The sequence below is a fragment of the Rhinoderma darwinii genome, chromosome 3, assembly GCF_050947455.1.
Source record: "Rhinoderma darwinii isolate aRhiDar2 chromosome 3, aRhiDar2.hap1, whole genome shotgun sequence".
NCBI classification, from domain to species: domain Eukaryota; kingdom Metazoa; phylum Chordata; class Amphibia; order Anura; family Rhinodermatidae; genus Rhinoderma; species Rhinoderma darwinii.
The window spans coordinates 375,453,157-375,597,335 of record NC_134689.1 but is presented as its reverse complement, the minus strand read 5'-3'; the positions used below and the strand labels follow the sequence as shown (position 1 = coordinate 375,597,335).

The following is a 144,179-nucleotide window of genomic DNA, read 5'->3' as shown; positions in this document are numbered from 1 at the left end:
ACAACATGGTCTTTATAATAAATGGTATCCCTCCTCGGCATCTAGGGTTGTAAGTATTGGCTTTCATAGGCACTCTCAATTCCCGTTTGAGGATCTGATAGGTGACTTAGAAGGGAGATATTTACTGTTGAAGGGTAGATTTGGTACACAATTAGTTACAATTTGTAACCTTTATGCTCCAAATGTTAACACAACACAATGGATCATTGAAATTTTACAGAAAATTGCAGCATTCATTGAAGGGTTATTGTTTTTGGGCGGTGATTTGAATTTAGTTTTGAATCCATTACTGGATTCCACTTCAAAGAGATCAGTGGTTTCCTATAGGGCTCAAAGACGTATTCTTTCTTCATTGGTTCAAGTTTGTTTGATTGATGTGTGGAGGATTTTGCACCCAGACACCAAGGACTTCACCTTCTTCTCTGCAGCTCATCATTCTTACCAGACATTGGATTATTTATTTACTCTTGACTCTTGTCTCTCACAGATCCTCAGCTCCTCGATGTGTAGCATAACGATTTACGATCATGCGCCTTTTTATCTTGAGGTTAAGCTTATTGGCCACTCCGCGAGAGAGTGGACTTGGAGATTGAATGAGACCCTTTTAGACAATCACACAACGTTGGTGGCTCTTGAGCGGAAGGTGAAGCCCTATTTTGCTACAAATTTGTCTGCAGACACTACTCAAGCTTCTAGATGGGAGGCACATAAGGCTTATATGAGAGGAGAATCTATAGCCCTTGGAGCATACCGGAAAAAACAGCGGACCAAACGGATAAGTGAACTTTTGTCTCAGATAGCTAAAATTGAAAAGTTGCATAAGAGATCGCTTGCGATTTTAGAACAGGATACTCTGACTAATCTCTGTAATTTTCTTAAAGATGGCTTAAATATTAAGTCTGCCCAGGCCTACCTTCATATGCAGCATAAATATTATTCTCATGGGGATAAAGGGGGGAAAGTTATGTCCGCATTAGTTAAAAAAGCCAAAGAGAAAACACATATTAAACAAACACTAACAGAGCAGGACTCTTTGTCTTCTGACCCATCCATCATAGCTGATACTTTCTCCTCATTCTATAGTTCACTGTATAATTTACAAAAGAGTGTTCCCACAACTAATCTCGCCTTTACTGACCCAGTCCCTTCTATAGATAGAAATCATCAAGCCATCTCAAGTTTTCTAGACACGTTATCCCTTCCTACCTTAAATGAGGAGGATGTGACATCACCTTTGGCCCCAGTCACCTTGGCTGAAATTAAGAAGTTCCTGCTGACCATCCCGAATGGTAAATGTCCTGGTCCTGATGGCTTTCCAATTTTCTACTACAGTACATTTTTTGATGTATTAGATGCTCCTTTGGTGGAATAATTTAATTAGCTGAATTCTGGATGCCTCCCCGCATTCGCAAGCCCTTGAGGCACATATAGCTATACTTCATAAATAGGGTAAGGATCCTCTTCGCTGTGGGAATTATCGTCCCATTTCACTACTAAATACAGATGTTAAACTATGGGTGAAGATATTGCCAAATAGAATGGCCCTGGTTCTGCCCAAACTGATTGATTCGGAGCAATCTGGCATTGTGCGAGGCAGGGAGGGTAGAGACAAATCTTCTAGGGTTTTACATGCCATAAACCGTGCTAAAACTTTAAACACGCCCCTTATGTTGCTAGGTATGGATGCTGAAAAGGCCTTTGATAGGGTGGATTGGCAATATATGTGTCACGAAGCGGGGTGTGGACCCACTGGGCCGTACCGCGTAGCGGGATAGCAGCTGGCCAAACAGGTAAAGTACAGAGTTCAATAGTTTAGTGAGGATACCTGAGGCAACGTAGGCAGTAGTGAGGCAGGCACGTCCAGGACCAGGCGGCGGGAAGACGTCAGGTGAGGCATAGCAAAACAAGCTTAGACTGCAGCACAGCACGGCAACAGCACAGCACAAGGACTGGGTAACACGGAAACAGGATACGGGATACAGGAACAAGGTACACTGGGAAACTGTAAGACACTGGGAGACCATTAGCACGACAAACTATGGGTAACAAACAACGCTCTGGCAAAGAGCTAGAGGGCAGAGCCATTTTTATAGCCATGGGCATCCTGGGCTAGATTGCAGACTTCCTGCAAAATGCGCACACTGGCCCTTTAAGACCGTGAACGCGCAGGAGCGCGCGCCCTCCGGAGACACTCTCGATGTCCGGAAGTGAGTGCCGGCGCCTCACAAGAGGACGACGCTGCACACAGGTAAGATGTCCATGGCCACGGCCGTCGAGGTTTAAGTCAGAACGACGGGCCGTGGCCATAGACGTTACAATATGTACCTCACATTGCTTAAATTTGGATTTACCTCAGCAATGGTAGAAGCTGTCTTTACTCTTTATGCCTCGCCCTCTGCTAGGGTTACAGCTAATGGCCTATTGTCCTCGCCCTTCAAAATAACCAAATGGTACGAGACAGGGCTACCCGCTGTCCCCTACCCTCTTCATTTTAACCCTAGAAACATTAATTCAAGCCATTAGACAAAACCTCAATATTTGGGGACTGCAGGTGGACAACAGGGAACATAAAGTTGCTGCTTTTGCAGATGATATGTTATTGTTTATCTCCAATCCTAAGACCGCGTTTCCTGGTTTACTGAAACTGTTGGAGGAGTTTGGGGCTTTATCCAATTTTAGAATTAATCACTCAAAATGTGAGGCACTGAATGTTACTCTGTCTCCGCTTATAGTCTCTAGTCTCTCGAGAGACTTCCCATTAAGGTGGGCATCAGTATATATCACTTACCTGGGGATTAAATTATCTAGCAATTTACGGGATATCTACCGCCTTAACTTCCCCCCACTATTGAAGTCAATTTCTGCTCAACCACGTGACCTACAGATCCCTATGATTTCGTGGATGGGGAGGAAGAATTTACTAAAATCATTTATAGTTCCAAAATTTTCATATCTCATGCAGGCTGCCCCTGTTTTTGTCCCTGCTTCCTTTTTTACAGAGACTAGGAGATTGTTTTCTAGATTTTTATGGAACCAATCCAGACCTAGAATCTCATATAGACAATTGACCCTCCCCAAGTCAAAGGGAGGCTTTGGTCTTCCAGACATACTTCTCTATTATCAAGCTATACAACTTTGGACACAACTTGAATTATTGTCTGGTTCAAATTCGACTTTGGCTAAACAAATTGCTTTGGGGAGCTTCAAGACTCAGGTTCTATCTACCTTATGGGGGGGTTGGGGAGGGGCGATAGAGAGAGTCCATTGATAAAGGGACAGTTGTTCTCTTGGAAATTTCATACTACCCATGTGTCCAGTTTTCAGTTTCCCTCGCCTTTTATGCCGGCGTATTTGACTCCTTCCGCTCTCTATCCGCATTTTGATGACCCCTTGAACTTGTGGAGCTCATTGACATCTATCCCAATAGGTGACTTGTCTTTTAAAAATTCTATATTTTTCTTAATAATATAAGTTTCAGTTCTAGCGCTCAAAATCCTGCCAGCTTCATCTCCTTGTTTGTAAAACCTAGCTTGTTATTTCCACAGACTTTCCCTATAGTTTTCCAAAAGTGCTAATTTAATTTGAGAGCGCAATAGATCATGGTAGCACAAACCCCACAATACTCAATCAAAATGAAATAAAACATGACAACACTTTCTTTGGATAAAAATGGCCACGGTGTTTATTAAGGGTAACCTAAGATAAAATAATTCGAAGAGAATAACCATAAATAATCGAATAAATAATAAAATATAAATATTTTGACCAATAAAAACCAAGTCCGCCCAGCATTAGCTGGGTGACAAACCCCTCTAACAAACAACGTGACGTGAAGGAATTTAAGAACAATAGGGCGGGAGGGTGGGCGACGGTCCAATCTTCAAAAACTGGCTGCTTGACCACGATGAACTGCTCCTTTTATGTCCAATTTTCCCGCCTTTAGGATTTTATCAATGACCAATCAGCTGGCCTTCCACAAAACTGCCTGGAGATAGAATCTGCCAGAACCTGCTCATGCAATTGCACAGCTGACCTAGGTCCAATCAGCTGGGACCAACTCCAAACTGCCCAGAGACAGAAACATCTGGAAACCGGCTCGTGCCACCAGCACAGCTTACCCGGGGGACACCACGATGGTAAGTACCATTCTAATATAAAATAACAAATGGAGAAAAGAGGGAAAGGGGGAGAGAAAAACATACCAAGCAAAAAAACATATTTTATTAACAACTTATGGGGGGCCGTGCGACCATGTGTCCCCCAGGCAATAGCCTGGGGGGCCCCTGACATGGTAGCACAAACCCCACAATACTCAATCAAAATGAAATAAAACATGACAACACTTTCTTTGGATAAAAATGGCCACGGTGTTTATTAAGGGTAACCTAAGATAAAATAATTCGAAGAGAATAACCATAAATAATCGAATAAATAATAAAATATAAATATTTTGACCAATAAAAACCAAGTCCGCCCAGCATTAGCTGGGTGACAAACCCCACAAGCCATGACATTACCAAGACATGGCCCCCCCAAAACACCGCAGCCATTCTTCAATTAAATTCTGCAGGCCCAAATTGAAAATGTCGATACCCACATCAGAAAGATGTATACAATCATTTCTGAACAGCCCGTCTGTGAGGTCTTCAAGGTCACTGTGTCTATAAGAAAGACCACCGAGGACCGACATGTATTTAGACATGGCTCTATTAATCCTTTTACGGATTCGATTCAAAAACTTATAATTTCCAGAGGACCATAGCAGTCTTGGAATAATCTCTGAAAAGGAAATAGTAGCGTCAGGGAAAAGACATTTTATCAAGGCTATATCCCTTCTCATTTCCCAAAGTAAGTCCAAAGTCTTTTCTTTACCTAGGTCATTGCCTCCAGCATGGATGATAATTAAATTCGGATCCGGCCAATAAGAACTCAGTGATTTAACTAAAGAAAACACGTTCTTCCATTGCAAACCCCTTACCCCATGCCAAAAAACCGAAAAAACTAGCGGATCCATAGACAAATTTTCTGTATAGGACCTTCTCGCGGCTCTCTTCTGTGCCCAAAATATAAAAGAGTGGCCAAGGATCCAAACAACCAAACGCTTACCTGTGGATATATAATTACACTACTAATAGAGATGAGCGAACTTATCAAAAGTTCGGTTCGGCTAGTTCGCCGAATTTCACAAAAAAGTTCGGTTCGGACCGAACTAGTTCTGACCGAACCTGTCACTTACGTGCGCCGAGCATGCTACTGTCCAGGGTGCTGATAGAGTTAATGGGCTGCACTAACTCTTTCAGCAACCTTCACAGTACATGCTCGGCGCGCGGAAAATACCATTTAAATGTAATAAAAAAATAAAAATTATACGTTCGTACTTACTTTCCTCCTGTCCGGCCTCCAGCGATGACGTTTCATCCCTTTCGCCGCTGCAGCCAATCACAGGCTGTAGTGGCGGTCACGCACGTCAGGATGACGCTTCATCCCACGTGACCGCCTCTGCAGCCAATCACAGGCTGCAGCGGCGACATGGATGAAACGTCATCGCTGGAGGCCGGACAGGAGGAAAGTAAGTATGAACGTATTATTATTATTTTTTGGCATGTATGTATGTTGGCATGTATGTATGTATGTATATCTGTGCATGTATGTTTGCATGTATGTTGGCATGTATGTATATATGTGCATGTTTGTATGTATATTTGCATGTATGTATGTATGTTTGCATGTATGTATTTTTGCATGTATGTTGTCATGTATGTATGTATGTTGTCATGTATGTATATATGTGCATGTGTGTATGTATATTTGTATGTATGTATGTATGTTTGCATGTATGTTTGCATGAATGTATGTTTGCATGTATGTATGCATGTTTGTATGTATATTTGCATGTGTGTATATATATATGTATGTATGTTGTCATGTATGTATGTATGTATGTATGTTGTCATGTATGTATATATGTGCATGTATGTTGGCATGTATGTTGGCATGTATGTATATATGTGCATGTGTGTGTGTATGTATGTATATTTGCATGTATGTATGTATGTTGTCATGTATGTATGTATATATGTGCATGTATGTTTGCATGTATGTTGGCATGTATGTATACATGTGCATGTTTGTATGTATATTTGCATGTATATATGTTTGCATGTGTGTATGTATGTTTGCATGTATGTATGTTTGCATGTATGTATGTTGTCATGTATGTTTGTATGTATGTTGTCATGTATGTATGTATAGATGTGCATGTATGTATGTTTGCATGTTTTTATTTTTGCATGTATGTTTGCATGTATGTTTATATATATATGTGCATGTTTGTAATTATGTTTCCATGTATTTATGTTTGCATGTATATTTGTGCATGCTTGTATATATGTATGTATGTATCTTTGCATGTTTGTTTGTATGTATGTATGTTTTCATGTGTGTGTGTATGCATGTATGTATGATAGTTTGCATGTATATATGTGTGTATGTTTGCATGTATGTATATTTGCATGTATATATGTGCATGCTTGTATATATGTATGTATGTTTGTATATATGTATGTATATTTGTATATATGTATGTATGGCCATGTATGATACTGTCTGCTGGCGCCCTGTATCTAAGTCAACTTCACGGCAGGCTTCTATACATGGTATAACAGTCAGTATCACACATTAAACTGAATCTAAGCCTACGACATGTTTTATTTCATTATTTTTTTTTTCCACAGGTTTGGTGTTTGGACTACGTCGGTTTCGAGGACTACTTCGATGACGGTTTTTTTTCTACAATAAAATGGTTAATGAGGGTTGTGTTGGGGGTGCTTTATTTCAATAAAATATTTTATCTATATCTTTGTCTTTTTCTTTTCAAATTTTATTATTACCACTTTAGTAATGTCTGAGTGACAACATCCATTACTAATGCGAGGCTTAGTGTTAGCCGGTGCAGAGGCTAACACTAACCACCATTATTACCCCGGTACCCAAAACCACCAGGGGTGCCGGGAAGAGCCAGGTACGATCCAGTACCCGACCATCTGTTGTGATGGTCGGGCCCTGGGGCGGCCGCAGGCTGGTATTATGAGGCTGGGAAGGGCCAAAAACAGTGGACCTTCCCACCCTTGTAATGCTAGGCTGCTGCTGCTGTGTTGTATCTGGCTGGTTATAAAAGTGGGGGGGACCCCACGTCATTTTTTTAAATTATTTATTTATTTACATTTTTTTTTTAAAAAGACATGGGGTTCCACCCAATTTATCATAACCAGCCACATACAACAGTGTTATTAGCCTGGGAATGGACAAAACCAGTGGCCCTTCCCACCCATGTAATGCCAGACTGCTGCGGCCTTGTATATGGCTGGTTATTAAAAATGTGGGGGACCCGTCTATTGCTAAATTTGTTAAATTCCAAAAAAAAAACGACGTGGGGGTCCCCCCCATTTTTATAACCAGCCCGATACAACACAGCAGCAGCAGCCTAGCATTACAAGGGTGGGAAGGTCCACTGATTTTGGCCCTTCCCAGCCTCATAATACCAGCCTACGGCCGCCCCAGTACCCGACCATCACAACAGATGGTCGGGTACTGGATCGTACCAAGCTCTTCCCGGCACCCCTGGTGGTGGTGGGTACCGGGGTAATAATGGGTGGTTAGTGCTAGCCTCTGCACCGGCTAACACTAAGTACCGCCTTAATAATGGACGCTGTCAATCAGCCAACTGCCATTATCTAGGCACTAATAAAGTTTGAAAAAAAAACACAAAGACAATTCTTTTTTATTGAAATAAGAAATCCCCAACAAAACCCTCGTTAACCATTTTATTAAAATTTGAAAAAACGCAGATCTACGCAGTAGTCCAACGAATCGTAGATGTAGTCCAATCGGTACATCAAAATCTGCAACAACATAAAAAAACAGTTATCAATGTGAACAATACCAATACTTCTACTCACCTACACACATATATACACGCACACACAAACAAACAACCATACACAGACACACACATATATACACAAACACAACAAGATATACACACACACATAAACAGACAAACACACACATATACACGAACTCACACATATACAAACAAAAACACACATATCCAAACACACACACAGTTATACACACATACACGAACACATATACACAAACACATATACAAACAAAAACACACATACCCAAACACACATATACACAAACACATATACACAAACACACCCATATATACACACAAACACACACCCATATACACACATATACACATATACAAAAACACACACAAACATCTACACACAAACATATACACAAATACACCCATATATACACAAACATATACACAAAACACATATACACAAACACACCCATATATACACACACACATATAAAAACAAAAACAGACAGTCACATACCCAAACACACATATATACACAAACACACACATACACAAACACGGTTTCTTTTAAATGCTGCTGGGGAACCCGCTCGATCCACTATATAAGGCTGCGCTACAGTGCAGCATTTAAAAGAAACAGGATCCTGACCTGTCCATAGAGTTTAAGGCAGCACAGAGTATTTCAGGAGATGAGCGTGCAGATTCAGTGCTGCTGCGAACTCTGCTCTTACCATTACGTAGCTCTCAGTCTGTTACCTCTCCTCCACTCCTGTCCTCCAGAACACCTTCACATGATTGGCAAGTCACCACGTAATGGTAAGAGCAGAGTTCACAGCAGCACAGAGTATTTCAGGAGATGAGCGTGCGGATCTTGTGCGGGGTGGTGACTTGCCAATCATGTGAAGGTGTTATTGAGGACAGGAGTGGAGGAGAGGTAACAGACTGAGCTACGTAATGGTAAGAGCAGAGTTCACAGCAGCACTGAATCTGCACGCTCCTCTCCTGAAATACTCTGTGCTGCTGTGAACTCTGTTCTTACCATTACGTAGCTCAGTCTGTTACATCTCCTCCACTCCTGTCCTCTATAACACGTTCACATGATTGGCAAGTCACCACCACGCACAAGATCCGCACGCTCATCTCCTGAAATACTCTGTGCTGCTGTGAACTCTGCTCTTACCATTACGTGGTGACTTGCCAATCATGTGAAGGTGTTCTTGAGGACAGGAGTGGAGGAGAGATAACAGACTGAGAGCTACGTAATGGTAAGAGCAGAGTTCACAACAGCACTGAATCTGCACGCTCATCTCCTGAAATACTCTGTGCTGCCTTAAACTCTGTGGACAGGTCAGGATCCTGTTTCTTTTAAATGCTGCACTGTAGCGCAGCCTTATATAGTGGATCGAGCGGGTTCCCTAGCAGCATTTAAAAGAAACAGGATCCTGACCTGTCCACAGAGTTTAAGGCAGCACAGATTATTTCAGGAGATGAGCACGGGCAGCCGTTCGTTTTTCCGAGCCGTGCTCCCATCATGCACACGACTGTAAAAACACCCGTTATTGCGGGTCGTAATTACGACCCGCAATAACGGGCTCATAGACTTCTGTTACCCACGGGTACCTTTCCGTATTCTCACGGGAAGGTGCCCGTGCCGTTAAAAAAATAGAACATGTTCTATTTTTCTATTTTACGGGCCGTGCTGCTATAATTATAATGACAGCACGGTTCGCAAAAGCGGCCGGCTGCCCGTGGCCGGCCGGCCGTGCTCGTAGTTACGAGTCGTAATTACGAGCACGGCCCGTAAAATAAAAAAATAGAACATGTTCTATCTTTTTAACGGCACGGGCACCTTCCCGTGAGAAAACGGGAAGGTACCCGTGGCTAACAGAAGTCTATGGGCCCGCTATTTCGGGTCGTAATTACGACCCGTGATAACGGGTGTTTTTATGGTCGTGTGCATGAGGCCCCGTAATGACGGGTGGCTACATGTGTGCACCCGTCATTACGGCAGCGTTGCTAGGCGACGTCAGTAAGGGTATGTGCACACACACTAATTACGTCCGTAATTGACGGACGTATTTCGGCCGCAAGTACCGGACCGAACACCCTGCAGGGAGCCGGGCTCCTAGCATCATATTTATATACGATGCTAGGAGTCCCTGCCTCTCCGTGGAACTACTGTCCCGTACTGAAAACATGATTACAGTACGGGACAGTTGTCCTGCAGAGAGGCAGGGACTCCCAGCATCGTACATAAGTATGATGCTAGGAGCCCGGCTCCCTGCACTGTGTTCGGTCCGGTACTTGCGGCCGAAATACGTCCGTCATTTACGGACGTAATTAGTGTGTGTGCACATACACTAAATAGTCACTGTTCAGGGTGCTGAAAGAGTTAACTGATCGGCAGTAACTGTTTCAGTACCCTGGACAGTGACTACCGATCACAGTACCTGTAAAAAAAAAGACGTTCATACTTACCGAGAACTTTCTGCTTCCTCCAGTCCGGTCTCCTGGCCGTTGCCTTGGTGACGCGTCCCTCTCGACATCCGGCCCGACATTCCTTGATGACGATGCAGCCTTGTGAGCGCTGCAGCCAATCACAGGCTGCCGCGGCCTCTGCAGCCAATCACAGGCTGCAGAGGCCTCTGCAGCCAATCACAGGCTGCCGCGTCAGAAAAGGTCGGACTGGAGGAAGAAGAGGGACTCGTCAACAAGACAACGACCGGGTACGTATGAAATGCTTTTTATTTTATTTTTAATCAGCAGCCTCTTTTCTCTATCAGTGATTGATAGAGATAAGTGGCTGCCGATTTGTATAATGTTTTTGACCGGGTTCGGTCAAAACGGGTTCGGCCGAACCCGGTGAAGTTCGGATTCGCTGCGAACCGAACTTTACCGGAAGTTCGGACCGAAACCGGGTTCGGTTGTCCCGGTTCGCTCATCTCTAACTACTAACAAGTCTGGTCGAACATAAAGTTTAAATCTATTAGACTCCCACCTTCCAATTCTTTTTATAATCCCTTCATCAATTCCTAACTGTGCAGCTTCCGTAGCTGCACCTATTCTAAACGAATGGGAGGATATTTTTAAATGCTCCAACTTCAGGGACTTCAAACATTTCTTCAAAACAGAGTTAAACTGAAATCTGGACAGCTGATCCCCATTCTGATGAATCAGGAAAGCAACCCCAAGACTCGGCCTGATTGACAACCAATGTTTAACATTAGAAACTGGGCAAAGAACAGAACCCGAAAACTGATTAATTCTAACCAAACGACCTTTTCCTAATTGATCTGTCTTAGATTTTTTTAACAATAACAAAACATGGTCAATTTTGCAACTAACATCCTGAAATGAAAGGCCCGGGACTGAAACTTTACTCTCTGCCACCAGTTCGCTTATTCTCAAGGCTGCAAAGAACATTAACACAAATGCTGTTCTAAACAAACACACTTCAAAATTACTAAAACAAACTAAATGTAACACATTGAATAATTTTAACAACAAATCTAATGAAATAGGCCTTCGTCTTTCCACAACCGGAGCTGACCTATGGTAACCTTTCAAAAGCTGCTTAACTGGGAAGAGCGAAGAAATAGCCGGACAACTGTTTAACCCCTTAAGGACGCAGCCTAGTTTGGGCCTTAAGGCTCAGAGCCCATTTTTCAAATCTGACATATTTCACTTTATGTGGTAATAACGTCGGAATGCTTAAACCTATGCAAGCGATTCCGAGATTGTTTTCTCGTGACACTTTGGGCTTCATGTTCGTGGTAAAATTTGGTCGATATATTCAGTCTTTATTTGAGAAAAATTGCAAAATTTAGAGAAAATTTAGAAAAAATAGCATTTTTCAGAATTTAAATGCATCTGCTTGAAAAACAGACGGTTATACCACCCAAAATAGTTACTAGTTCACATTTCCCATATGTCTACTTTAGATTAGCATCGTTTTTAGAACATTATTTTATTTTTCTTGGACGTTACAAGGCTTAGAACATAAACAGCAATTTCTCATATTTTTAAGAAAATTTCAAAAGCCTTTTTTTTAAGGTACCTGTTCAGTTCTGAAGTGGCTTTGAGGGGCCTATGTATTAGAAACCCCCATAAAGCACCCCATTTTAAAAACTAGACCCTTCAAAGTATTCAAAACAGCATTTAGAAAGTTTTTTAACCCTTCAGGAATTTCACAGGAATTAAAGCAAAGTGGAGGTGAAATTTGCAAATTTCGTTTTTATTTCTGAATTTCAATTTTATTCTATTTTTTTTCTGTAACAAAGAAGGTTTTACCAGAGAAACACAACTAAATATGTATTGTCCAGATTCTTCAGTTTTTAGAAATGTCCCACATGTGGCTCTAGTGCGCTCGTGGAATAAAACACAAGCCCCAGAAGCAAAGAAGCACCTAGTGCATTTTGGTGGTGCTTTTTTATTAGCATATATTTTAGGCAGCATGCCAGGTTTGGAGAGGTGTTGAGGTGCCAAAACAGTAGGAATCCCCCAAAACTGACCCCATTTTGGAAACTGCACCCCTCAAGGAATTAATTTATGGTTATTGTTACCATTTTGACCCCGTAGTTTTTTCACAGCGCGTATTTGAATTGGGCTGTGAAATTAAAAGAATGACAATTTTTCCAATAAGATGTCATTTTTTATCAGAATTTCTTATTTTCACAGGGAACAAAATGCCCCATTTTGTTGCCCAATTTGTCCTGAGTGCGGCAATACCCCATTTGTGGTGATAAACTGCCGTTTGGGCCCATGGGAGGGCTCAGAAGGAAAGGAGCGCTATGTGTTTGTTGGAGTCCAGATTTTGCTGTATTGGTTTTCGGGTGCCATGTCGCATTTGCAGAGCCTCAGAGGTATCAAAGCAATGGAAACCCACCAAAAGTGACCCCATTTTGGAAACAAAACCCCTCAAGGAATTTATTTATGGGTGTTGTGACCATTTAGACCCCACAGTTTTTTCACAGAACTTATTTGAATTGGGCTGTGAATTTAAAAAGAAAAACTTTTTTCCAATAAGATGTAGTTTTGGCTCAAAATGTCTTATTTTCACAACGAATAAAATACCCCATTTTGTTGCCAAATTTGTCCTGAGTGCGGCAATACCCTATTTGTGCCCATAAACTGCCGTTTGGGCCCATGGGAGGTATTAGAAGGAAAGGAGCGCTATGTGTTCTTTGGAGCAGAGATTTTGCTGGATTGGTTTTCGGGTGCCATGTCGCATTTGCAGAGCCCCAAAGGTATCAAAGCAATGGAAACCCACCAGAAGTGACCCCATTTTGGAAACTACACCCCTCAAGGAATTCATTTATGGGTGTTGTGACCATTTAGACTCCACAGTTTTTTCACAGAATTTATTTGAATTGGGCTGTGAATTCAAAAAAATTAAATTTTTTCCAATAAGAGGTAGTTTTGGCTCAAAATTTCTTATTTTCACAAGGAATAAAATACCCCAATTTGTTGCCCAATTTGTCCTGAGTGCGGCAATACCCCATTTGTGGTGATAAACTGCCGTTTAGGCCCATGGGAGGCCTCAGAAGGAAAGGAGCGCTATGTGTTCTTTGGAGCCCAGATTTTGCTGGATTGGTTTTCGGGTGCCATGTCGCATTTGCAGAGCCCCAAAGGTATCAAAGCAATGGAAACCCACCAGAAGTCACCCCATTTTGGAAACTACACCCCTCAAAGAATTTATTTATGGGTGTTGTGACCATTTAGACCCCACAGTTTTTTCACAGAATTTATTTGAATTGGACTGTGAATTAAAAAAAAAATTATTTTTTCCAATAAGAGGTAGTTTTGGCTCAAAATTTCTTATTTTCACAAGGAATAAAATACCGCATTTTGTTGCCCAATTTGTCCTGAGTGTGGCAATACCCTATTTGTGGTGATAAACTGCCGTTTGGGCCCATGGGAGGGCTCAGAAGGAAAGGACCACCATGTGGCCTACTGGGAATTTTCTGGTGCTAAGTCGTGTGTGCAGAAGCCCCTGAGGTATCAGTACAGTTGAAACCCCCGAGAAGTGACCCCGTTTTAAAAACGACACCCCTTAAGGAATTCATCTAGAGGTGTAGTGAGCATTTTGACCCCACAGGTATTGTGTAAAAGATAATGCGCAGCAGATGGTGCAGAGTGAGATTTGCAATTTTCTATATATATGCCATGTCAGTGTCCGATATATTGTGCCCAGCATGTGCCACCGGAGACCTACACCCCATAAACTGTAATGTTGGCTCTCCCGGGTACGGCAATACCCTACATGTGGCTGTTATCAGCTGCCTGGGCATACAGCAGGGCTCAGAGGGGAAAGATGAGGATGGGTAAGCTGTGCGAAGTGGATCAGAGCGAGTAAAACTGGGGTAAATTAAAAATAAAGGGATGGATGATAAATTTGAAAACACTCTTTCATACAGAGCTCTGGTTTTTCGGGACACGTGTCACATTGATATATTGTGTCCTTCCTTATCCCCCTCTTATAGCAGACTCTGCACCTCTTTTGACTTTTTCCCTTCTTGCCAGTTTGGGGAACTTCTCCTAAAAAGTGTTGCCCTGGTACGATGCCTGTGGCCCCGCTTCCAGAAGTACTGTAAGGCTTCAGGACTTGATCTGACAAGTCCACCCCTCCCATGTACCTATTGTAGTCCAGGATGCAGTCTAGTTTGGGGGTCCCTGTACTGGTACCTCGTACAGGTACATGGGTACTGGTGTGGCATCTCCCTGGTCTTGTACTTGACACACAATATGTTGCTGCTAGATTGTGCCCTGCTCTCACCCCTTCTGAGTGTTTGCCCAAGCAGAGTCTTAGGGAGGCCTCTCAGATTTCTTCTAGCAGTGGCGCATGCCGCAGGACTTCTGGAAGCGAGGCAGTTGAAGAGTGGGACGCTGGTATAAAAATTATCCAGGTAGAGGTGGTAACCCTGGTCCAGCAGTGGGTGCACCAAATCCCACACAATTTTTGTATTAACTCCCAGTAAGGGGGGGCATTCTGGGGGCTGAGAACTGGTGTCCTTCCCTTCATATATCCTAAATTTGTAGGTATACCCTGATGCACTCTCGCAGCTTATACATCTTCACGCCATACCTTGCCCTCTTACACGGCAGGTACTCGCGGAATTGAAGCCTCCCTTTCAAATGTACCAGGGATTCATCATAGAAATACACTTCTCGGGGGTGAATGCTGGGAAAACCGGGCACTGAAACGGTCTAATAGGGGTCTCCGTTTATACAAACGGTCAAAACTGGGGTCATCTCGGGGTGGGCACGGCTCATTATCAGTATAATGTAAGAAGCGAAGTATTGCCTCATTTTTATTTTATTTTTTAGTTTCCAGCTCAGTTCTGAAGTTGCTTTGAGGGGCCCATATATTAGACACCCTTATCAAACACCCCATTTCAGAAACTAGACCCCTCAAAGTATTCACAACAGCATTTAAAAAGTTTATTAACCCTTTAGGCGTTTCACAGGAATTTAGAGCAAAGTAGAGGTGACATTTAATTAATTTAATTTAATTTATTAGGCACCATGTCCGGTTTGAAGAGGTCTTGTGGTGCTAAAACAGTGGAAACCCCCCAAAAGTGACCCCTTTTTGGAAACTAGACCCCTTGAGGAATCCATTGTAGTTTTCATGGGGTGCATGCGGCTTTTTGATCAGTTTTTATTCTATTTTTAGGTGGCGTGGTGACTAAAAAAACAGCAATTTTACTATTGTTTTTTATTCAATTTTTTTTACAGCGTTCACCGTGCGCTATAAATGACATATTCACTTTATTCTGCGGGGCGATACGATTACGGCGATACCAGATGTTTATAGTTTTTTTTTATGTCTTATGTCGTTTGCACAATAAAATAAATTTTGTAAAATATAATTTATTTTTTGTGTTCCCTTATTCTAAGAGCCATAACTGTTTTATTTTTCCATCAGGAAAGCCGTGCAAGGACTTATTTTTTGCGTAACGAACTGTAGTTTCGATCAGTACAATTTTTAGGTACATTCGACTTTTTGATCTCTTTTTATTCCATTTTTTGGGAGGTGAAGTGACCAAAGAATTGTGATTGTGGTACGGTTTATTATTATTTTCTCTTACGGCGTTCACCGCGCGGGATAAATAATGACATCGTTTTGTAGTTCAGGACGTTACGGACGTGGCGATACCAATTATGTATAGTTTATTTGTTTATTTATATATTTTTATTAATAATAAAGAACTGATAAGGGAAAAAGGGGGACTTTTACTTTTATTACTTTTAAATCTTTTATTTTCTTATTTTTACACAACTTTTTTTTACTTTTTCACACTTTTTTTACTTTGTCCCACTAGGGGACATGAGAGCAGGAGGCTCTGATCGCTATTCTAATACACTGCACTACATGCGTAGTGCAGTGTATTAGAGCTGTCAGCTGTTCGCTGACAGCAAGCATAGTGGGTCCTGATTTTGTCGGGACCCACTAGGCTTCCGTCGATGGCGTAGCCAGAGTCCATTGTTAGGATTCTGGTTGCCATAGTAGCCATCACGGCCCGCTATCGTGTAGCAGGCCGGCGATGGCAGCTTAACCCCTAAGAAGCCGCGATCGCTATTGAACGCGGCTTCTAAGGGGTTAATCGGCGGGGACCACCGCGATCGGTCCCTGCACACTAAGCTGTGATAGCCTGCTGTCGGAAACAGCAGGTATCACAGCTCAGACACGCGCCGGGGAAAGATGGCGCCGTGTTTACTCAGGTCAGTAATAGTACTGACCTGAGCGCGAACGTTCTACTTAGCAGGACGTACTATTACTGACCTGAGCGCGAAGGGGTTAATTTAAGAAAGAAAGAGATGCCTGCCAGAGACTTAGAAATGGAGGCAAATGACAACCTCCTACTAATCAGGCTACATACAAATTTTAAAACTAGACCTACCTCATTATGAAAGAAATTACAGTTCTCATTAACACAGAAATTAACCCACTCCTTCCAAGCAGCTGAATAATCAGCCCATGTTCTTGGAGCCAAGGATCTCTGAATATTAACATAGATTAGTCCCAAATCAGATTCCATAAATGAGGAGGACACGGAATTCCACAAAGCTCCGCTTCTGGTGCCATCGTTCTGAACCTCCGCCACTGACAACGAGATAATGAATCTGCTATATCATTCTTTTTTCCTTCTATATAGCTAGCTTTCAACCAGATGTTCAACTTCAGACAACATAAAGTTAAATGTCTTAATATCTTAACTACTAATTCACATTTTGAAGATAATGTGTTAATTGCAAAGACCACACCTTTGTTATCCGTAAACAACAAAATTCTCCTATTCTTAAAATAATGACCCCATACAACTATGGCTACCAAAACCGGAAATAATTCCAATAAGACAATATTTGAAGTAACTTTGCTTACACGCCAAGCACTGGGCCATAACTCAGCCGACCATTGACCATTAAAGAATGCCCCGTAGCCCATACTACCGGCTGCATCCGTAAATAAAGACAAAGAGTCAGAATCCTCAAAATTAAACTGCCAGCAACTGCGTCCATTAAATTTAGATAAAAATTCTAGCCATACAGCTAAATCTTCTTTTAGCTGAACCGTTAACCTAATATGGGACCTAGGTGACTTAAGACCCCTTGTTGAAAAATACAGCCGCTTTGAAAAAACTCTTCCCATAGGAATAACTCTAGAGGCAAAGCTCAACAACCCTAACAGTGACTGCATATCACGTAATGAACATTTCTTCCTAGCTAACATACTGACTAAAGAAACCCTTAACTTTAACAATTTTTCCTCTGGTAAACTAAATTCCATTCTCTCAGAATCTATTCTAATACCTAAAAATTCTAATGACCTACATGGAAACACAGTCTTCTCTTCAGCTAACGGAACACCAAAAAATTTCATAAACTCGACAAATTTTAACAATAAGGAATAACATAACTCAGAACTAGCATCACCTATAAACAAAAAGTCATCAAGATAGTGCAGAACACCTCCATCCGGAATTTGCTTCTGCACTACCCAATGTAAAAAGGATGAAAATGCCTCAAAATAGAAACAAGATAAAGAAAAACCCATTGGTAAACATTTGTCATAAAAATAATCACCTTCAAATTGAAAACCTAGAGAGTTGAAACCTGCAGGGTTAACTGGTAGTAAACGGAAAGCTGATTTGATATCAGCTTTTGCTAAAAAAGCATTTTGACCAAACTGTCTCATGACCTGCCTAGGTAGAGTCGTGTGTTAACCTTAAACCATACTATCCCCCACCCCCATTTAGTAACGACACATGACACCGAGGTTGGATGTGAAATGGCCACAGCAGCCGTTTATTAATTTCACAGTTTTATAAAAACAATTTAAATCCGAAACATTCGGATAACTAGTTAGGAATCCACCAGAGAATTCCTCCTAATAATTCACATGACCCAACATGGGTCAGAATCATAAATAACAATTAAACGTTAACATTAACCCGAGCAGAGGAAGTCCTTGAAGCCCCTTCAGATGTTCCTTTCAAGAACACACCGAATTAGCCATCTGCAAACCACTAATTACCTCCAGCCGTAAACCAGCTCGGAAGCACCGTTCACCTCTGCAGATGGCTCCAACCACTAGAAGTCCACTTCAAGGGGATAACACCCGATGAAGCCCTCAAGTGATATACCGACCACTAGAAGTCCACTTCAAAGGGATAACACCCGATGAAGCCTTCAAGTGACATACCTTCTACCAGAAGACCACTTCAAAGGGATAACACCCGATGAAGTCTTCAACCATGTACCTTTTTTGGGGGACGCATACCCCCGATGCGACCCCCCCACCATTTTGTACTGACTGGCCTCAAGGACTCCCCCCGCCAGCTGCCATGACAACAGAACCTACTCCGGAAAAAAGAAAAACATGTTAAATAAGCACACAAAATAAAACAAAACGCTCATAGACAGACGTACATAAGACCTAAGGAGTAACAAAACAAGGGTGGGAGGGTGGGAGCTTTGCTTAATGTGTGTTACTCCTCCCGCTGCTTCCGGCTCAATGCCGAGAAACAGCGGGAAGCGCAGTAACGGCCCCCCCGCCCCCCTTAACTCCTCCCCGTCCCTCCTTCAGCTCCTTCAACTTTCCCTGACCTCGTAACATTAACCCTTTCCCTACCAGGACGGTCATGTCGGCTTCCCTTAAGCCTGCAGCTGCGTCCAGCCTCTTCTTGACCTGCCTAGGTAGAGTCGTGTGTTAACCTTAAACCATACTATCCCCCACCCCCATTTAGTAACGACACATGACACCGAGGTTGGATGTGAAATGGCCACAGCAGCCGTTTATTAATTTCACAGTTTTATAAAAACAATTTAAATCCGAAACATTCGGATAACTAGTTAGGAATCCACCAGAGAATTCCTCCTAATAATTCACATGACCCAACATGGGTCAGAATCATAAATAACAATTAAACGTTAACATTAACCCGAGCAGAGGAAGTCCTTGAAGCCCCTTCAGATGTTCCTTTCAAGAACACACCGAATTAGCCATCTGCAAACCACTAATTACCTCCAGCCGTAAACCAGCTCGGAAGCACCGTTCACCTCTGCAGATGGCTCCAACCACTAGAAGTCCACTTCAAGGGGATAACACCCGATGAAGCCCTCAAGTGATATACCGACCACTAGAAGTCCACTTCAAAGGGATAACACCCGATGAAGCCTTCAAGTGACATACCTTCTACCAGAAGACCACTTCAAAGGGATAACACCCGATGAAGTCTTCAACCATGTACCTTTTTTGGGGGACGAATACCCCCGATGCGACCCCCCCACCATTTTGTACTGACTGGCCTCAAGGACTCCCCCCGCCACCGCGAAACAGGCCTTGACCACCTTAAGCCTGTGAGTTCCTCCACACCACCACCGCCCTTTCTATGCCTTCTGCTATAGCCAAGCTCCAAATATCAATGCCAACCTCGGTCAGATGAACCCCGTCACTCCTCCAGAAATTCCCCAATCCTGACTCCAAATCCCTATGCCTCACGCAAATGCCCCCGTTCTTTGCCACAAAACGGGACACCGCCCGGTTAACTTTTATCCGAGCCTTATTGACTCTCTCCACCGATCTAGCTAACCGCCAATGCTTCCTTGGGACTATGTCCGACCACACTACCACCAACTTGGGATAAGATACCCACAAACACAACAAATCATGTTTGATATCCCGCACCAACTCACGAAAAGGGCGGACTCCTAAGTCATTCCCACCCACGTGCAACACTAAAACCTCCGGAACCCTATCAAGCCGCACATATGTCTGGAATTCCGCCAACACCCTGTTCCACGACATACCTCTAAACCCCAGCCAATGCACAACCGCATCCTGTCGCGGAATGCGCAACTGGCGACCATCCGGGCGGACGTCCGCCCTCAAAGCCCCCCAGTGCACGTACGAATGACCCATCAACCACACCAGACAAGGAGGCGAATCTGAAACGGAAAACACAGTTAGGCACCACCATATAACATTTGCAAGCATAAACAACAAAATTACAACATATGGGGGCGGACATAGGACTTAAACCTTTTAGACTCCCAACGACCAATACGCCTCACCCCCTCATCATCCAACCCCCAGCGCCCTGCTTCCGTTGCTGCGCCAATCCGGAAGGAATGAGATGAATATGAGCCTGCCGCAACCCCAACCGCCGTCAAACATTTTTTAAAAACAGCTCCAAACTGAAACCTGGACAAGAACGACCCGTCCACATGACGTAACAAAGGCAAATCTGGAGACCCCCTGTTTTTTGTAAAACCCCGCATGCACTCTACTGGGCACATGACCGACCCCGGGAGAGCGAACAAAACTATCAGTTTTCCCTTCCCTAATTGGTCAGTTTTTGATCTACGCAACCATACCTCCAACCGATCTGCAAAAAGGCTCACCTCCCCAGATCTCAGCCCCCCTGCCTGTTTAGTACTTGGCGACACCAACTCACCTATTCTAAATGCTCCGAAGAACGCCAACGAGAAAGCCAACCGAAACAAATCCATTTCATCTGAAGAACGACATACCGATGCCAATGAACCGCCCAACAAGCCCAGCAAAGCAAACGACACCGGCCTTCTACTATCCGCCTCCACCCTACCTCTGCGCAACCCCTTCAAAGCCTGCGATACCAGAAATTCCTTCGATACATCCCGCAAGCCCCGCAACTTAAGCCCAAACGCCACCGCGGATATAAACCGGTTCACCTTCGCTACTGAAAACCCCCCCTCCCAGGCATCCCCTAACCAATACAAAAGTGCCACCAACCTGTCTCTATCCGTATTGACATCACCCAACTCTCTTACCCACTCCTCCCACTGCCTCCAACAAGCAGCATAAGCCCTCCACGTCGTGCGCGCCAAAGACCTTTGTAACAGCTGCTCTACGGGACCGATACCAGATCCCATAGATGATCCGGACACGCCAAACCGAGACGTTCCGCTCCCGGGGCCAATTGCCGAAACCGGTCCCACTGCGAGCGAGAAAGAGCATCAGCAACACAATTCCGTACACCCGGTACATGCACCGCCACCACCCACGCGTTCAGCGACAAACACACCAACACTAAATGTCGCAACAATTGAACTACCGGAGGAGAGGACGCCGTGATGTTATTAATGGCAAGCACCACCCCCATGTTGTCGCAGTAAAAACGGACCTTCTTATCCCTGAGCCTGTCCCCCCAAATGGTAGCCGCCACCACGATGGGAAACAGCTCGAGCAGGGCCAGATTCCGCGTCAATCCACTGGACACCCAGCTAGCCGGCCATTGACCTGCGCACCACGGACCTCCCCCGTAAGCTCCAAAGCCACCCGCCCCAGCCGCATCCATGAAAATATTCAGATCACTCGTATCCTGCGCTGGGGCCATCCATAGCGAGCGACCATTGTACTGGCCCAAGAAGTCATCCCAAACCTGAAGATCAGCTCGGTGCTCCTCCTTGAGCCTCACAAAATGATGCGGCGCCCGCACTCCCGCCGTTGCCGCCGCCAACCTTCTACCAAACACCCTCCCCATCGGCATAATCCGGCAGGCGAAATTCAACTTCCCCAGCAGCGACTGAAGCTCCCTCAGCGACATTTTCTTCCTTCTACAAGCCCGTCGCACCTCCAGCCTCAAAGCACCCAACTTATCCGCCGGGAGCCGACACTCCATTGCCACCGAGTCAATTTCGATTCCCAAGAAAGAAATCGTCGCTACCGGGCCCTCCGTTTTTTCCGGCGCCAAAGGGATCCCAAAATCCCTCGCCACCTTCTGCAGGGCATGAAGCAAGTTACCGCAAACCGGCGAACCCCCCGGGCCAACGCACAAAAAATCATCTAAGTAATGGATCAACGAATCGACCCCGGATACTCCCCTCGTTACCCACTCCACGAAGCTACTAAACGCCTCGAAGTATGCACAAGAAAGAGAACACCCCATCGGAAGGCACCGATCCACGTAAAAGGCCCCATTCCAAAAACAACCCAACAGCCGTTGGCTTTCTGGATGGACCGGCAACAACCTGAACGCCGCCTCGATGTCGGTTTTTGCTAGCAGCGCCCCCGGACCCGCAGCCCGCACTAACCCCACCGCCTTATCGAATGAGGTATAAACTACGGAACACAACTCGTGATCAATCCCGTCATTTACCGACGAACCTTTGGGATACGATAAATGTTGAATCAAACTAAACTTTCCGGGCTCGCGTTTAGGGACAATACCCAAAGGGGACACAACTAAATCTTTCACCGGCGACTCCACAAATGGCCCCGACATGCGCCCCAACGAAACTTCTTTTAACAACTTTTCCGACACGACTTCCGCATGCAAGTAAGCCGATTTTAAATTTCTCCGCGTAACCGGAACCTCATAAGGAGGCGGAGGAATAACAAAACCAACACTAAACCCTTCATAAAGCAACTTAGCTGCCGCCCTATCCGGATACTCATTTAGATAAGGGGCCATCCTTTCCACCCTCACCGGCGACACCCCCTTGACCAGCCCCGTGCTGGTTCCCGGACCTCTTTTTCCGCAGACATTTTGCCGCCCCGTGTGATGCACCATTACACTCGGAGCACACGTGCTTGAACTTGCACGTGGCCCCAAACTTGCACTGGCCTTCATTGAATTGCCAGCAAAACCCCGCCTTTCCCCCGCCGCTTGGTCCACTCTGACTAGTCTGGCCTCCCTGGCCACCGCTCCCGGGAAAGGGCTGCCTAACCGGAGCCGTAACCCGTAACCAGAGAGCAATATCCTTCTGGTCCCACCGAATCGCCGGCCGAACCGCCTTCCGCTGACGGAATTGCTCATCATATCGCAGCCACGCCTGACCCCCATACGCCCTATGAGCCTCCCCAATAGCATCAAAATAACAAAATAACGCCGAACAATTTTCCGGCGCCTTTTCCCCTATCACACTAGCCAATATGGCGAACGCCTGCGACCAATTAACGAACGTCTGCGGGATAAGCCTATACCGCCGCCGTTCCTCCTCGTCCTTTTTACTCTCATCCCGCTTGCTCTTATCCAAATTGAATTTAGCCAGCGGCAAGAGAGAAAAAATTTCAACATATTCATCTTTCCAGATCCGATCACGCACCTCCTGCTTTAAATGCGCCCCCAACGGACCCTCAAAACAAACATACACCTCCCCCCGAGCACGATCGTCCATGCGCACTCGATCGCCGTCCTTCTGTGCCTCAGTCTGCACCGACACCGCGACCGCCTCTCTAACCGCCACCACAGGACGCGCCTGCAACGATCCCACTTCCCTGGGGCCTTCCCAAACTACCGCAGGGGACACTTCCGTTACTACCGGCGCCGCGGCCCTATCCAGGCGCCCCACCAGCTCCCGTAAGCAACCCACTAAATCTGCCAAACCCGCTCCGTCGCGTCCGCCCGCGCCACTACCGGCCCCCGATGCTATGCTAGCAGCCCCCCCGCCGACACCCGACATAAAAATCGCTGGATAAGACAATAATGGAGTTATACACTCACCGGGCTGCACAGGCGCTGTGTTCCCGTCAGCCGGACCATCCTGACCTCGACGATAGACGTCCAGTTCACCTTCCTCCAGTTCTTCTCTCGCCGACGACTGTCCCTCCCAACGACCTCTTCGGAAAGGGGATGAGGACGCGCTGACCGATGGGCCGGCAACCTGCCGCCCGACCGCCGGGACCCAGACTTCCGACCGGACCTGTTGCCTCGACGTCGCTGCAGATCTAGTCGTCCGTCTAGACGATCCTGACGAAGCCTGCCCCCTGGCCGGAACATCACCATGCGGGGCGGCCGTACCTTGCTCTCGACATCTTCCATCTGATGGGGGAGGGGTGACAGGGAGCCCAGCCTGCGACTCCCTGCTTACCGCCGGACCCCGTCGCGGCCTGGGATTCCTGCCAGGACGCAGGGCCTGGGAAGGGGCGGTCCTCCCAGCTGCCTGGCCTGCAGCGTCCGGGATCGGGCTCCCTCTGCGACGCCGTGTCCGCGGGACTACCTCCGGACTCAGGCGCTCTGGAGGTCGGGACCGCCGAGAGGGACGGGTCGACACAGCCTGCATCGCCGTCACCCCTGCCACCGCTCTCTGCCTGCCCAGCGCAGGAGCGGTTGTTGCCGACTCCCCCCCCGCCGCCATAGCCATGCTCGTAGGGGGGCCGGGGGAGGGGAGCCTGTCCCTTACAACAGACCCCGAACGCCGTGCCCGACGTGGCGAAACGGCGTCCGGGATCCGCGTTAATGCAGCCACGGTCTCCTCCAGCCATCCGGGACCGTGGTGCACAGCAGCGGCGCGCAGCCGCTCTAAAATCAGGGCCTCTGCCATTACTAAAACACCGGGCAACGGGGAGCTTTGCTTAATGTGTGTTACTCCTCCCGCTGCTTCCGGCTCAATGCCGAGAAACAGCGGGAAGCGCAGTAACGGCCCCCCCGCCCCCCTTAACTCCTCCCCGTCCCTCCTTCAGCTCCTTCAACTTTCCCTGACCTCGTAACATTAACCCTTTCCCTACCAGGACGGTCATGTCGGCTTCCCTTAAGCCTGCAGCTGCGTCCAGCCTCTTCTATAAAGAGACAGCCTGATCAAACGAAGCATAGTGTACTGTCGCTTTAGACTTGTCAGCATCATCGTTTAATGAAGCCTTAAACGGGTAAGAAAGGTGATGTATTAAACGGAATGAATTCAATTCCTTCTTAGGGACAATTCCTAAAGGTGAAAGTCTAAAGTTTGTAAACAACGGATGTATAAAAGGACCAGCGATCCTGCCAGTTTCAAGCTCTTTCAGGATTTTCTGATGCACAATATCCTTATGCTGCTGGATGGATTTCAAATTATCCACCCAGCAACAACCAGATCCTTTGAAAGAAGGGATATCAAAACCAAACTTAAAACCGTTAAAAATTAAATTAGCTTTCTCCCTGTCTGGGAACATTTCTAGCCATGGCGCCATTCTTATTAATTTCACTGGCGTCCATGCTTTTGGATAACTGTTCTTTGGAACTAGGGGGTTGAGACTGGTTTGCTCTTTTAAAACAGCGACACATTGGGTGCGAACCCCCACAAAAGGAACATTCATGTTTATACCGACAATTGTTCAACCATTTACACTGAGCTTCATTATAAGCAAAGCAAACTCCTTTCCTCAACGTATTCTGAGAACTAGGCTGCTGCTTGGGCACTGACCTTTGTGGAAGCATTAAACTAAGCCACAAACCAACATCCTTAGTGCCCCATTTTAATGAAGGGTACACTGCCATCTTCTGGCGAAACATTTCATCATAATTGTACCATGCTAAACCACCAAACTGGCGGTAAGCCTCAAGAATAATGTCTACATGCTGAAATAAATTACTAGAATTAATGAAAGACTTTTCCCCTAAAACTGAAGCATAGATACAGAACGCCTGTAGCCAGTTAAAGAAAGACTTAGGAGGAGAACGTTTTTTATCCTCATCTTTATCAGACTTACCATCCTGCTTGACAAGAGTCTCCTTCGCAGATGGTAATAAAGAAAATAGATCTATAAACTCGTTCCTCCAAATACGCTCCTTAATTGCTGGCTGTAAATGAAAACCTAATGGCGAAATATCGCAAGACATCACTTCCTTACAGCAAGTTTCCGAAACACCAATTCCTTTCTCTAAAACAGGAATATTACTAAAACCAGCATTCTGTAAATGCTGACTACTATGCTTCCATACATCAGCGGGGGAACTAGCAGGAACAGCCGACTTACTGACCAAATCAGCTAATAATTTTAAAATATCAAACATTACATTAGAATTGAGGGGAGGGGGGATGGGGTGGGACAGATAAGGGGTAGCTGGCATCTCACCACTCTGTTCCACCTGTCCTGGGTCGTGCACCGCTTCTGCTACCTCCTGCTGCGTGCCTGTAGATCCTGGGGAAACTTGCTGACAGGAAAGTTGACTCCTGGGACCTCTTCTTCTCCTTGATACTGGCGGGGGTGGGGAATAAGCCACCCTAGTCTTCCGGCTCCTCTTCCTCGGTTGCAGCTCTGAAGAAAAGTCCTGCGCCGCCTCTAAAACCAGTGAGGCCGGCGCTTCCGCTGTGTCCTCCACACCATCCTTGGAGCAGGAGGGGGTACCCGACCAACCTGTTGTCTCCCGTTCTCTGACTAAACTTCTGGCCAGCGGGTTAGCCAATTGCGCCGGCACTTGCTGCGCACTTCCGGCACTGTGCGCCACCTTCTTTGATGACACGGTCGGCCGCCTCCTCTCAAGCTCCGGCACCTGGAGCGAACGTCCGGAACTGCGCTCCACCCTCAGTGATGACTCTGCTGCAGACTTCATCCTCTTGGCTGCAGCTGATGACGGCACCTCGAGCGACGACCCAGCAGGAGACACTGCTTCCTCTATGTCGTCTTCCAGCCCAGCAAGTTCGCTTCTTCCCTCGACTTCCCTCGACGGCGCTGCTGCTAGGCATTGCCTCAGCCAGTTTTCTCCTCCTTCCGACTCCGCTCTTCTGATCAGCTCCATCAGCAGGACATCCATGGCGACGGTCCAATCTTCAAAAACTGGCTGCTTGACCACGATGAACTGCTCCTTTTATGTCCAATTTTCCCGCCTTTAGGATTTTATCAATGACCAATCAGCTGGCCTTCCACAAAACTGCCTGGAGATAGAATCTGCCAGAACCTGCTCATGCAATTGCACAGCTGACCTAGGTCCAATCAGCTGGGACCAACTCCAAACTGCCCAGAGACAGAAACATCTGGAAACCGGCTCGTGCCACCAGCACAGCTTACCCGGGGGACACCACGATGGTAAGTACCATTCTAATATAAAATAACAAATGGAGAAAAGAGGGAAAGGGGGAGAGAAAAACATACCAAGCAAAAAAACATATTTTATTAACAACTTATGGGGGGCCGTGCGACCATGTGTCCCCCAGGCAATAGCCTGGGGGGCCCCTGACAATCTCATGCAGAACACAGGACAGTTTAGTATTCCTATATTCTGATTCTAAAAACAGAAATTTTGACTTCATAGCATCCAACATTTTATTTTGATAACTCCTCCATTTGTGCACGAGCTTCATACAATGCCCCCTCGACACCGCTTTGTGTGCGCACCATAAAGTATAATCTGTTACTCCGTTATTGTCATTATCTATAAAAAAATCATTTTGTTTTCCTTGTATATTTAAGACAGAACTATCTGAGTTTAACAAAACCTTTTTAAGTTGCCATCTATAAATTTTAGTTGACAAACCATTATCACTGGGGCGTGCTCAGACCAAGTTATCGGAGATATAGCCGTTGATTGTACGAGACTGATTAAAGAGGTGCTAATTACAAAAAAGTCAATTTGAGAATATGATTTATGTCCAACGTAAAAAAAATTACTCTATTTCATCCCTATGTATATAGCGCCATATGTCATGGAGATTTTCCTCCACTTAAATTCTCTTGATATCATCCCTTTCTTGAGATCTGTGAGATACATCCAAGTTTATGTTTGGGAGTCTGGGAAAATATTAAAGTCACCAGCAATAATCATATGTGTCTTTCTGCTGCTTCCAACCAGTTTCAGGACTTTCCTGATAAATTTATTTTGGCTTCTATTTGGGGCATAAAGATTTACCAATGTAAAATTTGTATTATTACTTTTACATTTCAAAATAGTAAATCTTCCATCCGGATCAACCAATGTACCAATGTATACAAATGGCAATGAGTTTTTTATCGCTATCACCATCCCACACTTTTTACTCATAGCATTAGCATAGTATGTTGTAGAATAAAGTTTATGCTCAAATCTACTATTATCTTTCTGTAAGAAATGACTCTCCTGAAAAAAGACTATATCTGCTTTTGCTTGAATTGCTTCGTTCCAAGCAAGATATAGTTTTTTGTGGTGAGTTTAACCCGTTGACATTTAATGAAAAAAAAATCCAATCCCATAAAAGAAATTGGTTTGTAGATCTAAATATACATATTCTCCCCACACCAGCATCTGTTAGAACCCACCGAATTTCCTTTATTACTTTTGTTACAACCTTGGACATGTGGCTAAGAAGATGATAAAAGAAAGAGCAAAAAACAAACAAAACAAAAAACGAAAAAAAAAATTGTGTCTGGGAGCAAAATAATCCTGTCTGGACCTTTAGTTGTGTGATGCAAGCTTTATGTTCTTTTTTTTTTTTTCAAATAATTACAGTAAGTCTCTGTTCACATCTGCGTTGGGGTCCTGTTCTGACGTTCCGTCAGAGGTTTCCGTCAGAATGGGACCCTGAGCAGACACAAACTGACACCGACGGAAACCAGAGGTTTCCGTCTCCATCACCATTGATTTCAATGGTAACGGAGCCGATGCCCATGGTTTCCGTTTGCCTCTTGTGCACTGGACCCGTCATTTTGCCGTAAGCAATAGCGTAGTCGACTACGCTGTTGCTTCCTGCAAAACGACTGATCCAGTACACAAAAGAGACAAACGTAAATCAATGGTGGTGGAAACGGAAACCTCTGGTTTCCGTCGGTGTCAGTTTGTGTCTGCTCAGGGTCCCGTTCTGACGGAAAGCTCCGATGTAACGTCAGAACGGGACCCCAACGCAGATGTGATCAGAGCCTAATGTTTATTTCCTCTGCAACTGCAAAGAAGGAGCCCATTCTGGCCATGGGAAGTTTTAGAACAGTTTGTTTTCCCAACCACTTTCTTCTTTTCGCACTCTCTGTTGGATAGTAATAGATTACACAGACCCTGCATCATCCCCATCTGTTGATCACAAAACTAAAATGATTGACTGAGCTGCTCTGTCGTTCTGCATTGTCTGAATAGTTTGCAGCCACGTCCTGTGAAGAAGCAAATGCAGATGCCACAGGGAGAGGGAGTCCTGCAGTTTTTAGCACAGGTGCTACTGGGTGTTGGGCCCTTCAGTACCCAAGACAGGGATAATACCATTAAGATCCTGCATCATCTGGAATATGTAGTTTAGTTCTTGGTACCAGTTTATAGAAAATATATGCTAGAGCTGGAAAAAAATACAAAGAAGACCAACTAAACTGATAAGGGGAATGGAGGATCTTAAGGTGGCCTTACACATAGACGTATGTTGGCCGAACCCATAAGTTCTGCGGTACCGTCCGACCATCTGTATGGTGGCGTCCTGACTCTCCTCTGATGGCTGATTTGGGGGGAAAGAAATATCGGGAATGTTGAGTTTTAACAAGCCCTATCCCTTTGTTTGTTTTTAGATAAGCAACTGCCAACCGAGTCTGACAGCAGCTTTTTCCCTGAAAACACATGGACGCTCGGCGGTGTAAGGGGGAGTCGGGAGGAATTGCTGTCGGCCGAACAGCCGTAGGACAGTTTAAAATAATTACATTTATTTAGTTATGAGTAGAGATGTCTAAGGGGGACGTGATTAACTTGCATATGTATATACTATACTACGGGGTGGGCCATTTATATGGATACACCTAAATAAAATGGGAATGGTTGGTGATATTAACTTCCTGTTTGTGGCACATTAGTATATGGGAGGGGGGAAACTTTTCAAGCTGGGTGTTGACCATGGCGGCCATTTTGAAGTCGGCCATTTTGTGTCCAACTTTAGTTTTTTCAATGGGAAGAGGGTCATGTGACACATCAAACTTATCGAGAATTTCACAAGAAAAACAAAGGTGTGCTTGGTTTTAACGTTACTTTATTCTTTCATGAGTTATTTACAAGTTTCTGACCACTTATAAAATGCAATAGGCATAAAAAGCAACACAAAAGAAATATGATATCACTCAGTAATTCGGAAGTTCACAGTTTTCCCCTACTTTATACCACCATACAATGCCTTTCCTAATATCCCAATACAGTGCTCAATTAATATTCCTCAGGCAATTATTAATCAATTAATGCTGCCATTTAGTGTCCAATTAATGTAATATGGCGCCAGTGCTCATCTAATGTCACTATCCATAGTACAATTAATGTGGCTATTTAGTTGTCAATTAATCTTGACAATTAATTGAAGACTGCAAGGAATTGATACAGAAAGTATATAGCAAAACGGTATCTTTTCATTACACAAAGAATAACCTTAATTTGCTGACACCAGAAAAAGCCTTTAACACTGGCAGCCTTTTGCCCCATAACAGTGCAGCCTCATGTCTCCTTAACAGTTCCAACCTTACGTCCCTTAACATTGCCAGAAAAGTGCCCCATTACAGTACCAGTACCTTTCCTAATAATACTGACAACCAAATATCCGTTTAGCAGTGCCAGCCTTTTGCTCCATAATAGTGCCAGCCAGGGCCGGCCTTAGGATAGCTGGCGCCCCGTGCAAAATTATCTTTCGGTGCCCCACTCCATCATAACAAAAATGCCCCATAATAAAGTATAATGCCCCCCAGCAGTATAATTCCCTATATAGAGCCCACACGCAGTATAATGCCCCTTTAGTGCCCCCATACAGTATTATAGGAATATTTAATAAAATATTATAACTCCTTCAAGGACACAGTATTTTGTCCTCTAAATGTGCCCACACAATATTATGCCCCCTAAGTGCCACACACAGTATATCACCCCCTGTAGTGCCCCTTCACAGTATAATATCCGTATCACAGTATAATATAGTGGCCTCCACACAGTATAGTGCCCCCTCCCCTGGTTGCCACACACACCCTCCCTTGTAGATAGTCCCCCCTGTAGACTGTGCCATGGAGCCTCCCTATAGACAGTACCATAATGCCCGACCTCCTCCTTGTAGACAGTGCCATATATCCCCCACCTCTGCCTTGTAGATCGTGCCATACAGCCCCCACCTCCCTCATGTAGACAGTGCCATATAGCTCCCCATCTCCCCCTTGTAGACATTGCCCCCAAACAAATAAAAAAGGTACTCACCGAGGCCCCGTTTCCCACGACAAACTCAGCTGCTCCACGACAGGATCCTTGCGTAGGCATGCGTGATCCTGTAGCCTAGTACAGAGTTTCACAACCTTTTCGGACTTCAGGCGCCCCTGGAAAAAATAATTCCTCAGGGCACCCCTACCAAATATTGTTTCGAGAAAGACAAAAAACGGCTAAAAACAAGCACTACACTCCTCCTTCAGGAATTTTGATGCAGATTTTGAATTGACAGCGTTATTTGACTTTTTTTAAAAAATTTTTTTTAAAGGGATTGAAGCCAATGCAAAAGACTTAGGTAGAAAAGCACTCCAAACGAGCCCTGCAGGTATTTTCTGCCACCTATTAATTTCAATTGGAGGTCAGAGGTGGAAAACACTTGAAGACCATCAGCCCCCCACTCACAGTAAAATGACCATCAGCCCACCACTCACAGTAAAATGACCATCAGACCACCATTTTCAGTAAAATGAGCATTAGCCCCCCACTCAAAGTAAAATGACCATCAGCCCGCCACTCACAGAGTCCCTCTGTAGATAGTGCCACAAAGCCCCTTGTAGGTAGTGCCACACAGCCTCTTGTAGGTAGTGCCACACAGCCCCCTTATAGTTAGTGCCACACAGCCCCCTCGCAGGTAATGGCACACAGCCCCCTTGTAGGTAGTACCACACAGCCCCCTTGTAGGTAGTGCCACACAGCCCCCTTGTAGGTAGTGCAATACACCCTCCTTGTAGGTAGTGCCACACACCCTCCTTCTATGTTGTGCCATACACCCTCCATGTAGGTAGTGCCAGACACCCCCTTGTAGGTAGTGCCACATAGCCCTCTTGTAGATAGCACCCCCCCCCTTTCTGTAGATAGCCCCACTTTAGCTCCCTGAAGGAGCGGAATCCCCCTGTGGCAGTGACATTAGGGGCAACTCCTGAAGCGGAATCCCCATCCACAGCATTGGCAACGTTGTGACCGGGGATTCCACTCCAGGAGAAGCACCTGACATCTCTGTCCATTTATGGACAGGGAGATCAGGGGCTTATCCTGGTGTGGAATCCCCGGTCACAGCATCGGGGATTCCACTCCAGGAGAAGCCCCTGACGTCTCTGTCCATTTATGGACGGGCAGTGACGTCAAGGGCTTCTCCTGGAGTGGAATCCCCGGTCACAGCGTCGGCAATGCTGTGGACGGGGATGCATCTTCAGGAGTTGCCCCTGATGTCGCTGTCAATATATGGACAGAGACATCAAGCACTCCATCCAGGAGAGGAATCCCCGGCCACACGGGGATTCCACTCGTTCAGGGAGCTATAGTGGTGCTAGTAGATAGCAGAGCAGGGAGATACACCCCTGCTCCCAGCTTTGCTATAGTATTCAATAGTACCTGCATCCTTAGGATGCCGATACTATTGAATGTGGCATTGCTACTGCTGTAGCAACTGCAGCGGCTCACTCATGCCCGCTGTTGCCGCTATCAGCCGCTATGCCTGCTGCATCGGTAGCGACGCCACTGAGAGAAGAAGCTCCCTGGCAGAAAGGCAGCTGCTGAGCTTCTAAAAAAAAGTAGGGGAAGGGAGCCAGTGCAGCGCCCCCTTTCACCTGCTGGAGTGATGCGCCCTGTGCAATGTCACAGGTCGCACACCCCTAAGGTCGGCCCTGGTACCAGCCACAGCCCCTAGTTATTAGCTTAGATTGGCAATAGTCTCTTTTTCCTTGGTGTGTGTGGACATATGCACTTAAGCAGAGACATGGCTGAAGGCTTATCGACCCTGGTGCAAAAGTTAAATAATTCATTTTCATAACTTAAAACTTTGATAACTCTAAATAATCATTTTAGGAAGTTTTGTTAATTTTACATATAGTTGCCCTATGTTAGTCACTCACTTCCCTTTTCTTTCTGGTCTTCTGTATTTTGAGGAAATAAGTATATATCGGACATGCAGAGGTTCCTAGTGCCACTCGATGCTGACCAGACCATAGAATAACATTACTAAAGGACAAAGCACAGAACTGCACATCTGACAACTTAGCAATGAAAAATACAGAAATAAAGAATATTCCACATCATACAAGAAGGAAAGGTAAATTATACAGAGCTCCTAGTAATAAGACTCCATCAAAATGGATCCTAACCTTAGTATGAGTGTTGACTATAGAAAGAATAAGACTCATGTCTAATTTATGTGAGGACACCCACTATTGAGTAAACTTTATTAGAACCTCTTGTTCGATCCTTATTCTGTGGTCCTATCGCTAAACAGACGTAAACCTGTGAACACCACTTTAAACTTTATATATTGATATAAATTAGAATTTACAAAGTTTAGTCACTTTGTAACCACTTTGCATTCTTAATCTCGCCCTCATCCTGAGTTACATCCTGTATTATATCCCAGAGCTGCATTCACAATTCTGTTAGTTGAAAACAATTGACATTTTTTCAGTCAAACACATCCCTATTTTTCCTATATCAGATTACCATAGTGTCTGGAGAAAAGACTGCACCTTCCAGAATTCAGATAACAAGCATTAGCAGCTATTGAGAAAGCAAGGCATGATGGGAGCTGAAAGCTCTGAAGCCTGAAAATTGTTGAATGCAGTTCTGGAGTATAATACAAACTGTAACTCAGTGTTAGATAAGAATAATATACAAGATAAGCAATCTAATGTATTTAAAAAGTGACTTTAGTCAATAAATTATTTTTGTAAACTGTTGAATGATTTTTAAAGGTGGCCATACATGTTAAGGCTTTCTAAAGATTTTCTTTACGTAGTTACATTTTACTAATCTAGCTTGCATTAAAGAGCGTTCATAGAACGCTCGTTCTCGAGAATTGCCCTATGTGAACAGGGCAACGATCAACCAATGAATGAGCAAATGCTTGTTCATCGGCAAATTGTATTGTTTATGCAGCTGAAAAAATATAGTTGTCGGGAGCACAGGTCCCTGTGTAAATAGGGAGACGTGCTGCCGATGTGATATAAATTATGGGGACGAGCGATCGTGCTAACGAGCCCTCGTCCCCATACATAGCACCTAGTGAGACGAGCAAACGAGCACCGATCAATGAGCTGTCTCGTTGGTCGGCGCTCGATTACATGGCCCACGTCAGGCCGTGTAAGAGGAATTTAAGTCTAAAGTAGATAACCTCTTAAGGGTACTTGAGCATTCAATTTTGCATTGTAGACCATTAAATGGGGTTGGCAGGCTCAAGGTATGTTTAGCTTCGGATTCTTATCAGTTCATGTTGAAATTTCTCCATACTAAATATTGTAAGTGCATTCACGAGGTGGAATATGTTGACGCTTATTATAGAGCTTATGCGGCAGGAACCACCTTGATGCCACTTTCTTATAGTAAGCAGGACTGTTAAGGACCTAGGCATTCTGCCCTCTATGCTGGGCGGTTTAAAGAGTACTGGGGAAATATTGCTGTATATTCTGCAAATGGTTAGTTACATAGCAGTCAAACCCACAGTATACACATAAATAGATTTATACAGCGTCCAGATAAATATTGCCTACAGTATCCAGATAAATGAGGGCGGCACACAAATATCTAAGTGAAAAGCCCTAGTGCTCTAGAGAAAGAGAGGAACGGTTGGGGTAGAGAAAGGGTTGATGACAAATTACCATGTGGTCTAGGGTAATGTAAAGGTTAATACCAAGGTCCATGTTATTGAAAGGGTCCAAATCAATCTCTAATTAGTTACATATTGTTAAGCATTTTGTAAAGCACATGGCTCAGGTTATGATTGAAGAGGTTAATATTAGCAACCCTGGTAATCTAGGGGGGGTAAAGGAATTATTGTCAGCAACTTTGGTGGTCTATGTTAGTAGAGGGGTTAAAGGCAGCTTTCCTGGTGATCTAGGATAGCGGAGGGGCTAATGCTAACTTCCCTGATAGGCTAGTGTAGTGTAAGTGTTAATGCTTCTTTACTTTTTTTCCAGGCAGCCACATGTACAGTATAACCATTATAGTCCATGTCCAATCATATTACCACTGAAAACATCAAGCGGCACCAACAGAAGTCAAAGTTGGATGGTAGTTGCCTAGCGTCTCTGTCACTTAGTTCTAGCAATTAACAGGGTCATATCAGTTAAACCTCCAGTATTTGGACATTGGTGGCATATACTCACGATGTGCCACCAATGTCTGTGTTGAGAGTATCCCTTTAAATCCAACCCAAACATATCTCACAATAATATACTTTTCTATTATTTTGCATTAATCGTCTTAGGATATTTCTTCTTATCCCAGTCTACTTTTTAGATTTCCCATCCTTTGAAGTCTACATAGTCATACCCTATCACCTATTTGCTCTATGAGTCAGTCAATCTTTCCTTCATTCCTTTCTGCCCTGGTTCCCAATCTTCCTGTCCAGTCAAATACCCACGCTTCTCAAGAGTGATTTCATGTTCTTCATATATTGTACAGGTCCTCCTCAATGAATAAGAATATCATCAAATGTTAATTTATTTCAGTAATTCAATTCAAAAAGTGAAACTCATACATTATATAGATTCATTACACACAGAGTGATCTATTTCCAGCATTGTTTTCTTCTAATGTTGAGGAGTATAGCGAACAGTTAATGAAAACCCCAAATTTAGTGTATTCAGAAAATTAGAATATTAAGCCCAATTTCCCCCAAAAATGTTAATACCGAAACGTTGGCCTACTGAAAAGTATGTACAGTATATGCCCTCAATACTTGGTCGGGGCTCCTTTTACATGAATTACTGCATCAATGCGGCTTTAAATCTTTTCACAATGCTGTATTATCCTACATTTCAACTCTCAAGTGTAACAACCAGCCAATCAAACAGTGACCTAAGTCAGTGGCATCGCTAGCACCGGGCATCCCTGTTTTGAAGGCAAGGGGTGGTAACACCAAATATTGATTTGATTTAGATTTCTCTTCTGTTCAATCACTTTGCATTTTGGAAATTGATAAAAATAAAACAACTATTAACACTTCTATTTTTGAAAGCATTCTTACTATGCAACATCTGTCCACAATTGCATAAAACTTTTGCACAGCACTTACACATATAAAGGTATTTTTTTGTGTGGGGGGGGGGGTCTTGTGCCCCTGATCTTTTAAGACCCTATCAACACCCCTGACCTAAGAACACTTAAATCGCCCAGTGACCTATAGTTATAGACCTCGCTACATCTTCTCACTCCTTTCTCCAGGACTTCTCCCTTGCTGCACCCCTCCTTGGAGCATATAGCCTTGGACCATTAGACTTGCTACTATCATTCATATCTTTAAACAATGCCTTAAAAACTATTTTTTTTTCAAGGAGGCCTTTATCACATTATCTGACTTGGTCACAGATATATCTATAGTCCTGAACGTGCTGCCCTCATTACATCACTAGCGCAGAGACTTGTGGGTGACTGGTTCATGCAACTTTTTTTTATATTCCTCCCATGGCACATTCATGTGGCTGGCACCCTGAACAAAATGAACACTTTACACTGATTGCCTGACTACATACAATACATTTACAGTGTAAGCTCTGCATCCCTAGATTGTAGAGTGCTTCGAGGGCGGACTCTATAAAGATAAAAATCGGTAATGTTAACTAAAAAACTTGATGGTTGATGAAACTTGACTAGATGGAGTTTTTTTTTAATTGTAGAAGGAAATGCTCTTGTTCTCTAATAATTGTAATTAGTGCAAATAGCATGGGAATGGAAGCGAAACTGCCTACTTGTCTACTTGTTTAAAGTTTACTTGTGTTGCAATTTTTAAAGTTTCTATTTCAGGAAAATCGAGAATTAGATAGATGTTGGCCAATTACAGCAAAAACTATTAAAGGGGATTTCCATCCAAAATTTCAAATTGTTGTATATTAGGCATTTGTTGGAGTTTATACATTTGTCCTGTGCCCACAGGAGTTCACACTGTGCCCTATGTAGTTCAATGACACATTCGACACTGCTAAATCTGTAATACATTTTTTTTAAGGAGCAAAAAAAACAAAAATAAGTGCACAAAAGGTATTTTTTATTATTGTTATAAAGATAGTCCCTTTAAGGCAATTTACAGATGATAGATAGATAGATAGATAGATAGATAGATAGATAGATAGATAGATAGATAGATAGATAGATAGATAGATAGATAGATAGATAGATAGATACAGGGGCGTAGCGAAAGGCTCATGGGCCCGGGTGCAAGAATTCAGCTTGGGCCCCCCTACCCCTCCCCAACACCACCACCATCAGACCCCTGCGCGCGCCTATGCCCAGACGCCTTGCCCAACAGCCCCCATAGTATAATGCCCCCACACAGTATAATGCTCCCATAGCTGCCCCCACATCGAATGCCCCATAACTTATAATGCCCCCCATAACAGCCCCATACCGTATAATGCCCCACATAGCTGCCCCCATACAGTATAGTGCCCCCATACAGTATAATGCCCCCATATCAGCTCCACATACAGTATAATATAATGTATTGTGTTGTATTGTGCAGTTTGTGGTGGAGAGAGGAGGGGGGATTGTAATTTAACGGCCCCCCCCCTCCTCCGCAAACAGCACAATACAACACAATACATTACAAGGCAACACAATACACCACAACACAATACATTACATTACAAGACAACACAATATACATTACAACACAACACATTACATTACATTACATTACAATACAGACTCTGCAGCTCACCTGGAGTCCTCCGCACCGACTCTTCCACTGCACTGACTGGAAGACGTACCATGTGACCGTAAACAGGAAGTGCTGGCTTCACGGCACAGAAAATTGCACACAAGCCTGCTGTATGGCAACGGAGGCCCGTGGTAGATAGATAGATAGATAGATAGATAGATAGATAGATAGATAGATAGATAGATAGATAGATAGATAGATAGATAGATAGATAGATAGATAGATAGATAGATAGAACACTACAAAGTGGAAAAATTATCAACTTCGGCCCAAAATATTGGAGTATAAAAATATATAAATTTTATTACAAATAGACATGACAGAATAAAAAGATGAGTCACACAATTAGAAGGCGTCAGCCTATGCTAGACCAAAAAGTAAATGTAATGGCCATGTTTATGCATATTTGTAGCAGGATACAGACATAAATGTGTATCAAAGTCCAAGGGGGACAGCCAAGCCGCATGGGAAATGCATCAGATAGTTGTTAGATGTGAAATAATAGTCAAAATGTACAGTGATAGACAGTACAGGTATATAGCTTATAGCCACATGCTGAATATTCCCTATATATATCAATAGTGGGGCTAGTAGTTATGTGCTGCAAAATCCAGAGGACTGAATGACATCAAACTGCCAACATGAGATAACAGACAAGTGTAAGGAATAAGTACATACAAAATTTACCGTATAAGAAAGACGCCGACACCCGACGCTCGTTTCGGCGAATGCCTTCGTCTGGGGGTTAGACTAAGCCATTCGCCGAAACGCACATCGGGTGTAGGCTTGCTGTCAGTGAATAGCTGACAGCTCTAATGCATTGCATTACGTGGGTAGTGCAATGTATTCGAATAAAGATGAGAGGTGCAAGTCTTCAAGTCCCCTAGTGGGACAAAAAAAGTTATACAAAAAGTTATACAAAAAGTTATACAAAAAGTTCTGCAAAAGTGTAAAAATGTAAGTTCTAAGTTAAAAAATTAAAAACTGCCTTTTTACCTATAAGTCTTTTATTATAGGAAAAAAAATGAAACCGTTAAAAAAGTACACATATTTGGTATCACTGCATCCGGAACAACCCAAACTATAAAACTATAATGGTATTTTTCCCGCACGGTGAACACTGCAAAAAAATTAAATACAAAACAATGCCAGAATCGCTATTTTTTTTGGTCACCATCCCTTCTAAAGTATAGAATAAAAAGTGATTAAAAAGTCTCATGTATCCCAAAATAGTACCAATAAAAACTACAACCCGTCCCACAAAAAACAAGCCCTTACACAGCCTTGTCAACGCAAAATTAAAAAGTTATGACTCTCAGAATATGGTGACACAAAAAATAAATTATTTTTAAAAAAAATTTTATTTTTTTGTGCAAACGCTGCAAAGCATAAAAAAATGATATACATATGTTATCGCCGTAATCGTATCGACACGCAGAATAATGTAAAATGTATTTTATAACCTCAGGGTGAGCACTGTAAAAAAACATTGTCAGAATTGCTGATTTTTGGTCACTTTGCTTGCCAAAAAAATTGAATAAAAAAGTGATCAAAAAATTGCATGTACCCTAAAATGGTCCTAATGAAAACCTCAGATTGTCCCACAACAAATAAGCCCTCACACAATTCCGGTAAATAAAAAATAAAAAAGTTCTGGCTCTCAGAATATGGCGACAAAAAATATGCAGAGTGTTCCAAAAGCGGATAAAATCGGGCGACATTTATCAGTGCGACACTGGCCATACATCTGTGAATTATTTTTTTACCCTATTATTATACCCTCTTATTACCCTGATGTACTCCGAAAAGCTTAGATATACCCTCATGTACTCCGCACAGCTTACATATACCCTCATGTCCTCCGCACAGCTTACATATACCCTGATGTACTCTGCCCAGATTACATATACCCTGATGTACTCTGCCCAGATTACATATACCCTGATGTACTCTGCCCAGATTACATATGCCCCCAGAATATAAACTGAAATACCAGTAAAACTACAAACAGAACAACTACCAAGCAGAATCTGCGCTCCAAAAGCCAAATGGCGCTCCCTCTCTTCTCAGCCCTGCAGCATGCCCAAACACCAGTTTATGTCCACATATATGACATTGCCATACCCGGGAGAACTGGCTTAACAGGTTATGAGATATTTGTCTTCAGTGGCACAAACTGGACGCAACATATTGTGCACTAAATTGGGGTCACTTCTTGGGGCTGCCACTGTATTCTGGTACCTCAGGGGTTTTGCATACGCAACATGGTGACCAAAAACTAATACAGCAAAATCTGCATGCCAAATAGCGCTCCTACCTTTCTGAGCCCTGCCGTGTGTCCAAACAGAAGTTTATGACCACATATGGGGTATTGCCATAATCGGTAAAAATTGCTTTACAAATGTTGGGGTGCTTTTTCTCCACTATCCCTTGTGAAAATGAAGAAATTCTACAATTTAGTGGAACAAAATGTAGATTTTAATTTTCACCGCCTAGTTCCAATAAATTCTGCAAAAGACCTGTGGGGTCTAAATGCTCACTATACCCCTAGATAGATTCCTTGAAGGGTGTAGTTTCCCAAATGGGGTCACTTTTGGGGGTTTCCACTGTTTTGGCCTCTCATGGGCTTTGCTATCTCCGACGCTCCCATAGAGAATAAATGGAGCGGCAGTGCGCATGCACATGTAACCGGAATACCTCTTAACGAGGTATTTGACAGCCGCTCCTATATAGTGCCAGCACAGTTTTTGGCCGCGTTGCGACCGTGTAAGGGCCGCTCCGTGTGGCCGTACCCTTAAAGTCCAATGTGTCATGAGAAAACAATCCCAGAATCGCATTCCAAAGTTATTACCACTTCAAGTGATACAAGTCAGATTTGAAAAAAATGGTCTGGTCCTTAAGGGCAAAACAGGCTTAGTCACTAAGGGGTTAATTGTTCCATATGTTTGAGTAACACTGTTGACTATCACATTTTAGTTTATATTGAACTTACATCTTCTAGCTTTTCACTTTAACCTCAAAAACAACATTTTTGAGTATTTTATTATTATATTTCCTCTTAACATACAAGATATTGCCTACTTTTCAATATCTGGTTTACCAAGTTATGGTTTAGAAGTGTGATATTGCTGCTGTTCGCGTGCAGTCAAACTTTAGAAAATAAGAGGAAGCTGAGACCACAAACTTCAATCTACGCATTTAGAAAGGACGTGTGTGCCATATTGTAATGATCTACGGATGGGAGACAATATTTAATTGGTCCCCTATCTACCCTTTCCAATACTGCCCATGTAAGAAAACAATACAGTGTCGGACTGCTATCCTTGGGCCCCCAGATTTCCACCCTCCATGTGTACAGAATACTGTAGGTGCACATCCAATTTTATATGCATCAATTGTTATCATTAGATATGCAGGACATATCATCAATGCGGTCTTATGTGTTATTGATGAATCAACTCTTAAGTGACAAACTCTAGTGGCAAGTGATTGGCTCTGCCATAAGCTCCAATTAGGGTTGTCCTCTGCTGGAATTTCAGGGCTGCTGCTAATCAATGATTTTGTTATCGCTGTGTTTGGGCGTTGCTAGGCAATGTCTTTGGTCTTAATCTGGATTTGGTCATCATTTAGCCTTGTCTGGTTAATTAGGGTGGAGTACTTTTCTTGGACCTATATATACTTCAGACGTGTGCTAACCTCTTTCCAGAGTCTAGTTGGTGACTTTGCTCTTGTCTATGTGTTTGTTTGTACTGTGGGCCTGTTGGTCCTCTGAGAGATCTAGTTTTTGTATAGTGGTTTTATGTGTATTCTGGGATCAGTAGTTCCACTGGTTTGTTTGCCTTTCCTGTGCATTTGGTCTGCTGCCAAGCTGTTGTTTTACCCTGTTGTGGGATAGTATTCAGATAGGGTCAGTGAGTGCTGTTAATTCTTGTCCACTGTCTATTCATCTGTTTACTGCTTGTATGCTATTCATCTGCCATCCACTGCATTAATGCATCGTCTCAATCTTCTACTACCTTTAGTATTCGGTTCCGCTCATCTACTGAGCTACTTGTGCCTTTCTGTTTTTTGTCAGTATTGATACGTGTTCCACACAAATTTCCTTATGTGCTGCTCAGCAAGCACTGAGTCTGAAGGACTTCTTAATGAATTATAAAAATGGAAAACTCTAGTTTTAACTTGATTTTCCCAATAAGATGAGATCTATGATATGCCACTGTGTAACGCTACCTGCTTCATCTAGACAAGCTTTGAAGCAGACCTGTCTCGAGACAATTTTCTCAATAAGCAGATGACCTGAGGTGGATGATATGATAGGCCCTTAAAGTGGGGCAACATCCTACACATTTCCAAGATAAACAGTTGGAACAATCTTAGACCAGCAGCGAATCAGTAGCACCAAGTGGATAAAGTTACTCTGCTAAATTACCAAAACTTAAATAGGACCTGTCAGTTCTCCTGACCTGTCTGTTTTAGTAAGTACTTGCATTTCCTAGTAAAGTCTGGAGCACCTTTTCTTAAAACTCTACATTGTGCTAGTCCTCTCAAAAAGTTTTAATAAACTGAAAAATGGTTGTTACCATCCCCTTATCAAAGGAGCGTGTCACTAAAAACTCTTATGCTGTCCACTTAGTGCTTACAGTGTCAGATAACCTCTCTTTCTCAGGGGAATGCTAACACCCAGTTTATTCATGCATTTCTAGGAGGAATAACAGAGGAACGACACAACACAGAGTGCTTAGAAAACAATGTACTCCAGAAACATTATTTCATGGGAAATAAAAATATTTACTAAGACAGACTAGTCAGTAGAGGTGAGAGGTCCTCTTCTGCCTTTTCATATCCAGTGCACTTTATCACCTGCTCTACAGAGATGAAGCTGTAGAATTAGTAGTTCCCCTTCTTCCACTAGTTGGACCCCTTCCCTTCCGTTACATACGCTCCTGAATATATAAGTCTGCCTGCCCAGGATAATCCACATAGTAGAGCCAGACAACAGAAAGCCACCATTACTTTTTTTTTTTACCCACAAAGAAAAACAATGTCGTTCCTGCACCTGAATGGGCTCCCTCAGTTTCTGGACCGGCTGCTATTGTTGCTAAAGCTTCAGTTACGCCCACGATACAGTAGTTTTTGGTATCTGTCAGGCTTTGCAAAGTAAAGGCGCTGTATTAGGCTTATATCAGGATTCATATGCCTTCATAATATTTGCTGTTTTATATTAGAAGGTTGGCAAGGTAAAGATCACTCAAAGACTATAACTCTTTGTTCAAACCTGCACAGCTCTACAACTTCCCAGAGTTTGACTTAACCTTCAATGTGAGCTCCATGAAGATAGGGCAGCACGGTGGCTCAGTAGTTAGCACTATTGCCTTGCAGCACTGAGGGCAAGGGTTCAAATCCAACCAAGGTCAACATCTGCATGGAGTTTGTATGTTCTCCCTGTGTTTGTGTGGGTTTCCTCTGGGTAATCCGGTTTCCTCCCACACCCCAAAAACATACTAATGATATTGTTTATGAGCAGTGTACTGTTTATGGGGGGCACAGTTTAGATAGATCGGGGTCTCTCTGCTTAGTCGGTTGCTCTAACAGCTGTAGTAATGTGGGTGTGGCCTTATGGCCGTGGTTTACATGAAATAGTCACAGCGTACAAGACGTGCTGCATCTCTGTTTTGGGCTTGCTAAATTAGGTGGTTTGTAAACAGGATAGACTTGCTGTGTTCTTGTGTGGGATACTGTGTGTGATATATGAATTGAGTGCTTTCTAATAGAAGTTTGCAAAACTGACACAATTTAAAACCTTTTTTTCCTTCTTAGCTTCTATCCTGCAGTGCAGCTGACTAGGGGGAGTGGTTAACTGCTCTCAGGTGGTATAAATTAGCCTACAGGCCTCAGTTGAGCTTGCTCTGTTTTGGGCTTGTTAAATTAAGTGATTTGTATATCAAGTGGCGTTATTAGACCAGAGTTGAAAAGAGGAGTTAAAGTCCCTGTAAGTACTCTTCTTCTTTTCTTTTACTTTAACAATTGTTCACAGTTTTTTTGTAACTGAAATAATGGACAGCAAGATTGGAGGTTTTATTCAGTTCACAGTTTGCCATATGCATGCACGACTGGAGCCGGACTTCCGGGGTGAATACCTCTGTGGCAGATGTGAGCATGTTGTTCACTTGGAAACAGTGAGGGCGATAGACAATCTTGAGCGGAGCATGCTGCTCACTGAGCAAGCAGTTAGTGGGGTAGAACTGTAGGGTGAAGACATGGGTCAGCAGGATGAGGCAAGTAGCTGGGTTAATGTAGTTATGGTCAATAGAAAGGGGACCAAGAAAAGGAAGGCCAATCCTGTTTCTGATATTCCAAGCAAAATTGCCAAGTAGGGTGATGAGGCAAGGGTGTCAATCTCAGAAATGGCAGCCCTAGTGGATAATGATCTCCTTAACAGCCGAGAGAACAGCCCATCTAGTAGTCGGCGGGATTGTAATGTAGGTAAGGCAAGACAATTAGTAGTTGTTGGGGATTCTATAATCAGGAAGACGGATAGAATAATTTGTCGCCAAGACCGCCTCATCTGTTTGCTGCCTCCCTGGTGCCAGGGTAATGGGGGAGTTGGTCACAGGGGATCAAGAGAAGGCAGAGTTACTAGAAGGGTTCTTTAGCTCTGTATATACAACAGAAGAAAGAGCAGCTGATGTAGCCGGTGCCAGTGCTGTTAATGTATCAGTTGATATACTGAATTGGATGAATGTAGATATGGTGCAAGCTAAATAAAATAAAATAAATGTACACAAGGCCCTGGGACCAGATTGGTTACACCCTAGAGTTCTTAAAGAGCTTAGTTCAGTTATTTCTGTCCCCCCTCTCCATAATATTTAGAGATTCTCTAGTGACTGGTATAGTGCCAAGGGATTGGCGCAGGGCAAATGTGGTGCCTATTTTCAAAAAGGGCTCTAGGTCTTCCCCGGGTAATTATAGACCAGTAAGCTTAACATCCATTGTGGGAAAAATGTTTGAGGGGCTCTTGAGGGACTATATACAGGATTATGTGACAAAAAATAATATATTAAGTGACAGCCAGCATGGTCTTACTAAGGTCAGAAGCTGTCAAACCAACCTGATTTGTTTTTATGAAGAGGTGAGCAGAAGCCTAGACAGAGGGGCCGCTGTGGATATAGTGTTTTTGGACTTTGCAAAGGCATTTGACACTGTCCCTCATAGACGTCTAATGGGTAAATTAGGACTATAGGTTTAGAAAATATAGTTTGTAATTGGATTGAGAATTGGCTCAAGGACCGTATCCAGAGAGTTGTGGTCAATGATTCCTACTCTGAATGGTCCCCGGTTATAAGTGGTGTACCCCAGGGTTCAGTGCTGGAGCCACTATTATTAAACTTATTTATTAATGATATACAGTGAAGGAAATAAGTATTTGATCCCTTGCTGATTTTGTAAGTTTGCCCACTGTCAAAGACATGATCAGTCTAGAATTTTTAGGCTAGGTTAATTTTATCAGTGAGAGATAGATTACATAAAAAAAAAAAGAAAGAAAATCACATTGTCAAAATTATATATATTTATTTGCATTGTGCACAGAGAAATAAGTATTTGATCCCTTTGGCAAACAAGTCTTAATACTTGGTGGCAAAACACTTGCTGGCAAGCACAGCAGTCAGACATTTTTTGTAGTTGATGATGAGGTTTGCACACATGTTAAATGGAATTTTGTCCCACTCCTTTTTGCAGATCATCTGTAAATCATTAAGATTTCGAGGCTGTCGCTTGGCAACTCGGATCTTCCGCTCCCTCCATAAGTTTTCGATGGGATTAAGGTCTGGAGACTGGCTAGGCCACTCCATGACCTTAATGTGCTTCTCTTTGAGACACTCCTTTGTTGCCTTGGCTGTATGTTTCGGGTCATTGTCGTGCTGGAAGACCCAGCCACGAGCCATTTTTAATGTCCTGGTGGAGGGAAGGAGGTTGTCACTCAGGATTTGACGGTACATGGCTCCATCCATTCTCCTAGTGATGCGGTGTAGTAGTCCTGTGCCCTTAGCAGAGAAACACCCCCAAAACATAATGCTTCCACCTCCATGCTTGACAGTGGAGACGGTGTTCTTTGGGTCATAGGCAGCATTTCTCTTCCTCCAAACACGGCGAGTTGAGTTAATGCCAAAGAGCTCATTTTAAGTCTCATCTGACCACAGCACCTTCTCCCAATCACTCTCAGAATCATCCAGATGTTCATTTGCAAACTTCAGATGGGCCTGTACATGTGCCTTCTTGAGCAGGGGGACCTTGCGGGTACTGCAGGTTTTTAATCCATTACGGCGTAATGTGTTACCAATGGTTTTCTTGGTGACTGTGGTCCCAGCTGCCTTGAGAACATTAACAAGATCCCCCGTGTAGTTTTCGGCTGAGCTCTCACCTTCCTCAGGATCAAGGATACCCCACGAGGTGAGATTTTGCATGGAGCCCCAGATCGATGTTGATTGACAGTCATTTTGTATGTCTTAGATTTTTTTACTATTGCACCAACAGTTGTCTCCTTCTCACCCAGCGTCTTACTTATGGTTTTGTAGCCCATTCTAGCCTTGTGCAGGTCTATGATCTTGTCCCTGACATCCTTAGAAATCTCTTTGGTCTTGCCCATGTTGTAGAGGTTAGAGTCAGACTGATTAATTGAGTCTGTGGACAGGAGTCTTTTATACAGGTGACCATTTAAGACAGCTGTCTTTAATGCAGGCACAAAATTGATTTGGAGCGTGTAACTGGTCTGGAGGAGGCTGAACTCTTAATGGTTGGTAGGGGATCAAATACTTATTTCTCTGTGCACAATGCAAATAAATATATATAATTTTGACTATGTGACTTTCTTTTTTTTTTTTATATAATCTATCTCTCACTGGTAAAATTAACCTAGCCTAAAAATTGTAGACTGTTCATGTCTTTGACAGTGGGCAAACTTACAAAATCAGCAAGGGATCAAATACTTATTTCCTTCACTGTAGATGGGATTAATAGCACTATTACTATTTTTGCAGATGACACCAAGCTATGTAATATAGTTCAGTCTATGGAAGATGTTTGTGAATTGCAAGCTGATTTGAACACACTAAGTGTTTGGGCATCCACTTGGCAAATTAAGTTTAATGTAGATAAATGTAAAGTTATGCATCTGGGTACCAACAACCTGCATGCATCATATGTCCTAGGGGGAGCTACACTGGGGGAGTCACTTGTTGAGAAGGATCTGGGTGTACTTGTAAATCATAAACTAAATAACAGCATGCAGTGTCAATCAGCTGCTTCAAAGGCCAGCAGGATATTGTCGTGTATTAAAAGAGGCATGAACTCGCGGGACAGGGATGTAATATTACCACTTTACAAAGCATTAGTGAGGCCTCATCTAGAATATGAAGTTGAGTTCTGGGCTCCAGTTCATAGAAAGGTTGCCCGGGAGTTGGAAAAAAGACAAAGAAGAGTAACAAACTAATAAGGGGCATGGAGAATCTAAGTTATGAGGAAAGATTAAAAGAACTAAACCTATTTAGCCTTGAAAAGAGACGACTAAGGGGGGGACATGATTAACTTGTATAAATATATTAAAGGCACACACAAAAAATATGGTGAAACCCTGTTCAATGTAAAACCCCCTCAAGAAACAAGGGGGCACTCCCTCCGTCTGTAGAAAAAAAGGTTCAACCTGCAGAGGCGACAAGCCTTCTTTACTGTGAGAACTGTGAATCTATGGATTAGTCACCGCAGGAGCTGTCACAGCAGGGACAGTAGATGGCTTTAAAAAAGGCTTATATCATTTCCTGGAACAAAAAAGTATCAGCTCCTATGTGTAGAAATTTCTACCTTCCCCTTTCCCATCCCTTGGTCGAACTTGATGGTCATGTGTTTTTTTTCAACCGTACTATCTATGTAACTCTATCTATATTCTCTTGTAGCTTATTCTTAAAACTTGTTAAGAAAGGTGAGATTCAGCTGAGTAAAATCTTGGGATCTTAGGTCTGACCTAAGTCAATTTGCAGTTTTTGCATTTTAAACTCATCACCTCTTCTAAGCAAATGTCACAGTTACAATTTCTTGCTTCAGGCCTCAATGCTCCTGTTTTCTGTTTAGTTTTCTGAATCTAAATATTTCTTAATGACAACGAAATTTCCTTTCATTTTTTTTACTTTTCACTTTTTTTAGCTTATTTTGTGATGTTTCTAAGCTGGTAATATACAGATGTTTTCTCTCTCTCTCCCTCTCTCTCTCTCTCTCCCTCTCTCTCTCTCCCTCTCTCTCTCTCCCTCTCTCCCTCTCTCTCTCTCTCTCCCTCTCCCTCTCTCTCTCCGTCTCTGTCTCTGTCTCTGTCTCTGTCTGTCTCTCTCTCTCTCTCTGTCTTTAATCTTCCTTAGAACATCAATATGAGGATAATCTATATGGGAATGTGGATGAACTAAACAAAGAACCAAAACTGTCTGGATCCATAGAAATGGATGAAAAAAACAATGGTAAAGTTTTTTATTTTTACATGTGTGCTATCAATTTTTTTCATTACTCCAATGCATCTAAAATGATGCAACTTGCAAATAGTCTTGATTAAGAATTGTGTATTAGGTTATATGCAGACCTACATATCTCTATCGTTACAGACTATGAACAAACTCTGTGGTCTGATCCTGCAGTCATATGTTACTCCATTCCCTCTGCCCCCTCTTCTTAGTGACCGACAAAGACTAGAAGAGGAGCATATGCAGTGGCATGACGATTGTGATCGCAGGGGGCATGTCTGCGTCCAAGCCGGGGGAAAGGGGGCCGCCTGGATCCCTGGGAAAACTTAGCTGTCAACTGTATACTGCAGTCCTCAATATACAGATTCAGTTAAAACTGTGGTGGAGCAGAGAGTGATTGACTCCCTGTCCCACCACTTCCTCTGGTAAGCCACACGCTGCTTTAGGCCTGTGGCCTGTCAGAAGCTGGGAGCATGCAGAGGATGTCAGGTGGCGCAATGACGTCCCTGCATCGCGCCGCCTGCACCAAGCTGGAGATTGCAGGCAGATGGAAGAGGAAAACACTGCTCATCATGGGAACTGGATAAGGTGAGTTTCAGTTTTTATTTTTATTGGAGCAGAGGGGGCACTGTAAATAGTAAGGGGCAGTGTCCATATCACTAACATTACTATGTAGGGGCACGTGAGGAATCTGTTTGGGGGCACATTTTTGTCCGCACATTTTTGGGGGGACATTACTATTGTATGGGGGCACAAAGGGGCCACTATTACTGTGCCGAGGCGCAAAGGGTTGCAATTTTACTGTGTGGAGGCACAGAGATGGCACTATTACTGGTGAGGAGAACTATTACTGTGTAATAGCACATTTACTGTGTGGGGACTAAATGGGAACATTATTAGTGTGTAGGGCACCCAGACCGGGTATTATTACTGTCTGGGGCACTCTGGTTGGCTTTGGCACTTTGGAGCTTCTGTAGCGAGTGAGATGGTGCTGGAAAAGCAAGGAGCCATAGATGTGTGTGTCACATTTTCAGTCATGACTGGAAGAAGTATGGGCCGGACGAAGAACAATAGGAAACGAGGATGAATCCAATTAGAGAAGACGTGAATGTGGTGCTATCGACAGTTTGGAGGTCATTTATATGGTGATAATATTTTGTACGTGAATAGTGGTGTTAATTGTTAACTACGACTATCATTTAGATGTCTATTACCATTCTGTGCATAGCAAATGATCTTATTGCTACATTGTCTTTGACATATATATATCTATATATATATATATATAGATATATACATATATATATATCTATATAAATATATCTATCTATCTATCTATCTATCTATCTATCTATCTATCTATCTATCTATCTATCTATCTATCTATCTATATATATATATATATATATATATATATATATATACACAGTGGCGGATTAAGTAGACCATGGGCCCTGGGCTGTTACCCAAACTTGGGCCCCCTTCCTCACCGCCGCCCTGCCGTAACTATTTTTAACACTACTTTTTTGGGCAAGCACTAACAGTGTTACGATTTCCCTTGTCACAGGGCTGTGTCCCTACATACTGAGAGTATCACACTGTGCAGGGACACAACCTCCTGACAAGGGGAATTGTCTATCAGTCCTGGACTGCAGAAAGACTTTTTGTGAAATACAAGGATTCCTATAATAAACATGTCAGGAGAGGTGACAGATTCTCTATAAATCTAGTGACTCACAGGTGACGACGTCTCAGATTCTAGTAGTTTTTTTCCTCTTTTCTTCTCCATCCGGTCCAGCGCTCATGACGACTTCTCCCGGCCATGACTCATTTCTGCAGAATTTGCCACTCAGACGTCTCCTCACTTTTCCAACATTTCCACACCTATAAACGAAAATAAAGTTATCATGGTGCCACATAATGTGCCCCTAAATATAATAGCACCAAACACTGCATGCCTGAATATAATAATACCACACACTGTAAAACACCACATACACACAGCCCCCTGTACACAGTGCCACACACAGCCCCTGTAGATATTACCCCCATAGATATCGCCATACACAGCCCCCTCTATATATCACACATCCCCCCGTAGAGAGCGTTACACACAGTCCCATATAGATAGTGCCATACAGCCCCCTGTAGAGAGCGCCACACAGCCCTCCCCCTCTTGTAAATAGCACCAAAAAGCCCCCCCTATAAAGAGCGCCACACACATACCACTGTGGATAGCACTACACAGCGCTCCCCCTTTTATATAGTGGCACACAGCGCTCCCCCTTGTATATAGTGGCACACAGTGCTCCCCCTTGTATATAGTGGCACACAGCGCTCCCCCTTGTATATAGTGCCACACAGCGCTCCCCCTTGTATATAGTGCCACAAGGTTATGTACACATTTAAAAACTTTATATCATAATTTTATATATATATATATATATATATATATATATATATATATATATATATATATATATATATATATTAGTATGTGTGTGATTGATTTTATTAAAAAATATTTTCACTTTTTGAGATACAGCTGCTTTGTATCCTGTGTCCGTCAGGTCAGCAGGACTGACAGTATCAGTGACACGCAGGATCCACCTCAAATCTATCACATCTAAGATTATAATTTAGCGCAGGGCCCGTTTCACTGATCCCGTCAGTCCTGCTGACCTGACGGATACAGGATACAAAGCAGCTGTATCTCAAAAGTGAAAATATTTTTTAATAAAACGTAATTACAAAGTTGCACCAAGCACACATTTTTATAAAAATGGGCAACTTTATATATATTTTTTCTTTCTTTTACACCATGTCTTTCCCCTGTAACTGGGGCTGCACAGCAGCCCCAGTTACAGGGGAAATCAGCCCTCTCATAGTGACGATTGTCACTAATAGGGCTGTGCTGGGTCTAGTTAGACCAAGCAGCAGCCTGCCACTAACGGCACCCGGCGATCATGTGACCAGTCACATGATCACCGGGAGGAATAGAGACAGCGCCGCTGCTGCTGTCTCTATTCCTATACACAGCGTTCATTGAACGCTGTGTAAGAAGACATCGGAGAAGACAGAAGCAGCGAAAGCTGCTTCTGTCTTCTCCTCAGGGTCCCTGGCAGTCACTGACAGCCGGAGACCCGACATTCAGCTGCCCGATCGCGCGGGCAGCAAGTTAAAACCCGAGCCGTAGAAAGTCTATGGCTCGGGTTTTAAGGACCCGTCCCTGACCGCTGGCCGTAAAAATACAGCCAGCGGTCGGGAACCAGTTGGGCAGGAGGATAAGCCAACTAACCTCAGCGCCAGTGACCGCCCGCCCGGCTCTTCTCTTGCAGCTTTGGAGCAACAGAACAGCCGTCCATAGGTTTGTAAGATGATGTGCGGTTCGGGCTGCCATGGGCCCCCTGGGAGCCTCGGGCCCCGGGCGGCCGCCCGAATCGCCCATATGATAATCCGCCACTGTATATACATATATATACACACACAAATATACACACTGAATAGCCGCTTTATTAGAGACACCCATCCAGCAGAGAGATAAACCTTCCTAGGCCTTTAGAACTGCAGCAATTTAGGTGTTGAAATCGTTCTGCAGGAATATTCGCAAACGCTGACAGGAAAGATTCTCACAGTTGTTGCTAAAAGTGTCCCTCTGCCATAGGGTACTCAGCTGCCATGAAGAGATGAACTTGTTTGGCCACCGGTCTTAGGTAAGCCCTACATCCATTCACAGGTATCAAAGGACCCAGGGTGAAAATATTCCCCACACTATTACTCCACTTTCACTTTTGCCTTTCTGTTTCCTTTAGACAGCAATAGCACACAAATTCGTCGTCTGCTGTTATAGCCCATCCGTGCTAAGGAACGACGAGTTGTGTGTTCAGACATGTTAGTTACTTGACTGTGCAGCGACTGGAGGTGGTTTTATCCCGCAAGCGGAAAAAAAAACGCTCATAGGAAAAAAAAAGCGTCATGTTCTTTCTTCCCGCATATCCATCTCTGACCTCCCATTTACCTCAGTGGGAGGCGGAGAAAGAGTTTTTCGCCCGTGGTGCTCAATTGCCGCAGCTGAAAAACGCCACTAAAAACGTGGCAAGAAAATGCAGGCAGGTCAAAATCTGTCCTAAATATCCTGAAGGAATTTTGAGACAGATTTTTTCTGCCCGCAAAAAACTATGTGTAAACATACCCTAATAGTGTCAGTCAGGTTTCTATCTATGCTCTGGTATTTGGATGGCAAGAATATTGCTGCGGACCATCTTCCAATCTAAAAGCAAAAAGTTTCTCGACCATGTGTAAAGATACTCCGCTGGTTCAAGGTCAATGCGAGCCAATTTTAATGTCAAGGCCTGTATAGGGTTAAAGAGCAGCCAGTGCAGGAAATTGGAGACAGGTTGAATGAAGAAACATGTTGGCTGTGGCTCTTCAAAACACTAGACTCACATGGTCTAAAGCTAAAAACAGACTGTATGGGCAAGAACTACTGAGCTTTTATTTTTTCTGAACTTCAGAAAATTCAAGGGTACGTAGTTTTCAGCCACAGGCAATTATTTGCTTTGTCGCTGAAAGAAAAATGTATTGAGCTTTCTCCTAGCTCATGGGATGCCTTCTAAGTCTTCACCAAGCAGTGCCACCCAAGGGTTCTTAGAGGCCGGTAACTGTATGGATAAGGTCATACTCTTGACCTGTGATTGGTCAATTTTGAAGCTGCGCTGCTTTAGATGTTCCACCATCGTAATTGATTATGGCGTTTGGTATATGGTGTTTGGCTAAAGATCTCACTAGTAAATGTTGCTTTAGAGTGAGAGATTATTTTTGACGTTTTTCTGGTGCGCATGGGTCTGCATAGGGTAATGGAGGAAGAGAAGGCTGGCACTGCCCTATTACAGACACAACAAAATCACTGCACAAAGTTCCTTGTTAGGTTAGCACACGTGGAGTACGTCTGTCAAGCATAGGTCTGCACAGGAGCTGAAGACAAAAAATGGTAGGATATGTTTAATCTAATCTAATTGCAAAGTTGCTTCATTGAATTCTGTTTTTGTCTTGTTTTTTATTTGAAATCTTTCCTCATTTTTTCTGAGGACTGTAAAATAAGTAAAAATGTGTAATTTCACTAATAAGGTTTAATTTTCAGACAACTGTATCAGTGAGGATGTGTATGTGAATGTGGAGGAACTAAACAAAGAACCAATATTGACCAGATCCCTGGGGACTGATGAAGCACCAACAACAAAGGGTAAAGTATAAATAAGCTTTCATTTCGATTATTGCTAAGTTTGAGTGTCTGTAAAATAAAATGAAAATACTAAAAGATCTATATTAAAGCACCCTTAGCATATTCATATATCATATTCCTTTCCTTAATTATCAGTGTTCCACATTGCAGAAAAGTGTTTCCCTATGACAACACTTCCAGTCTCTGGGTTCTGGTTGCTGAGAGTTATCATAGTGACACAGCCACTCAGATCTCTTCTTATAATATCTTGCTCGTGCTAAAAAAAAAAAGAAAGATTTTTTAATGTTAGATGTCAGATGGGCGGGCAGAAACATTCTGATTGCTTGGAGTCGCCACTAGATGGAGCTTACTTCATACTATTTTATTATAAACAGTATGCAGTAAGCATCTAAGATCCCCCAGTGGGGGCTGCAGGCATATCACAATTGGCTTACTGTGGTCTATTGGAATAAAGATCTAACTCTTGTCTTTCTCCCCTATGCTTTACATTGCAGTTCAGCTTTTTCAGACTGGCTGCTATGTATAAATTCAAAACCAACAAAATCAACAAAAAGTCAAGGAATGAGCTAATTTCCATAAGTGCAGGAGGATTATTAACAACGAGTAAATAAATGACCAAACATGGGTAGAGCCAAATAAAAATACAATTCTGCTACATTTTTATATAATGCTTGTATAATTTCAATTAATAATCTGAAATCTTGTATTATTCTAGGTCAATGACTCAGTTACTATTGTGCTGATACTCTGTTTATTTCAGAAGTGACGACTAGCAAAAACCCCCAATCACGGCTAATTCTAGCAGCAATGATCCTTCTAATTATCATGTTCCTTGTTTTGATTGTCATCACAAGTTTCTTGTTAAAATACTGTGAGTGTTATTTACACTGTTCTTTTCTTATTGTTATAGGGGTTTTTAACAAAGTGTACCTCCAGGGATCCAGGGAAGTTAAAAACATCTTAGGATATGAACTTCAGTGTTTAAATTCAAGTTTTTAATCAAAAAATAGTGTTTTGTGCTGTTTTTCAGCTTTACTCACATGTAGGCTGTGCACCAATAAAGGGGTTTTCCCATCTTGGACATTTTATGGCATATCCACAGGATATGCCATAAGAAGTCCGATAGGCAGGGTCCCACCTCTGGGACTCTAGGACCCCGTTCTACCTTGTTTGGCTACCACTGCTTCCTGGCCACTTCCTGATGAGGTGGTTGGGTGTTATGGAAACAGCCGAGCTCGCTGAGCTACGCTGTTTCAGTAACTCCCATATAAGTGAATTGAAGTTATGGAAACAGTGTAGCTCGGTGAACTACACTGTTTCTGTAGCTCCTGAGTTCCGTAAACAACGTAGCTCACCATGCTATGCTGATTCCGTAACTCTCATTCACTTCTATGGGAATTATGGAAAGTTTCTGTAACTCTCGACCACCTCATCAGGAAGTGGCCAGGAAGTAGCGGGAGCGAGCAAGATAGAATGGGGTTCAGAGGGCCCAGTTCTAGAGATAGGTGCGGGTTCCAGAAGTGGGACCCGCATCTATTGGACATTTATAGCATATCCTGTGGATATGCCAAAAATGTCCAAGATGGGAAAACTTCTTTAATTTAAATATGGGACAGAGGAGACTTAAGTTACTGCAGCCCTTTACTTCCGCCCTGCTGATGTCAGCTGCAGAAGCAAAGCAAGAGACAGAAATGGATAGATAGATAGATAGATAGATAGATAGATAGATAGATAGATAGATAGATAGATAGATAGATAGATAGATAGATAGATAGATAGATGATAGATAGATAGATAGATAGATAGATAGATAGATAGATAGATAGATAGATAGATAGATAGATAGATAGATAGATAGATAGAGCTGAAATAACTTCATAATATACCCCAACTAGAAAATGACTAGCTGTCTGTGTGACGATAGATGGAACTTGCTTGTTAATAAGGTCCTGTGATTACAGCAGCCTTGGCCTGCAGCTCATCTGTATCTGTAGCATGGAAAAAAAATTATGACAACTTCCTGCTAGCAAATAAGGAAGAAGGGAAAGACTTCATGAGGATCTAAGAGTTCTGTTCACATTTTGAGGTACTGTGTGGTGGTGTCTGTTGCAGAGGTGCTGCACTTGTGGGGGGACGTGGCTCTGAGCCAAGGAGGCTTGGCATAGTCTGGCATCATGGGTGTTTTTGGGCCTCTGGGTTGCTCCCTATGCAGGAGCGGTGTTCCAGTGGCAGTGGCCGCCATGCAGTGCTTCAAACAATAGAGTAGGGACCCACTTTAAAGAGGTCGCTGAGAAATGGCAAGTGGGCTTATACAATTTGATCAAAATGTTAACAAAGAACCTCATGTTCATATTTATACATTTTTCCCTAGCAGCTATAGATAAAAGTATAACAAGTGGATGTGCGGTCCATGTCTACAATACTGAGGATCTGAGTCCTGTAAACTATTCACTGGAGAAACTTCAAAGGTTTTGTCTTAAGATCTCAAAAGAAAGAAACTAAATTGCAGATCTGACTTCAGAAGCCCCCAGTGATCAACTGTTAACGCGAGGGGAAGTTTGGAGCTGCTGCAGGATAAATGTAGTATTACATGGATCCCATTAAAACAAAAGATGGTTATGCTGCGTTCTCCACAATAGGAAACCCTTCTGGCTAAAAAATGGAGGGCCCTGAACTGGGAATCCAACTATATGACATCCATTTGCTCTAATATGGTACATGGACAGGGGTTGTCTTAATGGACATTGTGACGCCTGTACATGGACTGCGTCTGATATTGCAGCTCAGCCCCATCCACGTGAATACCAAACAAAGCCCATAGACCTAAGCTTCCACTTTGATCATAACCCCAAATGAAAACTCAAAATGTGCCCCACCCCCCCCTATTGAGAGCTCCATTAAATGTATCATTGTCACCAGCCAGAAGATGAAGACTGCTAGATAGAAAGACAGAGAAGGAGGTAACGTTAGAGTACTACCCCTTTAACCCCTTCCCGACATTTGACGTATCCATACGCCAAAGTCGGGTAGGGGAAGTATGGAGCGGGCTGATGCAGTGAGCTCGCTCCATACAATGCCGGTGTCGGCTGTATGCTACAGCCGTCACTTCAGAGTAACTAGCAGCATAGTGCTCGAACGTGATCCCGCTAGATTAACTCGTTAAATACTGCGGTCAATACCGACCGCAGCATTTAAATCTTCAGAAAGAGAGGGGCGACCCCCTCTAACAGCTCATCGCGCCCCCCGCAATCGCGGGGGGTGCGAGGGTTGCTATGTCTGCCTGGGGGCTTAATGAACGCCCCCAGTTCCGCCATTTTTGTACACCTCTTAATAGTTGCCTGTCAGAATCATGATATACTGCAATACATTAGTATTGCAGTATATCGTGCAAGCGATCTAACGATCGCTGGTTGAAGTCCCCTAGGGGGACTAATAAAAAAAGTCAAAATGAGTTAAATAAAGTTTGTTTTTTTGTGTAAAATAAAAATTTAAAAATTAAAAGTTAAAAAAACCCTTTTCCCATTTTCCCCCTAGAGCATAGTAAAAAAATAAATAAATAAACATAATTGGTATCGCCGCATCCGTAAAAGTCTGAACTATTACAATATATCATTATTTAACCCACACGTTGAACGCTGTAAAAAAAAATTGTAAACGCCAGAATGTCTATTTTTTGGTCGCCTAATCTCCCACAAAAAATGAAATAAAAAGTGATCAAACCGTCGCATGTACACCAAAATGGTATTATTAAAAACTACAGCTTATCCCGCAAAAAATAAGCCCTCATACCACTTAATCGACGGAAAAATCAAAAACTTATGGCTCTCGGAATTTGGCGACGCAAAATAAATTTTCTTTTTTACACTTAGGTTTTTACATGTAAAAGTAGTAAAATATAGAAAAAAACTATATATTTGGTATGGCCGTAATCGTATTGACCCAAAAAATAAAGTTAACATGTTGTCTTAATTGCACAGTGAATTCCGTAAAAACGACGCGCAAAAAAAACATGGAGGAATCGCTGTTTTTTTTCATTTTCTACCACACAAATAATTTTTTTCCCTAGTACATTATACAGCAAAATAAATGGTGTTACGAAAAACTACAACTCGTCCCGCAAAAATCAAGCCCTCACAGTACTATATTGACGGAAAAATAAAGACGTTATGGCTTCTGGAATGTGGGGAGGAAAAAACAAAAACGAAAATTTGAAAAAGGGCTGCGGCGGGAAGGGGTTAATAAAGATAATGTTCACCATTCTGTTTTTAGCTCCAAAATTTTATGCTGATTCATTTCACAATATACCTGCTTGGAGGTGGATCTTCATTTTTCTTAAAGAGAGCTACAAGTCCCCCATTTCATACAGTTGTTAAGTAAAATGATAAGATTTTGGCTGCATGCAACCACCACTAGGGGGAGATAACTGCATTTGAATTTATACAGCTAGTATTGCACTCAATGGGTTGTATGCAGCAACTTTTCCCCTAGTGGTGGCTGCCGTTAAACCCTTTCACCATAGGAGAAGCAGTTCAGTGGTGAAACCACTTGCTATTGAGTGGATTGCTTTTATAATAGATATCCCACTGGTCATGGAGGCCTCGTTTGGATGCACCAATATCTACATCATTCTTGTATGGATAGGCACAATTTTGTGTGTAGAGATGTTTTTAGTGATTTGAGTCCTAGAAGGTTTCCATGTTGAACTTGACAGAAATCAGAAGAAAACAAGTTGCAGTATGCAGACTCAGGCCTTGGGCTTGTAACTTCAAGAAATCATATCTCAACATAGATAAAAATAAAATAACTGTTTTAAAGCTTAATATACAATAGCGGGTATTTGAAAGCTGCATGGATGAAGTCCCATCTATATTATGGCCAATAGTACACAGTGAATGATAAGAAACTGACTTCATAATTTTTTTTCCTATGTACTCTTTACTCTTCAGATTTGGCAATGAATAAAGAGGTGTCCCATCTGAGGAATCATGGTAACTACCCTGTATTCCTTTGTACACCTTTGAAAACATGTTTGTTTTTTTATTAAAATGTGTATCTGTGTGTTTTATGCAACTTTCTAATGACTTTTTATGAAAAAATATTTTGACTTTTACACGTGTACATAGCCATTAAGGCTTTCTTATGTCTATTGTATTTAATGCAGAGGAACGCTTACGCTTATACATAGATTAACTATTATTCTTTTATGCAAATTACGGGCATTGTTTGTGTGTACTACATCTTTTTTGTTGTATTTCAGTAGTGAGGTACTAGTGATGTCATATTCTACTTTCATTAGGGGTTCGAACCACATATACATGTATAGTGCTATGATGGCACGGGCTCAGGAGCTGAGCTTGCGACATTGACAGTGAGTGTCAGCTGTATATTACAGCTGACACTCTGCTGCAGCGGCTGGGATCGGAGATGATGCAGATTCCAGCCGTTTACCCTCTAGGGATGCTATGGTCAATAACAAACGTGGCATCTAACTGGTTACAGAGGAGTGGTGCTAATTGGAGGGTCGCCAAAGGGCGGCCATGGCAGCCGAGGGCCTAATGTAGGCCCCTAGGTCTGTCATCTTTGTATACCCATTAGGCCCTGCCAGAGGCGTTACACTGATGGGCATAATACACTGCAATACAGAAGTATTGCAGTTTATTGTATGAATGATAAAGCTAATACATGGTCAAGTCGCCTAGTGGGACTGAAAAAACGTAAAAAATAAAGTTCAATAAAATGTTAAAAAATATTTAAAATAAACCTTTTTCCCATAATTAAATGCTTTATTATGTAAAAGAAATAAAACAATAAAAAAAAGCTATACATTATTGGGATCACTGTGTCTGTAACGACACAAACTATAAAATTAACATGTTATTTAACCTGCAAAGTACACACCATAAATAAAATACTAGAATTGATGTTTTTTGTTCATCCTGTCTCACAAAAAATAAAATAAAAAGTTAACAAAAAGTACCGATACCAATAAAAACATCAACTTATTCTGCAAAAAAACAAGCCCTCACACAGCTCCATAGATTGAAAAGTAAAAAAGTACACATAATTGATATCACCGTGTCCATAACGACCCGAGCTATAAAATTATCATGTTATTTAACCCGCACGGTACAGGCTGTAATCTTGCGTCGTTTATACCGCACAGTGGACAACTTAAGAACAAATCCCATAAAACAATGGTGGAATTGCAGGTTTTTTTACCCCCTCCACACAAAAAAATTTAAAAACTTTTCCAATACATTATATGTACTCCAAAATGGTGCCATTTAAAAATACAACTCGTCCTGAAAAAAACAAGTTCTTATACAGCAACATCCAGAGACGTAACTATAGGGGGTGCAGAGATAGCAGTTATACTCGGGCTCTGGTGCCTTAGGGGGCTCAAAGACCCTTCTGGCACATAAGAAGAGACCCATATAATAAATGGCAGGTGGGGACCTTGTTACAGATTTTACATTGGGGCCGAGGAGCTTCAATTTACACCTCTAGCTATGTAGGTTGATGGGAAAATAAAATGTTATGGCTCTCGGAAAACCGAGAAAAACATTATGTTCTAAATTCTAAGATTTACACTTTAATGCATAATTTAGTCACATCACGTTTGTACCCTAAACGTTTCAATTGGGCTCGACGGCATTAGACCGACAGAGACCAAAAGGGTGTCGTTTTGGCCTCTGTCGGACTGGTTTTCGTAGGTATAACTTTTTTTTTAGGATTTAATAACGTATTAGACTATTCCATCCTGAGGGATCACACTAAAAAAACTTTTTTTTTTTTAACATGGGATCCTATGTGTGACGGATGCCACTGTATGGCATCCATCAGATGTATATGTTAAACGTATACCACAGGGGGCTTCCGCGGCATCAGAGTCCCTGGGCAGAGCATCAGGTAGCGCTTGGCCTGGGGATTGCGTCTCTGAGGAAGCCACTGATGTGACTGTCAATATATGGACAGTGATGTGTCAACTGCGGAGTCTCTGGCCAGTAGTTCTCTGGCCTGGAACTCCGGGACAAGAGACGCCCCTGAAGTCACTGTCCATATATGGACAATGACATCAGGGGTTCCTCCAGGAGTGAAATCTCCTGTCAGAGTGTTGCCGACACTCTGGTCGGGGATAGTGATGCCAGGGACTCCTACATTACTCCTTCAAGTAGCACTCTGCCCGGGGAGTTCCGGCTATGCATCCCACTCTATGCCTTTACAGTGGGATATGTCTCTACCTTCCTTCGGAGGTAAACGTCGGGACTCCTCCTGTCGTATAGCTCCGATGGAAGGGTAAAAACACATATGAATCAGTCCTTAACACCACTTATCTACTACTCCCAGGAAAACTGCTCTTTTCATGTGCATTTCTAATCAGGGGCGTAACTAGGAAAGACTGGGCCCCATAGCAAACTTTTGACTGGGCCCTCCCTCCCCTGGGTGCCACATACAGCCCCACCTTGTAGATAGTGCCCCACCTCCCCTTGTAGATAGTGCCATTCACCCCCCTTAGTGCCCCCACCTCTGCCTTGTAGATAGTGCCATATAGCCCCCTCTTTTATATACTCACCAAGGCCCGTTTCCAGCGCAGAGCGGAGCTGCTCCACAATGCCGACGGGATCCTTGCATAGGCCAGCGTGATCCAGTGACATCATCATGCCGGTCTGCGCAGGGATCCTATCCCTGCACCTGATAGGCCCGTAGCCTCGTAAATGGCAGAGCACGGAGATACCTCCCTGCTCTGCCATAGTGTTCAATGGTATCTGTGTTCTAAGGATGTAGATACTATTCAATGTGGAGTTGCTACCGGTGTAGCCGCCATAGTGGCTGCTAGCAGTGCCACTGGGCATGGGGAGACCATGCCGGCGGGCCCACGAGCTCCCTCATTCCACAGACGCCATATCAGTTGCTATGGCTGTTACAGCGGTAGTTACGCCACAGTTTCTAATCCATATCAGTAAACACACAAAAAGCGTAGTGTGCCTTACTGCTGTAAGCATAGAAACAGAAAACTATTGTATGTTTATTGTGTGTAAGCTGATGTGGAATTGTTTGATACATCTCATTAGTAACTAAGTTGTTTCTCCTTTGTTCTGTCTTAAGAAAATGCCCTTATCAAGGACGACCTCAATGACTTGAAGAATAGAAGTAAGTTGGAGACCAGTTATTTTGTAGGATTGTTTGAAATTTAACTCTGTGTCTTATGGTTCTTCCACCATATTCCATACATTGGGTGGGCACGTGTGAGAGGCTGTTACACTTCTTTGATTTTTAAATGAATGGAAATAATATGATCTTCATTCAGCCTCTCAGGCCTATACCATGTATTTAGTTGGTCCATGGGGAAAGGGGGAAAGAATACTTATTGTGGCCTGTTCATATGAAATTTGGGCCTCCATGTTGGGAACCAGGTTTGCACATCATTGCCTATTAAAGGCAATGTAAACCTTTTGAAAAGCAATTTTTTTAAATAAAAAGGTCAATCAGTGTGATTAGTGCAACTTTATAAAGTTTTTATTAAAATTATTTTTACATTTTGAGATACAGCTGCTCTGTATTCTCTATACAGAGAAGCTGTATTGTTCGCTATGACCTGAATCCGTCAGTGCCACAGACCTGACGGGTTCAGTGTCAGCGAGTCCTAGGATCCACCTGTAATCTATTATGGACATTTAACCTGTTATGAACTTATATGCGATAGATTGCAGGTGGATCCTGCATGTAAGAGACACGCAGGACCTTTCACTGAACCTGTCAGTCCTGCGGACCTGACGGGAACAGGATTTAGCGCTAGATACGGCTGCTTTGTCAATCACACTGACTGACCTTTATATTAAAGAAAAATCTAAATTGCCTTTCAAAGGTTTACATAGCCTTTAAATAAGGCTCTTTCATTTTATAAGTGAAATATCATAGCTCCCATGTAGCGACTGGTGGACAGAGGATGGGTGGCAGCCCACAGGTGAGTTTGGGCCTTTCCTTTTCCTGGGCCCCAGGCAACTGTACCACATTTACTGCCCTATTGGTGGTCCTGTTTTAAAATATCATAGACTTTGAGGGGAAAAAACAGGTTAATATTTGACCCAATCAAGTACCTGAACGCTACTGATTCTTTCACCTAAAGCACAAAAAATATGAGTGCATTTTTTTTACTTTTGGACATACTGTATATTGCAAATGTTTAATTTGTTGGAAAGACAATTATGTTTAGAAGGGTTGACGTGTAAGGAGGAGGAACAGCAACAAGTAGGATGAAGACAATCAGAAAACAAACCATTAAGAAGAAGACATAACATTCTGGAGGAACTTCCCATATGGTCACCAGACGACACTTTAACTAGACATGTGCTATTATGTTCAGAGTCCCAGCACCCAATGGCTAATTTAGCTGTCCATTTAGTCAATGGTAAATTTCTTCATCCTGCTGTTTGGGTGAAAGAACAATTGCTGGTAATTAAATATTTCTGTCCACTTGTAAAGACAGAGGCCCAATTTTTGTTTATCTGATCCCACAAACCAGAACATAGAGCTTAGAGTGCCTTTTTGAATATGACTTGGGGTTGGAGAGTATGTGATATTGTAGATAAATGTACCCAAGCCGGAAATTTATGTTTAAAAATGGAGAGTGGCTCACCGCAAAACATATTTAGTCAAAAGTATCCCAGTTCAAATCCACAGATGCATGAAAACCTGCTGGTTTGCACTAACTCGAAATATCCAAGAAAAAGTGGAAATTCAGCACCTAGGGATTTCTACTTTTTCATCTAGGTTATCTGCAGCGTGGCTTCCTCTGTTGACCAGTTTACCTTGACTGATTTAAAGGAGTTGTCTCATGAAGACATCTACTGATTGTCTGGGTGATCAGGTGATCGGCACGGTCTGGATTTTCAACCCCCAGGGAACAGATGTTATTGCTGGGGAAGGCCATGTCTACCCAGCTATTTCCCCTGCAGCGGCCGCTGTAGAGAAAATGTAGAATTATATTGCGGCCATTGAAATGAATGGCCGTCTATGTAATGCATGATGTGTTGGGTCGACCAGTGCCAAGGCTAATGTCACCTGATGAGCGGCTGTTCTCTTTGGCCTGTAGATGGAAGCACTGAGGGGGTAACCCCGCCTATGACATCCATATGCCTTAATAGGGCATATAGACATGGGTTATCTTTTAAGAGACAACCACTTCAAGTCAAAATATTCCATACAACTCTATATTGTTTGTTTACCATTGCAACATATGCAAAAAAGGTCACGTAATAAGATGTAAAATATGTTCCTGATAAGGACTGGATAAGATCCAGCTTCATCTGATAACAAGAAAACATCTGAGTCTGAAGTATAATGCTATGCACTGGTCCAGAGACAAGTTTTCAAACCTCAAAGTTTATACATTATCTTTACTTGTTTACTCGTCAATGAAGTAATACAATTGTATTAAAGTTGTCTGAATTTATCTACAGCAGACGATCAGCAACGGATGGTCCTTGAAGATGTCAAAGCTTTCAAAAAGGATTTAGGTGGGTTCTTCAAAATATTTTTTGGGGATGAAAGGAAATAATTTATGACCAAAGGCTCTGAAAAACGGTCGTTATTTTCCTTTCCCGTCAAATTTTTTCTCATGAGAGTGGTCACTTTTATATCAGGATGTGTTCAGTCTATGCTATTTCTCTAACCGATAAATATAATTATTCTTTATTACAGAAAATGTCAAACAAAATTTCCTCCAGGATATCAAAGCTATTAACAAGACCTTGGGTGAGTGATATAAAAATAAGGGTCCTCGGAAGATTTAATCTTGATATATCAGTTTGGGGTAGACTAGCCCCCAAGGGTACTATAGAATCCTCAGGTGGGCCCAGGCTCTGACAATGGGCCTTAAATGTCGCGCACAAGACAACCCCATTTGGAGCCAATCACATTGAAACCTCTTCAAATGACGAGCTCTTGAGAAAACCACCCCATTATCCAGACTAGATTTCCTATCACTGATTTTCAGTTCCACCATATACTATGGATACTGCCCATCATCATTGAGAAGACCATACCCTTAGAAGACCACTTTTTAATGCAATTTTGTGTGGTTGTCTCAAAGAGGTTTCACTGTACTTGCCACTAGGGTCTAACTTTTATGGTAATTTCCAAATAACCTTTTAGACCAAATTGATGATATATCCTGTGTGTGCAATGATAACAACAAGGATTTGGATTAAATAAACAGTGGACGTGACCATGTTCTATACAGATGTTGGATCCAATGCAACCTAAAATATTAACTACCATAATCAAATTAGAAAAAAGTACACACCTGACAGAATATGAAATGGTCATAACTAAAATATTTTATTCATTACATACCACAAGTCCAGAAGGGAATTTAAAAACACATAAAGTACAGAAAAACATAGCAAGGCCATTACTCAAAAGACCTAACAGTCACGCTAAAATGTATTTGTACAATACTCTGGCAAAACACATTGTCAGGGCCAGATTATTGGGAGAAAAAAAGGGGCAGTTGCCTTACGGTCTCCACCACTAGGGGGCCTCCAGTCTTTCCCAGACGCTCCCATCAGCAAGACACTGCTAACTAAAAGAAAGCTGGTGATCTAGAATGCATGTCTATGAATTTGAAAAATGTTACAAAAACATACACTTCATAAGCAGGAAAAAAAACTGTTGCCTCAGCAAATTTTGATATGCCAGAACTTTTGATTGGTGGGGGTCAGGGTGCCCCCCTGATTGCTAAAACGAATGGTCAGTAGGGCTCACCTGAGCGCTTTGCTGCTTCGGCTGCAATTGGCAATTCCAGTATGCCTGAAAACAGGCTCACTAAGAAAGTCTATAAACGCATGATCAGGCTAAACAGGATAGGTTATAATTGTCTAATCAGGGGGGGCCCCGCCGTTGGGCAGAGGCGTAGCTAGGTTCTCCAGCACCCGGGGCAAAGATACAGTTTGGCCCCCCCCCCCCAACCTCTTTCCCGACATCTCCTTCCCCCTCGCCGTGTTTGTTTTCTCTACCAATCGACGTGTCATTTCTTTTTATGTAACGCGAGCATAAAATTATTTGTACATTTCACAAGCAATATGGTTCTATACACAACACCAGAACCAAGCTCAGTACATATATACAATACCAGCACAAATACAGCTCAATTTAGTGCAACCCCTGCCGTATAGGTTTGTACGGCGTAAAACTACAGCTCCCAGCATAGCCCGAACAATGGTAAGGATATGCTGGGAGATGCTGTTTCACAAAAAATAAATCATATCATAATCCACCCATCCACCCATCATCCCACTGGAGATCATACAGTGACTACATTACTGATTAGAGGCAGAGTGAACATTTACATTGAGTGACTCACCGGTGACGTCTCAGATTCTAGTTCTTTTTCTCCATTTGGTCCAGACCTCTATGATGACTTCTCCCGGTCCATTTCTGCAGTTTGCCCCTCACATGTCTTCAGCTTCTCACTTTTCCAACATTTCTGCACCTATAAATAAATATAAAGTTATCATTATACCACACAATATGCCCCTAAATATAATAGCGCCATACACCGTGTCACACACACACACCGTGACCCCTGTAGATAGTGCCTGCCATAGAGCCCCCTGTAGATAGTGCCTGCCAAAGAGCCCCTGTAGATAGTGCCACCATATAGACCACCCCTGTATATAGTGTCCCACAAATAACTCCCCCTATAGTGCTCTACAGATAGCCCACCCCTGTATATAGCGCCCTGTAGATATAGCCCACCCCTGTATATAGAGCTCTACAGATAGCCCAACCATGTATGTAGCCCCCCTGTAGATATAGCCCACCCCTGTATATAGTGCTCCACATATAGTCCACCCCTGTATATAGTGTTTCACAGATAGCCCACCCCTGTATATAGCCCCCCCCTTGTACATATAGTCCACCACTGTATATAGTGCTACACTAGATAGTCCACCCCTGTATATAGTGCTCCACATATAGCCCACCCCTGTATATACTATATACAAGGGTGGGCTATCTGTGGAGCACTATATACAGGGGTGGACTATATGTACAAGGGGGCTATATACAGGGGTGGGCTTTCTGTGGAGCACTATAGGGGGAGCTATTTGTGGGATACTATATACAGGGGTGGGCTATATCTACAGGGGGACTATATACAGGGGTGGGCTATATCTACAGGGGGACTATATCTACAGGGGGACTATATACAGGGGGTGGGCTATCTACATGGGGACCATACCTACAGGGGGACCATATCTACAGGGGGACCATATCTACAGGGCTGGGCTATACACAGGGCTGGGATATACACAGGGGGGCTATATCTACAGGGGTGGGCTATACACAGGGGGGCTATAGCTACAGAGTGGGGCTATATCTACAGGGGTGGGCTATACATAGGGGGGCTATATACAGGGGTGGGCTATACATAGGGCGGCTATATACAGGGGTGGGCTATATACAGGGGGAATATATCTACAGGGGGCTATATCTACAGGGCTGGGCTATATCTACAGGGCTGGGCTATATCTACAGGGCTGGGCTATATACAGGGCGACTATATCTACAGGGGGGGCTATATACTGGGGTGGGCTATCTATGGAGCACCATATACAGGGGTGGGCTATATCTAGAGGGGGCTATATACTATATAGCCCACCCCTGTATATGGTGCTCTATAGACAGCCCACTCCAGTATATAGCCCCCCTGTAAATATAGTCCCCCTGTATATAGCCCCCCTGTAGATATAGTCCCCCTGTAGATATAGTCCCCCTGTATATAGCCCAGCAGATATAGTCCCCCTGTATATAGCCCAGCCCTGTAGATATAGTCCCCCTGTAGATATAGTCCCCCTGTATATAGCCCCCTGTAGATATAGTCCCCCTGTATATAGCCCAGCAGATATAGTCCCCCTGTATATAGCCCAGCCCTGTAGATATAGTCCCCCTGTATATAGCCCAGCCCTGTAGATATAGTCCCCCTGTATATAGCCCAGCCCTGTAGATATAGTCCCCCTGTAGATAGACACCCCCCGTAGATAAAGTCCCCCGTGTAGACAAAGTCCCCCCCCCCCCCCGCAGATACAGCCACACTTCTATTACAATTTAAAAAAAAATAAAAAAAATAAAACTCACCTTATTCCCGCTCCCACGCCGTCCGGCAGCCATGGAGACCTGCTCTCTTCTGTGCAGGTCTCCAGGGGGTTAAACACAGCGTCTATGAAAGGCGCTGATTGGCTGGGCAGGATGACTTTCCCTGTCAGTCAGTCAGCGCCTTTCATCGACGGAAGCGTCACTGGTACAAAAGGTACCAGTCGCTTCATTGGTGGAAAGGCGCTGAATGGCCGGGCACGGAACGTGCCCGGTCATTCATTGCTTCTAATTGTACCTGTGTCCTTGCGACACAGGTACAATTATAGTGCAGGAGGAGGTGGCGCTGGCGCCCCCCTCTGAACTGCGCCCGGGGCACATGCCCCGCTTGCCCCCCTAGCTACGCCCCTGCGTTGGGTCCCACACTGATCACGAGAAAGGGCATCCTGAACCGTATTCCTCCTCACTACTCGACTGCAGTGAGGACTTTGAATCGAGCATGCGCACTGCCTCTTCATTTAAAGCCTGTTTCTGTCAGTCCTATAGACATTGAATGGAGAGTTGTACGCACACTCAACTGCCGCTCTATTGAAGCTCCTCCTGACCTGGAAGTTCGGGACCCCCGTTTCCGCCATTGGTGGGGATCTCAGCGGTGGGGCCCCCAGCAATCAGACAATTATCACCTACCCTATGGATAGGTGATAATTGTTGATTCTGGGACCACCCCTTTAATTTCCCCTGTGGTTCTGCCGCAGATTACTGCCAGGTTTCTCCACAGATTACAGCTGATCATCAAGGGTCCCAGCAGGGTTACACTTACTTATCAGCTTATTGTCAAGGGACTCTTCTATCAAATATTGATTGTCCAAAGCGGAGATCCCCTTTAACCAGAGTGAGAGAGCCAATGCGAATTGCAGCTAGCTGATTTGGAGGTCTCAGGGTGCTCATGCTTTAGAACGGACGCAATGTGATGCCCCAATTCTCCTGCAGCTTTCCACAGTGATAGCAGCGTTCTTATAGATAACCTCTTTGAGGCTGACATGTGAAACAATGGGTTTGTATACTGTATTATGAAGTTGCAATGCAACCGATTCAGGGGTAAGGCAGGGGGTTTGGGCTTTGAACCACCATGCAGAGGAATGGCACAGTAAATAATGGAGCAGGAGACACGGGATGCAGTGCAACTTTAAAGTCCTAATGGTCTGTACATCGTGTTCCAAATTATTATGCACATTGGATTTAAGTGTCATAAACATTTAATTATTAGTTTTTCAATGAAACTCATGGATGGTATTGTGTCTTAGGGCTCTTTGGATCATTGTAATCAATCTCAGACACCTGTGATAATTAGTTTGCCAGGTGTGCCCAATCAAAGGAAAACTACTTAAGAAGGACGTTCCACATTATTAAGCAGGCCACAGGTTTCAAGCAATATGGGAAAGAAAAAGGATCTCTCTGCTGCCGAAAAGCGTGAAATAGTGCAATAACTTGGACAAGGTATGAAAACATTGCATATTTCAAGAAAACTTCAGCGTGATCATCGTACTGTGAAAAGATTTGTGGCTGATTCAGAGCACAGACGGGTTCGTTCAGATAAAGGCATAATGAGGAAGGTTTCTGCCAGACAAATTAATAGGATTAGGAGAGCAGCTGCTAAAATGCCATTGCAAAGCAGCAAACAGATATTTGAAGCCGCTGGTGCCTCTGGAGTGTAGGATCCTCCAGAGGTTTGTGTGCATAAAGCTATTATTCGGCCACCCCTAAACAATGCTCACAAGCAGAAACGGTTGCAGTGGGCTCAGAAATACATGAAGACTAATTTTCAAACCGTGTTGTTTACTGATGAGTGCCATGCAACCCTGGAGGGTCCAGATGGATGGAGTAGTGGATGGTTGGTGAATGGCCACTATGTCCCAACAAGGCTGCGACGTCAGCAAGGAGGTGGCGGAGTCATGTTTTGGGCTGGAATCATGGGAAGAGAGCTGGTAGGCCCCTTTAGGGTCCCTGACGGTGTGAAAATGACCTCTGCAAAGTACGTAGAATTTATGACTGACCACTTTCTTCCATGGTACAAAAAGAAGAACCGTGCCTTCCGTAGCAAAATTATCTTCAGGCATGACAATGCACCATCTCATGCTGCAAAGAATACCTCTGTGTCATTGGCTGCTATGGGCATAAAAGGAGAGAAACTCATGGTGTGGCCCCCATGTTCCCCTGACCTCAACCCTATTGAGAACCTTTGGAGCATCCTCAATCAAAATATCTATGAGGGTGGGAGGAAGTTCACATCAAAACAGAAGCTCTGGGAGGCTATTCTGACATCCTGCAAAGATATTCAAGCAGAAACTGTCCAAATACTCACAAATTCAATGGATGCAGGAACTGTGAAGGTGATATCAAAGAAGGGGTCCTATGTTAACATGTAACTTGGCCTTTTAAGTTTTTTTTTGATTGAAAGAGCTTTTGATTTCTGTAAATATGACCTCCTTATGCTGCAAATTCAACTAATTACCATTTTAGTTCTCTTTACAACCTTTAAAATGTTTTGATCTCTGTTGTGCATAATAATTTGAAGCAGTGCATTTTGAGTTTTATACTTCTAAAAAAAAATCTGTTATCATTAGGAGATTTGTTCAATAAAATTCGCATTATACTCCAACGGTTGATCGCTTGAAGATTATACTGACTGTCATTTGCATCGACTATTTAGGAAAATCAGTGAAAAATAACATTTGCATAATAATTTGGAACGCGGTGTATAGTGCACACCACTCCAAGTGACAATACACCCCTATACTGAGGAGCAGCATGCTACACACCGCTTACATATTTGTCACTCTATAAATGGTAAGCTCCGGGCGTTCCTGTGGAAGAAAAACACACAAATAACGTATCCCTTAGAGAAATATCACACCAAAATATTGCATGGCATACATAAAGAATAATTTTAATTATTTACTCAGGAGTGTTCTGTCCACACCCTATAAAGTAACAGTGGTATAAGGGCCTGTTCACATCAGCGTTGTCTTTCCGTTGAGGGGTTCAGTCAGAGGTTTCCATTGGGGGAACCCCTCAACAGAAAAGCAAACGGAAACCTTGGCTTCCGTTTGCATCACCATTGATCTCAATGGTGAGGGAAACTTTGCTAAGGGTTTCCATTTGTCACCGATGTGACAGGGTTCCGTTGTTTTTGACGGAATCAATAGCCCAGTCGGCTGCGCTATTGATTCCATCAAACCAACGGAACCCTGTCACAACGGTGACAAAATGGAAACCATTAGCAAACGGAAGCTAAGCTTTTCGTTTGCCATTCCGTTGAGGGGTTCCCTGACGGAAACATTTGACGGAATCCCTCAATGGAAAGATAACGCTGATGTAAACACAGCATAAGTGATATAATAGTGATATAAAGTGCAAATATTTAAGTCATCCCAATATTTATGTATTTCGTTTTTTGGAACGCCTCACTTTTTAAATGATACTGCTGCTTTTCTAAAAACAGCAGTCAATCTTTTTGTTGTCTACTCTTTAGTGGGTAAAGGTCCCTTTACAAGGGCCAAAGATCGGGTGAACGAGAGCTCATAAGATCGCTCATTGCCCTGTGTAAACAGGGCAGCGTTCAGCCGACGAACGAGCAAATGACCTTTCCTTGTCTGATCGCATCTTTTATGCGCCCAAAAAAATGGTTGCTTGTTAGCAGCACAACTTCGTTGATTGGCACTCATTACTTGCCAAAAAATATGGCCATGTAAAACCACCCTTACTGCACAATTTATAATTCTTTAACCTCTCTCACACTCAGAGAATATCTGCAGAACTTGTCCCTCTGGATGGAAGCCGATAGGTCTTTTCTGTTACTACTTCTCCACGGATGACTTGTCCTGGGACAATGCTAGAGATGAGTGCATCAGAAAAGGGGCAGCTCTTGCGTTTCTTAAAAATAAGGAAGAGGCGGTAAGAATATTCATAAGGATGTAGTCACATGGATTTTTTTCTACTGCACATCTGACTCCTGCACTGCAACCATATAAAACTGTTCTTCTAAATCAAGTCACCAAGAACCCAATCCATACACTAAGGCATTGGTCACTCTATCATGGCATACATTTTTTTCTTAATTGTGTTTATTGAAATTACAACCAATTATTTAAAAAAGCAAATAGGGAAAAGAGATGGGGGAGGAAAAAGGCTAGAAGCATTATAAAGTATAAGAGCACGGAACGTAAAAAATAGGACATGCCCTATTTTTTACAGAAACTTTCTACAGCCCGGACACCTTCCCATAAATATACGAGAAAGTGTCCTTCGGCCATAGAAGTGAATGGGTCCGTAATTACGGATAAAATCTACGGTCGTGTGCATGGGGCCTAATGGCGAAGTTTGCATAGTTCCTGCGCGCTGGTTCCTGGGGTGAGGCAGATAGTAAGTTTGTGACCACAAGAGCTCCAGTTCAGTAGTAGGTTTTCGACTAATGAAATGATCTTGATTACCACCTGTCTAATGCGTTACCACTTTTCAATTGATGTTTAGTCTAAAGCAACAAAAAGTAGAGGGGGTAGGAGAAGATCGGCAGAGGGAGTATAAGGACATACAGACCAGAACTACTAGCTAGTCCGCCAGACTGTCGTTTCATTTTAAATACGTATAGTACGGCATGGAATGCAGTGAAATTAGTGTTAGTGATGGCAGGTCTCTTGATTAACCTCACAGGGATACAGGGTAGGATTATCCTTTTCATCATACAAAGAATAACCTTTATTTCCTGAAATCGGAAAACCCCCTTAAGGATATGTACACAAAGGGCGGATACGCAGCGTAAAACTGTCCTGTACACCGCAGGGAATTCCGGCCAAAAACCTGCACCAAATTGTGGTGCAGTTTTTTGGCTGGAATGTCAGCGCAAATACAATTGACATGCTGCGGACCAATAAACCACACCACAGGTCAATTTCTGAGCGTTATTTACGCTAATTATTTACGCAGCGTGTGGATGAGATTTGTTCAAATCTCATCTACTTTACTGCTACTGTATTATGCTGCGGATTTTCTGCAACTAAAAATTCGCAGTATTTACTCTACGTGTGACCTGACCCTAAAAGTAATTCTATTCTAAATAGGTAAAAAAAAATGTGCTTCCTAATTCTTAATATAGTATCTTTATAGCGGTCAGAGCTATATTTTTCTGATAAAGAGCTCCAAATCCCCTGCATAGGCATAGAGTTAAAGAGGCTCTGTCACCACATTATAAGTGGCCTATCTTCTACATAATGTGATTGGCGTTGTAATGTAGATTACAGCAGTGTTTTTTTATTTAGAAAAACGATCATTTTTGACAGAGTTATGACCTATATTAGCTTTATGCTAATGACTTTCTTAATGGACAACTGGGCGTGTTTTACTTTTTGACCAAGTGGGCGTTGTGGAGAGAAGTGTATGACGCTGACCAATCAGCATCATACACTTCTCTCCATTCATTTACACAGCACATAGTGATCTTACTAGATCACTAGATGCAGCCACATACACACACATTAACGTTAATCAAGTGTCCTGACAATGAATAGGCATCACTACCAGCTAGGACGTGATGTGTATTCAGAATCCTGACACTTCAGTAACGTTTGTGTGTGATTTACAGCACAGCAAGCGTAATCTAGCTGTAAATGACAGTTTACAGGGTTATCTCGCGAGACTACGCTTCCTGTGCTGTAAATCACACAAACGTTAGCGTAAGTTTCAGGATTGTGAATACACATTACGTCCTGGCTGGTAGTGATGCCTATTCATTGTCATGACACTTGAGTAACGTTAATGTGTGTGTATGTGGCTGCACATAGTGATCTAGTAAGATCACTATGTGCTGTGTAAATGAATGGAGAGAAGTGTATGACGTTGATTGGTCACTGATTGGTCAGCGTCATACACTTCTCTCCACAACGCCCACTTGGTCAAAAAGTTAAACACGCCCAGTTGGGCATTAAGACAGTAATTAGCATAAAGCTAAAATAGGTCATAACTCTGTCAAAAATTATCGTTTTTCTAAATAAAAAACACTGCTGTAATTTACATTACAGCGCCGATCAGATTATGTAGAAGATAGGTCACTTATAATGTGGTGACAGAGCCTCTTTAAATAATAAAAAATGCAACTTTGTCCACAAAAAAGATATATTAAGAAATTAATCGGCTGTAAAGGATCTGCCAGACACAGCTTCTGTGTCGACGCCCGTGGTTAGTCAGTCTGCACCTGCTCCTAAGTCTGATCGAGTGACCCCTCCTTCTACCAATCAGGCTGGGAGGCTGAGGAGTGGGAGAGCCTATCACAGCCTGGCCAGACAGAGCTAGCTCCCGCCCTCTGTCTATTTATACCTTCACTTCCTGCTCCTCCTTTGCCTATGATTCTGTCTGTTTCCTGGCTCTGCTGCTGCTGCTTGTATTTTTGTCCTCTGCTCCATATAGACCCTGGCTTACTGACTACTCTCCTGCTCTGCGTTTGGTACCTCGTACACTCCTGGTTTGACTCGGCTCGTTCACTACTCTCCTGTTCTGTATTTGGTACCTCGTACACTCCTGGTTTGACTCGGCTCGTTCACCACTCTTTTTGCTCACGGTGTTGCCGTGGGCAACTGCCCCGTTCCCCTAGCTTCTGTGTACCCTTGTCTGTTTGTCTGTCGTGCACATAGTGAGCATAGGGACCGTCGCCCAGTTGTACGCCGTCGCCTAGGACGGGCCGTTGCAAGTAGGCAGGGACTGAGTGGCGGGTAGATTAGGGCTCATCTGTCTGTCTCCCTACCCCGGCATTACATAATCACAGGCCCATATACCTTTTCTACCCTGGTCACTGACACAACTATGGACCCCCTTGAGACCCTGGCTCAGCAAATGCAGGGCCTCTCCCTACAGGTCCAAGCCCTGGCTCAAAGGGGCAACCAGCATGATGCTACCCTGGTAGTGCCCCCCACCTCACCTCTTGAACCCCACCTCAAGTTGCCTGACCGTTTCTCAGGGGACCGGAAGACCTTTTTCTCCTTTCGGGATAGTTGTAAGCTCTATTTTCATCTAAAGCCCCACTCCTCAAATTCTGAGAGCCAGCGAGTGGGTATAATTACGTCCCGGCTCCAGGACGGGCCCCAAGAATGGGCCTTCTCCTTGGCTCCCGACGCCCCTGAACTTTCCTCTGTTGACTTTTTTTTTCTGCTCTCGGGCTCATATATGACGAGACTGACAGGACTGCCTTTGCCGAGAGTCAGCTGGTGACCTTACGTCAGGGTAAGAGATCCGTTGAGGAGTACTGTTCGGACTTTAGGAAGTGGTGTGTAGCTTCTCGGTGGAATGACCCTGCCTTGAGGTGCCAGTTTAGACTGGGTCTGTCGAACGCCCTGAAGGACCTGTTAGTTAGCTATCCCTCTTCTGACTCTCTAGATCAGGTTATGGCTTTAGCGGTACGCCTTGACAGACGTCTCAGGGAATGACGGCTTGAACGTTCTTGTGCCTCCTCCTCTGGCTCCCCCATGATGGCTCCCGAGGTTCCGTTGCTTCGTTCTTCCACGGAAAACTCGGATGAACCTATGAAACTCGGGGCCTCCGTGTCTCCCCAACAACGTAGAGAGTTCCGCAGGAAGAATGGTCTCTGCTTCTACTGTGGGGATGACAGTCATCAAGTGAACAACTGTCCTAGGCTTAAGAATAAGCAGCCGGAAAACTTCCGCGCCTAAGTGACCATCGGGGAGGTCACTTGGGCGCACAGGTCTTTCCCGTGAATATGAAACCTAATAAGATCTTGCATCCCTTTCAGGTCTCTTTTGGTGGTAGGTCTGCTACCTGCAGTGCCTTCGTGGATTCAGGGTCTTCTGCTAATATTATGTCTGTGGAATTTGCTATGTCTCTAGCTATGCCATTGATTGATTTGTCTAAACCTGTCCCGGTAGTGGGTATTGACTCCACTCCTCTTATGGTCCGATTTGGTTTTAGGCCTTCCCTGGTTGCAGATGCATAATCCCACGTTTAACTGGAATACTGGGGATCTTACCAAATGGTGTAATGAATGCATGACGTCATGTTTTTCTGTTAATTTTATTTCTCTCCCTGAGGAGGTGAACACTCTACCTGAGTTTATTCAGGACTTCGCTGATGGTTTTTCTAAAAAAGCCTCCGAAGTGTTACCTCCTCATAGAGAATACGATTGCGCAATCGATTTGGTACCAGGAGCTAAGCTCCCTAAGGGTAGGATATTTAATCTCTCTTGTCCCGAACGTGAAGCCATGAGAGAATATATCCAGGAATGCCTGGCCAAGGGTTACATTCGCCCCTCTACTTCTCCGGTAGGTGCTGGCTTCTTCTTCATAGGGAAGAAGGATGGTGATCTTAGGCCGTGCATCGATTACCGAAACTTGAATAAGGTCACTGTAAGGAACCAGTATCCCCTTCCTTTGATTCCTGATCTCTTCAATCAGGTTCAGGGGGCCCAATGGTTCTCTAAGTTTGATCTACGGGGGGCTTATAACCTATTCCGCATCAAAGAGGGGGATGAGTGGAAGACTGCGTTTAACATGCCCGAAGGTCATTTCGAATAGCTCGTCATGCCCTTTGGGTTGTGTAATGCTCCCGCGGTCTTCCAGAATTTCATAAATGAGATCTTAAGAGACTACCTGGGGGTATTTCTTGTAGTGTACCTTGATGACATACTTGTGTTTTCCAAGGACTGGTCCTCCCACATTGAGCATGTCAGGAAGGTGCTCCAGGCCCTTCGGGAAAACAAACTGTTTGCTAAAACCGAAAAATGTGTGTTTGGGGTGCAGGAGGTACCATTTTTGGGTCAAATCCTCACTCCTCATGAATTCCGCATGGACCCTGTCAAGGTTCAGGCTGTGGCTGAATGGGTCCAACCTGCCTCCCTGAAGGCGTTACAGTGCTTCCTGGGGTTTGCTAATTATTACAGGAGATTTATTGCTAACTTCTCGGTCATGGCTAAGCCTCTTACGGATCTCACTCGCAAAGGTGCTGATCTCCTCCACTGGCCTCCTGAGGCTGTCCAGGCTTTTGAGGTCCTTAAGAAGTGCTTTATCTCGGCCCCAGTGCTGATTCAGCCTAACCAAATGGAACCATTCATCGTGGAGGTTGACGCCTCCGAGGTGGGAGTGGGTGCTGTCTTGTCCCAGGGTACCAGGTTCCTCACCCATCTCCGTCCCTGTGCCTACTTCTCCAGGAAGTTCTCACCCACTGAGAGTAACTATGACATTGGCAACCGCGAACTCTTAGCCATTAAATTGGCATTTGAAGAGTGGCGCCATTTCCTGGAGGGGGCTAGGCACCAGGTTACGGTCCTTACCGACCACAAGAATCTGGTTTTCCTAGAATCTGCCCGGAGGCTAAACCCGAGACAAGCTCGATGGGCGTTATTTTTTACTAGATTCAACTTTTTGGTCACCTATAGGGCTGGGTCTAAAAATATTAAAGCTGATGCACTGTCGCGTAGCTTCATGGACAGCCCTCCTGCGGAGGAAGATCCTGCTTGTGTTTTGCCCTCAGGTATAATAATTTCCTCTGTTGATTCTGACTTAGTCTCCGAAATTGCGGCTCATCAAGGTTCAGCTCCCGGGAACCTTCCTGAGAACAAGCTGTTTGTTCCCCTGCAATTCCGGCTAAGGGTACTCAGGGAAAATTATGACTCTGCACTATCTGGCCATCCAGGCATCCTGGGTACCAAGAACGTCATTGCCAGAAACTATTGGTGGCCTGGGTTGCTTAAAGACATTAAGGGCTACGTCGCCGCTTGTGAAATTTGTGCTAGGTCCAAGACTCCCAGGTCCCGACCAGCGGGCTTACTATGTTCCTTGCCCATTCCCCAGAGACCTTGGACCCATATCTCCATGGATTTTATCACCGATCTGCCTCCATCTCAAGGCAAGTCGGTGGTGTGGGTTGTAGTAGACCGCTTCAGTAAGATGTGCCACTTTGTGCCCCTCAAGAAACTACCCAATGCTAAGATGTTAGCTACCTTGTTTGTCAAACACATCCTGCATCTCCATGGGGTTCCTGTCAATATTGTTTCTGACAGAGGGGTACAATTTGTTTCATTGTTTTGGAGAGCCTTCTGTAAAAAGTTGGAGATTGATCTGTCCTTCTCCTCGGCCTTCCATCCTTAAACTAATGACCAAACCGAGAGGACTAATCAGTCTCTAGAACAATATTTAAGGTGTTTTATCTCTGACTGTCAATATGATTGGGTCTCCTTCATTTCCCTCGCTGAATTTTCCCTTAATAACCGGGTCAGTAACTCGTAAGGGGTCTCCCCCTTTTTCTGTAATTTTGGGTTTAATCCACGGTTCTCCTCCGTTTCACCTGGTGGTTCCAACAATCCTGAGGTAGATGTCGTTCATCGGGAACTGTGCACAGTCTGGGCCCAGGTTCAGAAGAACCTAGAGGCGTCCCAGAGCATACAAAAGACTCAGGCAGATAGACGTTCTGCTAACCCCTTGTTTGTGGTCGGGGATCTGGTGTGGCTGTCTTCAAAAAATTTGCGCCTTAAAGTCTGTCCAAAAAGTTTGCTCCCCGGTATATAGGGCCGTACAAGGTCATTGAAGTCCTTAACACTGTCTCCATCCGTCTGGAGTTACCCCCGTCTTTTCAAATACACAACGTGTTTCATGCCTCCCTCCTGAAACGCTGCTCCCCGTCCTTGGCTTCCTCGAGGAAACCTCCGGCCCCTGTTCTCACCCCTGAAGGGGTAGAATTCGAGGTGGCCAAGATTGTGGACAGCAGGATGGTCCAAGGCTCTCTCCAGTACCTGGTCCATTGGAGAGGATACGGGCCTGAGGAGAGGACTTGGGTACCCGCCCGGGATGTTCACGCTGCAGTATTGCTCAGGAGGTTCCATCTTCGGTTCCCCAATAAGCCAGGTCCACCTAGAAAGGGTCCAGTGGCCCCTCATAAATGGGGGGGGGTATTGTAAAGGATCTGCCAGACACAGCTTCTGTGTCGACGCCCGTGGTTAGTCAGTCTGCACCTGCTCCTAAGTCTGATCGAGTGACCCCTCCTTCTACCAATCAGGCTGGGAGGCTGAGGAGTGGGAGAGCCTATCACAGCCTGGCCAGACGGAGCTAGCTCCCGCCCTCTGTCTATTTATACCTTCACTTCCTGCTCCTCCTTTGCCTGTGATTCTGTCTGTTTCCTGACTCTGCTGCTGCTTGTACTTTTGTCCTAAGCTCCATATAGACCCTGGCTTACTGACTACTCTCCTGCTCTGCGTTTGGTACCTCGTACACTCCTGTTTTGACTCGGCTCGTTCACTACTCTCCTGTTCTGCGTTTGGTACCTCGTACACTCCTGGTTTGACTCGGCTCGTTCACTACTCTTGTTGCTCACGGTGTTGCCGTGGGCAATTGCCCCGTTCCCTAGCTTCTGTGTACCCTTGTCTGTTTGTCTGTCGTGCACATAGTGAGCGTAGGGAACGTCGCCCAGTTGTACGCCGTCGCCTAGGACGGGCCGTTGCAAGTAGGCAGGGACTGAGTGGCGGGTAGATTAGGGCTCACCTGTCTGTCTCCCTACCCTGGCATTACATCGGCACAGAATATTGAATTTAAAAACTTGGCATTAAAAGGTATACTGATCATATGCAGAAGAGGAAGCAATGACATTCATTGACTCACAGGTGACGTGTGAACCGGAACTAACAAGACCTGCACACACATAGTCATGTGAACTTATCTGTGGAGGTCTTTTGCAGGTCCTGCACATGGCAGTTTTGATGTGGCTTTTTCCGCGATTCACTGCATAAACCATGTTAAAACTGCAATGTACATCAAATTTTTAGAAGGCCATGGTATCACCGGGATCCTCGGGCCCTGGGCAGCCGCTTAAACCACCCTTATGGTAATCCGGCAGTGGTGGCTAAACAATTGCCCTGCAGCGGCTGCTGCAAATGCAGTGTTATATAAGGTCCTTTCAAATTAATGAGCTACTATGTAATAATAGTAATAATAGATTAATGATTAATAGAAGGAAAATCCCGACAGATGGGATCACAATCATTTGGCAAAACCCCTTAACACTTTTGCTGGCAGTACAATTTTTACACATTTGCTATTCACAAATAAAACATAAATTATAAACTACATCACATTATATCCTCACACCATACACATTTTGCATCATAGCGTAACATTTTGTAACAAATGCATGAAAATTCATGTTTGTGCCTAAAAGTCTGATCCGAGCAGAGTCTGAGATGCACAACACCTCCTAAAAATAAAAGCTCAGGCTGTGTAGAGTTCATACATGTCACTTATACCTATGTCTACATGCATGTATCTTCACATAATCACCAGAACTGAATAGATCAAAATCTCTGTGATCCAGATTCGAGTTACGGAGTCGATAAATAGTCTGATGAGGTGCAGGGAGTGATTAGATGTAAGATCTTCTCACCCCTGTAGTAGGAATAAAGACCCCCTCCCCTAAATGTGAGAACATACTTTATATCCCCTCCGATTGGTAAGAGGGGTGATAACATGAAGAAATGTTCCAGTATCTCCCCTGGGGTCAACTACACACATACTGAACCGTGTAATACAGTAGCAGCGGTGTGGATGAGATTTCAGTGACCTACGTTCAATGTGACCTTTGGTATCCTGGTCACATTGAACTCTCCATTCATAAGAAATTGATGGCCTATCCTCAGGATAGGCCATCAATATCTGATATGTGGGGTCCAATTCCCGGCACCCCCACGATCAGCTGCTCTGAAGGAACAGCAACACTCGTACACCGCTGCTTCCCCTTCATTCCCTGCTTCTACTGTGAATCACCGCTATGCTTGTAACAGGGCTTGACAGTATTGCAGCCTTCTCCCATTCAAGTGAATGGGAGAAGGCTGTAATACTGTGAACCCCTGCTACAAGCATAACGACGATTCACAGTAGGAGCAAGGAATAAAGGAGCAGCGGAGATCTGCAGTGACGGTCGGGCCCTGGGGTGGCCGCAGGCTGGTATCACAAGGCTGGGAAGAGCCAAAAACAGGTTGCCTTCCCACACTGGTAATGCTAGGCGGCTGCTGCTGATTTATTGTATCTGGCTGGATATGAAAATAAGGGGGGACCACACGTCGTTTAAAAAGTAAATATATATATATATATATATATATATATATATATATATATATATATATATATATATATATATATATTAATAAATAATTGACAATATGACGTGGGGTCTCCCCCTTTTCATAACCATCCACCCCAGTTCCCGACTGTCACTACATGGTCGGGTACTGGATCGTACCTGGCTCTTCCCGATACCCCTGGTGGCGGTGGGTATTGGGGTAATAAAGGGGGGGGGGGTTAGTGCTAACCTTTTTACTGGCTAACACTAAGCCCCGTCTTAGTAATGGACATCGTCATACAAACAACTGCCATAACTAAGGCGCTAATAGAATATAAAGAAACACAGAGACATAAGAAAATATTTTTTTATTGAAATACAAAACCCTCGTTAACCATTTTATAAAAAAAAAAAAAAAAACATCGAAGTAGTCCAACAAATCTACAACGTAGTCCAAATGGTCCAGCGGAACCTGCAAAACAAAAAAATAAAGTTAGTAATATGAAAAATAAAATAAAAATTATATTCCCCTGCAGCAGACTTCTGAAATTGATCTCACGCTCACAACGTCAAAATCTTTCAGTCAAATCAAAAGTTATTAGTTAGGTCTGCCGGTCAGACTTTTAACCACAAACATGATTTTCTATGCATTTTTTCCAAACGTAATGATGCAAGGTTGCGTGACGGTGCCCATGTTTGTGTAGTGCTGGGTGAAATTCTTTCAGAAAACATGTAGGTACAGTATGAGGATAGAATATGAGTTTTTTATTTTATAATTCAGGTTTTATATGTATACATCAAAAATGTAAAAAGGGGGCGTGGCTTGGATGCAGACCGAGACCGACGCATCTGAGTGAGCTCTGTCTTAAAACCTCAAGCGACTGACTATTAAAGCTTACCCGAGGCCAGGGTTCGACTGTTCTTCGACGCCTAGTCCGCTGGCAACGATGATGACACGGAAGAGGGGGAATAAGTCCGGCCCGAAGCGGCTAACGGACTTCTTTTCCACCCGCAGCACGAGGAAGGAGGACTCCCAAGATGGCGCCGGCTGCAGCTTCTCTGGAGAGACGTGTGACAGAGGATCGGGACTGGCGTCGCCCTCGGATTCTCCCGGTGAGTCTGCACACTCCCTGGAATGCCCGATGGTGGCCGGCCCGAGACGCAGGGACAACCAGCTGCTCTTTTCCCCTAGCTCCCCACTGACACCGGCGGGACGCCACGTGCACATGGCGGCTGGGAGACAGCACCAAGAGGAGGACGATCTCCCCCCTGATAACCAGGTTTCCCAAAGGGACCAGCTCTCATCTGTCATTTCCTTGCAAGAGGATATTTTACTTGCGGAGGGTGACCCGATTTCTAGCCTCCCCACTACAGACCAGGCAGCATCGGAATCTTTTATTAAAGGCCTAGTGATGGCCCTCAGGGGGTCCCTGCAAAAGGATTTAGCAAAGATTACTGCTACACTACACACTAACATAGAGGAGTTAGGCTCCAGAGTGGATCATGTGGAAAGGAAAATGGGGGACTTCACTCAGGCACATAATGATCTAGTGGATGCACACTATACTTTAGAAGAAGAGATGGAAAGTATGAAATCTAAGATGGCGGATATGGAGGATAGGAACAGGAGGAACAACGTTAAATTTCGGGGCATTCCTGAATCCGTGTCTCCGGCTGACCTCCCATTGTTCTTGCAAAAGCTGATTAAATCTCTCCTACCACATTCTTCGCCTCAGGATCTGATCATAGACCGGGCACACCGTTTGCCTAAACCTAAAGCTTTACCATCAGAAGTACCAAGAGATGTACTTTCTCGCATACATTTTTTCCATGTCAAGGAAGCCTTAATGTTTGCAGCGCGAAAAGCCCAGAAACTCCCAGACCCATATGAAGGGGTACATCTTTATGCGGATCTCTCACAAGTCACACTTCAAGCTAGAAGGAATTTCCTGCCTGTTACCCTCTCGCTACGGAACAACAAGATACCGTTTAAGTGGGGGTTCCCTACGAAGCTTTTGGTCCGGAGGGAGGATCGTACGCATGTTCTTCATAAGCCTGCGGATGGTATTCAATTGCTGAAGGAATGGGGGGTCCCAATGTCCGACCTACCTGTGAAACCCTCACCTAGAGGTCCGTCCAGAATTTCTCCGGATTGGCGGGGTCAGGCTGACTCTCGCTGAAGGTACTTTGTGCTTGAGATTATGAGGTTGAGTCTCTTCAGGTCGAACTTTCGTCCCCAGATATCTTTACAGGATCGTTGAGATCTTCTAGATCCTGTTGTTTTCATATTTCTTCAGGGACTGTTATATCCCTGACACATGTGGTTAATTTTGTGGTTCAACTGTTCCCTGTTTTCCTCCCATACATGTTACACCAAGTGTATATTCTCCGGTACGCCTACAGATGGTGATAAGTCGGGGTTAATGCAGATTGCATATGGTATAACGCTCATTAGAAATTTTGATAATGGCGGTTAAAATAGTTTCATTGAATGTAAAGGGCTTGAATAGTCCATTTAAAAGATCCTCCGCCTGGAAAGAAGCCCGAAGTTCTAGAGCAGATATTCTGTGTTTACAGGAGACACATTTCCAGAAGGAGCAGTGCCCTTCTTTTGTTAGTCCGAATTTCCCTCATGTTTTTATGGCTAATTCTGATAGGAAAAAAGCAGGGGTTTTGATTGCATTCAGAGATACTTTGGATTTCAAGCTGGTGGATTCTTTGATTGATGTGGGGGGGGAGATTTCTTGCTCTGGTGTGTTCTATCAATGACTCTCTGATAACGTTAGTCAATATCTATGCTCCTAATGCTTCACAGATCCGCTTTCTGAACAAAACCATGCGGAAAATTCGCAAGATCCAAAAGGGTCAACTCATCCTTTGTGGGGATTTTAATGTTGTTCCAGATAGAGTTATGGACACCACCAGCAGGAGCAAGAGGTCTCTCCCTACACTCTCACCGTGGGCTCAGAAAGAAGACCTTTATGATGTGTTTAGATGCCATAATGTATTGTCCAAGGAATTCACTTTCTACTCTTCCTGCCATCACACTTTCTATCGGATCGATGTATTCCTAGTGGATAAATGGTTGCTTCAAGCAGTACATAAGGCAGAGATAGGGGAGATCACGTGGTCAGACCACGCTCCTATTTCCATGCAGATAGCGTTGGCTCCCTGGTCTCGTCCCTTTAGAAATTGGCACAACAACACCTTCCTGATGGCCCTTACTAAATATAAAGGGCATATTTCCTCTCAATTACAGGAATATTTTGATCTCAATGACTCCCCAGAGGTTGACCCCTTTATCCTGTGGAATGCTCATAAGGCAGTTATGCGAGGACTCCTGATCCAGCAGAGCTCGCACTATTATAAACAGAAACGGGTTAATACGGACAAGGTCCTGGAACAGATCAAAGCTCTGGAGACCCAACAAAAATCCTCCCCTTCGGACACACTAAATGATGCGCTGACCAAACTTAGACAGGAGCTTAGGAGGCTACTTATAGCGGACTTTGATAAACATTTAACCTCGCTCCGTATGACCTACTACACCTCACATAACAAGGCGGGCAAATATATGGCGACAAGGGTTAAACTGAAACAACAAAAGAGCAGGATTCCATTCTTAGTTGCGGAAGGTGGGGATCCTAAGATTTCGAACCCTCAAGACATTGCAGACAGATTTAGTTTGTTTTACTCTAAGCTTTATAATTTAAAAGAAGACCCTGCCACGTCTCACCCTACTTCAGAGACCATAGATGGGTTTTTGGACAAGTTACAGCTGCCCAAGATAACCCCTCTACAGCTGGACCAACTTAATGCCCCTATTCTGACAGAAGAGGTGACCAGAGTAATTCGGATGGGTAAGCAACATAAGTCCCCGGGACCGGATGGGTTCTCCTCCGAATATTATAAACTAAATGAAAAGGTCTTAGCCCCTTACTTGGCGCGAATTTTTACTGCTGCAATGGCCAAGGGCAGCTTGGAAATGCTGCAAGCGACCATAGTAACCATCCCTAAGCAGGGGAAATCTCCTACGCTGCCAGCTAATTTTAGGCCCATCTCCTTGCTGAACTGCGACACCAAACTTTATGCAAAGATACTGGCCCAACGCCTTTTGACCATACTCCCTACCATAATACATAATGACCAGGTGGGGTTTACGAAAGGCCGACAAGCCCCAGATGGTACCAGACGCATTATCAACCTGATCTTCAAGGCAGAGATTAGCCGGACGCCTTCTCTTCTCCTCACACTGGATGCGGAGAAGGCGTTCGATAGGATTCATTGGGACTTTGCCTTTGCAACCATGCGAAGGTTTGGTTTCTCTGGTTCCATTCTCACAGCGATAGGAGCTCTATATTCCTCACCCTCGGCTATCGTCTTGGCTAACGGGATGATGTCCAGACCATTTAGTATCACCAATGGCACCAGACAGGGATGCCCTCTCTCGCCCTTACTGTTCACTATGGTTATGGAACCAATGGCGGAAATGATCCAAATGGACTTGGGGGTGCGAGGGATTTCAGTAGGGCATAGACAGCATAAAATAGGCTTATTCACTGATGACGTAATTTTGACCCTCACAGACCCATTGACATCTCTTAGAAGAGTATCGGAAATTCTGGAATGGTTCAGTAGGGTCTCGTATTATAAAATTAATGTGTCCAAGTCTCAGATATTGGGCTTATCAATCTCCACAAGATTGCGCCAGGACATTCAGAAAGAATTCTCGTATGGTTGGGAAGACGGGTCGATCCCTTATCTAGGTATTAAATTATGTTCCAATACCTCTAAACTGGCACATATTAATCTTCTTCCTTTATATGATAAATTGCAGGGTGAACTACAGCGTTTGTCAGACACAGAACCGTCTTGGATGGGGCGCATGGTCCTATATAAAATGTTAATTCTGCCCAAGATACTATATATTTTTAGAACAGTTATGGTCCCTATGCCTAGACCCCTTCTTCGTAAGCTACAAGATCAGTTGATGGGATTTATTTGGAACAAGGGGAAACCGCGGGTGGCTCGGCAACATCTCTATGTGCATAGACGGAGGGGGGGCATGGGGGTCCCGAACCTTGAAGCGTATCATGCAGCTATAGTGGTACGTCAATTGAGACACTGGTGTCTTCCATTCACAGGCTCTAGTTGGCCTACGATTGAACGCCATCTGATTGGAGATATCCCTCTCTCCTCGCTACTGTTAGCTCAGGCGAAGTTCCCTAAAAGCTTGATTCCGCGATTTCCTACGGTGACAGTTTCTATCCAGGCATGGAAAGCAGCCCTAAAAGCAATACCTCCCGCCGCTCCTACCCGCACGATCCCTCTACCGGTGGATACCCTGGAACTTCTGGTTCCTAACCTAAAACTGGAGAACTGGGACGCCCGGGGGATTGCGACACTACCCGATTTGTTTAGTAATGATACTATAAAACCTTTCTCAGAGCTATGTGCGGAATTTGGAATCTCACAGACAGATCTTTTTAAATACAGACAGGCTAGACATCTCCTTCCATCTAGATCGCATGCGCAGGTACAGATCCCATCTGGGCTATATGACTTGATCTTCAAGACCGTCACGGGGGAATCTAAGTTAACTCAAGCTTTATATGATATAATTCTGGGAGACGTGGCAGCCTCCAAAACCCCACAAATGGCAAAGTGGGAAGAGGATTTGGGGTCCACATATGGTATTGAGGCATGGGAAAAAGCGATTAAGTGGACGTTGAGGTCCACTATGAACTCGAATCTCCTGGAAGTTTTCCACAAAATACTTTTAAGATGGTACTATACTCCATTCAAATTGTCCAGGATATACCCGACCTCTAGCCCCTTGTGTTGGAGAGGATGCGAGAAGGTGGGGTCATTATTTCATATTTTTTGGGAATGCCCAGTTATTGCTCCACTGTGGAAAAGCGGTGTTTGATTTAATGTCCACATTAGTGGGTACCCAGATGGAACTCAGTGCAGCCTTAGCCCTTCTCTCCTTGGACATAGATTCTGTTGTGCCACCCCAAAGAGTTATCGTGGTCCCACATATGTCTCTCGGTAAAACTTTTATTGGCTAAACGTTGGAAAACTAATGTAGCTCCCTCTATGCGGGAAGTGATTGACAGTGTTTCATCTCATTGTGGGTATGAGAGGCTCTTTGCACTTCGTCTTAACAAAATGGAGCACTTCAAATCCCAATGGCGATCGTGGATAGACAGGTTCCCTTCCTGAGCAATATAGTTCACAGGAGATGGTGATTCATGGGAGAGGTATTGTTAAAGGTACTACAACGTTGTACTAATCAATGTATACTTGGTGTGTATACTGGTTTCCCCCACCCTTCCTGATTGATTTTTTCCTTCTGTCTTCCCTTCCCCCCTCCACAGGTCACTTCTCAACTGTTGATCTGCATTACATAGGTACTTCCTTGCAAGGAAATTCTGTACCACTTGTATTATTTGTAATCTGTGGTTTCTTTGATAAACTAATAAAAAACAATGTTTTAAAAAAAATATGTAAAAAGGGCTAAACCCATGTTGTATTACAGATGTCCTTAGCTGTAAAAGGGTAAATATGCAGTGAACTACTGAAAGACACATTGACATATTGTTTGTATGTATCAACCAAACAATACTGTTCATTTATTGACATTCTGATACATCAACGTATCAGTGTGATTGTTAAGAGATTACCTCAATTAGAAGGAAGTGGAAACAAATAAACTGTGTGTAGAGAAAGATTTAACCACTAGGAGTGCTCTTGAGCTTCTTGAGACTGGTAACATCCCATAGATGGGAAGAAACTAGAGATCATGTTTGCTTCACTAGTTTTTAACCCCTTGAGGACGCAGCCTAGTTTGGGCCTTAAGGCTCAGAGCCCATTTTTGAAATCTGACATATTTCATTTTATGTGGTAATAACGTCGGAATGCTTAAACCTATCCAAGCGATTCTGAGATTTTTGTCTCGTGACATTTTGGGCTTCATGTTCGTGGTAAAATTTGCTCGATATATTCAGTGTTTATTGGTGAAAAATTGCTAAATTTTGAGAAAATTTGGAAAAAATAGCATTTTTCAGAATTTAAATGCATCTGCTTGTAAAACAGATGGTTATACCACCCAAAATAGTTACTAGTTCACATTTCCCATATGTCTACTTTAGATTGGCATCGTTTTTTGAACATTATTTTCTTTTTCTTGGACGTTACAAGGCTTGGAATTTCTCTTTTTTTTTAAAGAAAATTTCAAAAGCCTTTTTTTTAAGGTACCCGTTCAGTTCTGAAGTGGCTTTGAGGGGCCTATGTATTAGAAACCCCGATAAAACACCCCATTTTAAAAACTAGACCCCTCAACGTATTCAAAACAGCATTTAGAAAGTTTTTTAACCCTTCAGGCATTTCACAGAAATTAAAGCAAAGTGGAGGTGAAATTTGCAAATTTCATTTTTCTTGCTGAATTTCAATTTTATTCAATTTTTTTTGTGTAACACAGAAGGTTTTACCAGGGAAACACTACTAAATATGTATTGTCCAGATTCTGCAGTTTTTAGAAATGTCCCACATGTAGCTCTAGTGCGCTCGTGGACTAAAACACAAGCCCCAGAAGCAAAGAAGCAGCTAGTGCATTTTGAGGCCTCTTTTTTTATTAGAATATATTTTAGGCAGCATGCCAGGTTTGAAGAGGTGTTGAGGTGCCAAAACAGGAGGAATCCCCCAATAGTGACCCAATTTTCGAAACTACACCCTTCAAGGAATTCATTTATGGTTGTTGTTATCATTTTGACCACACAGTTTTTTCACAGCACCTATTTTAATTGGGCTGTGAAATTAAAAAAATGACATTTTTTTCCAATTAGATGTAATTTGTGATCAAAATTTCCTATTTTCACAGGGAACAAAATACCCCATTTTGTTGCCCAATTTGTCCTGAGTGCAGCAATACCCCATTTGTGGTGATAAACTGCCGTTTGGACCCATGGGAGGGCTCAGAAGGAAAAGAGCGCTATGTGTTTGTTGGAGTCCAGATTTTGCTGGATTGGTTTTCAGGTGCCATGTCGCATTTGCAGAGCCCCAGAGGTATCAAAGCAATGTAAACCCACCAGAAGTGACCCCATTTTGGATACTACACCCCTCAAGGAATTCATTTATGGGTGTTGTGACCATTTTGACCCCACAGTTTTTTCACAGAACTTATTTGAATTGGGCAGGGAATTAAAACAAAATTATTTTTTTCCAATAATATGTAGTTTTGCCTGAAAATTTCTTATTTTCACAAGAAATAAAATACCCCATTTTGTTGCCCAATTTGTACTGAGTGCGGCAGTACCCCATTTGTGTTGATAAACTGCCGTTTGGGCTCATGGGAGGGCTCAGAAGGAAAGGACCACCATTTAGCCTACTGGGGATTTTTTGGTGCGAAGTCATGTATGCAGAAGCCCCTGAGGTACCAGTACAGTTGAAACCCCCAAGAAGTGACCCTGTTTTAAAAACTACACCCTTGAGGCATTCATCTAGAGGTGTAGTGAGCATTTTGACCGGAGACATACACCCCATAAACTGTAATGTAGGTTCTCACGGGTACGTCAATACCCTCAATGTGGCTGTTATCAGCTGCCTGGGCACGCAGTAGGGCTCAGAAGGGAAAGATGAGGGGGATAAGATGTGCGGAGTGCATCAGGCTAAGTAAAACTGGGGTAGATTAAAAATCAAGGGATCTATGATAAATTTTGAAGCACTCTTTCATACGGAGCCTTAGTTTTTCGGGACACGTGTCACATTGATATTTTGTGTCCTTCCTTATCCCCCTCTTATAGCAGACTTTGTACCTCTTTTGACTTTTTCCTTTCTTGCCAGTTTGGGGAACTTCTCCTGGAAAGTGTTGCCCTGGTACTATGCGTGTGGCCCCGCTTCCAGAAGTACTGGGTGCCCCCCCTTCTTGGTTCCTAAAAATTAGTTTCTCGATAACCACCTCTTGAAATTCCAGGAAAGCTCCCGTCTGGCCTGTACATCGATGTAGCACGTATGCCATCTGTATGATGTGCCCGGCCAGCTTCTATTACCACACCGCATGGCGCTGTAGGGCTTCAGGACTTGATCTGACAAGTCCACCCCTCCCATGTACATATTGTAGTCCAGGATGCAGTCTGGTTTGGGGGTCTCTGTACTGGTACCTCGTACAGGTACATGGGTACTGGTGTGGCATCTCTCTTGTCCTTGTACTTGACACACATTATGTTGCTGCTGGATTGTGCCCTGCTCTCACCCCTTCTGATTGTTTGCCCAAGCAGTGTCTTAGGGAGGCCTCTCAGATTTCTTCTAGCAGTGCCGCATGCCGCAGGACTTCTGGAAGTGAGGCAGTTGAAGAGTGGGACGCTGGTATAAAAATTATCCAGGTAGAGGTGGTAACCATGGTCCAGCAGTGGGTGCACCAAATCCCACACAATTTTTGCATTAACTCCCAGTAAGGGGGGGGGGGCATTCTGGGGGCTGAATACTGCTGTCCTTCCCTTCATATATCCTAAATTTGTAGGTATAGCCTAATGCACTGTCGAACAACTTATACATCTTCACGCCATACCTTGCCCTCTTAACCGGCAGGTACTGGCGGAATTGAACCCTCCCTTTAAAATCTACCAAGGACTCATCAATAGAAATACACTTCTCGGGGGTGTATGCTTAGGAAAACCGGGCACTGAAATGGTCTAATAGGGGTCTCCATTTATACAAACGGTCAAAACTGGGGTCATCTCGGGGTGGGCACGGCTCATTATCAGTATAATGTAAGAAGCGAAGTATTGCCTAATTTATTTATTTTTTTAGGTTCCAGTTCAGTTCTGAAGTTGCTTTGAGGGGCCTATATATTAGAAACCCCTATGAAGGAGGGCGTGGCCTAGCAGGAGATGTAAGCGGACGTGTGTAGCTGGAGCTCCCGCTGTGTCCATCCAGAAAGTACTGATTATCCCTGATTTACCCGGTAATATATCCCTGATTTACCCGGTAATACTTACCGACCTGGAGGCTGGGAAGCTGGAGGAGTCGTTACCGCTTAGCACAGCTGCAATGACCCGATCCAAAAAGCAAAAAACGCCGCCGGCGAGTCCGGGGCCGGGAAGTCAAGATGGCGCCAAGGAGAATGAATGCAGGAGCAGACACATGCGGTCTGAAGCAGCAGACAGGCTGGAGAGGTTTGCACAAACCCCTCGTGCGAACGGGTCTGCAGCAGGCAAGACGCCGGTGGCTAGCAAGTGGGACGGCAGGCAGCCTGGCCTCGGGCTCCAGATGCTCCGTGCTGGAAGAGGACACGGTGAGTGAGGAGGAGTAAGAGCTGGGTAGTCAGCGGCGGGAAAGGCGTGTTGAGGAAGATGGAGGCAGAACGCATCACAGGAGAGACCAGGTGAAGGAGCCTTCCCTCACAGACATACTTGATGCGGTGAAGCAGAATTCCTCGATCTTATCTATGCTGACTGGGCAGGTGGGAGGCTTGAAGGAAGACATTCTGCTGTTATGAAATGATTTACAGAAAGTGGCAGAAAGAGCAACAGTTATTGAGGGGAGAGTGTCTGAAGTGGAAGATGTTATACCGGAACTCAGACGTGATGTACAGTCTCATTCCTTGGCGGTGGTAGCCCTGCAGGCTAAGGCGGATGATTTAGAAAACTGGTTACGCAGAAACAACCCCAGAGAGGCTGCCAGATGGCTGGATTGCAATGAGGCACGGCTGCGGAGAACGGCTGGAGAAGAGGATGCGTGAAAGCCCGCCTAGGCGGTGAAGTTTGGAGCCATGTTGTCGTTTGCGGGACTGTAGTACATTATATGTTATTATGCAGTTCTCCGATGTGTGAACACCCTTGTCTGAAACGCAGCAGGGTTGTATCCTTTTAACAAATTGGCCGTACTTGATGGCGATGATATTGTGGGATCATTACTGGGTACCTAATGTATCTGTAAAATCTGCTGATTGTATGGGATTGTTTATTACATATGAATAGCAGTTGAAGCCAGCGCTCACTGGAAGTGGTGAGAAAGTTACATGGTTAAAGTGGAGATGCCATTAGGGCATGTCAAAAGTTCGCACTACGGTGTGCTTCTGCTGGTTAGGAGAGACAGTACATGTCGCTCTGACCCTTTTCGGAGGGGAGGTTTTGTTGGGGGGGGGGTGAGACGCACGGCCTAATATCTCGGCTGGAGTAGGCTGGAGTAGTAACAGATTTCTCAATGATATGACGCCTGATGGGGTCAGTTAAATGTTTATCCTGGAATGTCCGGGGAATACGGGAAGCTAGGAAACGTCAGGCAATCTTCAACTGGGTTAAACAACAAAATGCCCTGATAGTGGGGCTGCAAGAAACACATCTGACTATAGAATCTGTGTCCCTATTGCAAAGAGTGTGGATCGCACATGGTTTTCACTCCTTTCATACGACTTATTCTAGGGGGGTGAGTTTACTGATACACAGGAGTCTTCCCTTTGTTTGTCATTCGTCTTTCCTTGATGAGGAGGGGAGGTATGTGGGAGTGCACTGTACTATATATCACTGGGAGTGTATTCTGGTAGTGCTGTATATCCCTCCGCCTTATTCTAGCATTGTACTTAAACGAGTTACGGAGAAACTCTCCAGGTGGCCGGAGGTACCGCTAATCTTGATGGGGGACTTTAATGCAGTGATGTCTGAAGGGCTGGATAGGTTCCATAGGGGAGGGGGAGGGCAAAGGGGTGAACTGACTGCCCTTGGAAGATTAATGGTAGAACTGGGCTTGCGGGCTATTTGGAGAGATAAGCATCCAGGGGTGAGGCAGTTCTCGTGTGCATCGTCCACGTTTCAGTCTCTTTCACGAATAGATTTGGTAGCATGCTCAGCTTCAGCAGTGCCGTATGTAGCGCAAATTGAATATCTACAGAGGGCGTTGTCGGACCACTCTCCGATGGCGATGACGCTGGAAGTGGGTGTAAGACCTACCAGGAATCCCGGGAATTGGAAGCTGAATGCGTTTTGGCTGAAATTGATGGATGGCGGGGAAATACGGGACCTGATAAAAGAATATTTCATTTTTAATACTGAGTTAGTGCCGCAAGGGGTGTTATGGGACGCCATAAAGGCGTGGCTGAGAGGAGTATTCATTCAATATATTAAACGAATAAAAACTAAATCTAGGCAACTGGGAGAAAGTCTAGAGGATCGGGTGACAGAAACAGAAGGGAGACATGTGGAAGAGGGGTCCGAGGAGACACTTAGACATTGGGTTGAGGCTGTTGAAAAATCACCAACTAGCAATGGCGGATAATAAACGCTTATTCCTTAAACAAAAATATTATGAAGAAGCGGAAACTGCGGGGAGGTTACTCGCTAGGATGGCACAGCCGCTCGGGAGTAATAATTTCATTCATGGTCTTAGGGGGAGGGGGGAGACAGACACGGGGCAAATCTTGCAAATATTTAAGCGATTTTATACTGACCTATACACATCCAAAGTGCATTACGACACACAGCAATTGGACGAGTATCTGGGAAGCATTAATTTGCCTACCTTGGGCCAGGAGGACCGTGAAAGCTTGGAGGCACCTATTTCACTGGAGGAGTTGGAACAGGCGATAACGGATATGGCAAATGAGAAAGCTCCGGGTCCAGATGGGTTACCAGGGGAGATCTATAAGGAATATGGGACGGAATTAGCGCCACAATACTTGATTACTTTGCAGGATAGCTTTGACAGAGGCAAATTACCGGACTCCCTATATGAAGCGACGATAGTGGTTCTCCCAAAAGAGGGGAAAGACAGTCAATTACCGGAGTCCTATAGACCGATATCCTTGCTGACATCGGATGTTAAGATTTTGGCAAAGGTACTAGCGCTGCGGCTAAATAAGGTGGTTCAGCATGTTGTGCATGAAGACCAATCGGGGTTCATGCCCTCTAAATCGACGGCTGTCAACCTCAGGCGGCTGTTTCTAAATCTTCAGGCGACACCGGACGTTCGGGGGGGAAGGGCTGTGCTAACGTTAGATGCCGCGAAAGCATTTGATTGTGTAGAATGGGGGTACCTATGGCGGGTAATAGAAAAGATGGGATTCGGCCCTAACTTCGTGAAGTGGGTACAGTTGCTGTACGTGGCCCCTACAGCCCGCATATGGGTGAATGGTGCATTGTCCGAAAAGTTTTCGATGGCCCGGGGTACGCACCAGGGGTGCCCACTGCCATTGCTGTTTGCTTTGGCGGTGGAACCACTGGCGTGTCTCATAAGACAGGAGGAACGCATACGGGGCTTGCAATATGGGGAACTGGAGGAAAAAATTTCGCTATATGCAGATGATATTTTAATATATATGACAGACACTGAGAACACTCTGGAGGTAGTAATGGACACGATCACAAGGTTTGGGGTGTTCTCGGGATTAAATATTAACTGGACCAAGTCTGCTCTTATGCCACTTGACCCGGTCAACATTGTGGATACTGGAGTGGGACCCCGGGTTCCGATAGTCTCTGAATTTACGTACCTAGGGGTTAAGGTGATGGCTAGGGTTCAAGACTATATGTCTTTGAATGTTGTACCACTGCTGGCCAAGGTGAAACATAAGGTGGACGCCTGGAACAGGCTCCCGCTCTCTGCTCTGGGGAGGACTAATCTAATCAAGATGATCCTTATGCCTCAAGTTTTGTATATCCTTCATAATTCCCCAGTATGGATACCTAAACACTGGTTCAGATGATTGCACAATCTCTTTCGGGATCTGGTCTGGAAAAAAGGGGTTCCGAGGATTAAATTGGAGAAACTGCAATTGCCTAAAGATGAAGGGGGGGTCGCGCTGCCAAATGCCTGGATATATTACCTGGCCGCTCAGAGCCAACAGTTTAAGGGGTGGGAGGACACAGAGACATGGGGTTCTAGCGCACGATTAATGTCATACTTGGGGGGAGGACTCAACCCACTAGAGGGCCTGGAAGCGCATACCTTTAAGAGATTGGCGAGTGCTAAACCAACATTACTCCTGATACATAAAGTCTGGTGGCAATGCAAACAGATCTTGGGAGTGGGAATGTGTACCAAATATACTCCCTTATGGCATAATCTGGTCCTGTGGGAATTGTATCAATTAGAGGGCATGCAAAAATGGGAGTTGGCAGGAGTTAGGCGACTACAGCACCTGTATGATGATAACGTGCTGAGATCATTTCAGCAGCTGAAAGACCTATTTCCACTGGAGCACAGTATGTTTTACCAATATTTGCAGATCCGTCATGCCCTACAGGCGCATGTGGTGGACCTGACGGTTTGTGCTCTGGGGGTCCTAGAATATGTGGGACGGGCAGACACGACCAAAGGCCTGATCTCAATGGCATACAGGAGCTTGCTGTCCAAACACCTGGGAGAACCGATGGTGCTGGTAAAAGAGAAATGGGAACAGGATATCGGTCCATTGACCGAAGAGGAGTGGGAGGAGATATTAGCATCCACAAGTCACTTATCACTCAGTCTGGCGCAGAGGAGATCCCAACTCTTCTTGATACATAGAGTGTACCGCACCCCGTGGGTATTAAAACAGATGGGTATTAGAGCGGATGCTAAATGTCCGAGGTGCACGGAGGAGAAGGCGGACATATACCATATGTTTTGGACATGTTAGGCCCTGAGGACCCTATGGGGGGAAATATTGGATCTGATAAAGCAGGTGTATGGTCGGGAATTGGCGGCAGACCCTAAAGTTATGTTGTTGGGAGCGGTGGGGGAATTGGAGATTGACAGAATGGCAAGTCTGGCAATTGCAAAAATATTATATCAGACGAGGAATTGCATTGCTAAACACTGGCTGGACGCGGAGCCACCAGGGATGAGGGAAATTGTAGGAATGCTGAATCATAATATCCTGATGGAGCATAAGATATTTTCGAAAAGGGGCACAGAAAATTTTTTTGATAAACAATGGAGCAGATGGTTGGCTTGTCCTGAGGTGCTCTCACCTGAACTGAGTAGACTAAGGGCAAGAGTCATCTGAGGAATTGGAGGTGACCGAGTTTGGAGCAAAGAGGGGGTGGAGGGGAAACATGATAATAGAGCTGTCTTCTGGTCAGGATTGGTATTGGAAACAATTGATGGAGATATGGTTGGGGGCTGTCCGGGGGGGGGGGGGAAGAGGGTATGTTGTTTTTTTTTTTGATATGCTGTAATTATTGTATACGATGTTGGAAAACTTGAAATATGAATGTCAATGTGTTATCTTATTTTGGTGTTCGTATCAATAAAATTGGATTGATTAAAAAAAGAAAGAAACCCCTATGAAACACCCCATTTTAGAAACTAGACCCCTCAAAGTATTCACAACAGCATTTAGAAAGTTTATGAACCCTTTAGGTGTTTCACGGGAATTTAGAGCAAAGTAGAGGTGAAATTGAAATTTTTTTGGGTCAGAAAATCCTTTTTATACCATACTTTTTAAGAACACAAAAGGATTTATCAGAGAAACGCAACTTAATACTTATTACCCAGATTCTGCAGTTTTGAGAAATATCCCACATGTGGTCCTAGTGCGGTAATGGACTGAAGCACCGGCCTCAGAAGCAAAGGAGTACCTAGTGGATTTTGAGCCCTCCTTTTTATTAGGCACCATGTCCGGTTTGAAGAGGTCTTGTGGTTCCAAAACAGTGGAAACCCCCCAAAAGTGACCCCATTTTGGAAACTAGACCCCTTGAGGAATTCATTGTAGTTTTTATGGGGTGCATGCAACTTTTTGATAAGTTTTTATTCTATTTTTAAATGGCGCGGTGACTAAAAAACAATTCTACTATTGCTTTTTTATTCTATTTTTTTACAGCGTTCACCGTGCGCTATAAATGACATTCACTTTATTCTGCGGGGCGATACGATTACGGCGATACCAGATGTTTATAGTTTTTTTATGTCTTATGGCGTTTGCACAATAAAATACGTTTTGTAAAAAATCATTTACTTTTTGTGTTACCTTATTCCAAGCGCCATAACTTTTTTATTTTTCCATCAATAAAGCCGTGCGAGGGCTTATTTTTTGCGTAACGAATTGTAGTTTCGATCAGTACCATTTTTAGGTACACGCGACTTTTTGATCTCTTTTTGTTCAATTTTTTGGGAGGTGAAGTGACCAAACAATTGTGATACGGTTTATTATTATTTTCTTTTACGGCGTTCACCGTGCGGGATAAATAACAAAATAATTTTGTAGTTCAGGCCGTTATGGACACGGCAATACCAATTATGTATAGTTTATTTGTTTATTTATCTATTTTTATTAATAATAAAGGACTGATACGGTGAAAAGGGGGATTTTTACTTTTAATACTTTGAAAACTTTTATTTTCTTATTTTTACACATCTTTTTTTACTTTTCTTTTAACTTTATTACTTTGTCTCACTAGGGGACTTGAGGGCAGGAGGCCCTGATCGCTATTCTAATACACTGCACTACATGCGTAGTGCAGTGTATTAGAACTGTCAGCTACTCACTGACAGCAAGCATAGTGGGTCCTGACTTTGTCAGGACCCACTAGGCTTCTGTCGATGGCATAGCCGGACGCCATTGTTTGGTGTCCGGTTGTCATAGTCACCATCGCCAGCCGCTATCGTATAGCAGGCTGGCGATTGTAGCTTAACCCCTAAAAAGCAGCAATCTCTATTGAACGCGGCTATTAAGGGGTTAATCAGCGGGGACACATCGATCGGTCACCGCTCCTGTATGTGTCGGGAGGACGATCGAAATGGTCGTCACTCCCGAGACGTACTATTAGGTCATGGAGCGCGAACGCTATGGTTACCATGACCTAATAGTACGTCCAGGAGCGGGAAGGGGTTAAGAAACCAAACCGGCTTTTTGATGTATTAGATATTTTTTTTAAGAAGTTCAGATGAATATTTTTTAAGCTTGCCTTATATTTTTTCAGGATGGATTGAAATCCTACATTGAACAAGGCAGGTACTGGATTGGATTGAGGCGTGATGAAGAGCCTCAAAAATGGAAATGGGTGGATGGATCAATGCTGTCCTACAGGTAAATATGACAACCACATAGAGAAGAAACCCATCTTTATAGTAGTCGAAGCTCGATTTTTCTTAGAGAATTTTAAATCCCCTGCATAGATATAGAGTTACACAGAGGCGTAGCTAGGCTCTCCTGCACCCGGGGCAAAGATTCAAATTGGCGCCCCCCCCCCCAACTTATTTCCCAACATCTCCTTCCCCCTCGCCATGTTTGCTTCCCATATCAATCAATGAGGTGTCATTTTTTTTTCACAATTTTTATAATGTAACTCGAGTATAAAAGCATTTCTACATTTTGCAATATAGTTCTATAATGTAATTAACATAAAAATAAATTAAAAGAAAGTAAATTAAAGAAGCCACACACAGCCCCCTGTAGATAGCGCCACACACAGCCCCCCTTATAAATAGCGCCACACTCCCCCCCCTTGTAAATAGCGCCACACTCCACCCCCTTTTACTTAGCGCCACACTGTGAACAGACCGGTGAGCGGTAGCCTACCGCTACCGCTCTCCGCTCGGCCTGGTGTGACTTACCGGAGGAGCCGAGGAGGTCATGCGGCGCAGGCAGCAGTGGAGTTCCTTCTGACTAGGGTTGGTGACAGCCTGGGCCGGCCTTAGCTTGGATGGCGCCCTGTGCGGGACTCTCTATTGCCGCCCCTACACAAACCAAAAATTAACCACATATATGGACACGCTGGAACATATATACTGTACATACATAAAGACAGATATTTAGACATATAGGCAAATATACATACACACATCTGGAATATATACATACAGGTAAATATATAGACGTTCAGACACATATACGCACACACACCGGCAGATAAATACACAGACAGGAACATATGCAAATACATAAAATGCACAAAGACACATTCACAAACAGACCCATATATACGCACACAGGAACATATGTACACAGCACAGATAATGTAGTAGATGTTACCTGCAGTCCTATGTAACAACACAGATAACACAGTGATAACTCTCTGAGTACAGATAATGTAACAGATGTTACCTGCAGTCCTATGTAACACCACAGATAACACAGTGATAACTCTCTGAGTTCAGATAATGTAGTAGTGTTACATGCAGTCTTATGAAACACCACAGATAACACAGTGATAACTCTCTGAGTTCAGATAATGTAGTAGTGTTGCCTGCAGTCCTATGTAAGACCACAGATAATGTAGATGTTACCTGCAGTCCTATGTAACACCACAGATAACACAGTGATAATTCTCTGAGTACAGATAATGTAGTTATGTCACCTGAAGTCCTATGTAACACAACAGATAACACAGTGATAACTCTCTGAGTACAGATAATGTAGTAGCTGTTGCCTGCAGTCCTATGTAACATCACAGATAACACAGTGATAACTCTCTGAGTGCAGATAATGTAGTAAATGTAAGAGACAAACACATGCAGAGACACAGACAGACAGAGACACACACACACACACACACACACACACACACTGTAACATATACACATACAGAGATGCGCACTGTATACACACTACACACGCATATACACACAGACACTCACCATGTCTCCTTGCTGACAGGTCAGGACGGGCTGTGGGCGGAGCTTCCTCTCTGCTTCTCGGCGTGTGTAACAGCAGAGCACAGAGTAGAGGCAGAGCTGGAAGGCTGCAGCACGCGAGTGGACCTGTCCCCTACCCTGAGTCATTTGACCTCATGTCACTGACATGAGGTCAGGTGACAGGTAAGGTGACTGGACTGGTCCACTCCCTGGCCATCACAGACCCCAGTCAGAACGCCGTAATTTCCTGGCTCTTCCTAAAGCTGATGCAGGTGTCCGACATACGGGGCGCCTATCAGCAGCGATCAGCTGCTCTGTGGCGCCCCCCCTTCCCTACCACCTAGTTGCACCCGGGGCACATGCCCCGCCTGCCCCCCCCCCCTACCTACGCCCCTGGAGTTACATGACAAAATTCTGACTGCCTGTGGCCACCACTAGGGGAGCTAAGGAGCTTAGTGCATTTATTATGGCATTAAATGAGAGCTGTAGAAATACGTGTGCAGTAAGCACCCTTAGTGGTGGTGGCAGGTACCACTGTTTCTATAGAGAGGAAAAAAAACAAAAAACATTGCAACAGCACTGTTAATGCTAAGACTGCCTAATACACTATATATAAATTAGCATTACTGATTTGTTTATTTACAAAAGTGAGGTTCTTCGTGCACATTTTGATGAAATAGTGTGAGCCCACCTGCCATGACAAGGCGACCTCTTTTTAAGTAAGTCCCTACCCTGAAAATACAACTCTGATCTGGGTCTAGGCCTGCAGAATGTACTCGGGGTAGGTTTTTTCTTTACATATAATGTTTGAAGTCACAAGTTTGCAAGTTCGCATCTGCACATTTTTCATTTTGTTAGGATGTGCTGACCAATTTTTTGTGTTGCATCTATTTTTCTGGAGGTTTTGACATTTAAAGGTAGACAATGAAAGGACCAAGGTGTTGCACTGTGCATTTTTGTTGCGTGTTCAGCATGCATTTTTTGTTTTGGTAGATAATCTATATATCTCTTAATGGGAGTTCATCGACCAAAAAAATAAAATAAACACATCTTAAAAATGTACAGTGTGAGCTCCGCCGTAAAGTGTACCTATTTTTTCAGGTGATTTTTCAGAATATGCTGTCATATGTGTACACATGAGAAATAACACTATTTCTAGCCATAATATGAATTTTATTCTGCATTTTTTTACGGTTTTCCGTTCTACAGGCTCCATCTCCAATTCTTGTCTCTGCGCTAATGTATATCATGTCTTCTTTACACTTCACACATAGAAGAGGAGAATCCTGCTCTCCTATCTTTATCTATTACATATATAGAACCTGAAACAGCATGGAAGAGATTATACAGCAGTAGTGAGCAGTGTAGCTGACAATCTAGCACTGGGGTGAGATAAAACACTTACCAGCAGCTGCAAACACATTTGTGTGTGTCTTTCTCACTCTGTTCCTGCTCCCCCTCCCCTCTTCATATACTTGTATTGGCAGTATGTCTGTCTCTCTCTCTGTGCTACTACTCCTTCTTATGATCCCCCTCTCTTCCCCATAGACTTGTATAGGCAGCGTGTATATATTTTCTGCTCCTTTCTTCTGCTACCCCTCCCTTCTCCATAGACTTATATTGGCAGGCAGTGAAGAGACACACCTCCATTTCCTGCTGTCCATTTCCTCTGCTTTGTAACTAGGGATGGACTTTTCTTGACAACAGGGGTTGGACAGCAGGTAACAGGAAAGAAGGCACATAGTGGCAGTAAATTCACACAGAATTTGCATGAATATAACAACTACTTTTAACAGCAACTAAATTACGATGTGTATATATATCAGGTAAACCATTAGATAAGCAGAAATTGTTTGAAAAGTTAGTGTCCATTTAATGACCAGGCAGAATCTATCAATTTTTATTACACACAGGCTTAACAGATATATATATATATATATATATTTTTTTTTTTTTGCCATCTGCATAATTAGTGTGTCTTTTTTCATGACAGTATCTGTTGTGCCCGCCGGCACATCCTACTTACAAGCATCCGCGACCACAGGACACTCTCTTCATGCCGGTGTCTCCCTCTCCAGAGACGCCGGCACACTCGGCTGCAGCTTCCCCACTGAATCCTGTAGGGTGTGCGTGCTCATTCCCGGCCTTAAAGGGCCAGCGCGCGCACCATTGCAAATTTCCCTTGCCAATCCCTAATACATCCTGGACTTTAAAAAGGGCTCTGCCCTTCCTCTCCTTACCTGAGCGTTGTTGTGTCTGCCCATGTTAGGCTTTGCAAATGGTCCCTTAGTTGTATCCAGTGTTCCCATTTCTTGTATCCCGAATCCCATAATTGTGCAAGGGTCTGATACGCCACGTGCTGCTATGCCTAGTGTCTGCCACGCCGAGTGTTTGCCAAATCATCTATCCAGTTTGGTCAGCTGCTACTCCTCTACGGCAGACCGGCCTAGTGGGTCCACATACCCCATAGCCATGACAGTACGCTCAGGCTATGGATCCTGCTGGTCAATCAAAAAGTGTGGTCCAAATGATGCAAGCAGAGATGTGTGACCTCCGGGCACGCAAGTAAACTCCGTAATTAACTGTTTGGCTAATCCTTCTGTCCCTCTTTTGACTGCTACTGCTGCTCCACTACCTGTTATCCATCCTGCCTGTCCTGGGTCTGCAGTCTCGTTGCCTCTACCTCCTCGCTACGACTGGGATCCTAAGACCTGTAGAGATTTCATTAACCAGTGTACGATTCACTTCAAGTTACGTGCCTGTCTTTTCCGTTCTGATGAGGCCAAGGTCGCTTTTATTATTTCTCTCCTCTCTCGCAAAGCCCTGGCATGGGCAAACCCCATCTTGGAACGAGAGGTTCTGGAAATGTCTGATTTACCACTGTTTTTGGAGACCTTCCGCACAGTGTTCAAAGAACCAGGTCAAACGTCCTCTGCAGCTGCCATGCTGCTGACTCTCAATCAAGGGAAATCAACTGTAGGGGAATACGCCATCTCCTTCCGTACACTGGCGGCGGAGTTAGTTTGGAATGAGACTCTAGTGGCAACTTTCTGACAGGGACTATCACCACATATAAAATATGAACTGGCAGCTCAAGAGCTTCAGTCTGCTTTGGATGCCTTTATACTGCTAGCAACCTGGATCAATATAAGGATCCAAGAGCGCACTTGTGAAGTTCGCCGGGAGAAGAGATCTTATCAATTGTCACCTTAATTTCAAAAACCTCTTCTGCCTTCTCCTGTTGTACCTCTGGAGGAGCCAACGCAAATGGACAAACTCAAACTGTCTGACCAAGAGCGGCAACACAGACGTTCTTCTGGATTGTGTCTGTATTGTGGTCACAAAACAATTTGTGCGCCAATGCCCTCAGAAACCGGGAAATCTCCAGCACCTAGGGTTGATTGGAGAGACAACTCTAGGTGAATCTACCCCTTCTACTAAATTCTCTTCCAGACTGTCTATTCCTATATAAATCGTCACCAGTGAAGAATCGCACGGTGTGTCTGCTAACTTGGATTCCGAAGCGGCTGCAAATTTTATTCAGCAGGACATATTTGATCGTCTCCACTTGATCACAGTTCCTCTGGACAAAAACCTCTGGCAGTCGCCTCTGTAGATGGACAACCTCTGCCTGACGCTATCCTGTCTTTCACCAAACCACTGAGACTACAGATAGGAGTCCTTAATTCAGAGCCGATAGCTTTCTATGTCTTATCCAAAGCTATCAATGCCATCCTACTGGGATTGCCATGGCTTTGCCAGCATGCTTCAGCCCATGATTGGAATTCCGAAGAGGTCCTCCCCTCCAGTGGGGACCCCAATATCTGCACCGCTGCCTGCTTCAGGTTCTTTCTCCACTACCTCAGTCACTTTCCTGATTGCCTCCACAGTATGCCAGCTACGCTGATGTCTTCAGCAAGAAAGAGGCAGAGGTCCCTTCTCCTCATTATCCATATGACTGTCCCATAGAGTTGCTTCCTGAAGCCTCAATCCCTCGTGGATGAGCCTACCCGCTTTCCTTGCCTGCAACCCAGGCCATGTCGGATTCTGTCAAGGAGAACCTCGTGAGGAGGTTCATCAGGAAGTCTACTTCACCAGCTGGAGCCGGACTCTTCTTTGTGGAGACAAAGGATGGGTCACTCTGACCGTGCATTGATTACAGTGGGTTAAACCAAGTCATGGTAAAAAACAAGTCCCATTGCCGCTTATCTCTGAGCTCCTCGATAGGATTCATGGAGCCAAGGTTTTCATTAAGCTGGATCTACGCAGGGCCTATAATCTGATTTGTATATGCAAGGGTGACGAATGGAAAGCCACATCGGTCACTACGTATCTTGTCATGCCCTTTGGACTGTGTAATGCTCCATCAGTGTTCCAAGGGTTCATGAATGAGGTATTCCGTGATCTTCTGTATGTCTGTGTGGTGGTATTTCTGAACGACATCTTGATCTACTCACCAGATCTGACGACGCATCAGAAGCATGTACGCAAAGTCTTGTTGCGGCTAAGGGGGAATAAATTATAGGCGAAACAGGAGAAGTGTGTATTTGAAAAGAGGACCTTGCCCTTCCTGGGCTATATTGTCTCCGATCGTGGCCTTCAAATGCATCCGGAAAAGGTGAAGACGGTCTTGGAGTGGCCATGTCCTTTGGGTCTCCGAAAAACCTCAACACATTATTGATCCTTCTAGGAATATTGCTGTAAACACTCTACAGATCAAGGATATTCCTCCTGGAAAGATTTTTGTCCGTCCTGCTTTCAGGAAAATAATTCCAAACTGGCTGGGCATTCTGGTGCCCGCAAGACTCTCGTCATTATTGGTGACTCTCGCTACCTAGAGATATCTTGGACTTTGTTTCCTCCTGTGCTAATTGTGCCCTAAACAAGTCTTCTCATTCTAAATCTGTTGGTCTGCTCCAACCTCTACTGGTACCTGATGCTCCCTGGCAACACATTGCCATGGTCTTTATCACTGACCTCCCCCCTTCTGCTGGATGTACTACGGTCTGGGTAGTAGTGGACTGTTTCTCCAAGATGGCACATTTTGTTCCTTTAACGAGCCTTGCCTTAGCTCCTCGTCTGGCAGATCTGTTCATCCAACACATCTTTCGTCTACATGGCCTATCTCTTCATATTGCTTCTGACCGGGGTGTACAGTTCACGTTGAAATTATGGAGAGCCCTGTGTATTCTTTTAGATGTGAATCTGGAATTTTCTTCTGCCTATCACCCACAGACTTAACGGTCAAGTGGAAAGGATGAGCCAAATACTAGAGAACTATCTCCCTCATTATGTCTCTGTCCAACATGACAATTGGATACAGCATCTGCCTTGGGCGGAATTCTCATACAAAGAAGTCTACTGCTTCCTCTCCGTTCTATATTGTATACAGTCAGCACCCACAAGTTCCTCTTCCATTGCCAACTGTGTCTCAAGTGCCTGCAGCCAATTCTTCATTTGGGACTTTTCTTCACATCTGGCAGCAAACCAAGTCTGCGATTCTTCAGGCAGTTGATCACATGAAAGCATATGCCAATAAGAAGAGAAAGGTTCCTCCTCAGTTTCTCCCCAGAGTCAAGGTCTGGCTCTCTGTAAGGAACCTTCGTCTGAAGCTCCCTTCCCAGGTTCCTCGGCCCATTCGAGGTGTTACAATAAATAAACCCTGTGTCCTATAAGCTTTGGCTGCCTCCTACTCTCAAAATCCCCAAATTGTTCCATGTGTCTCCCCTAAAGCCTGTGGTTCTGACCTGTTACCTATCCTCTGGTTCTGCGGTCGCTCCAAGCGGTTCTTCTGACATTTTTGAGGTAAAGGAAATCCTGGACTTCAAGAGAGTAGGAGGAAAAACTTTCTATTTAGTGGACTGGAATGGCTTTGGTCCTGAGTAGAGGTCTTGGAAGCCTGAAGAGAACATCGATGCCCCAGCTCTCATCAAGAAGTTCCTCTTACGCTCTGGACCTAAGAAGAGGGGGCATAAGGGGGGGTACTGTTGTGCCCGCGGTCGTTGACTCCCAACACATCCTACTTACCAGCAGCAACGACCGCAGGACACTCTCATCATGCCGGCGTCTCCCTCCCCAGAGATGCCAGCACACGCGGCTGCAGCTTCCCTACTGAATCCTGTAGGGTTGAGCACGTGCGCTCTTTCCCAGCCTTAAAGGGCCAGCGCGCGCACCACGGCAAAGTTCCCTGGCCAATTCCTTATACATCCTGGACTTTAAAATGGGATCTGCCCTCCTCTCCTTGCTTGAACGTTGTTGTGTCTGCCCATGTTAGTCTTTGCAAATGGTCCCTTAGTTGTATCGTGTATCCAGTGTTCCCGTTTCCTGTATCCCATATCCAATATTTGTGTTGTTCCAGTGCGTAATCTAGTGTGTCTAGCGTCTTCTGTGCCAAGTATCATCTGTGCCAAGTATCATCTGTGCCAAGTGTCATCTGTGCCAAGTGTATGCTACGCCACGTGTTGCTACGCCAAGTGTCTGTTATGCCTAGTGTCTGCCACGCCGAGTGTTTGCCAAATCATCTATCCAGGTACTTTTCTTCTACAGACTGTTATTGACTATTGTTTTTGTCAGCTGCTACTTTGCAGGTTCAGTGTCATGCCTCTGACATGCAGGATCCACCTGTTATCAATAACATCTAAGTTATGAACTTAGATGTGATCGGTAACAGCTAAATCCTGCGTGTCTGATACACACAGGACCCGGTGACACTGAACTCGTCAGTGCCACTGACATGACTGATTTAGGTCTCAGCGCTAGATACAGCTGCTCTGTATACAGGATACAAAGCAGCTGTATCTCAAAAAGTAAAAATAATTTTTAATAAAAAGTATTTAGAAAGTTGCACCAATCACACTGATGGACATTTTCATAAAAATAAAAAATAAACAATTTCAAACGTGTACATAGTCTTTAAGATTAATACATTGGAACAGTCCCTACAAGTGTTAATACATTATGCCATAAATATTTGATCAGTGAGGTTCCTTAACTGGATATCCCATCAGTTTAGACGGTCGCAGAGGGGAATAGATGTATGTGGCAACAGCCATACACAGTAGCGTAGCTAGCGTGGGGGCAGTGGCTCCGGGCCCACTCACTGCGATGGTGGCGCCCTCCGCTGTTCTCCCGCCGCTCCGCTCTTCCCTCACCGCTCCTGTCGCTCTCACCATGACTGTACGTGGCCACACAGTCATTCAAGCTAGCAGACATGCGTGAACGCTAGGCACGCCTGATAGTGCACGCTTCTAACGCTGACCGCCAGGAACAGAAGAAGCCTGCCTGCGAGGAGAGGGTGAGCAAGCACCCCTCCCCGATGTATCCCGTTCTGAAATTATACATGGATAATGGCTGCTCTAACCGGTTAAGGACTAGGCTGTTTTACAGCTAAATGACCAAAGAAAATGTCACAATTTTGCTATGCGCTTCTTTAGATGACTATAACTCTGCAGGTGAATAAAGTTCATCTTTGAATTTTACACTCTTTTTAAAGGACAGATAGGGCTTTGCTTTAATGACATTTGTCAGTATATATCATTTTTATTTCTTTCTCTAACGATGCAAAAATGCAGAAAATGCAAGAATTTAGCAAATGCGTTTATGCTAGCATTTTTCACACACAGTATAGCCCACGGACAAAATTAATCTCCTTTCACATTTTTCCACTTCTCCCGTACATGGGGATACCAAATATGTGCTTTATTCACTGTGCGGGCATGTGCCAGGGCTTGGCATAAAAGGAGGCTTTTTGGCCTTTTCGGTCCAGGAATTTAGCATTTGATTTTATAGCCGCATATGGGTTTCTGGGGGGCGTAATGCTGCTGAAACATTAGAAACACCCCGTAAATGACTTCATTCACACAAGTAGACCCCACAAGGTTTTCTTCAAGGGGTTTATCATATTTTTAGACAGTCCAGTTTTCTTCTGAAAGTTTTTTGAATAAGATGGAACAAAATAAAATTTGAATTTTTTTGGGCAAATGCGTCAGTCTATGCTAGCATTTTTCACACACAGTATGGACCACGGACAAAATTCATCTCCTTTCACATTCTGCCACTTCTCCGGTGCATGGGGATACCAAATATGTGTGCCTTATTTATCACATAGAGAAGTAGGAGGGCGGACGATAGAAGAAGCTTATTTCACAAATCACCTTTTTTCAAAGCTGATTTTTCAAAACTCAACAGAGTTTCTAAAACTCTTCCAAAATATCTGCTCTTGAAGCAGAAATCCCAAAATATTCATCTAGGGGTATAATGGGAATTTTTTTTTTTGGTTTCCTAAAATAAGAAATTACAGGTTTATGCAAATGGGGCTATCCAGCAGATGAACTTTAGAAAATATGCAAACATGACATCCACACCCCACCCATTCCCTCCCTCACCTTTGGTGTAAAATCAGTGGAAAAATAAAAATGTAATGTAGGGCAAATATATTTTCAACTAATTAACTGAAATCTAATAATTCAGAACAGTGTGGTATTTTTTAAAACATGGGTGAATGCACAGTCCTCGTTATGAGGGAAAGAAATATCGGGAATCTTTGCGGTGCCCGTCTTTTCTGCAGACATGGCACTTTTTCTGGGGGTTGCTTCTAGTTGGTGTTGCGGGAATGCGAGTGATGAAGTGTCTTTCAGTCAGTCGCGTGACATCCTCAGACTGGGGGCATTCTCTGGTGTCCTGAACATCAAAAATGAGGCCCTCAATAATTTTCTCCTGGAAATCCAGGTATGTGTCTCTGCCTCTGTTTTTTTATAGAGCACAAATGAGTTGTGGATTGACACCTGTAAAAGATAAATGGCCACTTTTTTGTACCAGGTTTTTGTTTTGCGTTTCACTAAATGGGGCTGTAAAACCTGGTCGCTTAAATCCACCCCCCCATGTACTTGTTATATTCGGACACGTTCACTGGTTTGTGCTTGTCCGATGTTGCCCCTCTTTCCCTCACTGCCACTGTTCCTGCGGTATGTATTGTATTTAGCACATACACATCTTTGCATCCCTGTACTTGACCGCCAGCAATTCTTCAGATGCATAAGCACAGGAGTCCCCCTTTACCATGCACTATCCCACATATTGCTGCGGAAAACCAATTCGGTTTTTGCGCATGGTACCACATGCCCCAGTCCTTGCAGCATGCAAATGCCTAAACAGGGGCACACTGGAATAAAAATTGTCGCAGTACAGGTGGTACCCCTTGTGAAGCAGAGGCTGCATTATCTCCCACACGATCTTACTGCTGGTGGAAAGATCAGGGGGGCATCCAGGAACATTTATTGAGCGGTCCCGCCCTTCATAAATCCTGAAGGCGGTGGTATATCCTGACCCGCTTTCGCACAGTTTATAAAGCTTAACACCATATCTTGCCCTTTTGGAAGGTAGATATTGGCGAAAGCTAAGTCTGCCATGAAAGTTGAGGAGGGATTCGTCCACACTTACATTCTGCTCAGGGGTGTAGAGTTGCAGAAATAAATTATTGAGGGAATTTATTAGCGGTCTTATTTTGAACAACTGATCACGGTTTGCATCGGTACGTGCATTGTCGTTGAAGTGGAGGAACCTCATTATTGTCTCATAACGAGACCTGGGCATTACTGCAGAATACACTGGGGTGGTTTGGGCGGGTCTTGTTGACCAGTAAGACCTAATGGTGGGCTTTTTAACAATACCCATATTTAGGGTGAGCCCCAATTTTTTTTTTAAATTCCTGCAAGTTCGTGGACGTTCAATCTCTGGCATTGGTGGATGAAGGTTTCTGCCTTATATACTGAGCGGCATATAAATCAGTTTTGTGGACAAAGATATTTAGGAGGTCGTCTGTAATAAATAAATGGAAGTAATCCATTTGGACAAAATTTGTATTGTCCACAGTTATGCCAGGAGTGGCAGTAAATCCGTGGATTCTAGGCCCAAAAGATGGAGCATTTGCCCATACAAGAGCCTGAACTGGAGGGACCAGGCTGTCCCATGCTACAGCGCTACTTGTCCCTGTGCTTCCATGTTCCGCTGTTTCTACTACGTCGGGGATAACGTCTCCTGAAGATGAACCTGAGGTGACACTATAATCGTCACTGCCTAAAACAGGTTTAATCTCTGGCGCCATCTCTGACCACAGCATGGCGTATGCCTCCTCAGCGCTAAAGAAATTTTTTTTTAATAACAGATTACACATATATATATATATATATATATATATATATATATATATATAGATGTATCTAAATATATATATATATATGAATATATATATAAATATATACATACATACACAAACTAACTGGTATATATATATATATATATATATATATATCGAAACTACTGCTAACAAACATTTTTAACCGCTATTGAGATATATATATATATATATATATATATAATCATATATTCCCTACCTGCCTATTCTAATATTTTAGTAAAGATAGAAAGGTAGATAGATAGAACAAAAGATAAATGGATAGATTGTATAGATAGATAGAAATCTATCTATACAGAGAATGTTTTAAAGTGTAACACTGTATTTTTTTTCTTCTTCACAGTATTCTTGTCGCAGCAATTCTCTCTAAGTCTCTTCTTCTCCTCACACTGAAACAATGTGTGAGGAGAAGAAAAGAGGCAAGAGATTTGCTGACAGAAATGTCAAAATAAAACAAATGTGATCGCTGTGATAGGTTTTCACAGGGATCACATGTTCAGGGACCATCAGATTGGTCTCTGATACTTTGCCCAGTGCCCAGAGCTGTTAGTAACAGCATGGGCACAGGGCTGTGTGCACGCGATTGCGTGAATACTATATTTTACATTGAAGTGCATGTGATCTCTGTGATTGGTTGTCACAGCGATCACATGTTCAGGGACCAAAAGATTGGCCCCTGACACTCTGCCCAGTGCCGTTAGCAACAGCCAGGGCACAGGGCTGTGTGCGCGCGATCACGCGTGCACACTCTCTGAAGTGCTGCCGTAATTAGTCTATACGGCGGACCAGTGGCGTAACTAGGAAAGACTGAGCCCCATAGCAAACTTTTGACTGGGCCCCCCCCCCCCTCCGCTGGGTATCACACAACTCCCCCCCTTGTAGATAGTGCCTCTCTATAGATTCCACCACACAGCACCCCCTTATAGATAGCACCATACACAGCCCCCTGTAGATAGCGCCATACACAGCCCCCTGTAGATAATGCCTTACAGCCCCCTGTAGATAACGCCATACAGCCTCCCCTGTAGATAACACCATACAGCCCCCCTGTAGATAACGCCATGCAGCCCCCCTGTAGATAACGCCGTACAGCCCCCCTGTAGATAATGCCATACAGCTCCCCTGTAGATAACGTCTTACAGCCCCAAATCCCCCCTGTAGATAACGCCATACAGACCCCCTGTAGATAACACCATACAGACCCCCCCTGTAGATAACGCCATACAGACACCCCCTGTAGATAACGCCATACAGACCCCCCTGTAGATAACGCCATACAAACCCCCCCTGTAGATAACACCATACAGAACCCCCCTGTAGATAACGCCATACAGACCCCCCTGTAGATAACGCCATACAGACACCCCCCCTGTAGATAACGCCATACAAACCCTGCCCTGTAGATAACATACAGAACCCCCCTGTAGATAACGCCATACAGACCCCCCTGTAGATAACACCATACAGACCACCCTGTAGATAACGCCATACAGACCCCGCCCCTGTAGATAACGCCATATAGGCCCCCCAAAAAAACGGCCTATAGTTTGTCCTACAAAAGAGATGTATCCCCTATCCACAGGATAGGGGGTACATGTGTGATCACTGGCAGATAGGGGATGCATGTGGATAGGGGATGCATGTCTTTTGTAGGAACAACCCCTTCAGTGGCGTCGCGCTGTAGCAGCCATAGCAGCTGCTACCGGAGCCTCTGGCTCATGCTGCGGGCCCCGTAGCAGACGCTACGGCTGCTATAGCGGTAGTTACGCCACTGCGGCGGACTTTAGAGACCAGCCTGGCTGGTATATACAGGGATGATGGAGGTTATATACAGGAATGATGTCTGGTAAATACAGGGATGATGGTTGATATATACAGGGATGATGGGGGTTATATACAGGAATGATGGCTGGAATAGTTGCATGATGTAGGCCTAATTGTGAATGTACTTCTAACCGCTCACCTGCTCTACGTCTGGGATTTGTATATGATAAGGTTTATGTGATGGATTAGAGCCGATGTTCTCCTTGCTTATATTTGGCTAGTCTACTGCTTTCAAGTATCAAGTTGGTTTGGATGTATATCTCCTTTTGATATACGGCTGACCTGGTATTATAGTCGGCTATTAAACTTCTACAGATTAGGATGTGTCTCAGATATTGAGATGGCTGCTGTGCCTTCTCCTGTTAATCATTCCTAATGTAATAGTCCCCTTCTTTTGTACAGTTTTGCATAATGTAGTAGATAGCATTTAAACGAGGCTATACATGTGTAATGTACTTAAGACGGCCTTTTATACTTCTCTCAAACTGTTATTCATCATGGATAATATAGCAGCGTATACAGTACAGCACTCCTGCTCATTCACAATGATAACCACTAGGATTAGGTTGCGCTTCTGCAGTTGTAAAAATGCATTGGGGGGGGCCAACTGGGTTGGGGCCCACTCAGATAGGTTTCACCCCCCCCTCCCCCTGTGCTAAACCCCTAGCTACGCCTCTGGCCATACACCACGGTGGTCTATAGGAATAGGAATGTGAGGGTAGATGTTCCATTAAAGTGATCTTTAAAGAAACAGTGTCACCACAAAAATTTTTTTAATATGTTAAAGATGTTAGTGCTTTATTAAAAACGTTTGGATTAATTTGTGTGTTGCTTTTTTTTATTTTTACACTTTTTCTTCCCTATGGGGGCTGCCATTTTTTTTCTCCATTTCTGTATGTGTCGATTAACGACACATACAGACATGGAATACGGCAGCTCCAGTCCCATAGGGACTGCGAACGGGGCCCGTTCCATCGACTTTCGTGTACGCCGCTGTGTGGGAACGGCGCATGCGCCGCTCCCACACAGTTTAATTTGAAATGCGCGTCGTCCGGCGCCATTTTCCTGTGGACCGGAAGTCGCGGCCGGACAGTAAGATTACTACTTCCGGTCGCGGCTTCCGGACATGTGCACCTGGAGCAGCGGCAGCAGACGGAGCGGATGGACCGGAGGGAGCGGCGGCGACTGGAGCAGGTAAGTGATTTCTATGTATGTTCGTGTTTCAGTGTGTGTTTACTACTGTATGTTAACCTTCTACACTGTGTGTTAGCTCAAAAAATGGCGACACACAGTGTAGGAGGTTAGACCGTTCAAACCCCTCATTTATCCCGGCACTAGCCAGGATAAAGGAGGGGGGATTCTGAGAGCTCACTAGAGCGAGGGATTTTTACCCAATTTTGCAGCATAAAGCAATGTGGTTGCTTTACCACATGCAATGCTGCAATTTTGGGAATGGCTCCATCTAGTGACCAGCAATGGGAAATATTATAAATTAGAATCCAATTTATAATATTTCCTGACTCGTGAAAAAAAATAAAAAATTAGAACAATGTTTAATCACCTATACACTAACTGTTTAATTTAAAAAAAAACAACATGTTTTGCTGGCAACACATTCCCTTTAAGGTTCCAGTCCAATCTAATACATGCTGCCTTTCTGGTAAATCCTTTTTTGAGTTTGGTATATAGCTTGTAAGATATAAGTTACTTTTTCCTCAGAAAATATATTAAATATTACCTTTTTTTTCTCCAGCAACTGGCATGATGGAGAGCCAAATAACATTCATGTCGAGCATTGTGCTGAATCCAAGTCAGGAAAGTGGAATGATCTTACCTGCGAAAGTAAATTAAAGTATGCTTGCAAGAAATGGTGCTGCTGTTGAGGCCGATGAACCTTTATAGCATCTGAACCAAAACGCAAACTTCTTCAAGAAAAAGGCTATTAAAAAGGTGTCTCTTGTCAGATAAACGAAAAAAAAAAGAAAATGAATACTATGATTACTTTTTTGATTTTGGAATATCTACAGGTTTATCTCACATGACAGTGTCTGGTTGAAAGCAACCAAGAGTTGAGCTCAAGATGTTTCTTAATAGCACATCCAGAAAAGTGTCCACCGAACAAAACCTAAGAAAAACTTTGGCAGACATCAAGAAAACCACAAAGAAAACATTGTCCTAATTCATAATTACCTAAAAGAAATTGTTCAATATCCACAAGACAGTGGTGCTAGTTATTGCAGTATCAAATCTGGACCAGTGCTTTGTGGATAGGTGGTGGTCAGTATGCTTAAAGAGACTCTGTCACCACATTATAAGTGCTGTATCTCCTATATAAGGAGATGGGCGCTGTAATGTAGGTGACAGCAGTGCTTTTTATTTTAAAAAACGATCTTTTTTCACAACGTTAGGAGCGATTTTGGTTTATGCTAATGTGTGTCTTAATGCCCAAGTGGGCGTATTTTTACTTTCGACCAAGTGGGCGTTGTACAGAGGAGTGTATGACTCTGACCAATCGGCATCATGCACTCCTCTCCATTCATTTAGACAGCAGAATCGCGTTCTTACTAGAACATGACCTGCAGCCACATACACAGCGATTCTGCTTGATTAACGTTAATCCAGTGTCCTGATAATGAATACACATGACCATCCAGCCTGGACGTCATATGTACTCAGAATCCTGACACTTCTAAATCTTTTCTGTGAGATTCCGGCAAAGGAAACGAAATCTCGCGAGATTATGGAGGTAAACGAGATTTCGTTTCCGTTGCTGTAAATCTCACAGAAAAGATTCAGAAGTGTCAGGATTCTGAATACACATGACGTCCAGGCTGGATGGTCATGTGTATTCATTATCAGGACACTGGATTAACGTTAATCAAGCAGAATCGCTGTGTACGTGGCTGCAGGTCATGTTCTAGTAAGAACGCGATTCTGCTGTCTAAATGTCACCTAGTGTGACATTTCTTCAGCTCTCTTTTTGTGGGTTTAATGCTAATGTTAAAGAGGCTCTGTCACCACATTATAAGTGTCCTATCTCCTCACCACTGCTGCTGCTCTCCTCTACTATGGACACATGCGCGTGCCTACTCCAGGTTCTCAAAGGGCCATTGCGCGCCAAATCATCTGCTCCTCTAGCCAATGTTCTTTCATCACTGGCTATTTCAAGACTCTTTCCCCATGACTTTGAACCTGAGCAATAAGGCTCTTGTGGTTTCTGAACTCTGCAAAGTTATATGGATCATCTCCTGTTTGGCTTTCATCCGGCTTGTCATTTGACCACGTTTTTTGTCTGCCCTGATCTCTGCTTGTCTCCCGGCTACGACTGAACTCTGCTGCCGCAGCACACGCTCTAAACAAATATCATCTAAGGACAAGTAAGTTGTACTATATGGATGCTGTTATATTTATATAAAATACATTTAATCAGCAAACTATGCACAATGTATGAGGGCATACCACTATAATAGGGATATATTTATCCCTGAGGTTCATTGAGTGTTCCTTTTTGTCTATGCAGGGACTTTGCTTTTTTCCAAGCAAACACATGGTTGGTTGTTCAGCGTTGAGTAACATTCAAAACTTGCTAGCATTCTGACACAGACCTAAACTATCACTATAAAGCCTGCTACATGTTATACAGATATCATCATACATGATTTTCTTAGTCCAGTATAATATATTAAGCGTTGCTAATTGTTGATACCATTGTCCTTTGATATATTCTGTATTAAATGTTTATTTTCATGATATGTAAACATTTATATTTTTAACATGAGAATTGAATAAAGTATTTATACAATTTTAATCATATGGATGTCCCTTTTGATGTTCTGAAGAGGTAGCTAGCCTTAAATAATTGTCTCATGACAGTCACATATGGCATATTGCTACTGTAGGTTCACATGAGTCAGGCCCCTGCCGATCAGACATCGATGGCAGATCCTAGCGATTTGCCATCAACGAACAAAATGAGACAACCCCTTTAAAATCTTCTCTAAGGCAGTGATGTTAGTTGTCTCTCATTGGCTTTGTACAGAGTCACCAACCCTTCTAGATTCTGTAGGCAAAATAAATTTGTTAATAAGATTAGAGGAATTTACTGTTAGAGAGGCCTTGGTTGGTACACCAGGGTTTCCTACAGGACCGTTAATAAGAGACCGTTTCATGGGACATTCATTTTTTTTAATACTGTGGGTAGAGAAGAGTGTAGAATATATGTTTTTCTATTAAAGGGAACCTGTCACCAGCAATTCACCTATTGAACTTTACTTATCCCTCACTGGCCGCTGCTATCAAAAGTTCACATCGGCACCAGAGGCTACATTTGATTCTGCAGCAGCATCGGCGTTTGCAGGTAAGTCGATGTAGCCTCTGTCGCCTGGTGCCGATGTGTCCTCGCTCGTCCGACACGATGCAGGACCTGGGGCAGGAAGTGAGTGACGTCACAGCGTGATCTCTCGAGAACACGCTGTGTCTGTGCACTGCCAGAAGCTGGGTGGTAACGAAGAGAAGTGGATAATGCTGATTCGTCAGCATCATACACTTCTATTCACAACGCCCAGCTAGTAAAACAAGTAAAAACGCCCAGATATAACACACACAATACACGCCCAGTTGTACTTTAGAAAGCCTCATTTGCATAAATATAAAAATGGTCATAACTTGGCCAAAAATGCTTGTTTTTAAAAAAAACAAAAAACGTTACTCTTATCTACATTGCAGCGCCGATCTGCTGCAATAGGAGATAGGGGTTGCAAAATCTGGTGACAGAGCCTCTTTAATGCTCATTAGCATACGGTGTGGGAACACTAAAAAGCTGAATAGTAAAGCTACAGAGCCGACCTCGAAGACAATTCTAGGTTATATTAGGGATGCCCGATGCATCGAAACTTCGATACTGTTTCGATACGCTGCATCCCCAAACGGTTCGATAACGTTATTTCATGTATTTCGATACTTGCTGCGTGGCCGCACAGCTCAGTATTGTAACACATGAATGTATGAGTGCGGGGCTGCGGCTGTGTAATACAGTCATTGCCCCACTCCTGACAAGTGCGCGCGGTCAGCATGAGGTGATGCGGCCAGCGCTGTAAAACACCCCCATGTTCTGTCTTCAGTGCCTGAACCGCCGCTCATTACTGCAGCGCCGGCCGCATCACCTCGAGCTGACCGCGCACGCACTTCCTGTCAGGAGCGGGACAATGGTTGTATTACACAGCCGCTCTATAACTGCGGAGATCAGAGAAACCTCTCATCTCCGCCGTTATTCCCCTGAATGCTGCGATCACAGCGGACTGCAGCATTCAGGGAAAATGAGAAGGGGGGATGCCCATTGGATCGCGTCACAGGGAATTCCTGTGACGAGATTGAGGGACATACCATATATGGGCAGACAGCCCAGGGTCCATTGAAGGCCCCCTGGGCTGTCCTACCATATTTCCAGTTGTTAGGGCATACTTAGGTATGTCCTAACCACTGCCTGTGTACTATCAGTACACAGGCTAATGTACTGTAATAGAGATATATGCCTGTGTACTATCTGTATATAGATATGTGCCAGTGCATTACAGTTTAAAAAATAAAGTAAAAACATAAAGTAATGTTAAATTTAAAAAAATACACATTCATATTTTTTACAATAAACATTAAAATAAATCTCAATACATAAAATATTCACACATTCAGTATTGGTGCGGCCGTAATAACCTGCACAACAATTTATATAGTTATATAGAAATGATTTTTCACCCTCTACCACCAGGTATTGCTGGTTTAATATGTGAAATACTGGTGACCGGTTCCCTTTAACTGTATATAATATGTATTCTTCCTCCGTTACAATGGAGAAATGGGGGGGGGGGTTGTTGTAGGGAAAGTGTGTGTTTGGATCTGTTTTTTTTGTTCTGTCTTCTGTCACTTTAAAATCTTCATTAATAAAAGTTATCTGTATTCTCCTTTATATAATTTATTTCTTGTTACAACATATTGTGTAGCGCTTTACAGAAATTGTCATCATGCACATCACTGCCTGTCCCCAACAGGTCTCACAATCTCATTTTGCCTGAGGTTCCCCCAGGGTTCACCTGCATATATTAAATGTTATACTCACACGTACAAGCACCTAATACTCATACTATGATGTGAGCCAAAACAGCAGCAGCAATGAGAGATGTGGAGTATAAACTAATAATAATTGCTGCCCAAACATTTCCCTTTCCTCTCTGAATAAGAATATTCTCTCCCTCAGATGTTTTATTTTTGCTTTTCTGCTTTTATCTAAATAACCGCTAGCCACTGTATAATGAAAAGTTCTGTAGCTTTCTAATATACCATGTGTATTACCGGCTCACCATTTTCAAGATCTCTGCTTGCTGTCATTGAAAGAAAACCTTGCTTACACCCAGAGACTAAAAATTAGTTCAGATCTGGTCCTGATGAGCTTATTAGAATAGAGATCTCTGATACATTGTAATGAACAGTGCACCAGTGTGCAGCATATGACCAAGACAGGTTTTCAGTTTCTGAATGTAAATGAGAAAAGTTTCAATTCACTGACAGCATACAGAGATCTTGAAACAGTAATTAATTGAAACACAATAAATTGAAAAACTGCAGACGTTATCACTATGAAATGATTAAGAAAACTGCAAAACTCCCATATGGTGATGACAGGCAGAAGTCTTGACCAAGAAAATCAGTGCTCTAAAAAAAGGAAATAAAGGTCAGGGTTCAATTTAAAAAAAAAAAGACAAAAAACAAAGTATGTGCCACCACAGCCTAATTTTCGCAAGTCTATGACAATGTAGATGCACATAATTTCATCTGTCAAGCTTTAAATTGGCCAAATAAAAAGTATAAACGTAGGACTCGTGCTATGTTATGTGTCAGGAATATCCTATTTCAGACTGAAATTTCAAAAACATACATTTTAGAGTGTACTTTATAGTTATGGCCACGAGAGGGTACTGTAAAATGATTCCATTTAGTCATTATCTACATATTAACCCCTTAATGACCAGCCTATTTTAGACCTTAATGACCAAGCCATTTTTTACGTTTTTCCATCGTCTCATTCAAAGAGCTATAACTTTTTTCTTTTTGCATCGACACTACATAAGGTCTTGTCTTTTTTTTCGGTACAAGTTGTAATTTTCAATAGCACCTTTTTGGGGTACATAGAATTTATTGATTAACTTTTATTAACTTTATTTTGGGGGGGAATTGAAAACAAACCTGCAATTTCGCCACACTTTTTTGCGTCCTAAATTTACGCCGTGTTGTATAAATAACACAATAACTTTATTCAGCAGGTTGTTGTGATTGCAACGATACCAAATTTATGTAGATTTTGTATATTTTACTACTTTTACGCAGTAAAAACACTTTTTTTCAAAATTATTTGTTTTTGTGTCTCCATATTTCAAAGAAAACAGCAATTTTTGCATGTTTTTTAATATTATTTTTTACGAAGTTCACCATGCGGGTTAAATGATATAATAACTTTATAGTCGGGGTCGTTACGGACGCGGCGATACCAAATATGTGTAAATTTTGACTATGTGACTTTCTTTTTTTTTTTTATATAATCTATCTCTCACTGGTAAAATTAACCTAGCCTAAAAATTGTAGACTGTTCATGTCTTTGACAGTGGGCAAACTTACAAAATCAGCAAGGGATCAAATACTTATTTCCTTCACTGTAGATGGGATTAATAGCACTATTACTATTTTTGCAGATGACACCAAGCTATGTAATATAGTTCAGTCTATGGAAGATGTTTGTGAATTGCAAGCTGATTTGAACACACTAAGTGTTTGGGCATCCACTTGGCAAATGAAGTTTAATGTAGATAAATGTAAAGTTATGCATCTGGGTACCAACAACCTGCATGCATCATATGTCCTAGGGGGAGCTACACTGGGGGAGTCACTTGTTGAGAAGGATCTGGGTGTACTTGTAAATCATAAACTAAATAACAGCATGCAGTGTCAATCAGCTGCTTCAAAGGCCAGCAGGATATTGTCGTGTATTAAAAGAGGCATGAACTCGCGGGACAGGGATGTAATATTACCACTTTACAAAGCATTAGTGAGGCCTCATCTAGAATATGAAGTTGAGTTCTGGGCTCCAGTTCATAGAAAGGTTGCCCGGGAGTTGGAAAAAATACAAAGAAGAGCAACGAAGCTAATAAGGGGCATGGAGAATCTAAGTTATGAGGAAAGATTAAAAGAACTAAACCTATTTAGCCTTGAGAAAAGACGACTAAGGGGGGACATGATTAACTTATATAAATATATGAATGGCCCATACAAAAAATATGGTTAAATCCTGTTCCATGTAAAACCCCCTAAAAAACAAGGGGGCACTCCCTCCGTCTGGAGAAAAAAAAGGTTCAACCTGCAGAGGTGACAAGCCTTCTTTACTGTGAGAACCGTGAATCTATGGAATAGTCACCGCAGGAGCCGTCACAGCAGGGCCTTCTTTACTGTGAGAATTGTGAATCTATGGAATAGTCACCGCAGGAGCCGTCACAGCAGGGACAGTAGATGGCTTTAAAAAAGGCTTAGATAATTTCCTAGAACAAAAAAATATTAGCTCCTATGTGTAGAAATTTTTTACTTCCCCTTTCCCATCCCTTGGTTGAACTTGATGGACATGTGTCTTTTTTCAACCGTACAAACTATGTAACTATGTAAGGGGAAAAAGTGGGTTTTTCATTTTTTTTTCCACTTTTTATGAAACTTTTTAGGAAACTTTTTATGAAACTTTTTTACTAGTCCCACTAGGGCACTTCACTATGCAATTATCCGATCGCATTTATAATAAACTGCAATACTTCTGTATTGCAATGTATTATGCCTGTCCGTGTAAAATGGACAGGCATCTGCTAGGTCATGCCAGAGGCATGAACTAGCAGGCATTCACTACAGGCAGACCTGGGGGCCTTTATTATTATTCTCACAGAAAAGATTCAGAAGTGTCAGGATTCTAAATACACATCACGTCTTGGCTGGAGGTAATGTATATTCACTGTCAGGACACTGCAGTAACGTTAATGTGTGTGTATGTGGCTGCACATCGTGTTCTAGTAAGAACACGATGCTGCTGTGTAAATGAATGGAGAGAAGTGTATGACGCTGATTGGTCAATGATTGCTCAGAGTCATACACTTCTCTCCACAACGCCCACTTGGCCAAAAAGTAAAACACCCCCAGTTGGGCATTAAGAAATTAATTAGCATAAAGCATTTTTCGAAATAAAAAGCACTACTGTCACCTACATTACAGCGCCAATCTCATTATGTAGAAGATAGGGCACTTATAATGTGGTGACAGAGCCTCTTTAATAAAATCTGTAAAAAGGTAATAAAATCAGCAAAAATAGAAAATGAAAGGCAGGTGGCCAATGATAGCAAAATAGATCCCCAAAAATTCTTCAAGTATATAAATGCTAAAAAGCCAAGGTCTGAACATGTAGGTGTAATGACGGGGTAGGGAGACAGACAGGTGAGCCCTAATCTACCCGCCACTCAGTCCCTGCCTACTTGCAACGGCCCGTCCTAGGCGACGGCGTACAACTGGGCGATGGTCCCTATGCTCAATAAGTACATGACAGACAAACAGACAAGGGTACACAGAAGCTAAGGGAAATGGGGCAGTTGCCCATGGCAACACAGTGAGCAACAAGAGAAGTGAACGAGTCGAGTCAAACCAGGAGAGTACAAGGTACAAATCGCAAAGCAGGAGCGTAGTCAGTAAAGCCAGGGTCAAAATGAAGCAAGGTCAATAATAATAATAGCAGCAGCAGCAGAGCCAGGAAACAGGAAAGAATCACAGGCACTGGAGGAGCAGGAAATGCAGGTATAAATAGACAGAGGGCGGGAGCTAGCTCCGTCTGGCTAGGCTGTGATAGGCTCTCCCACTCCTCAGCCTCCCAGCCTGACTGGTAGAAGATCGTGTCACTCTCTCAGACTTAGGAGCAGGTGCAGACTGATTATCCACGGGCGTCGACACAGAAGCTGTGTCTGGCAGATCCTTTACAGTACCCCCCCTTTTAAGAGGGGCCACTGGACCCTTTCTATGTGGACCTGGCTTATTGGGGAAGCGAAGATGGAACCTCCTGAGCAATACCCCAGGGTGAACATGCCGGGCGGGTACCCAAGTCCTCTCCTCAGGCCCGTATCCTCTCCAATGGACCAGGTACTGGAGGGAGCCTTGACAATCCTGCTGTCCACAATCTTGGCCACCTCGAATTCTACCCCTTCAGGGGTGAGAACAAGGACCGGAGGTCTCCTCGAGGGTGCCAAGGACGGGGAGCAGCGTTTAAGGAGGGAGGCATGAAACACGTCGTGTACTCGAAAAGACGGGGGTAACTCCAGTCGGAAGGAGACAGGGTTAAGGACTTCAATGACCTTGTACGGCCCTATATATCGGGGAGCAAATTTTATGGACGGGACTTTAAGGCGCCAATTTTTAGAAGATAACCACACCAGATCCCGACCACAAACAAGGGGTTAGCAGAACGTCTTCTATCTGCCTGAGTCTTTTGTATGCTCTGGGACGCCTCTAGGTTCTTCTGAACCTGGGCCCAGACTGTGCACAGTTCCTGATGAACGACATCTACCTCGGGATTGTTGGAACTACCAGGTGAAACGGAGGAGAACAGTGGATTAAACCCAAAATTACAGAAAAAGGGGGAGACCCCTGACGAGTTACTGACGCGGTTATTAAGGGAAAATTCGGCGAGGGGAATGAAGGAGACCCAATCATATTGACAGTCAGAAATAAAATACCTTAAATATTGTTCTAGAGACTGATTAGTCCTCTCAGTTTGGCCATTAGTTTCAGGATGGAAGGCCGAGGAGAAGGACAGATCAATCTCCAACTTTTTACAGAAGGCTCTCCAAAACAAGGAAAGAATTTGTACCCCTCTGTCAGAAACAATATTGACAGGAACCCCATGGAGACGCAGGATGTGTTTGACAAACACGGTAGCTAACGTCTTAGCATTGGGTAGTTTCTTGAGGGGCACAAAGTGGCACATCTTACTGAAATGGTCTACTACAACCCACACCACCGACTTGCCTTGAGATGGAGGCAAATCGGTGATAAAATCCATGGAGATATGGGTCCAAAGTCTCTGGGGAATTGGCAAAGAACATAGTAAGCCCACGGGTCGGGACCTGGGAGTCTTGGACCTAGCACAAATTTCACAAGCGGCGACGTAGGCCTTAACGTCTTTAAGCAACCCAGGCCACCAATAGTTTCTGGCAATGACGTTCTTGGTACCCAGAATGCCTGCATGGCCAGATAGAGCAGAATCTTGATTTTCCCTGAGTACCCTTAACCGGAATTGCAGAGGAACAAACAGCTTGTTCTCAGGAAGGTTCCCGGGAGCTGAAACTTAATCAGCCGCAATTTCGGAGACTAAGTCAGAATCAACAGAGGAAATGATTATACCTGGAGGCAAAACACAAGCAGGATCTTCCTCCGAAGAAGGGCTGGCCATGAAGCTACGCGACAGTGCATCAGCCTTAATATTCTTAGACCCAGCCCTATAGATGACCAAAAAGTTGAATCTAGTAAAAAACAACGCCCATCGAGCTTGTCTCGGGTTTAGCCTCCGGGCAGATTCTAGGAAAACCGGATTCCTGTGGTCGGTAAGGACCGTTACCTGGTGCCTAGCCCCCTCCAGGAAGTGGCACCACTCTTCAAATGCCCATTTAATGGCTAAGAGTTTGCGGTTGCCAATATCATAGTTACTCTCAGTGGGCGAGAACTTACTGGAGAAGTAGGCACAGGGACGGAGATGGGTGAGGGACCTGGTACCCTGGGACAAGACAGCACCCACTCCCACCTCGGATGCGTCAACCTCCACAATGAATGGCTCCATTTGGTTAGGCTGAATCAGCACAGGGGCCGAGATAAAGCACTTCTTAAGGACCTCAAAAGCCTGGACCGCCTCTGGAGGCCAGTGGAGGAGGTCAGCACCTTTGCGAGTAAGATCCGTAAGAGGCTTAGCGATGACCGAAAAGTTAGCAAAAAATCTCCTGGAATAATTAGCAAACCCCAGGAAGCACTGTAACGCCTTCGGGGAGGCAGGTTGGACCCATTCAGCCACAGCCTGAACCTTGGCAGGGTCCATGCGGAATTCATGAGGAGTGAGGATTTGACCCAAAAATGGTATCTCCTGCACCCCAAACACACATTTTTCGGTTTTAGCAAACAGTTTGTTTTCCCGAAGGGCCTGGAGCACCTCCCTGACATGCTCAATGTGGGAGCACCAGTCCTTGGAAAACACAACTATGTCATCAAGGTACACTACAAGAAATACCCCCAGGTAGTCTCTTAAAATCTCATTTATGAAATTCTGGAAGACCGCGGGAGAATTAGAAAAACCCAAAGGGCATGACGAGGTAATCGAAATGACCTTCGGGCGTGTTAAACGCAGTCTTCCACTTATCCCCCTCTTTGATGCGAATAAGGTTATAAGCCCCCCGTAGATCAAACTTAGAGAACCATTGGGCCCCCTGAACCTGATTGAAGAGATCAGGAATCAAAGGAAGGGGATACTGGTTCCTTACAGTGACCTTATTCAAGTTTCGGTAGTCAATGCACGGCCTAAGACCACCATCCTTCTTCCCTACGAAGAAGAAGCCAGCACCTACCGGAGAAGTAGAGCGGCGAATGTAACCCTTGGCCAGGCATTCCTGGATATACTCTCTCATGGCTTCACGTTCGGGACAAGAGAGATTAAATATCCTACCCTTAGGGAGCTTAGCTCCTGGTACCAAATCGATTGCGCAATAGAATTTTCTATGAGGAGGTAACACTTCGGAGGCCTTTTTAGAAAAAACATCAGCGAAGTCCTGAATAAACTGAGGTAGAGTGTTCACCTCCTCAGGGAGAGAGATAAAATTAACAGAAAAACATGACGTCATGCATTCATTACCCCATTTGGTAAGATCCCCAGTATTCCAGTTAAACGTGGGATTATGCATCTGCAACCAGGGAAGGCCTAAAACCAAATCGGACTATAATCCCTGCATCACCAGTACAGAGCACTGCTCCAAATGCATGGAGCCAACAAGGAGTTCAAAAACAGGGGTATGCTGTGTAAAATAACCATTAGCAAGAGGAGTGGAGTCGATACCCACTACCGGGACAGGTTTAGGCAAATCAATCAATGGCATAGCTAGAGACATAGCAAATTCCACAGACATAATATTAGCAGAAGACCCTGAATCCACAAAGGCACTGCCGGTGGCAGACCTACCCTCAAAAGAGACCTGAAAGGGAAGCAAGATCTTATTAGGTTTCATATATACGGGGAATACCTGTGCGCCTAAATGACCTCCCCGATGGTCACTTAGGCGCGGAAGTACTTCCGGCTGCTTATTCTTACGCCTAGGACAGTTGTTCACTTGATGCTTGTCATCCCCACAGTAGAAGCAGAGACCACAGGGGATCAAGAGAAGGCAGAGTTACTAGATGGGTTCTTCAGCTCTGTATATACAACATAAGAAAGAGCAGCTGATGTAGCCGGTGCCAGTGCTGTTAATATATCAGTTGATAAACTGAATTGGAAGAATGTAGATATGGTGCAAGCTAAATAAAATAAATGTACACAAGGCCCTGGGACCAGATGGGTTATACCCTAGAGTTCTTAACTCCTTAACGCGGAAGGACGGATATATCCGTCCTCAGCAGCTGCTAGTTCGCGCAGGAGGACGGAGATATCCGTCCTGTGATCGCGCGGGTACTGACACTGTACCCACGCGATCAGCGGCAGGAGCACGGCTGTTATACTCAGCCTGGCTCCTGCTGCAACTGCCGGAATCGAACCGCGCTCCGATTCTGGCAGTTTAACCCATTAAATGCCGCTGTCAATAGTGACAGCGGCATCTAATGTGTTTGACAGAGGGAGGGAGCTCCCTCAGTCACCCGATCGGCGCCCTCGCAAACAAATCGCGGGTCGCCGTCGGGTTTCCATGACAGCTGGGGGTCTAACAAAGACCCCCAGGTCTGTCTTCCGCAACTGACTGTTAGGCGATGCCGGAGGCATGACCCAACAGGTTGCCTGTCAGTTTTACACTGACAGGCAATAATGCTTTGGTATACTATAATATACCAAAGCATTATATATGCGATCGGCACATCGCATAGTGAAGTCCCCTGGTGGGACTTTAAAAAAAAAATGGCAATCAGTTAAATAAAGTTTGTGGAAAAAAAATAAAAATAATTACAGTCAAAATCAAATAAAACTACATTTTTTGCCCAAAAAGTGGTTTTATTCAGTAAAAGTGTCAAAACAAATAACACATACACATATATGGTATCCCCGCGATCGTAACAACTTGACCAATAAAATGAACACATTAATTAAACCGCCGGATGAACGGCGTCCAAAAAAACCGAAAAAAACAACGGCGAAATTCTCTCTTTTCTCCCATTCCCCCCATAAAAAATAAAATAAAAGTTAATCTATAAGTCCTATGCACCCCAAAATAGTACTAATGAAAACTACACATTGGCCCGCAAAAATCAAGCCCACATACGGCCACATCGACGGAAAAATAAAAAAATGACGGCTCTTGGAACGCGGCGATGGAAAAACAAGTAATTTTTTTCTAAAAGGGTTTTTATTGTGCAAACGTAGGAAAACATATAAAACCTTTACATATTTGGTATCCCCGTAATCGTGCCGACCCATAGAATAAAGTTAACATGTTATTTACGCTGCATAGTAAACGGCGTAAATTTATAACGTGAAAATGAATGCTGGAATAGCTGCTTATTTTCAATTCTCTCCTAAAATAAAGTTAATAAAAGTTAATAAATATATTGTAAGCATCTAAAAATGGTACAATTACAAAATACAACTCGTCCCACAAAAAACAAGCCCTTATACGGCTATGTCGACGGAATAAAAAAAAAGTTACGACTCTTGGAATGCGACCATGAAAAAACAAAAAATAATCCTTGGTCATTAACGTGCAAAATGGCCCGGTCATTAAGGGGTTAAAGAGCTTAGTTCAGTTATTTTTGTCCCCCTCTTCATAATATTTATAGATTCTCTAGTGACTGGTATAGTGCCAAGGGACTGGTTTTCAAAAAGAGCTCTAGGTCTTCCCTGGGAAATTATAGACCAGTAAGCTTAACATCCATCGTGGGGAAAATGTTTGAGGTGCTAATGAGGGACTATATACAGGATTACGTGACAAAAAATAGTATTATAAGTGACAGCCAGCAAGGATTTACTAAGGACAGAAGTTGTCAAACCAACCTGATTTGTTTTTATGAAGAGGTGAGCAGAAGCCTAGACAGAGGGGCCGCTGTGGATATAGTATTTTTGGACTTTGCAAAGGAATTTTACACTGTCCCTCATAGACGTCTAATGGGTAAATTAAGGACTATAGGTTTAGAAAATATAGTTTGTAATTGGATTGAGAATTGGCTCAAGGACCGTATCCAGAGAGTTGTGGTCAATGATTCCAACTCTGAATGGTCCCCGGTTATAAGTGGTGTACCCCAGGGTTCAGTGCTGGGACCACTATTATTCAACTTATTTATTGATGATATAGAGGATGGGATTAATAGCACTATTTCTATTTTTGCAGATGACACCAAGCTATGTAGTATAGTTCAGTCTATGGAAGATGTTCGTGAATTGCAAGCTGATTTGAACACACTAAGTGTTTGGGTGTCCACTTGGCAAATGAAGTTTAATTTTGATAAATGTAAAGTTATGCATCTGGGTACGAACAACCTGCATGCATCATATGTCCTAGGGGGAGCTACACTGGGGGAGTCACTTGTTGAGAAGGATCTGGGTGTACTTGTGAATCATAAACTAAATAACAGCATGCAATGTCAATCAGCTGCTTCAAAGGCTGGCAAGATATTGTCGTCTATTAAAAGAGGCATGGACTCGCGGGACAGGGATGTAATATTACCACTTTACAAAGCATTAGTGAGGCCTCATCTAGAATATGCAGTTCAGTTCTGGGCTCCAGTTCATAGAAAGGATGCCCTGGAGTTGAAAAAAATACAAAAAAGAGCAACGAAGCTAATAAGGGGCATGGAGAATCTAAGTTATGAGGAAAGATTAAAAGAATTAAACCTATTTATCCTTGAAAAAAACCGACTAAGGGGGGACATGATTAACTTATATACATATATTAATGGCACATACAAAAAATATGGTGAAATCCTGTTCCATGTAAAACCCCCTCAAAAAACAAGGTGGCGCTCCCTCTGTCTGGAGAAAAAAGGTTCAACCTGCAGAGGCGATAAGCCTTCTTTACTGTGAGAACTGTGAATCTATGGAATAGTCACCGCAGGAGCCGTCACAGCAGGGACAGGAGATGGCTTTAAAAAAGACCTGGATAATTTCCTAGAACAAAAAAATATTAGCTCCTATGTGTAGAAATTATTCCCTTCCCTTGGTTGAACTTGATGGACATGTCTTTTTTCAACCGTCGTAACTATGTAACATCTGCTATTTGTAGCATTTTTTACATCCACATTAAATTCAATGGAGGCCCCGGGACCCACAACAGAAAGCAGAGATTCTGCAACATAAATGGACATGCTGCGGATTAAAAAACTGCACCGTGGGTCAATTTATAAACGTTTTTCAGTGCATTTTTTATGCAGCATGTGGATAAGACTTGTTCAAATCTAATTCACTCTGCTGCTACTGTATCACGCTGCCGATTTTCCGCAATGAAATACGTTGCAGAAAATCCGTAGTCTTTATGATACGTGTGAACTTACCCTAACAGATTTTGCAACATAATAGGCATGCTGCTGATTAAACAATCAGCAGAATACCCTAAAGCCCATGCTGATTTTTTTTTGCTGCATGTGAATGGGGTTTTTAAAACCCCATTCACATGAGTTGCATTGTCATTTGTAGTGGATTTTCAGCACGCAATCTGCACCGAAAATAGGAGACAAATCCACCACGTCTGAAGTAGCCTTAGGGGCTATTTACACAGTACAGTCAAATCCCATTTTTTGCCACGATTTTTTCAAAATCGCAGCAAAAACGTGATTTGACTGCACTGTGAGATTATAGCCTCAAAGCACTGTTTTTTTTTGTTTTGGACCATGTTTTTTTGTTAAATTTATTTGAAAAGGTGTGTGAAGATGAAAATCTACTTTTTTTCAGAAAAAATTTAGACATTTTTAATTTTTACAAGGAATAAAGGAGAAAAAGCACCCCTACATTTGTAAAGAAATTTCTCCCGATTACGGCAATACCCCATATGTGGTAATAAACTGCTGTTTGGACCCACAGCAGGGCTCAGAAGAGAAGGAGCGTCATTTGGAGCGTGGATTTTGCTAGAATAGTTTTTAGTGCCATGTCGCGTTTGCAATGCACTGGGGGGACCAAAACAGTGTAAATCCCCCAAAAGTGACCCCATTTTGAAACGCCCCCAAAAGTGACCCCATTTTGAAACGCCCCTGAAGGAATTTTTTTTAGGGGTGTGATCACTTTTTTAACCCCATAGTTTTTTTGGAGAATCTTGTGGATATCTGGCGTGAAAAAATTTTTTTACATTTTTTCCCAAATGCTTCATTTATAGGACAGATTTTTCAGACATAGAGCATGCAAGTGACGTAAAGCACCTCAACATTTATTAGGATATTTCTTCTGAGTTTAGAAATACCCCCAAATTGGCCCTAATTCTCTGTTGCTGGACATATGGCAGGGCTACAAAGTATTGGAACATCAGAAGGATTTTGAGGCCTTATTTTACTTGGATGATTTCTGGCACATGTCATGTTTGCATAGGCCTAAAAAATTGTGCAGATACTACACCATATTACAAATCCTAGATATTCATCTAGGGGTATAATGGGAATTTTTAGTTGTGTTATGGGGATGTTCAAATTTTAAATGGTGAAATAGTTATGGTAAATCGGAGGGACAGTAATTGTAAATGAAAGGGCCGAAAATTATAAATGAAAGGGATGGACGAAAATAAAATTTAGAAATCCAGAGGTGTGGTATATCCAGAAGCACAGTCCAGGGTGGGTGGGACAGGTGTTACACTGGTATGTCGTGTCTTTTCTTATGCCTCTTTTGGCACAGACACAACACCTTTTCTGGGGGCGTCTTTTTTTTTTTTTTGTGGGCGGCACTTCACCAGGACTCTTTCCCTAACCCACACTGTGAACCTGAAGGTTCACCACAAAGCAGCAAATAGAGCATTTTCTAGCCTCAACAACCAACTTCTCTACAAAAACCGAATTGGAATATGGAACATTTTAATTCAAATAATTTTTTATTGAAGTTTTTCAGACATATAAAACAGTACAATACAACAAGGCATCACTGCAAGTCTGTCTTGTCAAACCAAAAATACAGTTGTAAAGGGATTCAGAATATAATCTTGTATAACATACAATGAATCAATGCAGAGTATGATAATGTTATAGGTCCACTACAACACGACCCATAAGCATATGGACTCGACGCATCGCAGTGAACCAATCGGCCTCGCAAACCCCTTCAAAACTCAATGCAGACAGATCAGAGCAGAATAGACCAACAGCAGTGGTAACAATAACAGAAAATAACAAAACAAGAAATAACCAAAGGAAACTAGTCGATTTACCCTGAACAGAGTGTCTAAATATGTTTAGTTTATGAGGGACATGTACAGAAAGATGATCCGACCCATGCTGCCCAGTATACATTAACCCCTAATGACCGGGCCTGTTTGGACCTTAATGACCAAGCCAGATTTGTTAAATCTGGTATGTGTGACTTTATCAGAGAATAACTCAGCGAAAGTTTTGAATATCGAAGTGATTCTGACATCGTTTTTTCGTCACATGTTGTACTTTATTTTAGAGGTAAAAGTAGACTGATACGATTTGCGGAAATTAATTAAAAAATAGAAAAATTGAAGAAATTTTGTAAAAATTATCATTTTTCCCTATTTTTAACGGCAATATGTCACATATGTACATACATACAGTACAATTTTTTTCATTAAATATATATTTACATCTCTTTACTCTATTTTGGCAGCACTTTTGAAAAAAAAATTATTTTTTTTGAGCAATTTAGAAGACTTACAAGTTTAGTAATAATTTTATACATTTTGAAGTACATTTGGTTTTCCTGCAACAAGCCAGGTTTTCAGAGGCTCATAGGTGTCAGAATGGTGGAATCCCCCACAAGTGACCCCATTTTGCAAACTACACCCCTTAAGGTATTTATTAAGGGGTGTTGTAAGTATTTTGACCCCACAGTTTTTTTGTAAGAATTCATACAAAGCAGGCGTAAAAAAATATAATCTCACTTTTTTCATAAAAGTATCACTTTGAAGACCGATTTCTGTGTAAAGCGACCATAAGAATGAAGAAACACACGCCAAAATCTATCACCCTGTTTCTCCTGTTTTCAAAAATGCCCCCATTGTGACCCTAATGTGTTGCCTGGACACACAGCAGGGCCCGAAAGAAAGGGAGCACCCGGAGGCTTTCAGGACTCCTATTTTGCTTGAAAATGTTTTAGGCCCCACTGTATATTTGGAGAGGTTTTGAACTACCAGAACGATAGAAACTCCCCATAAACGATTCCATTTAGAAAACTAGACCCCTTAAGGTATTTATCTAGGGGTGTAGTGAGTATTTTGACCCCACAGTTTTTTGCTAAATTTAATGCATAGCAGGTGAAAAAAAATAATAAATCACTTTTTTCATAAAAGTATCACTTTGAAGACCGATTTCTGTGTAAAGCGACCATAAGAATGAAGAAACACACCCCAAAATCTATCACCCTGTTTCTGTTTTCAATAATGCCCCCATTGTGACCCTAATGTGTTGCCTGGACACACAGCAGGGCCCGAAAGAAAGGGAGCACCCGGAGGCTTTCAGGACTCTTATTTTGCTTGAAAATGTTTTAGGCCCCACTGTATATTTGGAGAGGTTTTGAACTACCAGAACGATAGAAACTCCCCATAAACGATCCCATTTAGAAAACTAGACCCCTTAAGGTATTTATCTAGGGGTGAAGTGAGTATTTTGACCCCACAGTTTTTTGCTAAATTTAATGCATAGCAGGTGAAAAAAATAAATAAATCACTTTTTCCATAAAAGTATCACTTTGAATACCGATTTCTGTGTAAAGCGACCATAAGAATGAAGAAACACACCCCAAAATCTATCACCCTGTTTCTCCTGTTTTCAAAAATGCCCCCATTGTGACTCTAATGCATTGCCTGGACACACAGCAGGGCTTGAAAGGAAGGGAGCACCCGGAGGCTTTCAGGACTCATATTTTGCTTGAAAATGTTTTAGGCCCCACTATATATTTGGAGAGGTTTTGAACTACCAGAACGATAGAAACTCCCCATAAACTACCCCATTTGGAAAACTAGACCCCTTAAGGTATTTATCTAGGGGTGTAGTGAGTATTTTGACCCCACAGTTTTTTGCTAAATTGAATGCATAGCAGGTGAAAAAAAATAAAAAATCACTTTTTCCATAAAAGTATCACTTTGAATACCGATTTCTGTGTAAAGCGACCATAAGAATGAAGAAACACATGCCAAAATCTATCACCCTGTTTCTCCTGTTTTCAAAAATGCCCCCATTGTGACCCTAATGTGTTGCCTGGACACACAGCAGGGCCCGAAAGAAAGGGAGCACCCGGAGGCTTTCAGGACTCCTATTTTGCTTGAAAATGTTTTAGGCCCCACTGTATATTTGGAGAGGTTTTGAACTACCAGAACGATAGAAACTCCCCATAAACGACCCCATTTAGAAAACTAGACCCCTTAAGGTATTTATCTAGGGGTGTAGTGAGTATTTTGACTCCACGGTTTTTTGCTAAATTTAACCCCTTCCCCCTGCTGGCATTCTGGGCCCTAATGTCCAAGCCATTTTTTAGATTTTTCCATTGTCACATTCGAAGAGCTGTAACTTTTTTATTTTTGCGTCGGCATAGCTGTATAAGGTCTTGTTTTTTGCGGGACGACTTGCAGTTTTTATTGGTACCATTTGAGAGTAGATGCGACTTTTTGATCACTTTCTATCACATTTTTTTTAAGTCAGGATTAACAGAAAACAGCAATTTTTCCATTGTTTTTTATTTTATTTTTTACGGCGTTCACAGTGCGGGTTAAATAATGTAACAGCTTTATAGTCGGGGTCGTTACGGACGCGGCGATACCAAATATGTGTAACTTTTTTGCTTTATTGTAGTTTTTTTTAATAGTAAAGCATTGTGTAAGGGGAAAAGCTGGGTTTTTCATTTTTTTTTTTTCACTTCTTTTTTTTTAAATTAACTTTATTAAACTTTTTTTACTTTTTTACTAGTCCCACTAGGGGACTTCACTATCCTCCGATCGCTATTATAATACACTGCAATACTTTTGTATTGCAGTGTATTACTGCCTGTCCGTTTAAAACGGACAGGCATCTGCTAGGTCATGCCTGCGGCATGATCTAGCAGGCATTCGCTGCAGGCAGACCTGGGGGTCTTTATTAGACCCCCGGCTGCCATAGAAGACACAGACACTCGGCGATTTTATCGCCGGGTGTCAGTGAGATGAGAGGGAGCTCCCTCCCTCTCTGCAAAACCATTCAGATGCGGTGCTCGCTATTGTGCACCGCATCTGAAGGGTTAAACAGGTGAGATCGATACTAATATCGATCTCACCCGGCAGAGCAGGGACGCCCCCAGCCCTCAGCTGCTTCTGGCAGCTGAGAGCAGGGAGATTTCATGGCTCCCTGCTCTGTTTACTTTATTCTACAGCAGCGACGTAGTTTGGCGGCGCTCTAGAATAAAGCCCACTAATGACCGCCGTAAAAAGACGTATCGGCGGTCATTAAGGGGTTAATGCATAGCAGGTGGAAAAAAAAAAAAATCACTTTTTTCATAAAAGTATCACTTTGAAGACAGATTTCTGTGTAAAGCGACCATAAGAATGAAGAAACACACCCCAAAATCTATCACCCTGTTTCTCCTGTTTTCAAAAATGCCCCCATTGTGACCCTAATGCATTGCCTGGACACACAGCAGGGCCCCAAAGGAAGGGAACACTCGGAGGCTTTCAGGACTCCTATTTTGCTTGAAAATGTTTTAGGCCCCAATGTACATTTGGAGAGGTTTTGAGCTGCCAGAACGATAGAAACTCCCCATAAACGACCCCATTTAGAAAACTAGACCCCTTAAGGTATTTATCTAGGGGTATAGTAAGTATTTTGACCCCACAGTTTTTTGCTAAATTTAATACATAGCAGGTGAAAAAAAATTAAACTTCACTTTTTTCATAAAAGTATCACTTTGAAGACCGATTTCTTTGTAAAGCGAATATGAAAATGAAGAAACACACCTCAAAATCTATCACCCGGTTTCTCCTGTTTTCAAAAATACTCTCATTGTTGCCCCAATCTGCTTATTAGACGTGTGGCTGCGCCAAAAAGAGATGGAGCACCCTTTGGCTTTCAGGGCACAATTGAATAAATTCTCGGCCCCATATCATGCATTTAGAGGCATTGAGCTGCCTGAACAAACAAAAAAAACACGCAGAAATGACCCCATTTTAAAAACTAAACCCCTAAAGGTATTCATCTAGTGGTGTAGTGGGCATGCGGACCAAACATTTTTTAAAGGAGGAAATAATGGGTATCATTTCAGACACTATGGGTATATAATGTTTTCTTCAAACTCTTATTACGTTTCCACATGAAATAGAGGAGACGTGGTAGAAGGTTATTTTGTTAGAAATATGCCACATTAATAAATTTGTGCAGCATACAGAAGAGAAGTGAAGCCGTGTATTCATAATGGATACATGTTGCTATAGACGTATTTGCCTGTACTTATGACTATGTCTTGCTGAAGAAGCAGTTGGTGCCATTATGTTTTCAATAGTTTTTTATTAAACAGTTTTGTAAAATATTAATATAGTAATAACACAGACTCGCAGAGTCTCATCTTTTACATTTCAGTAATACAATTAAACAAAGTATTAGACCAACATGGCCTCCAATAAATCTCAAATTATATATCTGTCATGATGTCAACACTCCTGCCAAATATATAGTATATAAATGTATTCATTGCTAACATAGGTAACTATCCTTGACATCACATTACTTTATAGAGTACCTTAACGTGGCCTCTATGGGAGAAAGAAAAGAGAGAGAGAAAAAAAACAAAAAAAAAACACACAATAACCAAAAGAAGGAGAGGGAGGGGGGAAAGGAAAGGTGTAGGGTAGAAGGGTTTCGTAACCATCTCTATGTATTCACGAAAGTGTGCGATTCCTCCATGGGTCCCAAATGGCATCAAATTTGTCTAATGTACCAGCCAGCAGATGTGTTAGGCGGTCATTAACCATTATCCATGAGATCTTAGCGATCAACATCTCCATAGACAACGTGGGTGTTCGCCAGGCCCTAGCAATAGTTATTTTAGCTGCCAGGAACACATATCGGAGAAATTTACGTGCGGGGGCCCGAACCTCCGGAATAGGACCGCATAGCAGTGCCGTAATCACATCCTTGGTGGGTTTGACTTGGATCACTGTGTCAATAAGCTGGTATACCTGGTTCCAAAAGGTGGCAACCATTGGGCATTCCCATAGAATATGCATTAGCGTGCCCTCCGCGCCACATTGTCTAAAGCAGTGAATATCCACCGATGGATTAAATCGAGCTATACGAGTGGGGACCATATACCATCTCATTAATACCTTATAACCCGCTTACACCAAGGATGTATTGATAGATAGTTTCGAGGTCATACATGCCATCTCCCGCCACTGCTCCAATTCCACCCCCGTACCTAAATCGTGTTCCCATCGAGTCATGTAAGGGAGTTTACCTTCCGGAGTAACCAGATCGGAATATATCGTGGATATTTTACGTCGTAGGCCAGAAAGCCAGCACAGCCGTTCAAAAGTGGTCAATGTACTGATGTCCCCCTGCCTGGATTTCCAGTCCAACAAGAAATGGTGTATCTGGATGTATCTAAAATGCTCCGATGGGGGCATCGAGTGTGAGTCCTTAAAGTAATCCAAAGTTCTAATGTCTCCCCCTATAAAGAAGTCCTTAATCCTGTAAAACCCCTTATTGAGCCACCACCGGAATTCCATTCTACACAGACCCGGAGGAAAGGCAGAATTACCCGTGATAGTCATAAGCGGATTATGGGGTGATTTAATATGAAATCTCTTTCTAAGCGAGTCCCACAGCTGTAACATCTGAGAAAGCACAGGGGAGAGAACCGGAGGTCTGTCCGAGGACTCCATCCACAGTAGCGTTTCCAGCGGGAAACGGGTACATGCGGCCGTTTCAATTTGCGTCCACTGGGGGCAGTATGGTCTCGCGTACATATCTGTAAACTGCGCCAGACATGCTGCATGGTAGTAATGTTGGATATTGGGAACCCCCAGACCCCCCGCAGTTTTAGGGGTAAATAATGTTTGTCTCTGTATTCTCGGTCTTTTAGAACCCCAAATAAACGACATAATGAGCCCTTGGATTTGTCTAAGCGCCTTCTGAGTGACCACGATAGGGAGCGTGCGAAAATAATAGAGCAATCTGGGCAAAATCGTCATTTTGATGGAGGCAATGCGACCAAACCATGAGAGATTAAGAGGGGACCATCTAGTGAGATCTGTAGCTATTTATTGAAAAAGTGGAGGGAAGTTGTCCTTGTAGAGGGACTCTATGGTAGGCGTCAATTTGATACCTAAATACGTCAATCTACGTGCATCCCAATGAAAATCAAAGTTAAGTTTTAAGAGCTTCACTACCCCAATTGGCAATGCAAGATTCATTGCCACCGACTTGGAGTGGTTGACCTTAAGCCCAAACAGCTTGCCAAACTGATCAAGAATATGAAAGAGATTCGGCAAGGATGTGAGAGGTGTCGATATGAAAAGCAGAATGTCATCCGCAAACAATGCACATTTATGTTCTACTCCTCCCACCTTCACCCCCCTAATGTCGGGAGAATTTCGTATGAGATTGGCCAGCGGTTCAATAGCCAGCGCAAACAGGGAAGGCGATAGCGGGCACCCCTGTCGCGTTCCTCTGCATATTGGAAAGGCTCCCGACATAAATCCCCTAGAATTTATTTTTGCTGAAGGGAGACAATATAAGATCTTAAGAATAGACAAAAAGCCGGAACCAAAGCCCATTCTTTCAAGGACATAAAACAAATATTCCCATGATAGCGAGTCAAAGGCTTTCTGAAGGTCAAGGCTTAATAACATACTTTGACGTCCGAAAGTACCATCCCACCCCGAACGGACTGCTGAGATAATGTCCACAGCCCGTCTCGTCTGGTCCTCCGCCTGGCGGAGGGGTATAAATCCCGCCTGGTCCTTATGTATATATGTGGCGAGGAAGGAATTCAATCTAACCGCCAGAATTTTTGTCATAATCTTAAGATCCACATCGAGAAGGGATATCGGGCGGTAATTGACCTGATCTGTATGATCCTTATGAGGTTTGGGAATGAGATGTATGTAAGCTAAATTCGAAAAAGGAGGCAAATTATTACCCTCCCGATAAGCATTGAACAGTTCAACCATGTGCGGGGCCAAGACCTCCCTAAAGTGTTTGTAATAACCTGAGGAAAACCCATCTGGCCCCGGGGCTTTGTGAGCCTTCAGATTTTTAATAACATCCAATACCTCTTCCAAGCTAAATTCAGCATCCAGCGTTTCTCTATCCCCTTGGGAAAGTTTAGTATGGAATGTTGATTCCAGCAAGACCTTAGCCCTATTTTTATCAAACTGAGGTGGTGCTGAGTACAAAGCTGAATAAAAATCCTGAAAGGCCTTTAAAACTTTTGTGGGGTTCTGTGATAAAGATCCATCCGCCAATCGCAATTTCGGTGGTGTTGAGGTGTTAAATCGGGGCGTGAGGCGTCTGGAGAGTAATGTTCCCGGTTTATCCCCTTGTGAAAAAAACTTATGTTGTGACCATCGCAGGCTTTTTTCCGCCCAGCTTGTCAGACATAAATTTAATTCAGTTCTAGCTTCCGCTAATTTTGCTTTAATATCTGCTGAAGGGTCTGTTTTAAATTGCTTGGACAGATCCGCAAACTTCCTCTCCTTTAACGCCAGTACCTCTTTCGACCGTTTCTTATTACGCGAGGCTATCTGAATGAATTTTCCCCTAATCACTGCTTTGTGAGCCGCCCAATTGGACATAATTGAGGTGTCTGGCGCCTTATTAAGTAGGAAATATGTGTCCAATTCGCTTTGGATTTCTTTAACTATCTCCTGATCCGATAGTAGTGACTCATTCAATCTCCAAGGAGATAGGCGGTCTCCCACATAAATCTGACAGCCGAACCACAATCGGGTCATGATCAGACCAGGGTGTAGCCAAAATCCTAGCATCCGTGACCTTAGGGAGTAAGCTAGTTGACAGCATAACATGATCAATACGGGTGTGAATATTATGGGCTGAGGAGAAATAAGTATAATCCCTTGCTGTGGGATTAAAATCCCGCCAGACATCTATGACATCCACCGAATGAAAGAAACGTGCTACTTGTATGCTGGTTGACATAGGAGGAATAAGTCTCACCCTGGATGCGTGGGATTTATCCATGGACGCGTCCAAGGCGATATTAGAATCCCCACCCATAATTATCGGGCCCTCTATCGATGAGTGGAGCTTGCGCCACATGCCTTGGAAGAACGCCGGTTGATTGGAGTTCGGGGCATAGTAGTTAATAAAGGTTATTGGAGATTCGTGTAACAGACCCGAGACCAGGATGTACCTGCCATCCGGGTCAGAGATCGTTTTGTGAGATGTAAATGGGACCGACCGAGACAGCCATATGCCCACTCCCCTGTGCTTAGTAGAGGCACTAGCCAAAAATTGTTGTGAGTAGTGTCTATGAAAGTACGATGGAGCAGAGGAGGTAGAGAAATGCGTTTCCTGTAGAAATAGTATATCAACATGAGAGGATTTATAGTACAAGAAAGCTTTTCGACGCTTGATCGGGGAATTAAGGCCCTGCACATTATGTGTGAGTAAACTATAGGTCTTAGCAGATTCCAGGACCGCCATCATAGAGCAGGAGGTAGAACCATGTGCTGATTGGGATCCAGCCATAGAGACAAAGGTCAAAAATAGGAAAGAAGGGAAAGGGAAGGGAGTAAGAGACAGAACAAAAATAGGACAGACACAAAGTATCAATAGTACCGAACATAGTCTACCGACTAGGCAGTCAAGAAAAGACTGCGAAAAGGGGGCAGCAGACCGTCGTGAAGGCACAGCATTTCCGTAAATATATACCCAGACATTCAACCCCTTAACCTATATCATCCCTGAGCGTAATAGGCATTCACATGTTAAATATAAGGTAAAGCAAACTTCACATTTTTAAACGATCATATCTGCAACCGGGATACCAACTCACTGCGACCTTGACACATCAAGAACCTTCCTCGCCTTGTTCGGGCCAGCTTATAAACAAACTTTCATTACTATAAGTGGGAATCAAAATAATCCCCTCAACTACCCCAACGTATGGAGCCCCGGCTCCCAGTCCGCTGAGAACTGCAACTGGCGGTATCAGGCTGAAACTCAACATCAGTGTTGTTTGAAGACATCTCCGGCCGATATGAAGAATAAAGAAAAAGAAAATAACTGCTTCTATATTCGACCTCCTATCCGTCATGGAGGATTCAATTGTTGCCGACGAGAGTCCACCCTCTGTTCCCGAGGTGCCTCTGGACGGCCTCCTTGGGTGCGCCATATTGGTGACAACGGGGGATCCTGTATAGAAAGTCGGGTGGAGCTGGACTTATCCTGGGATGGTAGAATATGTAAGTCCCTCAGCAGATCCTCTCCTTCCTGTAGCGTAGAGAAGCCATATTGCCTGTTATTGCGCATGAAAAGGAGACGAAATGGGAATGCCCACCGGTATGGGATAGCATGGTGTTTGAGGGTCTGCAGGATAGGACGAAGCATCCGCTTTTTTTGAATGGTTTGGGGAGCCAGATCAGCAAATATCTGCACCACTGTATTACAAATGGTGATCACCGGAAGCTTCCTAGCTCTTTCCATCACTTTCTCCTTAATCGAATAATAGTGGAGTTTCACTATAATATCTCTGGGAAGTACATCCCTCCTCATGGCCGTCAATGCTCTATGGGCCCGGTCAATTTCCATATGTGATTCCGATATATCAGGTATCAAGGTAGTGAGTAGCATACGAACCACCGCCGGTACCTCCGTCTGAGATTCCGGGACCCCTCTCATCCTGAAATTATAGCGTCGGGATCTGTTTTCCAGGTCCTCAATTCTGGTGTTCGCCTCCTCCAATTGCTCCTGCAGGTCCTCCATAAATCTGGTATTCTGGTTAACTCTTGCAGTTATGGAGGTCATTTTGGTTTCAATAGCCTGCATATGAGCCCCCACTTTATGTAAATCTTGGTGTACAGCGGCGATCTTGGAGCTTATTTACCCCATCTGAGCTTGCATAGCTCTCGATATGCAGGAAAAGATGGCGTCCTCTGTCAATCCGGAAGTAATGGCCGGCGGCATGGGCGAGTGCTGTGGCACGTGAACGGGCGCTGGCTGCGGCAGTCCCAGGTCTGGGATCGGGCCCTCTGCTTGTAAATCCTCCTGTGCCTGCGATGGTGATGCACTGCCATGCTCCCGCAGGAGCACAGGATAGTCCTGTGATAACACCGATGTGCTGGGCTGTATCTGTGTCTCCTGCTGCTGCTGCAGCAGGCCTTGCTCCGCCATGTTCGGCGCCGCCATCAGCATGTCTGCCACGGACCTCTGAGCCTGGGTTTGCTTACCCAGTCTGCCGCTCCCTCTGGCCATAGGTGGATGCCCGGGCCTCTAAGGTACTTCTCCTATCTTTTATGGGTCTCGATGTCTGCTGTTAGCGATATATATGCTGGGATGCCTTCACGAGGTGCGGAGCCTGGTTAGAACGCGTCCACCATGTTCAGCTGCGCGCATGCGCCCCCCAGTTGGTGCCATTATGATGTCATTGTGGACAGAATTCTGTCCTAATATAAAATCAGTCAGAGAGGAAAAAATAAACTGTACTGGAGTGACGGGCAATATCTTCAAACAAATGGAGGAAAATGTATCCAACTATGTTGCAAACTCGAGTCTGTTCACTAGATACCTGCAGGGCTGCCATGACAAGGTTTTTTTTCCCCCAGTGACTGGTTGTACAACGTCTCTTTAGCTCCATCAATCCTTATATGAGGGACGAACGTGCCAAGTGACGCGGTACACCATAACAGGCCCCTGCACGGCAAGGTAGGAACCGCTATGTGCACAAAACAACCAATCACCTACAGAATATATAGAGGGGCAATGTCCAAAACCATCTATAGGAACACTAAAGGATCACTAATCCCCAAAATGATGTCAGTATTTCCATAAGAACCGTAACAAAGCCCATGGTGTATTGATAAGGAACAGCTCGATTATTAGAGATCCTCCAAAAAAAAAATATCATGCCCGTATCACGGTACAGAATTAGGAATATAACAGCCGTATGTGGCAGGACATAGTCATAAGAAAAAGGAAATACATCCCCAATTTATTCTTGTAACCATTGCTAAAATGCACGACTTCCACTAATTCAGGGGCGGCACGGGCCGCAGGTGTTGGATTTATCTACTAATAAATGCAATGCCCACATTTATTTTTTATTTCAAGAACACTTGTGGGGTCCATGTTCTGAATAGACAGATGTGGGCTCCTGCACAATAAACTGTATTCATTTGTGAGTGATCAAGTCCAGGATTTAATTGTCCAAGAATTGTATAAAAAAAATCATAAAGGGGAAATTTAGTTTTACAGTCTGAAATAAATAAACCTCCCCATGAGAATCCCTCCCTCCCTTGGAAAGCCCAGAAACTAAACAAAAAAATATGCATAAATGAAATTGACTCCCTAAAAAGAATCCCCCCCACCCCACCCTTTTTGGTTTTCCCTAAATTATAGATAAAATTAATAATTAGAAACGGTGTGGTAGGTCTCAAAACAGGGGTAGTTGCACAGGCCTGGATTTGAAGGGCACATGGGGCAGTAAAACCGGGTATCCCTCCTCCTTCCGTGTTTACTGCACACCCGGCATCTCTTTGGTTCACAGAGGCAGGGACGGGGTGAAGGAAGTGGCGCTCAGTGAGCCTTTTGACATCCTCTGACTCGAAGGAGTCTCCAGGTGCGGGGGAGTCAAACAGGAGGTGCTCTATAATTTTCTCCTGATACTGGAGGAAACTCAGCGTTCCCTGGGTCTTGTACAGCACATAGCTGTTGTAAGTGGCCATTTGGATAAGGTAGATCGCTACCTTTTTATACCAGGCCCTAGTTTTGCGCTTGACCAGGTACGGTTGTAGGACCTGGTCAGATAGATCGACTCCCCCCATGAACTTGTTATAGTCCACCACGCAGACCGGTTTCCTCTTATCAGAGGTAGCGCCCCTCTCTTACTGCCACTGTGGTGTCCTCGTGCACGGTGGAGAGCATGTACACGTCCTTTTTGTCACTCCATTTGACAGCGAGCAACTGGTCACTTGCAAATGAGAGTGACGCACCCCTTACTAGTCGCCTGGACACCAGTCGTTGAGGGAAGCCAACTCTATTTTTTCGTACCGTCCCACAGGCCCCTGTATTCGCAGCATGGAGGGACTTATACAGGGGGACACTGGTGTAGTAATTGTCGGTGTACACATGGTACCCTTTTTGTAGGAATGGCACCATGAGTTCCCAGACAATTTTCCCACTAATGCCAATATCCTCTGGGCATCCTGGGGGATTAAGGTGGCGGTCCCTGCCCTCATAAATGAAAAAGCCACAGGTGTAGCCCGTTGTGCTCTCGCACACCTTATAGTTTCACTCCGTATCAGGCTCTTTTGGAGGGGATGTATTGGCGAAACGATAGACGGCCCTTGAAGGACATAAGGGACTCATCTACCGCTAGTTTTTGGCCTGGGGTGTATAAATTGAAAAATGAGTCACTTAGGAGGGAGATTAGGGGTCTCAGTTTGTTGAGGCGATCATAGGCTGGGTCACTTCTTGGGGGGATTTGTGTATTGTCAGAAAAATGCATGAAACGCATTAGAGTCTCATGGCGCGTTCGGGCCATAACGGCTGCAAATACAGGCGTGCTATGGATAGCGCTGGTAGCCCAATAGGAGCGGATAGAGGGTTATTTTACTATGCCCATGTTTAGGGTAATTCCCCACAAAAAATTTATTTCAGAAACTGTTGTGGGGATCCATCCTCTGGCATAGCAAGACCTGGGATTTTGGGTGCCAAATTGCCTGGCGTATAAATTCGTCTGCTGGACGTTTAGTTCCAGGACCTGATCGCCTATAAACAAATGAAAAAAATTATAGGGACTAAAATTTGAGACATCTGCGTTGATGCCTGGAGTCGCTGTAAATGGCAAAACTTGGGGGGAGAAAGCAATTGCAGGATCCCAAATTGCGGAAGGGACTGCAGTACTAGGCCCGTCTCCTGACGCTTCACCGCTGACCGCTGCGTCCACCACCATAGGACTGGGGGGTCCAGTGGCAGAAGCAGAACTTGTGTCGCTTTCTGAGCCAAGTTCTGCTTCTGACGCAGTGTCCGTATAACTGCCGGAACCGCAAGAGCACAGCATGGCGTATGCCTGCTCTGCAGAGAACATTCTGCGGCTTCTGCGGTTCATGTTCACCACACTAATAATTGTTTTTTTTTTTTTTAGAAGACAAACAAAAAAACGGGGGTGATTACGTGTAATCTGGGGTGATTACTGGTAATCTGGGGTAATTACGGGTAATCTGGGTTGATTACGGGTAATCTGGGGTGATTACGGGTAATCTGGGGTGATTACGGGTAATCTGGGGTGATTACGGACAATATTCGGATAATATCGGAACACTGGCGAGTAAGTATGTGGTGTATTTTACAGTATAATACAGCACAAGATTTGTATAGTATCTCTCTCTCTCTCACAGATCAACTACAGTGAGAGGAGGGAGGGAAAGAGCACAAATCTTGTGCTGTATTTTGAAAATATGGGACTATGGTCACTGTGATAGGAATATCACAGTGACCATCTGATCAGGGATCAATTCTAACGGTCCCTGATCAGTTTCTATGTACAGGCAGAATAGCTGCCTTTCACTGACAGCGCATGCGTGCGCCATTTTTTTTTAATTTTCCCGGCGGTTGGGGGGAGGGGGGGCACGATCGGGGGCCTAACAAGTAGTTTTTTATCTCCTCTCACCAAAAATTCATGGTGAGGGGAGATAAAAAGTTAGATTTCACTGCTGCACTAATTGTAACGGCGATCGCCGGTATTCGTTGAATACCGGCGATCGCCGGTTTGGGGACCGCAAACAACGGTCCCCAGACTGTGCTCCAAGCCCTCAGCTACCTCTGGTAGCTGAGGGCAGGGAGCTATCCCTCTGCACGGCGCCGCAATCTTTCTTTTCCCGGCAGCTGCGGGAGGAGAAGAGAAGGGGGGCACGATCGCGGGCATCGGAGGCCCTTCAGGTTAGTTTTTTATCTCCTCTCACCAAACATTCATGGTGAGAGGAGATAAAAATGTTAATTTTCCACCGCTGCGTTAATTGTAACGGCGGTCGCCGGTATTCGTTGAATACCGGCGATCGCCGGTTTGGGGACCGCAAACAACGGTCCCCAGACTGTGCTCCAAGCCCTCAGCTACCTCCGGTAGCTGAGAGCAGGGAGCTATCTCTTTTCACGGCGCCGCAA

At 43.7% G+C, this 144,179-nt stretch overlaps 1 protein-coding gene across 1 annotated transcript; it reads left to right on the top strand.

The window, feature by feature from the left end:
- Positions 1-58,620: 58,620 nt before the first annotated feature.
- On the top strand, positions 58,621-113,924 carry LOC142748290 (perlucin-like protein). Its single transcript, XM_075855390.1, has 7 exons — positions 58,621-58,656; positions 61,775-61,819; positions 64,129-64,185; positions 64,370-64,423; positions 71,565-71,716; positions 97,762-97,868; positions 113,185-113,924. The coding sequence occupies exons 1-7, from the start codon at positions 58,623-58,625 to the stop codon at positions 113,312-113,314; spliced, it is 579 nt and encodes a 192-aa protein (XP_075711505.1). The 5' UTR covers positions 58,621-58,622; the 3' UTR covers positions 113,315-113,924.
- The last annotated feature ends 30,255 nt before the right edge of the window (positions 113,925-144,179 follow it).

Excerpts from the sequence above, each read along its gene's own strand:
- LOC142748290 (XM_075855390.1), top strand. The coding sequence starts at position 58,623 with ATGAATAAAGAGGTGTCCCATCTGAGGAATCATG. Across the intron at positions 71,717-97,761 it reads TTAAAAATAAGGAAGAGGCG|GATGGATTGAAATCCTACAT; the intron begins GTAAGAATATTC and ends ATATTTTTTCAG. Across the intron at positions 97,869-113,184 it reads GGATCAATGCTGTCCTACAG|CAACTGGCATGATGGAGAGC; the intron begins GTAAATATGACA and ends TTTTTTCTCCAG.